The sequence below is a fragment of the Dipteris shenzhenensis genome, chromosome 31 (assembly GCF_047967505.1).
Source record: "Dipteris shenzhenensis isolate YYH24624 ecotype China chromosome 31, Dip_SZ_1.0, whole genome shotgun sequence".
NCBI classification, from domain to species: Eukaryota; Viridiplantae; Streptophyta; class Polypodiopsida; order Gleicheniales; family Dipteridaceae; genus Dipteris; species Dipteris shenzhenensis.
In genome coordinates this window covers 23,835,613-23,979,791 of record NC_141626.1, presented here as the reverse complement: position 1 = coordinate 23,979,791, position 144,179 = coordinate 23,835,613, and the positions used below count along the sequence as shown (strand labels likewise).

Here is a 144,179-nt window from a genome sequence, read left to right as displayed (position 1 = left end):
CTTTTAAAGAGAGCCAAATGATCTCTAGGCTGTCGGTGAGCCCTCTTTTCTGCGAACTCTTAAGTCTAGCAACTCCTCCTATCGGATCAAAAGGGACATACCACTAGGCCTTCCCGTGAGAGAAGAGGAAGTACCTACCATGAAAGAAAATAAGAAGGGGGCTAGGAGGTAGCCTTGTATGGGAGGTAGCCATCTCCAAGATATCCTGTAGGTCTAAGTGCATTGGCCTCCCTTATCTCTCAATTGTTGGATCCTAGAGTTGTAACTAGCAACTATGGTACAGTAGAAAATCCCCCTTTCCATAGATTGTAGTGTGACATAAAACTGGGGGTTTCCTGGCATATCTGGAGAGCCAGATGCACAGAGGCTTTGGAGGGTACTCAGGTTCATCCCTCGCACACATTGGCTAGTATCTGGACAGACACCGTACATACTTTGATGGCCGTATGGACAAGTATGCAGGTGCAGCCTCAGCTAGGAGGGCTTCTTTCTTCAGGGAATGGAAGGATTCTCCTTTCTTCTCTAAGACTACTACAGGGTTGAGGTGGCACTTTCAGCCTCAGCCTTGGTTGCTTTCCATCTCAATCTGAGGGGGTTTTTATTTATTCTCATGATTTCATGATGTATTCTGCTTTGAGCTTGCTCTCGCGGGTTTTTTCTCTTACTTAATAGAAGTCTCTTTTTTGGAAAAAAAAAAAAAAAAGGAGATTGGAACAAAAAGTTATGATGGGTTTATGAAAGGTTCTCAAAACTACTCCAAACAACAAACCCGACCACTCATACCACAATAACTTTTATTCTACTAAATGGAACAAATATCTGAATACATCAATATATAGATCTTGAAAAGATGAAGATTCTGATATAAGTTTCATTCAAAACGGAGCTCGGAGTAGAAAGTTATGACCATTTTACGGAAGACTATCAAAACCGTCCATACCCGATTGTAATTTTGGAAAGGGCAATGATCTCCTTCAGCAGAGAGAAGTAGCTTCCCAGATACATGGCAAATTGATGTCACCTAGGGGAGTAGAGAATACCCTTAAAACAGATCTAGAAATGACTCACTCATGTGGGTACACTAAGCTTTAGAGCAAGGAGAGAGGAGATGAAAGAAGGATGAGGAAAAGGAACATGAACTTTATTCAAAACAACAAAAGCAAGAAGAGGGGTACAAAGTGAGAGCCTAATGCTCTATGGAGAAGGAAAAAGATAGGCATAGCTAGATACAAGTGATAGCATAACTACGAAGGGAAGAACCACATGCTGGAGAGGGAGGAGAGAGGTCTCTTTTATAGAGCAATTCTCATGCTCCTTCACCTTGTTACATTTTCAGCTAGTAGATTCCTTCACCCCTTGGTGACATAAGGACATGGGTCACCATCAATTGTCCTTCTAGGAGGATTTTGACAAGAGTCCCATCACAAGATGCTTCTTTATCCTTTTGAGTAGAAAAATCAATAGTCCTCCCACATGGAGCCCAAGAGAACCCTCCTCTTTTCCACATGTCAACATCCTTCACATTCCACATAAGAATTTTAGAAGGATTCCTTTTGATTCCACACTCCTCCACACTTTTCCACATGCCCTTCACATGCTCTCCATGTGATCTCCATATTATTTTAGTACATTATGGAGGCCATGCAGTCATCTGACCCACTCAAAATACATGACTCATTTTAATTTTCCCAATACAATCCAATAATATTTCACTCTCAATCCCCACACCAAGGTATTTATAATTCATACCCATGGTATTTACAATGATGCACTCCGCTCATACTCACATCCCACTAATTAGTATCAACCCACATTAATTATTACATGAAATGATGTAGTCGACATCAAAAGATTGACAAGCCACCAACGAGAGTAGCCGTCAAAAGTCATCTCCTGCTGCCAACTTCTCCATCATGCTTCTTGGTTCTTATGTTTCTGTGGCTGGCTTTTGTCACCTTGTAGGTCCCACAAATCCTCCCACAAGTTCCAAAAGAAAATATCATTTTTTGTTGTCACATCTTTCCCCCCCCAGCAGATCCCCAAGCTTGTCTTGGGGGTCTGTTGGCCAACAAGGTGGTTGATCATAAAAGAACATATGCCTATACTCACAGGTGCATCCTGGTGTATCCTTGCCTCGATCAAATACATAGTGTACCATTGGATAAAGAGAAGGATTTCCTTAATTAGAGGTACAAGATATTGCTGGAGAAATATAACAAGGTCCTCGATCAAATACATTATGTGAAGATGTATCATGTGCAAAACTATAAATGCTCTTTATATATTGAAGATAAGCATCTATCTCCACATTCCAGTGAGTATAGCAACCATTGTCTATATGCACACAACAATGGATTAGTATACTTGGATACCATCCAAACTTCACTTGAACGGTGTGTGAGATTTACCTCCTTATTGACAACTTCACAATGTAGCTGGTAATTACCAAAAGGAGAAGACATAATGCAAGCATCTTCAAATTCCAAGTACTCAAGGACCGCTGCATCAGCATCACATATTTCTATGTTCTCCTCTTCTAATAAGGCATCATCGAGAATTTCATAGCATTCTTTGTCATTTTCTATCATTATCTTAGATTCCAAGTCAACATCATTTGCAAGTGTCAACATTGCAGGAGCCTCAATATCCTTAGGATCACTAGCATAAACGTCATCCTTCGGGACTATGTGGCTCTCTTGATCAATAGCAAATATGGATTGCTTGCTCTCAAGATGGTCAGTATCTAAAAGGTCAACACTTTCATAGTCACATGTTTCAAATGCAACAATGTTAAGATCTTCACATGGATCTTCAACGAACAAGCATGAAACTCCATCAAGAATAGGATCAAAGATATCACTCTCATTATCCATATGAGTTGATGCACTAGTTGTGAATGATAAAGGAACATTTTAAAGATTTTCATATTCATCTTTTGCTTCACATTCATATGTGTCAACAATCAAGATTTCTTGATCACCACATGGGTCTTCAACAAACAATCCAAAAACTCCTTCAAAAGACTCATCATGTTTTGTAGGAGGAGAAACATCACCCAATAGAACAGAGGTAGAGGTATCCTTATCCAAGGATGGAAATGATCTTTGACTCCCCCCAATTTGGCATTTCTTTGAGAAGTTCAAGAGTGGAGGATCCAAACCTCCTTGAGGATTCATCTTTTGTTGGGATGACCTTCACAACTATTGGTTGCTCTATGCTCTCTTCCATTTTCAAAGATCTTGCTTTCCTTATAGGAGTAGAAGTCACAATTTCACTATGTTTCACTGCAAGATTTCAAACCTGAAGTTCTGAATCCTTTGCCTTCGCTTTGTTTTGTTTCTTCCATCATGAGACTTTCCTCTTTCCCTCGTAAGGGAATTTCTTCCATCATTGCTAATGTCTTTTCTTCTTTTTGCTTCAACCCAGGACACTCATTGCGATAGTGTCCCCTTTCATGGCATTCATAGCAAGTAATCCCAATTATATCTCGAGGACTCTCTTCACTCTTATGACCTCTAGGCAGTCATGCATTTACCAAATGTAATTTCAAATCGGTAAACTCAGCCATCAATTGAGAAATATTATGATCTAACTTTAAGGACTTTTATACTAGAGGAGTTTCCATTACCTTCACCTGGGAAGCCAAAGTCGATGATGTTGGAGTAGACATAAATAAGGATTCAATTTGTAAAGAAGCTTCCTTCTTGGTTGCAATACGAAGTGCATCCATGTATGTCGTTGTATCTTTACACATTACTTTTGAACAAAGATGAGGCTCCAAAGCCATCACAAACTTGCTCATCTTAAGGTGCTCCATTACCAAAGAATTTTTAGAGTCCCCCATGGTAGAAGAAGAAGAAGCAACAACATGTAAAGCAGCCTGTTGATACTTCATGAACAATGCCTCATACCTCACTGATAAGGTGGAAATTGACTCTCCTTCCTTTTGGGAAATCTGGTCCAACTGCAATAGTAAGGCATTTGGTGACTCCATCGTCCCAAATCTCTCCTTCATTGCTTTGGTCAACCTTTCCCAATCACTCTTGGTCTCTTCTGGCAAAGCCTCACGCCAAGTTAGGGCCACGCCCTCCAAGAAATCTCGAAGTATTTCAGTTTGCTCCATCATAAATCAACCTGTCAAGCGACATGCTCGATTGAACTCGTGGAGATAACTCCCTAGATCTTCTTCCTCTAATCAGGGAACACTGGGATGTTGAACATTTTTGCACCAACATATGAGTAGAAACAAAAACCTTTTCCAAAGTTGACTTTCTTTCCTTCAATCTAACAGAACCGTGCGGTAATGATAGAAGGATTCTAGACAAAACCTACCCAGCGTCTCCACCAAAAGATGTGACACAAAACTGGGGGTTTGGTTTTGGTCATGTCTCAACCCACAAATTGAAGGAGAGAAGAGATTTGGGCATTAGATGAAGCTTAAAGAGAGACTCACTCTCTATCTTCTCAGATAAAAAAAAAGATATAGACGTCAAAGATGAGGTTATACTCTAGCATTGGAAATAAGAAAGGCCGAGGGGAAGCATTGATTTGAGCTAATCAGTCAGCCCCAAAAGTAAGGGTGGGCCGTTGTTGAAAGAACATCTTTTGACTCAACACAATGTGAACTGATATGAAAGACGTGAATTGATAGGACTGATTTAGCTAAATGGGATGGTTGAGACAAAACATAGATCTCGAAAAGACAAAGATTCTGATATCAGTTTCATTCAAAACGGAGCTTGGAACAGAAAGTTATGACGGTTTTACGAAAGGTTCTCAAAACTGCTCCAAACAACAGACCCGACCACTCAGACCACAATAACTTTTTTTCTACCATATGGAACAAATATCTGAATACATCAATATATAGATCTTGAAAAGACAAAGATTCTGATATAAGTTTCATTCAAAACAGAGCTCGGAGTAGAAAGTTATGACCATTTTACGGAAGACTATCAAAACTGTCCATACCCGACTGCAGTTATGGAAAGGGCAACGATCTCCTTCAGTAGAGAGAAGTAGCATCCTAGATACATGGCAAATTAAGGTCGTCCAAGGGAGTAGAGAATACCCTTAAAACAGATCTAGAAATGACTCACTCATGTGGGTACACTAAGCTTTAGAGCGAGGAGAGAGGAGATGGAAGAAGGATGAGGAAAAGGAAGCATGAACTTTATTCAAAACATCAAAAGCAAGAAGAGGGGTACAAAGTGAGAGACTAATGCTCTAGGGAGAAGGAAAAAGATAGGCATAGCTAGATACATGTGATGGCATAACTACGAAGGAAAGAACCAGATGCTGGAGACGGAGGAGAGAGGTCTCTTTTATAGAGCAATTCTCACCCTCCTTCACCTTGTTACATTTTCAGCTAGTAGATTCCTTCACCCCCTGGTGACATAAGGACATGGGTCACCATCAATTGTCTTTTTAGGAGGATTTTGAGAAGTGTCCCATCACAAGATGCTTCTTTATCCTTTTCAGTAGAAAAATCAATAGTCCTCCCACATGGAGCCCAAGAGGACTCTCCTCTTTTCCACATGTCAACATCCTCCACATTCCACATAAGAAATTTAGAAGGATTCCTTTTGACTCCACACTCCTCCACACTTTTTGCCCTCCACATACTCTCCATGTGATCTCCATGTTATTTTAGTACATTATGGAGGCCATGCATTCATTTGGCCCACTCAAAATACATGACTCATTTCTATTTTCCCAATACAATCCAGTAATATTTCACTCTCAATCCCCATACCAAGGTATTTATAATTCATACCCATGGTATTTACAATGATGCACTCCACTCATACTCACATCCCACTAATCAGTATCAATTATTACATGAAATGACGTAGTCGACATCAAAAGATTGACAAGCCGCCAACGAGAGTGGCCGTCAAAAGTCATCTCCTGCTCCCAACTTCTCCATCATGCTTCTTAGTTCTTATGTTTCTACGGCTGGCTTTTGTCACCTTGCGGGTCCCACAAATCCTCCTACAAGTTTCAAAAGAAAATATCATTTTTTGTTGTCACAACTTTCCCCCCCCAGCAGATCCCCAAGCTTGTCTTGGGGGTCTGCTAGCCAACAAGGTGGTTGATCATAAAAGAACATATGCCAATACTCACGGGTGCATCCTAGTGTATCTTTGCCTCGATCAAATGCATAGTGTACCATTGGATAAAGAGAAGGATTTACTTGATCAGAGGTACAAGATATTGCTGGAGAAATATAACAAGGTCCTCGATCAAATACATTATGTGAAGATGTATCATGTACAAAACTATAAATGCTCTTTATATATTGAAGATAAGCATCTATCTCCACATCCAAGTGAGGAGAATCTAGCAACCATTGTCTATATGCACACAACAATGGATTATTATACTTGGATACCATCCAAACTTCACTTGAACGGTGTGTGAGATTTACCTCCTTATTGACAACTTCACATTGCAACTGGTGATTAGCAAAAGGAGAAGACATAATGCAAGCATCTTCAAATTCCAAGTACTCAAGGATTTCTGGGCTGCCCTTTCTGGTATTAGCGACTTCTACCGCTCACTTGCTTGTACCAGGAGACGAGATATTCTCAGACGTGAGATTGGTGTTCGCCAGCAGTTGGCAGCTTTGCAGAGGGAAGAGCAGAAACGGCCTTCAGATGCTTGGATTCAGGAGCGCCTTGCTGCAGCAAGGGCTCATCCAGCAGTTATTGCTTGATCAGAGAGCAGAGTATGCCTTTCATGCACGGGAGTCCTTCTGGATTCAGATGGCTTGCATTATGGGTGATGCTTGCATTATGGGCAGCCATATCATATCACACTTCTAGGGACTTGTTACAAGATTCTGGCCAAGGCTATCAGCCTCCAATTGCAGCCCCTTCTCCCTGATCTTATTCATGACACTCATACGGGATTTGTGCATGGCAGAAGCATTTTTTATAACATTTTCTCTTTCTGGGAAGCTTCAGAGTGGGCCATGCAGAGTGGCCAGAATCTTGCCATTCTACTTTTGGATTTTGAGAAAGCTTATGACAGAGTAGATTGGGGTTTTTTGGAGGGCACCCTTCTACGCTTTGGCTTTACTGATGCTTGGATCAGAGGTGTTTCCTCTTTGTACAGATCAGCCCACAGCCAGGTACTTATTGGTGGGGTAAGGGGTGAGAGATTTCAGATTTCGAGATCAGTCCGTCAGGGATGCCCCCTTGCTCCTTTCCTTTTTTTGTTCGTGGCCGAAGCTATGAAAATCTATGTTAGATCTCAAGCTGACATCTTTGGGCTGAGACTTCCCATCAGAAGGGAAGAGGAGCTACTTGACAGTGAGTTGGCAGATGACACAGCACTTTACTTGGATGCCACTCCACAGACGCTCACTTCTTTCAAGACAGCATTGGATTTATTTTGCTTGGCGGCAGGGGCACAGATAAATTGGCATAAATCCAATGGCTTTTGGATCAGTGATGAGGACACTCCAGTTTGGGGGCTTGACATAGGATTCACTTGGGTTTAGAGGGGTGAGACTATCAGGTATTTGGGCTGCCAGGTCGGCTTGGATATTTCTACCACGCAGAAGTTTGCTCCCGTTTTGGAGAGCATCAGAAGGAAGCTTCTTTTTTGGAGCTCAGCCAAGCTGGATCTTGCCTCTAGAGTTGTGGTGGTCAACCAGGTCCTCTTGGCCATGGCCTGGTTTGTTTGTTCATGCTGGTGCCGTTCTAGGGACTGCATTATTCAGCTCAGAAGACCGATCAGAAACTTTCTCTGGAGTGGGCTTGATGGCACAGCAGATGCCTTAGCCAGGGTGGCTTGGGAGACCCTCATCCTCCCTACACAGGAAGGGGGTCTCAATATTATTGATCCAGATTTACAGTGCAGAGCTTTACTTTGCAAGATGGTGGTGCGGGGACTTATGACAGGGCAGGAATCGTGGAAGGACTTTCTTATCAGCAGCATACAGAGGTGCACACCTTCTTCAGGAGGAGACTGGATGAGCAGTGTTAGGTGGATCTTCACCACAGCACACCTCAAATCACCTTTGTCCCCTCTCATGGTTGCCATTTTGAAAGCTTGGGCCAGTTTCAGAAGCACTCTTCGGAGGATTCCTCCTTCCTCTCGGGCAAAGATTGATAGGCAACCCATCATGTGGAATGACAGTATTTTAGATGATCATGGCAGACCACTGGGTGCCTCACTCTACATGCAGTGGTCCAGGTGGGAGAGGGGAACTGCATCATCTATGGGGTCTTGGAAAGCTTTCCGCAGGCTTCCAGAGGAGACCAAATCAAGGTTGACAGGACATCTCAGAGGGAGTGCAGGGAGGATCTTGCAGATTGAGGCAGCCCTTCCAGAGGTTTGGGTAGACACAAATGATATGCCACTCACTTCCTCCACTTGGGCAAGTACTTTTACGAGAGGCGGTGTTCCGCTTCAGGTTTTGGCCTTTCGAGATGCACAAGAGGATGCTTTGGTTTTTAGTGTCCAGGATGGTGGCAGATTGCTCAGTTCCACAGAGGACATCTTGCTTGAGTCTGCTTTTCAGCCTATCAGGGTTGTAGGTCTTTTGGTGCAGGGATCAGATTTAGAGTGGTTCCTAGACCCAGACCCCCGGCTACTCTCCACCGGGTCTTGGAGGCTCTGGCTCTATGGGGGAGTTCCCATCAAGATTTGCAGTGGGACCCCGGAGAGTGGGAGTGGATTGACGCAGGGCATCGAGAGAAGAGCATCCCCTTCTTTCGTTACACGGTCAGTAATGCCAGAAGATTTCAGCTCAGTAGTAGAGGTTGGAGACCTTCAAGAGTTCCTCATTGGGAGACATTTGATATCACTGCGGATCTGCAGAGGTGCTTCTGGAGGAGACTCTGGAAATCCCACAGGAATAGAAAGATCACTATCTTCTTTTGGCTTTCTATCCATGGTGGGATTGCAGTGAACCTTTGGAGGCCCAGGTTCAGAGCCGATCCTACTTGCCCTCGATGCCTCTTTGCTCGGAGACTATTCAGCATTGCTTATGGGATTGCTGACAGGCGAGGATGATTTTTTTTTTTTTTCCGAGAAAAAGACTTCTATTAAGTAAAAAAAAAACCTGCGAGAGCAAGCTCAAATCGGAATTCATCATGAAATCATGAGGATAAATAAAAATCCCTCAGAGTGAGGTGGAAAACAACCAAGGCTGAGGCTGAAAGTGCCATCTCAACCCTGTAGTAGTTTCAGAGAAGAAAGGAGAATCCTTCCATTCCCTGAAGAAAGAAGCCCTCCTATCTGAGGCTGCACGGGAGTCCCCCTGCATACAGGCGAGGATGATTTGGATGGGGGTAGCCAGGATTTTCAGTCACTTTGCCCACTCCCCATTTTTTATGACATGGGGCTCAGTGGCTTGGCTTTCTCTTACAGGACCTCAGGTTTTCTATGAGAGATTTGACTCCTCTCGCGCCATTTCGGTTCGACGTCATTGCATTGAGTCCTGTTCGTTGGATGTGGTACCACACCTTCCTTTTACAGATGTACATGCCTCTGTGGATACTTCTTGGGAGATTCTAGCGAGCATAGCATCCTGGCATATCCGGAGAGCCAGATGCACAGAGGCTTTGGAGGGTACTCAGGTTTATCCCTCGCACACATTGGCTTGTATCTGGACAGACACCGTACATACTTTGGTGGCCGTATGGACGGGTATGCAGGGAGACTCTCGTCTGCAGATGGCACCGTGAGATAGGCATTCTGATCACATGGAGCTACTTCGAGACAGGGCACGGTAAGGAAGAACACGATGGTGCAAGTGCTTGCAAGAAGCGTGCTTTGTGTTGATACCAGTTGCGTCACAGTGCCGATTGCTTCAAGGATGCACATGATGTGGTGCGATGGTGCAGCCAGCACTTATCCACTAGTGCTATCTCCTCGTTTCAATCGCATGACGATAGGGTGGTGAGCTGGTATTTTTGGTGCGTGGACATTGGGAGTCTTGATCGGTCTAGGCCTTTTGATTGTCGTTCAGTGTCTGGCACTCTTACATGGGCCGATCCATGGGCACCGCAAGTGCTTTCTCCCTTCTAGCCTTGGGAGGAGGTACATGATGATCAGGATGTGGGATTCAGTTCCTCTAGAGATTATGACCAGCTTACAGATATGTTGCGTATTGGTGATATCTTCGCGCTTCTTTTGGCTTTTTATCCATGGTGGGATTGCAGTGAACCTTTGGAGATCCAGGTTTGGAGCCAACCCTACTTGCTCTCGTTGCCTCTCTACTTCGGAGACTATTCAGCATTGTTTATGGGATTGCAGACAAGCGAGGATGATTTGGATGGGGTTAGCTAGGATTTTTGCCCACTCCCCATTCTTTATGACATGGGGCTCAGTGGCTTGGTTTTCTCTCATAGGGCCTCAGGTATTATATGAGAGACTTGACTCCTCTCGGGCCATTTTGGTTCGACGTCATCAGATTGAGTCCTGTTCGTTGGATGTGGTACCACACCTTCCTTTTACAAATGTACATGCCTCTGTGGATACTTCTCGGGAGATTTTAGCGAGCATAGCATCTTCGCATATCTGGAGAGCCAGATGCACAGAGGCTATGGAGGGTAATCAGGTTCATCCCTCGCACACTTTGGCTAGTATCTGGATAGACATCGTACATACTTTGATGGCCGTATGGATGAGTATACAGGGAGATTTCCATGCAGCCTCAGCTAGGAGGGCTTCTTTCTTTAGGGAATGGAAGGATTCTCCTTTCTTCTCTGAGACTCCTACAGGGTTGAGGTGGCACTTTCAGCCTCAGCCTTGGTTGTTTTCCACCTCACTTTGAGGGGGTTTTATCTATCCTCATGATTTCATGATGTTGTATTTCCGCTCAGAGCTTGCTCTACGAGTTTCTTTCTTACTTAATAGAAGTCTCTTTTTTGCCCCCCCCCCAAAAAAAAAAAGGCATCATCGAGAATTTCATAGCATTCTTTGTCATTTTCTATCATCATCTTAGATTCCAAGTCAGCATCCTTTGCAAGTGTCAACATTACAGGAGCCTCAACATCCTTAGGATCACTAGCATAAACGTCATCATTCGGGACTATGTGGCTCTCTTGATCAATAGCAAATATGGATTGCTTGCTCTCAAGACGGTCAGTATCTAAAAGGTCAACACTTTCATAGTCACATGTTTCAAATGCAACAATGTCAAGATCTTCACATGGATCTTCAACGAACAAGCATGAAACTCCATCAAGAATAGGATCAAAGATATCACTCTCATTATCCATATGAGTTGATGCACTAGTTGTGAATGATAAAGGAACATTTTAAAGATTTTCATATTCACCTTTTGCTTCACATTCATATGTGTCAACAATCAAGATTTCTTGATCACCACGTGAGTCTTCAACAAACAATCCAAAAACTCCTTCAAAAGACTCATCATGTTTTATAGGAGGAGAAACATCACCCAATAGAACAGAGGTAGAGGTATCCTTATCCAAGGATGGAAATGAATGGATCTTTGACTCCCCCCAGTTTGGCATTTCTTTGAGAAGTTCAAGAGTGGAGGATCCAAACCTGCTTGAGGATTCATCTTTTGTTGGGATGACCTTCACAACTATTGGTTGCTCTATGCTCTCTTCCATTTTCAAAGATCTTGCTTTCCTTAGAGGGGTAGAAGTCATAATTTCACTATGTTTCACTGCAAGATTTTAGACCTGAAGTTCTGAATCCTTTGCCTTTGCTTGTTTTGTTTCTTCCATCATGAGACTTTCCTCTTTCCCTCGTAAGGGAATTTCTTCCATCATTGCTAATGTCTTTTCTTCTTTTTGCTTCAACCCAGGACACTCATTGTAATAGTGTCCCCTTTCATGGCATTCATAGCAAGTAATCCCAATTATATCTCGAGGACTCTCTTCACTCTTATGACCTCTAGGCAGTCATGCATTTACCAAATGTAATTTCAAATTGCAAACTCAGCCATCAATTGAGAAATATTATGATCTAACTTTGAGGACTTTTGTACCTGAGGAGTTTCCATCACCTTCGCCTGGGAAGCCAAAGTCGATGATGTTGGAGTAGACATAAATAAGGATTCAATTTGTAAAGAAGCTTCCTTCTTGGTTGCAATACAAAGTGCCTCCATTTATGTCATTGTATCTTTACACATTACTTTTGAACAAAGATGAGGCTCCAAAGCCATCACAAACTTGCTCATCTTAAGGTGCTCCATTACCAAAGAATTTTTAGAGTCCCCCATGGTAGAAGAAGAAGAAGCAACAACATGTAAAGCAGCCTGTTGATACTTCATGAACAACGCTTCATACCTCACTGATAAGGTGGAAACTGAGTCTCCTACCTTTTGGGAAATGTGGTCCAACTGCAATAGTAAGGCATTTGGTGACTCCATCGTCCCCAATCTCTCCTTCATTGCTTTGGTCAACCTTTCCCGATCACTCTTGGTCTCTTCTGGCAAAGCCTCATGCCAAGTTAAGGCCACGCCCTCGAGGAAATCTGGAAGTATTTCAGTTCGCTCCATCATAGACCAACCTGTCAAGCGACATGCTCGATTGAACTCACGGAGATAACTCCCCGGATCTTCTTTTTCTGATCCAGGGAACACTGGGATGTTGAACATTTTTGCACCAACGTATGAGTAGAAAAAAAAAACTTTTCCAAAGTTGACTTTCTTTCCTTCAATCTAACGGAACCGTGCGGTTATGATAGAAGGATTCTAGGCAAAACCTACCCGGCATCTCCACCAAAAGATGTGACATAAAACTGGGGCTTTGGTTTTGGTCACGTCTCAACCCACAAATTGAAGAAGAGAGAAGAGATTTGGGCATTAGATGAAGCTTAAAGAGACACTCACTCTCTATCTTCTCAGATCAAAACAAAGATATAGACATCAAAGGTGAGATTATACTCTAGCATTGGAAATAAGAAAGGCCAAAGGGAAGCATTGATTTGAGCTAATCGGTCAGCCCCAAAAGTAAGGGCGAGCCGTTGTTGGAAGAACATCTTTTGACTCAACACAATATGAACTGATGTGGAAGGCGTGAATTGATAGGGCTGATTTGGCTGAATGGGACGGTTGGGAAGAAACATAGATCTGGAAAAGATGAAGATTCTGATATCAGTTTCATTCAAAACAGAGATTGGAACAGAAAGTTATGACGGTTTTACGAAAGGTTCTCAAAACTGATCCAAACAAGAGACCCGACCACTCAGACAACAATAACTTTTATTCTACTAAATGGAACAAATATCTGAATACATCAGTAAATAGATCTTGAAAAGAAGAAGATTCTGATATAAGTTTCATTCAAAGCGGATCTCGGAGTAGAAAGTTATGACCATTTTACGGAAGACTGTCAAAACAATCCATACCCGACTACAGTTATGGAAAGGGCAATGATCTCCCAGATACATGGTAAATTAAGGTCGCCTACGGGATTAGAGAATACCCTTAAAACAGATCTAGAAATGACTCACTCATGTGGGTACACTAAGCTTTAGAGGAAGGAGAGAGGAGATGGAAGAAGGATGAGGAAAAGGAAGCATGAACTTTATTCAAAACAGTAAAAGCAAGAAGAGGGGTACAAAAAGAGAGCCTAATGCTCTAGGGAGAAAGGAAAAGATAGGCAAAGTTAGATACAAGTGATGGCATAAGTACGAAGGGAAGAACCAGATGCCAGAGAGGGAGGAGAGAGGTCTCTTTTATAGAGCAATTCTCACCCTCCTTCACCTTGTTACATTTTCAGCCAGTAGATTCCTTCACCCCTTGGTGACATAAGGACATGGGTCACCATCAGGAGGATTTTGACGAGTGTCCCATCACAAGATGCTTCTTTATCCTTATGAGTAGAAAAATCAATAGTCCTCCCATATGGAGCCCAAGAGGACCCTTCTCTTTTTCACATGTCAACATCCTCCACATTCCACATAAGAATTCTAGAAGGATTCCTTTTTTTTTTTCCCCCCAAAAAGAGACTTCTATTAAGATAGAAAGAAACTCGCTAGAGCAAGCTCTGTGCGAAAATACAACATGCTAAGCATGTAATAAAAACACCTAACAAGAATGAGGTAGAAAGAAACCAAGGCTGAGGCTGAAAATGCCAACTCAACCCTATAGAAGTCTCAGCAAAGAAGGGAGAGTCTCTCCAATCTATGAGAAAAGTAACTCTTCTGGAGGAGGCTGCTCGAGAGGATCCCTACATGGTCACCCAAATGGCGATCAGAGTGTGTACCGTATCTGTCCAAGTACTGGCCAAGATCTCTGAGAGGGGAGAACCTGAGAACCCTCCAAAGCCTCAGTGCATCTGGCTCTCCAAATGTGCCATGCTGCAATGCTAGCTAAGACCTCCCATGAAGAGTCAACCGAGGAATGAACAGCCCTGAAGAGAGTGGCCACAACATCCTCTAGAGAGCACGACTCCACAAGGTGTCGTCGGATATGAAGAGCCCAAGAGAAGTCATGTCTCTCAAAGAAAACCTGGGGCCTTGAAAGATTGAGCCAAGACACTGGTCCCCAGGTCATATAGAAGGGGAGGCAAACAAAAGTAGTGAAAAGTCTTGCAATCCCCTTCCATATGATTCTCACCTGTCTGCAATCCCAAAGGCAGTGTTGTATTGTCTCCGAAGCAAAAAGGCAACGAGGGCAAGTAGGGTCAACCCCGAACCTGGATCTCCAATGGTTCACTGCTATCCCACCATGAATGGAAAGCCAAAAAAAGAGAGTGATTTTTCTAATCCGGTGGAATTTCCAGAGCCTCTGCCAAAAGATTTTCTGCAAAAGTCAGCAGAAATCTGAAAGTTCTCCCAATGAGGAGCTTTGTGTAAAGAAAGAGGGAGAGAGATAGGAGACTCAAGTTCAGCTTTCTTCACCACACACAAAAAGAGAGAGGACACAAGGTTGGAGGGTGAAGCCTTTCTTCACTTTTGCACACAACAACAATACAATAGAAGAGGGAAATACCCTATATGTCGAAACCTAGAATACGTGGTCCATATGTGAACCCAAACCAAAAACATACGTGGTAGTTTAACTACACCACGAGTACAACTAACATAGGCGGTGACATAAATGATAGTCATCCAGGAGATGTATCGGGGGTAGAGCTTGATATCTCAACACTCCCCCTCAAGCTCAAATCCATCTCACGTACACCAAGCAAGCTCCGAAATCTGCGAAGCTTCTCGGTACCCAATGCCTTCGTAAAAATATCAGCCACCTGCTCCTCAGTGCTGACATAGACAAGATCAATCTCACCAGCTAGAACCTTCTCTCTCACAAAGTGATAATGCACCTCAATGTGCTTCGTTCTAGCATGATAAACTGGGTTATTAGCAAGCATGATGCTGCTAATGTTGTCACAATGAATGACAACTGCTGCATGAACTGACTGTCCCATATCTCCAAGTAGCTTCCGTAACCAAGCTACCTCACATGCAGCCATTGCTGCACCCCTGTGCTCAGCCTCTGTGCTCGACAAGGCAACTGTTGGCTGCTTCTTGCTGCTCCAACTGATGGCACCACTCCCAAGGGAAAACATAAAACCACTAGTAGATCTCCTGTCTGAGACACTACCAGCCCAGTCAGCATCTGTGTATCCATGTACCTGTAATGCACACCCAGCTTCATAAAACAGTCCATAATGCAATGTGGACTTCACATACCGCAGTATGCGCCTAGCCGCATCCAAATGTGGCTTCCTCGGTGCCTGCATAAACTGACTCACCAGCCCCACAGCATAGCTCAAATCTGGTCTGGTTATAGTCATGTAAATCAAGCTACCTACTATGCGCCTATACATAGTAATATCTTCAAGAAGCTCACCTGACTCTGCATTGAGCTTCACATTCTGCTCCAATGGAACAGAGATAGGCTTACAGCCTGTCATCCCATATTTGGACAGCATGTCCAAACCGTATTGCCTTTGCAACAGCCATATCCCACTTGGGGATCTAATAACCTCAATGCCCAAGAAGTAACGCAGCTCTCCCAAATCCTTCATCTCAAATTTCTGCTTCAACAACAGCTTCACTTCATTAATGTCTGCATCACTATCACCTGTAATAATCAAGTCATCAACATAGATGACTACAAGCACAATCCCTCTGTTTGTCCTTTTCACATAAAGTGAAAAATCTGAATTGGAAATCTGAAATCCAATAGTGACAAGATATTGCCCTATCTTGTCTGACCATGCCCTTGGCGCCTGTTTTAAGCCATACAAGGCTTTGCGCAACCTGCATACAAAATCGGGGTGTGAATTATCCTCATAACCTTCTGGCTGCATCATATAAACCTCTTCCTGCAAATCACCATGCAAGAAGGCATTTTTCACATCCATCTGATGCAAAGACCATCCCTTTGCAGCAGCCATAGCAATTACTGCTCTCACGGTTGCCATCCTTGCAACTGGGCTGAAAGTTTCCTCATAGTCAATTCCATATGTCTGCGCAAAACCTTTGGCAACCAATCTTGCCTTGTACCTGCTAACAGACCCATCAGCATTGTGCTTTACTTTGTAAACCCACTTGCAGCCAATAGCCTTCTTATCATGAGGCAAAGGCATCAAATCCCAAGTGTGGTTTGCATCCAAGGCAGCCATCTCTTCATCCATAGCTGCTTCCCAATTTTTATGCCCTGCTGCATCCTCAAAACATGTGGGCTCTGGCTCCTCTAGAACCTTGACCATATAAGCATAGTGATGTGCTGTATACCCATCATATCTCAGCCTATCAACTGGATACTTAATACGAGTGGACCTCCGTACAACTGGATCAGTTGCAGGAGTCTTTAAATCATGCCTGCTTTTCCTTGCACCAGGTGTAACAACAGAAGGAATCCCAAGTTCCTCATCAAGGCTCATTTCAGAGCCACTTGACTCTCCATCAACATGAGAGCTACCAGCAGACACATCAAACACTGGAGCATGGTCCACTTTTTCTTTTCCCTTATGTGATACCTGCACAACACTATCAGGACTGCCATGTGATGATTCACTAGATCTCAATCTCCCTGTCCATGCATTAGATCCACTAGTAGAGGACTCTCTGGGTCCACTCAAGGCTTGAGATTGCTGCTCTGCATTTATTGCAGCATTCCCATTTCCTGCATCTGCATCTCCTACCATAACAGTTGGTGCATACCAGCTGCTCATTTCATCAAAAACATCTCTGCTCACTTGCATTTTGCGAGTGGAAGGGTTATAACAGCGATACCCTTTCTGGTGCAGAGCATATCCAATAAAGATGCATTTTTCTGCCTTTGGATCCAGCTTTGTTCTCTTCTCATCAGGAACATGAACATAAGCTATGCAACCAAATACCTTCAAGTGAGAAATATCTGGTTTTTGACCTGTATACATTTCTTCAGGCGTCATGCCATGGACAGCTGAAGTGGGGGTTCTGTTCATAATATAAACAGCAGTTGCTACTGCTTCAGCCCAAAAATAATCAGGCATGTTTTTCTCATTTAGGATCGCCCGTCCTACTTCTGCAATATGCCTGTTCTTCCTTTCTGCAACCCCATTCTGCTGAGGGGTAGACCTGCATGAGTACTTCCTTTGAATTCCCTGTTCTTTGAGATATTCACTAAATTCTTCTGAAAAGTACTCTCCCCCTCCATCAGATCTTAGCACTTTAATATGCACACCTTTCTCTTTTTCAACCATGGCCTTAAAAGCCTTGAAATGGCTGAACACTTCACTTTTGTGCTTCATAAAATAAATCCACACCTTCCTAGTGTAGTCATCAATAAACGTCACATAATAATGGCATCCACCAATAGAAGCAGCTTTGGTTGTCCAAACATCTGAATGGATCACTTCCAAAGGTCTTCTGCTCACCTTAGCATTTTTGGGAAATGCATGTCTGGCCTGCTTACCCATTTGGCATGCTTCACATACCTTTTGCATTCCCTCAACTCTAAATTTAGGCAAACCTGCAACAATGTTTTTCGTTTGCATAGATTTCAGCCTTTGTATATTCACGTGCCCAATGCGCTTGTGCCATATCTCAATATCTGCAATGACACCTCTCCCATGCGCAAACATAGCGGCTTTCACCTCAGGCATATCAACATCCAAGGTGAACATTTTGCCATTTTTATTGCCTTTTGCAACCAAGCGGCACTTATTTTTCAAGTCCTCAACAAAACATCCATCAGGATTAAATCTAACCTGCAGACCTTGCTCAACCATCTGGCCAACTGAAACCAGGTTCTTAGTGATTTTTGGAACATGAAGTACATCTGCCAAGTACTTCGTTTTGCCAACTTGCATAGCCAATGGCACTTTACCAACCTGCGTAATTGGATGCGCAGTATCATCACCTGTTTCAACATAACCTGGCTTATCCAAATTTCTCACATCATAAAACCACTCACCATGACTGGTCATGTGGTTAGAGGCACCTGAATCAACATACCAAACATCATTGCAAGCTGCAGCATCTCCTGACATGGAGTTAACCATATGCTGCATCACAAAGAGGTGCTCATTTCTGTCGTCACCATGCCCACTTGATGATGCATAGTTGCTTTGCTGCAACTTCCCACTTTTGATGTCATTCTGCTGTTTATAGCATGTATTCTCCTTGTGTCCAGGCTTTCCACAATAATAGCATTCTGTGCTGCTATTTACTTGCTGGTTCCTTTGCCATGAACCACGGCCTCTTTGGCTCCCCCTGCCTCTAGAACTACCACGTCCTCCTCCATAGGACTGGTTTTCCTGTTGTTGCTGCTGGTTCTGATTTCCTGCACGGCCACCAAAACGGCCTCTTCCTCTACCCCTGCCTCTACCTGTATTCAAGTAGAAAGCAGTCTCTTGAGAAGTTGAGGTGGCTGAACCACCATTCCTTTGCTCTTCACTCAGCAAGAGAGCAATAACTTCCTGAAAATCAGGAAATGTTTCACGGACTCCAATGGATGTCCGAAACTGTGCATAATCTTTCCCAAGACCATTCAAGGTCACAGACACTAAGTCCTCATCATCAACAGGTGCTCCAATGGAGGCAAGAGAATCTGCAAGGCCTTTCACCTTCAAGGAATACTCATTTATATTCATATTTTTCCTTTGCACACATTGTGCAGCTCCTGCTTTAGCTGCATCTTTCGTGCTTTGGTATTTGTGCTATACAGCTTCACCAATGTATCCCATGCCTCCTTAGGCGTCTCTACATCCTGTATATGCACAATCATAGAATCTGAAATGCTAACAGATAGCCAATACAAGCATTTTCTGGCTTTTTCATGCCATTCTTTAAAGGCCTTCAATTCAGCAGGAGTGGGAGCAGTACCCAAAACTGGTTCTGCAGTTTCACCACTGATGTAATCCCAAACTCCCTTTCCCATAAGGAAGTTTGTCATCCTGAACTTCCATGCTTGGAAGTTGTTCTTGTCAAGCTTCTCACTGACAATGGTAGACAGATTCTCAGACATTTTACAAATCACGAATTGCAACAGCAACCTGTAAACACAGCAAATGCCTCACAAGGGCAAATAGCAAAACTTCTGCAAAAAATCTCACAGGGGCAGATCTGCAACACTGACGAAAGTGGTATTTCACCACACAGTCACTTCCCAGTGACGATTTTGCATCAACAGGCAACAGGCATGAATCTGCAACTCCCAATATCTCTGCACACAGGCATACGATGCAATTTCGGTGGCACCTTTCCACCGACTAGCCGGGCAGTGGTCGCACAGCAAAAAACAGGGCCTTTTTCTGAGTGCCTGCAAAGAACTTCGGCCTTCAAAACGGGCCCCGAAACGGCCTCAAATCAAAAAAATAAAGTCACTAAGGGCTTCGCCCACTCCCGCAGCATATACTGCGCTCTCGCCACACCGCGAAGGGCCTCTCAATCTGAAACAGTGCACTCCTGCACTTCTGGCTGTGCTACCTGCAGAGATTTGCTCCCAAACTCGAAATAGGAAAGCAACACTGGTCCTCTTACCAAGACACCACAAACTTGGCTTGCTTTCTTGAGCTCCTTACCACGAACAAGGCTCTGATACCATGTAAAGAAAGAGGGAGAGGGATAGGAGACTCAAGTTCAGCTTTCTTCACCACATACAAAAAGAGAGAGGACACAAGGTTGGAGGGTGAAGCCTTTCTTCACTTTTGCACACAACAACAATACAATAGAAGAGGGAAATACCCTATATGTCGAAACCTAGAATACGTGGTCCATATGTGAACCCAAACCAAAAACATACGTGGTAGTCTAACTACACCACGAGTACAACTAACATAGGCGGTGACATAAATGATAGTCATCCAGGAGATGTATCGGGGGTAGAGCTTGATATCTCAACACTCTGGTAGGCCTCCAACCCCTAGAGCTCAGCTGGAATTTTCCAGCATTACTGACCGTGTAACGAAAGAAGGGGATGCCCTTCTCTCGGTGCCCTTCATCTATCCATTCCCATTCCCCAGGGTCCCACTACAAAAACTTAATTAGGAAACCTCCATAGAGCCACAGCCTCCATGAGCCCAGGGCAATGAGAAGCGGGTCAGGATCCAAGTACCACTGTGAAAGAGAGCCATGCTCCATGAAGCCCACTATCCGGTACCTCCAACAAGATATCTTTTGTGGATCTGGACAGCCTGCCCCCCGAACAAACATCAAAGACTAAGGCATCCTCATGTGTATCATGTAAAGCAATCACCTGTAAAGGAACTTCCAATCTAGAAAATGCCCCCATCCAGGTGGAGCAAGTAATAGGCATGTCATCTGTGTCCACCCAATCCAAGGGCAAGGCTGCATCAACCTGTTGGACTCTCCCTGCACTTCCTCTTAGATTAAGAACCATCTATGCTTTTCGGTCTGCAGAAAGCTTCCTGAATGCTTTTCATGCTCCCACGGTAGATACAGGGCCCCTCTCCCATCTTGGCCAGTGCATGTAAGGAGAAGCTCCAAGTGGTCTGCCATGCTCATCCAAAATACTATCATTCCACATGATAGGCTGCCTTTCAATCTCTTCACAGGTGGATGGGGGAATCCTGCAAAGTGTACTCCTGAAGCTGGCCCATGCTTTCAAGATAGCAACCATAAGAGGGGAAGAGGGAACTCTGAGGTGGGCTGTGGTGAAAACCCATTTGGTGTTGTGTGTCCAATCCTCTCCTGAAGTGGGCATGCAAGACTGTATGCATGTGATAAAGAAATCCTCCCAAGGCTCTTGCCCTGGCATAGGTGCTCTCACAACCACCTTGCAGAGTAAGGCTCTGCACTGTAGATCTGGGTCGATGATATTCAAACCCCCTTCTCTTGTAGGATGAATCAAGGTCTCCCAAGCCACCCTGGTTGTAACATCAGTTGTGCCATCTAGACCACTCCATAAAAAGTTTCGTATGGGCCTCTTAAGCTGAGTGATACAATCCCTAGAGTGGCACCAACAAGAGCAAACAAACCATGCTATGGCTAGAAGAACCTGATTAACCACCACCACCTTGGAAGCCAAGTCAAGTTTGGCTGAGCTCTAGAAAAGGAGCTTTCTTCTTATGCTCTCCAACACCGGAGCAAACTGTTGTGAGGGAGAGATGCCCACCCCAACCTGGCAGCCCAAATATTTGATAGAGATGCCCCTCTGTACCTAAGTGAAGGCAATATCATTACCCCAATCCAGGGTCTCACCATCACAAATCCAAAAACCATTGGATTCATGCCAATTAATGTGTGCACTTGCAGCTGTGCAAAATAAATTCAAGGCTGTCCGGAACGAAGTGAGTGTCCTGGGGGTGGCATCCAAAAAAACAGCTGTGTCATTTGCCAGCTAGGGCTCTTTTTCCCGGCGGATAGGAAGCCTCAGCCCATAAATATCAGCTTGAGATCTAAGGTAGATACTCATAGCTTCCGCCACAAACAGAAAAATAAAAGGGGCAAGAGGACATCCCTGGCGGACTGATCTGGAAATCTAAAACTTGTCCCCTCTTACCCCCCCAATGAGCACCTGGCTATGGGTGATTTGTAGAGAGAGGATACTCCTCTAATCCATGCATCTGAAAAACCAAATCGAGATAGAGCATACATATTTTTCAAAGAGAGCTGCTGCTCCTCCCCGCTCCCTTGCTGCACCCTCTCCCTCAGCCCGTCCCTCCCTCTCTCCCTTGCCCTCAGCCCCTCCCCCTCCCTCAGCCCCTCCCTCCCTTCTCCTCCTCCCCTTCAGCCCGCCCCCTTCCAGCCCGCTCCCTTTCCTCCCCCTCTCAGCCTGCTCCTCTGCCCCCTCCTTGCCTGCTCCTCCGCCCCCTCCCTGCTCCTCCACCCCCTCCTTGCCTCTCCGCCCCATCCCTGCCTCTCATCCCGCCACTTCCTCTCCCTCTCCTCCCCCTTCCCTTCAGCCCACTCCCTCTCCTCCCCCTCTCAGCCTGCTCCTCTGCCCCCTCCCTGCCTGCTGCTCCGCCCTCTCCCTGCCTCTCAGCCCGCCCCTTCCTCTCCCTCTCCTCTCCCTCTCAGCCTGCACCGCCCCCTCCCTGCCCCTCCCTCTCCTTCCTCTCCCTCTCCTCTCCCTCTAAGCCTGCCGCAGCCCCCTTCCTCCCTCTCCTCTCCCTCCTCTCCCTCTCCTCTCAGCCCGCCCCCTCCCTGCCCCTCAGCGCGCCCCCTTCTTGCCTCTCCTTCCTCTCCCTCTCCTCCTGCCGCCTCCCTCCCTCTCAGCCTGCCCCCTCCCCTTCAGCCTCTCAGCCTCTCCCCTTTACCCCTCCCCTCCCCGCCCCTTCCCCCGCTCCCTCCTCACCTCCTTTCCCTGTTTTCTACCCCCCTATCTCCCGCAGCATTTTTTGGAGCGGAAGAGCCTCCAAATTGTCAAAGTCGGCCTCCGCACCTCGATTGGCGATGGATACTCCGTCAGCCAATCCTACTCCACCTCCACCGGCCGCGAAAACTATTACCTTTTCTAAAGACGAGTTGTAGCAGCGATGTAGAGATTGAATGCTCTACCACGTTGCTAGCACGCATCTTCGGGTCTCACCCCTCCAGATCCCAAGCCAGAGACTGGATGCTTGCGGCTCTCCCCCCAGACCTCACTCCATGATTGTTAGATGTTCATCTTCTGGGACGAGGTCTTTTCCAGGTTGTTTTTGACACTCCAGAGGCTGCGAGTACTATGCTCAAAGCTGAGTTTTTACACCTGGGACACAGGAAGATCTTCTTTGAAGCCTTTCATATTGGTTTCGACCCAGTGGAGGCAGATAAGGAAATCTTTTCGCTCTTCATCAAATTTCCCGGGCTTCCCCATGTTTACCATCGACTTCTTTCTGTTATTGGGGAGCATTTTGGCGTAGTTGCTGAGATCCCACCCCTCCCTGGGTTGCCATTGACTGCAGCAGAGGCAACCAAGGCTGATGGGATACCTAGAGTTAGGGTCCTCTGTAAGGATCCTAACCTCAAGATGGATCATGTTATGATCCAGCGCCCGGATGGTTCCTTTTTTTGCCAAAGAGTAGAGATTTCAGGCAGACAGGACCAGTGCAGGATATGCAGGACCATTGGACACTTTGCCAGGGATTGCCCTAGGAAGAAGAAAAGGCCCAAGAAGCCCTCTGGTATAGCTACCGCCCCATGGCCTCGACAGGGGGGACAGGGGGGTGGTACAGGTCCAGCACTTGCTCCTCAGCCTCGATAGAGGGGTGGTACAGGTCCAGCACCTGCTCCTCGACCTTCGCATGGCGGTCCTCCTTAAGATGGTGGTGGTACAGGTCTAGCACCTACTCCTCGGCCTCGACAGGGGGGTGGTATAGGTCCATCACCTGCTCCTCGACCCCCACCTACCTCAGGGGCACACGACGCTCTCCAGTGGGTTCCGGCACATGTGCACATCCCTCCTTCAGTTCACGAGGGTACATTAGTGGACTCTGCTTCACCTCGAGCTGTCCCTCCAGTCTCACCTCGCACAGTCCGAGACACTGAAGCTTCGACCTCCTCCCCGGTTGCAGCTTCTTCCCTAGATCCAGCGGTGCCAAACGCTCTTCTTGAGGCAGTAGAGGTCTCCGCAGCTAGGCAGACACAGGATAGAGAGCAGTCCTCACTTCCTCCCTTGGATAGGGGGAAGGGGATGGTTTACACTATTGATCCTCTTCCCTCAGAAGGGATCCTTCGCACTCCGGTGTCTGGCTTGCTTCACAGGAACTCGTTTTCAGCCCTGGCAGATGGTTCAGATTTCCCAGAGGAGTTCGTGCCCGCTACTTTTGGGGGGCCAGTGATTGGGTTTCCTGTTGACACGGCTTCTTCTTCAGGTGGCAGGGTTCTTTCCCCTGTTGATTTTCCGCCACTTGGTTTCATTCCTCCCTCCTCGAGCAGGAGGTCTTCCCCTATTGAGGGGTTTGTTTCCGCCACTAGGTCGGGTAAGGTGTTCCACTCTATATCCTCCCGTCAATGAGGATTATTAGTTGGAACATGCAAGGCCTAGGTGGCATCCCACATCGCCGCCGTAGACAGCTGATTCGGAATCAGCTTCATCCAGGTGTTACTAGGGGTTCCATTGATATCTTATTTATTCAAGAGCACAAACTGGATTCTAGAGATTGTGCCAAGTCAGGCAAGTTGCTTTCCGGCCATACTTTTTGGTTGCCTGCCTTGGGCACCAAGGGGGGCACTTCTATTTCAGTTTCGCAGTCGGCGGTTCTCCCCTTAGTTGTTGGACACGGAGTCATTATTCCCTCTAGAGCTCACTGGATTATTCTTTTGATTGGAGGGCGTAAGGTTGGTTTCCTTAACCTGTATGCCTCCAACATTAGAGGGGAACGTGTCCTTATGTGGAAGAATTTGCTCTCCTAGGCCCCCATTGCGGATTCATGGGTGATTGGAGGTGACTTTAACATGGTCGAGTTACCATCAGACAAAAAAGGGAGTAGAGAAGGCGGACTTCACTCTTTGGAGAGAGCAGCTTGGGATGCCTTCCTTTTTCACTTCTGTGGCAGAGATACTTGGTGGGATGATGCCTTTCTTATTCAGCCACAGTCCCTCCTGTTCTCTTGGTCGAACAGGAGGCAGCAGATGCCTATTCATGCACGCATTGACAGATTCTATGTAGATGATTGGGCACTAGACAGAGGTGGATCGGTATGCATTGCTGCTGGGGTTTCCACTTCAGACCACTTTCCTGTTGTGCTGGCTATCTCAGAGCCTCACTTGAGAGGCCGGTCTGCTAGCATCAGGATTCCAGATGCCTTTTACACAGAGGAGGACCTTACAGAGGCAGCCTTGCAGATATGGGTTTCTCATGTCCAGGGTGGGCAGCCATATCCATCACATGTAGCTGCTACCCTTTCTGGTATTAGCCACTTCTACCGCTCAGTTGCTTGTACCAGGAGACGAGATATTCTCAAACGTGAGATTGGTGTTCGCCAGCAATTGGCAGCTTTGCAGAGGGAAGAGCAGAAACGGCCTTCAGATGCTTGGATTCAGGAGCGCCTTGCTGCAGCAAGGGCTCATCAGCAGATATTGCTTGATCAGAGAGCAGAGTATGCCTTCCATGCACAGGAGTCCTTCTGGATTCAGATGGGTGGTAGAGTCAATAAACACTTTTTCTCTACTCTTGGCCCTAGACATAGTAGAGAGAGTGTATCCCAACTTATTAACTCACATGGGGTTTTATAGACAGAGCCTGATGATGTCTTACGCATAGCTTCAGATTTCTATGCCACCCTTCTTACTGCTGATCCTGAGACACATGATAGAGAGGATGCTAGACAGGCTATTTGGCAGAGCATCCCTGTGTTTGTGAATCCGTGTATGCATGTTCTACTCGATGCACCTTTCACCAACACAGAGTTCAGGACTGCACTTTCAGCCCTTCACAAGGGTAAGTGCCCAGGTTCGAATGGCCTCACCCCGTCTTTTTTCATTGCATTTTGGGATATGATAGGAGACTATATTACTTCAGCCCTGCAGGCCATTTGGGACTCTGGTGAGATGCCTGGGTCGCTTACAGAGGGTCTCACCCACCTTATCCCAAAAGGAGGTTGCAGAAATTTAGTGTCCCAGTGGAGGCCTATCACACTTCTGGGGACTTGTTACAAGATTTTGGCCAAGGCTATCAGCCTCTGATTGCAGCCCCTTCTCCCTGATCTTATTCATGACACTCATACGGGATTTGTGCATGGCAGAAGCATTTTTTATAACATTTTCTCTTTCTGGGAAGCTTCAGAGTGGGCCATGCACAGTGGCCAAAATCTAGCCATTCTACTTTTGGATTTTGAGAAAGCTTATGACAGAGTAGATTGGGGTTTTTTGGAGGGCACCCTTCTACGCTTTGGCTTTACTGATGCTTGGATCAGAGGTGTTTCCTCTTTGTACAGATCATCCCACAGCCAGGTACTTATTGGTGGGGTAAGGGGTGAGAGATTTCAGATTTCGAGATCAGTCCGTCAGGGATGCCCCCTTGCTCCTTTCCTTTTTTTGTTCGTGGCCGAAGCTATGAGTATCTATGTTAGATCTCAAGCTGACATCTTTGGGCTGAGACTTCCCATCATAAGGGAAGAGGAGCTACTTGACAGTGAGTTGGCAGATGACACAGCAGTTTACTTGCATGCCACTCCACAAATGCTCACTTCTTTCAGGACAGCATTGGATTTATTTTGCTTGGCGGCAAGGGCGCAGATGAATTGGCATAAATCCAATGGCTTTTGGATCAGTGATGAGGACACTCCAGTTTGGGGGCTTGACATAGGATTCACTTGGGTTCAGAGGGGTGAGCCTATCAGGTATTTGGGCTGCTAGGTTGGCTTGGATATTTCTTCCACGCAGCAGTTTGCTCCCGTTTTGGAGAGCATTAGAAGGAAGCTTCGTTTTTGGAGCTCAGCCAAGCTGGATCTTGCCTCTAGAGTTGTGGTGGTCAACCAGGTCCTCTTGGCCACGGCCTGGTTTGTTTGTTCATGCTGGTGCCGTTCTAGGGACTGCATCCTTCAGCTCAGAAGACCGATCAGAAACTTTCTTTGGAGTGGGCTTGATGGCACAGCAGATGCCTTAGCCAGGGTGGCTTGGGAGACCCTCATCCTCCCTACACAGGAAGGGGGTCTCAATATTATTGATCCAGATTTACAGTGCAGAGCTTTACTTTGCAAGATGGTGGTGCGGGGACTTATGCCAGGGCAGGAACCGTGGAAGGACTTTCTTATTAGCAGCATACAGAGGTGCACACCTTCTTCAGGAGGAGACTGGATGAGCAGTGTTAGGTGGATCTTCACCACAGCACACCTCAGATCACCTTTGTCCCCTCTCATGGTTGCCATTCTGAAAGCTTGGGCCAGTTTCAGAAGCACTCTTCGGAGGATTCCTCCTTCGTCTCGGGAAGAGATTGATAGGCAACCCATCATGTGGAATGACAGTATTTTAGATGATCATGGCAGACCATTGGGTGCCTCACTCTACATGCAGTGGTCCAGGTGGGAGAGGGGACCTGCATCATCTATGGGGTCTTGGAAAGCTTTCCGCAGGCTTCCAGAGGAGACCAAATCAAGGTTGACATGACATCTCAGAGGGAGTGAGGGAGGATCTTACAGATTGAGGCAGCCCTTCCAGAGGTTTGGGTAGACACAAATGATATGCCACTCACTTCCTCCACTTGGGCAGGTACTTTTACGAGAGGCGGTGTTTCGCTTCAGGTTTTGGCGTTTCGAGATGCACACGAGGATGCTTTGGTTTTTAGTGTCCAGGATGGTGGCAGATTGCTCAGGTCCACAGAGAACATCTTGCTTGAGTCTGCTTTTCAGCCTATCAAGGTTGTAGGTCTTTTGGTGTAGGGATCAGATTCAGAGTAGTTTCTAGACCCAGACCCCCGGCTACTCTCCACCGGGTCTTGGAGGCTCTGGCTCTATGGGGGAGTTCCCATTAGGTATTTACAGTGGGACCCCGGAGAGTGGGAGTGGATTGACGTAGGGCATCGAGAGAAGAGCATCCGCTTCTTTCGTTACACGGTTAGTAATGCTAGGAGATATCAGCTCAGTAGTAGAGGTTGGAGACCTTCAAGAGTTCCTCATTGGGAGACATTTGATATCACTGCGGATCTACAAAGGTGTTTCTAGAGGAGACTCTGGAAATCCCATAGGAATAGAAAGATCAATATCTTCTTTTGGCTTTCTATCCATGGTGGGATTGCAGTGAACCTTTGGAGGTCCAGGTTCGGAGCCGACCCTACTTGCCCTCGATGCCTCTCTGCTTCAGAGACTATTCAGCATTGCTTATGGGATTGCAGACAGGCGAGGATGATTTGGATGGGGGTAGCCAGGATTTTCAGTCACTTTGCCCACTCCCCATTTTTTATGACATGGGGCTCAGTGGCTTGGCTTTCTCTTACAGGGCCTCAGGTATTCTATGAGAGATTTGACTCCTCTCGGGCCATTTCGGTTCGACGTCACCGGACTGAGTCCTGTTCGTTGGATGTGGTACCACACCTTCCTTTTACAGCTGTACATGCCTCTGTGGATACTTTTTGGGAGATTCTAGCGAGCATAGCATCTTGGCACATCTGGAGAGCCAGATGCACAGAGGCTTTGGAGGGTACTCAGGTTCATCTCTCGCACACATTGGCTAGTATCTGGACAGACACTATACATACTTTGATTGCCGTATGGACGGGTATGCAGGGAGACTCCCGTGCAGCCTCAGCTAGGAGGGCTTCTTTTTTCAGGGAATGGAAGGATTCTCATTTCTTCTCTGAGACTACTACAGGGTTGAGGTGGCACTTTCAGCCTCAGCCTTGGTTGTTTTCCACCTCACTCTGAGGGGGTTTTTATTTATCCTCATGATTTCATGATGTATTCCGCTTTGAGCTTGCTCTCGCGGGGTTTTTTCTCTTACTTATTAGAAGTCTCTTTCTTGAAAAAAAAAATCGAGATAGAGTACCCTCTAAAAATCCCCAGTCTACTATGTCATAAGCTTTCTCAAAGTCCAAGAGTAGAATGGCCAATCTCTGGCGGCTCTGCATGGCCCATTCTGAGGCCTCCCAAAATGAGAAAACGTTATAAAAAATACTTCTGCCATGCACAAACCCTGTCTGCGTGTCATGAATCAAATCTGGAAGAAAAACCTGTAGCCGCAGACTGATGGCTTTCGCCAAAATCTTGTAAAAAGTGCCCAATAGAGTGATGGGTCTCCATTGAGACACTAGATTCCTATTACCCCCCTTTAGGATGAGATGAATGAGACCATCTGTAAGTGAGTCCGGCATCTCACCAGAGTCCCACACGCCCTGTAGGGCTGATGTGATGTGATCACCAATCTGCTACCAAAAAGTAATAAAAAAGGAAGGGGTAAGTCCATCCGAACCAGGGCACTTGCCCTTGTGAAGGGCAAGTAATGCAGTCTTGAATTCTGCATTGGTGAAAGGTGCATCCTTCACCGGTACAGGGATACACTTAAATTAACCTCTCTGGCATCATCTATACCCTGTGTGCCCAGATCTGTGGTAAGAAGGGATGCAAAATAATTTGAAGCTACACGCATGACAGCATCACGATCTGACTGTAACACCCCGTCTGAGTCAACAAGCTGCGAGACACTATCTCTACTATGTCCGGGCCCATGAGTAGAGAAAAAGTGTTTGTTGACCCTACCACCCATCTGAATCCGATTCACGTGCATGAAAGGCATATTCTGCTCTCTAATCCAACAATGTCTGCAAATGAGCCCTTGCTGCAGCAAGGCGCTCCTGAATCCAAGCATCTGTGGGCCTCTTCTGCTCTTCCCTCTGAAGGGACGCTAACTGCTGGCATATACTAATCTCACGTCTCCTAGAATCAGCGACCGTATGATAATAGTCACTAATTCCAGATAAGGCTACAGCTACCTAAGAAGGGCGGATAGCTCCACCCTGTATGTGAGAAACCCAAATCTGTAAAATATCCTCCGTGAGGCTCTCCTCTGCATATAAAGCATCCGGAATCCTGACACTGGCAGAACGTCCTCCCCAATGAGGCTCAAGGATCTACAACACCACTTGAAAATGATCTGAGGTGGAAACCCCAATAGAAATGCATATAGATCCTCCTCTGTCAAGTGCCCAATCGTCTACATAAAATTTGTCAATACGTGCATGAATGGGCATGTGTATTCTCTTGTTCGACCAAGAATACAGGAGTGACTGTGGCATAACATGAAAGGCATCATCCAACCAAGTGCCCCTACCACTGTACTGAAAAAGAAAGGCATCCCAGGCTGCCCTCTCCAAAGAATGAATTCCACCCTGTCTGTCTCCCTTTTTGTCTGATGGCAACTCAACCATGTTGAAATCACCACCAATGATCCAAGAATTTGCAATGGGGGCCCAAGAGAGTAACTCCTTCCAAAAGGAGATCCGCTCCCCTCTGTTGTTGGGAGCATAAAGATTGAGAAGACCAATCTTACGCCCTCCAATCAAAATAATGATGTCGGGGTAGTACGTGAACGAGCCGCACCAGAAGACCTCTTGGGTCTTTTTCTCTTCATTGGGCAGCCTCTAGCAAAGTGCCCAAGGGTCCTGCAAATCCTGCACTGGTCTTGTCTACCTCTGTCGACACTCTGTCGAAAGAGAGAGCCGTCTAGACACTGAAGCATGATGTGCTCATCTGAGATGTTAGGGTCAGAGACAATGACCCTAACACTAGGCACCCCATCTGCACTGACTGCCTCTGCTGAGGAAGAAGGCATGCCAGGAAGGGTGGGGATCTCAGTGACCACTCCGAATGTGGCTCCGATAGTGGCAAGCAATCGATACTAGACATGAGGAAGACCAAGAAATCTAATGAACAATGATGTGACCTGCCTGTCCTCCTCGATCGGCGGATCGAAGCCCAAGGTGTAGGGTAAAAGAAAGATCCTCCTCGAACCCAAATCCAGGGGATTAGCTTTAAGAACAAGGGTTGTGGACTCGTGGGAGTCGAAAACCACTTGGAAGAATCCACGTCCCAGAAGTCGAATATCCCTGAGGTGTGGGGCGAGATCTCCTGGTAACGCCGCCAGCATCTAGTATCTAGCCTATGATCTGGAAGGATGTGACCCAAAGATGCGGGCAAAAAGTGATGTAGAGCCCTCTAACTCCACATCTTTCTTGATCTGCTGCAACTTGTCTTCTGAAAAAATGACAGTTCTCGCGGCCGGTGGAAGTGGACGGAGATTGGCTGAATGGGGATCCATTCGCCAATCGAAGTGAAAAGGATGATTCCAACACTGAAGAAGCTCCGTCCGTGAAACTATTGCCCAGGACGCCCTCGAACATGGGCGCAGGAAGAAGGAGAAAGGAGAGGGTAGGAGAGAGGGGAAGGGAAGATTGCAGGCAGAGAGGGAGAGGGTGGGCAAGGGAAAGGAAAAGAGGGTGGGGGATAGGAGGGAGGGAGGGGGCGGGTTATGAGGGAGGGAAGGGTCTGGCGGGGGAGAGGAAAGGAGGGGCGAAGAGGAAGGGAAAGAGGGGGGGGGGAGAGCAGGGGAGGGGGGGGAGAGTGGGGGAGAGCAGAGGAGGGGGTGGGGTAGAGCGGGGGGGGGGGAGAGCGGGAGAGGGGGCGGGGTAGGGGCAGCGGGGGGGAAGAGGGAGGGCAGGGGAGGGGACAGAGGAGAAGGGGGGTGGGGGAGGGGGCGGTGTAGGGGCAGCGGGGCGGGGAGAGGGAGGGCGGGGGAGGGGGCGGGAGAGGAGAAGGGGGCAAGGGAAGGGGTAGGAGCAGCGGGGGGGGGGAGAGGGAGAGCAGGGGAGGAGGCGGGTTAGGGGCAGCGGGGGGGGAGAGGGAGGGCGGTAGAGAGGGCAGGGAAGGGAGCGGGGGAGGAGAAGGGGGAGAGAGGGAGGAGGGAGGGGGGAAAGGGGAGGGAGAGAAGCAGTGAGGGGAGGGAGAGAGGGGGCAGCGAGGGTGAGGGAGAGGGAGGGGGCTGGCTGAGAGAGGGGGACAGGGGGGAGGGCAGGTCCTCACGGGGAGAGGATTCCTTTTGACTCCACACTCCTCCACACTTTTCCACATGCCCTCTACACGCTCTCCATGTGATCTCCATGTTATTTTGGTACATTATGGAGGCCATGCAGTCATTTGGCCCACTCAAAATACATGACTCATTTCTATTTTCCCAATACAATCCAATAATATTTCACTCTCAATCCCCATACCAAGGTATTTATAATTCATACCCATGGTATGTACAATGATGCACTCCACTCATACTCACATCCCACTAATTAGTATCAACCCACATTAATTATTACATGAAATGACGTAGTCGATATCAAAAGATTGACAAGCCGCCAACGAGAGTGGCCATCAAAAGTCATCTCCTGCTGCCAACTTCTCCATCATGCTTCTTGGTTCTTATGTTTCTATGGCTGGCTTTTATCACCTTGCGGGTCCCACAAATTTTCCCACAAGTTTCAAAAGAAAATATCATTTTTTGTTGTCACAGTAGCATCCTAGATATGGTCAACTTGTAGGTATAAATTCATCCATACCAATATCTAGCCTATTGTCCTAGGAGGGTAAGGCCAACAATGCATCATACCATTGCTCGGTCTTGAAGAGAGAGAATATCTTTCTATATGTATTGTTTGTCCTCTAGGGAGAGGGAGATCTGGATGGCTGAGGGTGTCAAGGGTGCTACTAAAAGGTCACCTTATGATCCCTACCCCTTTGTCAAACAAGTCTGCCGCTTGCTATCAAGAGAAAGGGGAAAAGGTCACCTTTTGAATCCCTACCCCTTTGTCAAATAAGATTGCCGCTTGCTCAAGAGAAAGGAGAGGGGAAAAGAAAAAGGAAATGGGAGGAGGGGGGCTGGATGGGAGTGGGCCGAAAATTAAAAAGTACAAATGTGATAAAAATTTAATTGGTAGCTTGCAAAAGTGGTTTGTGTGAGCAAGTGTAGTAGTCTGACGAAATTCGGAGGCAAACACCACAAACGGAGGGGAAAAATAGGGGGCTAGTGACATCCCTAAAAGGGCATTGAATGCCCTTATTTGGTTGCTAGAAATCTCTCAAAGGGAGTGGGGGCAGCAATGCGAGGGATAGATAGAGCGAAAGGGGGCAAGGGACTCTTGTGAGAAGGTGGGGATCAAATAGGATGACGACTAGTTGAAAAACGGGCTGGTACAGGCCCAAAAAGAGGCTGAGATCGGGTTTGGGAAGGAAGGGGGATAGAAGACAAAAGGGGGCGACCAGGCAGAGAGGGGAGCATGAGGGGAATATGTTGGTGTGTCACAAAGCGGAAAGCAAGACACTAGAGTGTATTTTACAAGAGAGCTTGACTCAACTTGGAAGCTCCATTGAATAGTTACAAAATGAAAGCAAAACTTGGGGTTATATATGAAACCCATATATGAGGAAAGTGTCATAGAGCAGAAAGCAAGACATTAGAGTGTATTTCACAAGAGAGCTTGACTCAACTTGGAAGCTCCATTGAATAGTTACAAAATGAAAGCAAAACTTGGGGTTCATATATGAAACCCATATATGAGAAATAAAATAGACTAGACTAATTCAACTTGGATTAGCCTACATAACCATACCATTGTATATGTTTCTACAATTCCTCTCCTAAATGGCATGTGTAAAGTACTTTCAAAATGTCTCAGTCGTACCTAGTGTACCTAAAGAACCATGATTACACAAATTCATTAATAAGGATATAGCAATCTATGGGAGTACAAACAAATAAAAACGATGTCATTTTACAACCCCCCTTGACATTGTTTGTAGATCTGTCATTTCCAAGCCTTCTCAAAGGTGTGTAAATGTATTGGTGGAAAGGCTTTTGGTGAAGATGTATGCAACATTATCCTTAGATGGACAATAGATATTGTCAATGAAGCTATCCTCAATACAAGCCTGAATTTAATGATGATGATTTTTCAATGTGCTTCATACAAGCATGAAAGATGGTATTGTTTGCAATAGTGACGCAACTCTAACTGTCACAGTAAGTGAGAGTGGCCACACTATCCTATGAATGATGCAAATCATGCATTATCTTCCTTAACCACATACAATCCATAGTGGATGCATTAGCTTCCTTAACCACATGCATTCCATAGTGGCATTTGCTATAGTATATTTTGCTTCACTACGTGAAAGAGAGACTTTAGAGCCATGAAATGCAAGCTAAACCCAATAAGAAGCAATAACCAGAAGTGGAGCTTCTGTCATCAATGCCCCTTGACCAATCAGAGTCTATGTACCCATGAAGGTCAATGTCATAATGTTGAGCATAATGCAAACGAAACGTTGGAGTACCATGAACATCTTCGAGAAACCTTTTGGCTGCATTCCAATGTCTGACTATGGGACAATGCATAAGCTGACTCAGCAGCCTTGTAGCATAGGCAGAGGGATGCCTCGTAGAGTAGAAATAAATGAGGATGCCTAAGCTGTCGATGAAGAGTACCATCAAACTTTTCAGGCATGTCATGCTTACTGAGCTTGAGGCCTTTCTCGATTGGAGTAGCTATGGTTTGCTGTTTTACATCTTGAATTTTTGCAAGAGACCCTTGGCGTATTTTGTCTATGATATACTTCTTGGTTTGCCAAAACTCACCAAACAATAGTGCAATAGACCCAAATATATCTATTTGAGCTTTCATTTGTAACTTTTCAATGGAGCTTTCTAGTTGAATCAAACTCACTTATGGAATAGACTGTGATTTCTTGCTTTCCATGTCATGACTCTCCAACCATTGGTAGCAGAGTATATGACCTCCCCCCATTCCTGAGTGAGCCTCCTGAAGGATGGCTTGTGTTTCATGAGGGAGCACGCACCTCCTTAAAATGTGGTCCTTCCCCAACTTGTACAGCTGACCGCGATTAGTTTGAAAGGAGCAGCCTGAACAATCTGCCTCCGCTTTTGTACTGGAGTTAACCCTTTGGGGAACTCCCCTGTAGACAAGTGTACAATGTTTGCATACCATGGGGGAAAGCAGTCTACAGCAAACAGGCAGTCATCTTTTGGTACTGTGGCACCGACACGGAAGAGGCCCGCATCTGGAAGGTCATCATCAACTCCTATGGCTGCTTCACCTGAAGAGATCCTTGACAAGTGGTCTGCTGGTTGATGCAATCGGCCTGCTCTCACTAGGATGTCAAAGTCAAACTCTTGAAATAGAAGAATCCACCTGCTCACTCTCCCCCCAAGCGTTGGTTTGTTCAGTAAGTATTTGAGAGCTTGATGATCAGTAATGATGATAAACCTACTGCCCAAGAGATAGTGCCGATACTTTGTCATGGCATAGACCATGCCCAAGCCCTCGTGTTCAGTGGTGCTATATTTTATTTCTGCTCCGTTGATTTTTCTGCTTGCAAAGTACACAAGTAGGTCGAGTTTGTGCTCTTCATCTGGTTGGGCCAATATCGCCCCAATCGCCAGCCCACTTGCATCTACATGCACATGAAAAATGACATCCCATTGAGGTTGCCGCAAGATGGGTGCCTTTACTAGACGAACCTTGAGGTTGTCAAACGCCAGTTGTTGAGGTGCCAACCAGTTGAAGGACTGCTCCTACCGAAGGAGTTCCGTCAACACCACCGCTATGTCGGCATAGGACCTGATGAATCTTCTATAATAACCCACATGTCCCAAAAAAGACTTGACTTCTCTGGGTGTGCGAGGAATAGGCAAGGTCAATATCACTTCCACCTTTGCTGGGTCCGTGGTCATTCCCTCAGCCAAGACGATGTGGCCAAGGAGAACCCCTCGCAAGGCGAGGAAGAAACATTTGTCCGGATTCAAGCACAACCTAGCTTCTCTGCACTTATCAAAAATCCACCTCAACTTACTCATGTGATCAATATGAATAGCAGGTTTGAGGTGAGAAGCATTCTTACCATTGAACACAGAGAAGTCATCCAAGAATACCTCAAGAAACTTTCCGATGTTCTCTTGGAAGAGTTTGGTGACAAGACGTTGAAACGTGGCCGGTGCATTGCATAGACCAAAAGGCATCATTCGGTAAGCATAAGTTCCCCATTGGGTGACGAAGGTAGTCTTTAACTGATCTTGCTCTTGCACCTGAACTTGGTTATACCCACTGTATCCATCCATGAAGGAGTAGAGAGCATGACCAGCTACGGTTTCTAGCACCTTGTCAGTGAAAGGGAGAGGAAACCTATCCCAACGTGTGGCGGTATTCAAACTCCTATCCCTTCATCCACGCAATGGATTGAGAAACCCTCTCAGCTAGACCTTCCTTATGCCTAGGCGGCCTATCTGACTGGAGGGATTGAAGGAATTCATCGCCATCTTCACGCACCGCTTCTCTGTCTCCTCTGTGCCACTATTGCAATGCTGGTCACTGTAGTCTCTTACTTTGCAATTCCTCTTAGCCTTGTATTCTCTACTACTAGAGCTACCCACAGTAGAAACATGGAGTAATTTTGGTCCAGTAACAAGGAAGAAATCGATGAAAAACCAGTCGATTCAAGAGAAGACAAAGCTTCCTCAGTTGAAGAAGATGCTGCTGCCCCGGGAGATGTAATGCGTCATTTCGCCTCAGACTTGTTCTGAGTCTTCCCTACCTATGTATCTCTGATTGCGCTGCAAAATCCTCAAGCTTGTTGCTACTTGAAGTGAGGTATCAAGCCTCCAAAGTTCCTATGTTCTCTGTAAGCATTTCTATACTACTCTTGAAGTTTTTGATGCTACATTAAATGCTTGAGGAGTGAAAGTACAGTTCAGAGATTCAGAGTGTGCTTTTTCAGTTCAGAGAATGTTCTTTGAAGATCAATTGATGTTGATTTCTTGACAATATGCGAAGCTCTTGAACTTCGTCAAATGTCAAGAAGACTGCAAGGACAAAGTACAAGGTAAAGAAGACCCCAGTTAAGAGGTTGTGGGAGAAGCCAACTGGTTATGAATATGCCAAACAACTAGGATTTTCTGAATTCTTATCTTGCAATTTGCATCTATATGCTGAAGGTGATTTCTTTGTTCAGAAAGATTGATCTTTTGTAACACTGCCATTAAATTGGTAAGACCTTCCCAAATGGCCTCCAAATAGATAAGTTTGAAGGAGAGGGGTTTCACACTTGGCAAACCAAACTAAAATTATCCTCATGAAAAAGGAAATATGGAAGGTGGCTAATGGAAAAGAAACTAAACCTACAACTAGGGAAGAGAAGCTTCATGGCTTTCTAAAGATAAAAAAGCACTAGCCATAATTGCTCTTGGTTTGAGTGATTCTTTTATTCACCACATTGATGGATGTGAGACTACTTTGATTTAAAATTGGATAATTGGATAGAGGAGAATCCATCTCTTCACATCTAAATTCAATGAAGAGCATTTTGACACAGTTATCTGACATCAAGTTTAATCTTGATGAAAATATTGTAATCGCCATCTTACTTAGAAGTCTAACCAAAGAATATGGCACTATTGTAACCACTGTTGGAATATGAAGCCAAAGTGAGTCTAAAATGAGTGTTCTAGGTGGTCTAGGATTTTATAGTCTAGTGAGTCCTAGACATGCCACGTGTCATATTGGGAGATATCCCATAGACATTGTGACTTTCTAGAGTCTAGTGGTACACTATATAGTGTTGTACTTGTCTATTGTCTAATATATTAGTCAACATCAAGCTCTTTGCTATCATGTGAGTACTTGTCCATTGCTCTCATTTTCTTTCCATTTCATTTCCATTATGCTTGTTATCTTTCCTTTCCATTCCTAGTGTTAGCTTGCTTCTCTTCCTGCTACTATGATCTTTCATGTGGTATCAGAGCCATGTTCCTAGCCCTTCTCTCTCTTTCCCTTTCCCTTCCAAGAGATTGAGGTGAGGGAGGCCAATGAAGCTACTCTACCTCCTCCTCCTTGGAAGGCCTCCCTCTTCTCTCCTTCCTTGAGCTCTCTTCTCCACGCCATGATCTGCCACCTCTCTTCTCATTCCTTTTGCTACATCTTTCTGTGACCTGTGGACAATGTGACGCTTCTATTCGGATCTAGAAGCAGAATCATGGCTTTGTTTCTTCAGCAAAGTTGTAGAAAACCTTGAGTACTACAACTTTTGTTTTTACATCATTGCAGTCCGAGTTTTTTGTGAAAAGTTATAGCCCTTGCAAGAAGTGACGAAATTTGTTTCTGCGCGCAAATTTTATTCTGGAGTTCAATGATTTGACAGCCCAAGCATGATGCAGCCAGCTCAACATGGAGCTGTCCATCCTCTTTATTGTTTACCTCTACTCCAGCCCACCATTTGCTCCTTCTACCCGACATTCTCTTGGAGCTGCTGCTGCCCGCAAGTTGGTGGCCGTATTCTGCCCGTAATTCTCTTGGAGTTGTTGTCCTTCTACTTCTGTCTGCCATGAAGAAGTTCCAGACTTGCTCCAGCTCATGAAGAACTTATCAAGGTGATCTTTCCATAGTTACACTTGCTGTCCACGCTGCCTCTATCTTCTCTGCCCGTCACTTGATGTGAGCTCTTGACATTACATTGCGGTGACTCCTTCACGTGACTACTCCAAACTTTGGTGAAGACTTTCTGAGCTAGATGTGAGTTCTCCGATACTACTCCGATACACTCCACTACAGTGATCTCTCTGATTAGTGCATTACATCAAGCTTGATGTAGACCACTCTACATCAACAAGTGACTTCTTCAACATTGCTTATTCGATCGGTGCATGAGGTACTTCGCATTGATTGACTTTCCGATTGGTCGTGGTATTTGAGGCTTCTACTTTGACATTGGTGGCTCTACTTCCAGCATTTTGAGAGTCATCATGTGAGTGCTCCATGTAGCTACTCCATGGACTTCACCAACACATATTTTGGGGCATTCCTACCTAGCGCTTCGTCGACATCGTCATCGACTCGCAAGGATGTGCACACATGTGCAGTGGCTACTTGGAGGACATCTCTTATCATAAGAGATCTATTTTTTATTACTATACGTAGTCCCCTAAAATGATATGTATTGAGTGGTTGATTTTCATTGAGTCTAAAGGTCCTCTGCCTTAGATAGTCCTCCTAAAAAGATGTATTGGTTTTCCTATTTTGGTGTGTGGCTCCCAGTTGTAAACCAAGAATCCTAAGAGTGAGTCACAGGTTGGGGCCATGTGTGTTGCCACATGAAGGTGGGCAAGCCATGGAGCATCCCATGTACTAATGCTGAGGGATAAGGTCATCAATTTGTGGGGGGGAATGAAGGGGCAAATTGATGTGTGTTTGTGTATGCCTATGGGCTTGGAGTCCTATGCAAGGAGTGTGTGAGTGTAGGTGTGCTAGAAGGTTCTAGTGACTTGGCAGTTAGGTATGTCAGGTTGGTGTGATGTGTGAGTGATCATAGGAGGTGACTGATTGAGATAGTCATGGAGATGATTGTGGATCTAGGATCTACCAACATGGAGGCAGTTGCCTATATATGTAAGCACTCATGAATAAAGATTTGTTCATTGTGCCTCATTGCTTTCTCTATGAACCAACATTCCCCTCATCCTTAGCCATCCCACTGCTCCATCTCTTCATGTTTTCTGCAACAGCCTGCTTCTGACAAGTTGATGCACCGTAACTACTTCATGTGGATCACCTGTGCACCACCTGTGTCTTTGAGAAGGAGCTTGGCAGCCGCATATGTTCTCTCATAACTCCTGCATGTGGAGGATAGTACCCATGTGCATACTCTCTGCAAATTCTCCATCTTGGCCATGGGACCCATGGTGGGTCGGGACTGTCATGTAGCACAGCAAGTCCTGGTCACGTACCACACCAAGTCCTGGTCACATACCACACCAAGTACCACACCAAGTCCCAGTCATGTACCACACCAAGACCTGGTCAACAAATATGGACCTCAAGGAGGAGGTCTATGTGCAGCAATCCCAAGCATTTGAGGTTAGTGGACAAGAGCACAAGGTGTGCAGGCTTAAGAAAGCACTTTATGGGATCAAACAAGCATCATGTGCATGGTATCACCACATACATCAATGTTTGCTGTCCAAGGTTTTTGTTGACACTCACATTGAGCCAAATCTTTATGTTCTTCAAGAAAAAGCTGATTTGATCATCCAGCTATCTATGTGGATGATAACATACTGGTGATAGTGATAAAAAAATGGATGAATTGCAATCTATGCTATCAAACATGTTTGATATGATAGATTTGGGTTTATTGCACTATTGTTTGGGCATTGAGTTTTGGCAAACCAAGAAGGTATGTGCATATCATAGGAAAAATATGCCAGGAGTTTCCTGCAGAAATTCAAGATGGAAAACAGCATACCCATAGCTACTCCACTTGAGAAAGGCCTCAAGCTCAATAACCATGACACAGCCCAAAAGTTCCAATGGTACTCTTTATAGACAGCTGTAGGCAGCTCATTTATTTGTTCCTTCTTTTGTAACTATTGAGTGGATCTTTCTAGTTGAATCAAACTCACTTGTGGAACATACTCTCGTGTCTTGCTTTCCATTTTATGACTCTCCAACAAAAGAGAGGTAGGAAGCGGGGGGACAAGCTAGCCGGGAGGAGGCAGAGTAGGCTGCTACAAATGATATGTGTAACATGTGCTGCTTCATGCTTATACATATTGAAAATTTGCATGTGGCAAAATGTACACAGGTTACATATGAGATAGACTCTCCATATTGCAATATTGACAAGGAAAAAACGACAGCTTTAGATATTTTCAGTATTTTTCAGAACAAAATCTCTACTTATTGACAGATTCATCACAAATTGATGTTATAAATGATGATGCCAAGTATTGAAAGGGCATTTACTTTTATTTTCTTATCATTACACCTTAAGTGATGAATCACCATCTTCTGATCTGGAAGGCTGTTTTTTTCAAGCCAACATAGTGTTTAAGTATATGGTAAATAAGACAAAGTCTTCTTTAGTGTCACTGGATCTGAAGCTTTGTATCTAACTTTTTTCCTGGAGTGTAGGTGAGCTAGAATACTGTGTAGGAGATGTATGTCGCGACGACCATGATCCTCGACCTCCTAACAAAGAAGAAACTGATATTGCCCTCACATTTGGGGTGTAGACAATACTGTTGTTGACATTTCGAGACATCCATTTCCCCTTATCAAAGGTGTTGAGTGTCTTTACTCTTATTTCCCCATCAGGAAAGATACTTACCTGTGAACCATAAGCTTGAGACATGTCACTGATCGACACAGCTAAATGAAGAAATTAAGAGTACTTGTTTGAGAGATCATACGATTATAAATTGCATTCACTGTGTGGATATTCATTCCCTCCCATTGCAAATGATCCTACTTAAACTATTCCTTCTACCAATGTACAAAAGATCTGCAGGAGTCAATTTCATCCCTTTTAAGAAATGGAGTTACCTTGTCCATAGCCAACCGGTCCATGGCACATAAAACTACAGGATCAACTCCTTTTTTAAGAGCCTGCATAGAGATGAAAAAGATGAAGGCTATATATTGATCAATAGCAATGCAAACAGGACGTCATGTAGTCAGTCTGAAGTTTGGTAATTTCAGAGCTACCTTGAATTGATCCTTCAGTAAAATACTTAGAAAAACTTTTATGGACATCATGATCACAAAAGTAGATGTTGAAGGAAGGTATTCTGAGAAAGTTATCTCTACTGTAAGCCTTTCATTGCATACAATCTAAAACATGTTGTCATTCTTACCTCACTTGTAAGTGCTCGAACCACAGTGTTGAAGCTTGATGCTCCTTTTATCAGCATCTTATTATGGTACTTAAAATTCTAGTGAAATATCATAAAAATAAATAAAAGGTTAACCATTTTATGGATAAAACTTCCAAGTTGTAACATTCTCATGATAAATTATGTGGGAAAAAAATGAGGAAAACTGGAATCATTCAAGTGTGAGTACATATTTACATTGCCAAGCATCTGGTCTTTTAGCTGCCTTATATCCTCATCAGTTTTTTGTTTTTGTTCTAACGCGATACTTTGTTGCTGCTGTAGGCGCCCAATTAATGTTGTCAAAGCCTCACGCTCTCCTGCCAGGACCTCTTTCGCTTGCAATATCTCAGACAGCTGTTGCTTACCCCACTCTCCAATTTCAACTATGCGAGACAGACGATCACATTCTGATCTTGATCTCTGATTCTCTTTCTCGATTACCGCCACATAATCTTGAAGTTTCAACATCTTCTTTTGATCTTGGACCTATCATGGTATGTCAGTTGTTGTCTTCTATCTTGGACAGGAAATAAAGCAAGCAATTCTACGGTCTTAACTACATCAACAAAAATCTATCCCCTAAACCTCAGACATAAGGAAAAACAGAAAGGAGACTTACTGAAGGTATCAAACACTGGAATTAAGCATGATACTCTAACCTATGACAAAGAAGCAAGAAGGGAAGAGGTGTGGCATAATTTCAGGTGGGAATTGAAGCAGGAACTTAGATGAAAAGTGCATCTGAATGAGCACACTATGAGCTAATGCCAATAAGAAATTGAGATGGAAGGAGAATAAATACAAACCCTTTATGAGCTTAGAGATTTAATAAATCCATTACACATTTTTTGAAATCAGAAATATCATAAAAGATTGTAGTGCCTTATTATGCAGATTAATAATCTTACTTTGCAGATAAAAGGGAGCTGTTGCAGTAAACAGGGGTAGTAAGAGTCACAATGTCATCTGTGCCCCTGCACCTACAGGAATAAAAAATAGGGGGCTGGTTATAGCTCTACTACTGGACTTCAAGATGATTTGTGGATTTTGTCCAATGATTCATTGTTGCTGTGTAGGCTATTAGAATCTTTTGGAGGCAGGTGCCAAATAGCAGATGAGCAATTACCGCACATGTGAGGAATCTTGGAGGCTAAGGACTGGTTATGCATTCTATGTAGGGAATCTAAGAGACATGACTACTTGAAAGAACAATGCCAAAGTCGTGGCTAAGGTCATGCAGATTTATGCAGAGGTCATGTAGCGGCACTCCCCTACACCTGATAGAGGTAAGGGGGTTATTGGTTCCACTCCTTCTGCAGGGCTCCTTTGCGCCAAAGGTACTTTGCAGGAATTCATTTTCAGTTCTGGCAAACTTGGCTGAGTTTGAGCCAGAGGAGGAGTTTGTACCCTCTATGCTTGGGGAACACATATTTCAGACATCCATGGATAGAGTTTCCCCCTCAGCAGGTGTGGGTGTGCTTTCCCCAGTTGACTTCCCTCCTCTTGATAGGAGGAACTTTTCGCAGAAGAGGGCTTTCTCCCTAACCAGGTTGGGTAGGATCATCCATCCGCCCTCCCCCTCTTGCAGATGAGGATTGTCAATTGGAACATTCAGGGCCTCGGGAGTGTACCTCACCACCGCCGTAGGCAGCTGATTCGTAACCAACTTCATCTAGGTGTTACTGGGGGTCCCATGGACATTCTGATGATTCAGGAACACAAATTGGATGTCAGGGATTGTGCCAAGTCGGATAAGCTTCTTTCAGGCCATACTTTTTGGTTACCTGCCTTGGACACCAGGGGAGGTACTTGCATTTCTATTTCTTCTTCTGTACTCCCCTTGGTGATTGGACATGGGATCATAGTCCCTACCAGAGCTCAGTGGATTATATTTTTGATTGGTGGGCATAAGGTTGGTATTTTAAACCTTTATGCACCCAATTCTAGAGGGGATTGTGTTCTTCTATGGAAGGAACTGCTCTCTTGGTCACATATTGCAGATGCTAGGATTATAGGAGGCGATTTCAACATGGTTGAAATGCCGTCATACAAAAGGGGTGGTAGGGAAGGTGGCATTCACTCCCTAGAGAGAGCAGCGTGGGATGCCTTCCTTTTTCAGTACAGTGGCAGGGATGCTTGGCACGATGATGCTTTTCACACTCAGCCACATTCTCTCATGTTTTCTTGGTCAAACAGGAGATTGTAGATGCCTATACATGCACGGATTGACAGATTTTATGTGGATGATTGGGCTCTTGACAGAGGTGGTATTGTTTGCATTGCAACTGGGGTGTCAATTTCGGATCATTTTCTAGTGGCATTGATGGTCTCAGATCCCCATGTGAGATGCCTCTCTGCCAGTGTTAGGATTCCAGATTCCTTTTATGCAGAGGAGGTCCTTACAACGACAGTGTTGAGGACCTAGGTATCTCATTTGCAGGATGGGCAGCTTTCTCCTTCACACTTAGCCACAACCCTCTCTGATATTAGAGACTTTTATCTTTCAGTTGCTTGTATTAGGAGGGGTGAGATCCTAAGGTGCGTGAGATAGGTATCCATCAGCAGTTGGCTGCCCTTCAGAGGGAGGAGTAGAAGAGGCTTACAGACGCTTGGATTCAGGAGCGCCTTGCTGCAGAGCAAGGGCTCAATAGTAGTCACTCTTAGATCAGAGAGTAGATTATGTCTCTCATGCCAGAGAGTCATTTTGAACTCAGACGGGAGGTAGGGTCAACAAGCAGTTCTTCTCTACTCTTGGCCTCGGACAAAGTAGGCAGCTTCTTGGCTCAGACAGAGTTCTTCAGACACATCCAGATGCCGTCTTGCAAGTTGCCACCGATTTCTATGCCTCCCTTCTTACAGCAGATATTGACACTCAGGCCACAAATGATGCTAGAGGGGACAAGGGCAAGTGTCTTGGTTCAGATGGACTTACCTCCTTATTTTTTATTACTTTTTGAGATCAGATTGGGGATCACATTACCTCAGCCCTGCAGGGTGTATGGGACTCGGGTGAGATGCCAGACTCACTTACAGAGGTCCTCATCCATTTGATTCTGAAAGGGGGTTGCAGAAATTTAGTGTCTTAGTGGAGACCGATTACCTTGCTGGATACCTTGTATAAAATCCTAGCTAAAGCTATCAGCCTTCGTCTGCAGCCCTTTCTAGCAAATCTTATCCATGATACGCAAACAGGTTTTGTACATGGCAGGAGCATCTTTGATAACATCTTCTCATTTTGGGAGGCTTCGGATTGGGCCATGCATAATGGCCACAGGCTGGCCATTCTACTCTTGGACTTTGAGAAAGCTTATGACAGGGTAGACAAGGGCTTTCTGGAGGGCACACTTACTTGTTCTGGCTTCTCAGATACATGAATCAGAGGGGTGTTAGCCCTCTACAGATCAGCCCACAGCCAGGTTCTTATTGGTGGAGTCAGGGGGGACATGTTTGAGATTATCAGAGCGGTCCGTCAGGGATGCCCCTTAGCCCTCTTTTTATTCCTTTTTGTGGCTTACGCTACGAGTTATTACATTAGAGATCAAGCTGGGATTGTAGGGCTTAGGTTTCCTCTGAGGTAGGAGGATGAGCTCTCAGACAGTAAGTTGGCAGATGATACGGCTGTTTTTTTGGATACCACTCCACAGACACTGAAATCATTTAGGACGGCATTGGATTTGTTTTGCATTGTTGCGGCAGGTGCACACATTAATTGAAACAAATCCAATGGTTTTTGGATCAGTGATGAGGACACTCCAGTCTTGGGGGATTTACATAGGGTTCACTTCATTCAGAGTCTCCGTCAAGTATCGGGAATGCCAGGTTGGGGTGGGCATGTCTCCGACACAGCAGTTCGCTCCTGTGTTGGAGAGTATCAGGAGGAAGCTCATCTCTTGGAGTTTAGCCAGACTAGACCTTGCATCCAGAGTTGTGGTTGTGAAGCAGGTTTTATAGGCCACTGCCTGGTTTGTAGATGGCACCTTAGATGTTGTAGCCAAGGTGGCTTGGGAGACCCTTATTCTCCCCACAGGAGAAGGAGGTCTCAATATTATTGACCCGAACCTGCAATGTATGGCCTTGCTTTGCAAGTTTGTAGTACGTGGATTGATGCTTGGACAGGAGCCCTGGAAGGATTTTTTCTCACGCAGCATTCAGTCTTGTACCCTTCTCATGGGGGAGATTGGTTGGACAGAAGCAGATGGATCTTTACCAGCCCATCTCAAATCTCCCCCTTCCCCTCTCATGGCTGCTATTCTGAAAGGTTGGGGCTGCTTCAGAAACATACTTTGCATAGTTCCACCCACCTCTCGTGAAGAAATTCACAGGCAGCCAGTCATGTGGAATGACCCAATTTTGGATGACCATGGCATGTCACTTGGAGTGTCACATTATATGTAGTGGTCTAGATGGGATTGGGGACATGCTTCTACTGTAGGGGTTGGCCACATCAAAGGGAGTGCACTCAGGATACAACAGATACAGGTAGCCATTCCACCAGAGTGGATTGACACAGATGACATGCCGCTCACAGAGTCCACTTAGTGGGGAGTGTTTTCAAGGACGGGCATTCCGTTACAGATTATTGCACTGCAGGATGCACATGAGGATACCCTTGTCTTTGATGTTCAGTTGGGGGAGGCAGACTTATCATATCTTCTGATGATATTCTTTTGGAGGTTGCATTTCAGCCTGTCACGATTATAGGTTTCATGGAGTGGGGCAGGGACTCACAGTGGTATCTTGACCCTGATCATATTCTCCTTGCGCTGGGGTCTTGGAGACTCTAGCTGTATGGTGGCTCCCCTATTAGGTTCTTGCAATGGGACCCAGGGGAGTGGTAATGGATTGATGAGTGGCACCGAGAGAAGAGCTTTCCCTTCTTTCGCTACACAGTTAGAAATGCCCGGAGGTTTCAGCTCAGCAGTAGAGGTTGGAGGCCCTCCAGAGCGCCACATTGGGATAGTTTTCATATTTCCGCAGTTGTGCGAAAGATTTTTTGGCGTAGGCTCTAGAAATCCCTTAGGAATAGAAAGATCACTCTTTTCTTTTGGCTTTCTATTCATGGAGGGATTGCAATGAACCTATGGAGATCCAGGTTCGGGACTCATCCTACTTGTCCTCGTTGTGAGGCTGACCCTACTTGTCCTCGTTGTCACATGGCAGTTAAGTCAGTATAGCATTGCCTTTGGGAGTGCAGACAGGCGAGGACGATTTGGAAAGGTGTTGCTAGGATTTTCAGTATTTTTCATACTGCACCATTCTATATGACCTGGTGTTCAGTGGCCTGGTTATCTCTTACTTGCCCTCAGTTGTTTTTGAGGGACATGATCTAGATCCAGCTTTCATTGTACGATGACACTCAGTGGAGTCTTGTTCCCTCCAGGATGTTCCCTTCACTCCTTTCAGAGATGCTCATGCCTCAATAGACACGTCTTGGGAGTTTGGCTAGCATTGCAGCTTGGCATATTTGGAGAGTCAGGTGTACAGAGGCGATAGGGGGTATCCAAGTTCACCCTTCCCAAGCTATGGCCAGTATTTGGACCGACACAGTACACACTGTGATGGCCATTTGGGCGAGCATGCAGAGATCCTCTAGAGCAGCCACTGCTAGGAGAGTTACTTTTTTCAGAGTTTGGAGAGGATGTCCTTTCTTCTCTAAGTCTCCCTCAGGGTTGAGATGGCACTTTCAGCCTCCACCTTGGTTCTTTATTAGCTCATTTTGAGCTGTTTTTTTCCTTATGCATTGCATGATGTAATCCCGTATTTGAGCTTGCTCTCACGGGTTTTCATTCATACTTAATGAAGTAATTTTCTTGAAAAAAAAATCATCATTTTGATTTAGTTGTTTAAACTTTTTCTGTTTCATCTTTAATGGTAGTCTTTGCCTTGGTGGGTGTAGGATATTTGGCAATCTTCTAACAAGGGGTTGTCCCCCCTCCCTAGGTCTTACCCATTCTGATAATAGGCGAACTCTAGGTGAGATAATGTGGTACGTCTCTATACTAATCTAGATTCCCATTGGAGTTGTATATTTAGATGTGTTGATCGTCAATGCTAGTCATGTTGCTCAACCATTTCATGCTTCTTTGCATGTGCCCTTCTCCATGACTTCACCACAATCAACCCTCATCTTCTTTGTGTACCTCTTTCTTATGTGGAAATGTTTAGAACTACTAATATTGTTTCAATTCCATCACCTAGATGACCCTCGCTTGATGAAAACCTGATTATTAGAAGCTATGGGAGGTGCATTTGCAAGTGGATGGATGCTGTGGTCATGGTGAGGGGGGGCTGGCGGATCATCTGATATGCTCACCGCCCTCTAAAAAATCAAGTGCTACTGACAGAATGAATCCTTGTCCTACCCAAGATGATGGCCATTGGCAAGCAGGCATCCAAAAGTTTGTTTATGTTGGCTTTGCAATATTTTGTGAGAATGAGCTTTGACCTTATCCATTGCTCCTGAGTGCATGCACAGATTTTTTGTGTGTTTTTAAAATCAGAGTAAATTCAATCGCGCTTTAACTTTTAAGGGTGTGCCTTTTTGTTGAAGAGGTTGGGCTTCGCAAGTTTGTAAGTTTATACTTGACTGCATGAATCTTGTGATTGTAGGTGAATGGATTTGTTCAGGTTATGATTTAGCCAATGGAGCTCCTACATTATAACACTGATTTGAAGGAGGCTAAAAGTTCAAGTTGGTGATGCAAGAGGATTTTTGTTATGGCTTGCAGTGAATCATGATGTCACATATAATGTGTATCAGTTAGACTATACTAGTATTGGCGAAATGAGAGACTATTATTTGGATTGGCAGGTGTGTTAGAGATGAAGTTGTGTGTGTAGCAGTTAGATTAGACTAGTATTGGTGAAACGAGAGACTATTATTTGGATTGGTAGGTGGGTCAGAGATGAAGATGTGCTCATGATTTGTGTATTTGGTGCATGGATGTGCTAGATATGTGTATCATTCTTTATTGATGCTTATCCAAAATCTTTCATGCATACATATGCTATTGTTTACTCTTGCATAGCATTCATCAACATGGTAGATGGGATCGGTGAGAGAAAATGTGTGTGCACTCTTGCTCACTTGTGTTCAAACTGTCTCCACTTTGTTCCTACATTTGGTATTAGAGCACTTCCGTCTCCAGAGCCCATTCCTGCGCTTGCTTCTAGACTCCTACAAGCTTGGTGCTCCAGTGCGCGTTCCCGGTTCTCACATTCAGCTCTCCAGCTTTTGCTTGAGGTAGCTCCAACAGTCCAGCGGCTGTTTTTTGACCTTTTGAGGTCCGATTTTGACGTTTTTTGAAATTTCAGAGCTGCCCGCATACAATCAAGCTTGTCCCCCCGTGAAGCCCCTCTGCCCCTTCCGTCAGCCCCTCCCTCACCCTACTCCTCCTCTCCCTCCCCCCCTCGCTGCCCTCGCTGCCCCCTCCCCTCGCTGCCCTCGCTGCCCCCTCCCCTCGCTGCCCTCTGCTCCCCCCCCTCGCTGCCCTCTCCCCTTGCTGCCCTCTCCCTCCCCCCCCTCTCTGCCCTCTCCCTCCCTCCCCTCGCTGCCCTCCCCCCCCTGCCTACTGACCTTGCCTTCCCCACCCCCTCCTCCCCCCCCGCCCCCCTCCCTCCCTCTTCCCTGCCCCCTCCTTTACCCCCGCCTGCTCCCCTCTCCCCCCCCGCCTGCTGTCCCTGACCTCCCCGCCCCTCTCCTCCCCCCCCACCCCCGCCTCCTCCCCCTCCCTCCCCCACCCCCTCCTTTCCCCTCACCCGCTCCCCTCTCCCCCCCCACCTATTGCCCTTGCCCTCCCCGCCCCCCTCCTCCCCCGCCGCCCCCTCCTTCACCCCTCCCTTCCTAACCAGCCCCCTCCCTTCCTCTCCCCCTCCCTGCCAGCCCCCTCCTTCCCTTCCTAACCCGCCCCCTCCTTTCCTTTCCTCTCCCCCACCCTCCCTCTCCCTCCCTACCCCCTCCCTTCCTAACCCGCCAGCTCCCCTCCGCCTCCCCCCGCAGCCCCCCGTGACTCCTTTCCTCCTCTTCCTCTCTCTCCTTCCCTCTCCTGCTCTCCTTCTTCCTGTGCCCGTGTTCCAAGGCGTCCTGGGCAGCAGTTTCATGGACGGAGCTTTTTCAGTGTTTGAATCAGCCCTTTCACTTCGATTGGCGAATGGATCCCCACTCAGCCAACTTCGTCCACCTCCACCGGCCGCAAGAACTGTCATTTTCTCAAAAGACGAGTTGCAACAGCTCAAGAAAGATGTGGAACTAGAAGGCTCCACATCACTTTTCGCCCACATCTTTGGGTCACACCCTTCCAAATCACAGGCCAGAGACTGGATGCTAGCGGCATTACCACGAGATCTTGCCCACACTTCAGGGATATTCGACTTTTGGGACGTGGATTCTTCCAAGTGGTTTTCGACTCCCACGAGTCCACAGCCCTTTTTCTCAAAGCTAATCCTCTAGATTTGGGTTCGAGGAGGATTTTTCTTTTGCCCTACACCTTGGGCTTCGATCCGGTCGAGGAGGACAGTCAGGTCACATCACTGTTCATTAGATTTCCTGGTCTTCCTCAGGTCTACCATCGACTTATTGCTACTATTGGAGCCACATTCGGAGTGGTCACTGAGATCCCCCCCCTTCCTAGCATGCCTTCTCCTCAGCAGAGGTAGTCAGAGCGGACGGGGTGCCTCGAGTTAGGGTCATTGTCTCTGACCCTAACATCTCAGATGACCACATCATGCTTCAGCGCCCAGATGGCTCTCTCTTTCGACAGGAGTCAAGATTGCAGGTAGACAGGACCAGTGCAGGATTTGCAGGACCCTTGGGCACTTTGCTAGAGATTGCCCAAGGAAGAGAAAAAGACCCAAGAGGTCTTCTGGTGCGGCTCCTTCACGTACTACCCCAACTGCACCTCCCCAGTGCCCTGTACCACGCACTCCAGGACCACCAAGAGCAACAGGGCACCCTGCTTCGTGCACCCCAGGAACGCCAGGGACAGCAGGGCACCCAAAGCCCGCAACACACCCAGTACCACGATGGAGAGCGATCAAAGCAGCTCCCTTACCTCAAGAGGAGACCTTTGGTCCGGTTCAAATAGACGCCATCCAGACTCCAGAGGTAGATGTTGCTACAGCCCCAGACACTACAATTCCACATCAGGAGGGGCCTTTAGATGCACAAGTACCAGCCCCAGTTACTTTGGTTTCTGATCTTGAGATGGCTTCCGATACTTCTTCCCCACAGACTGCCTGCCATAGTCAGGACAACCGAGGGAATGCATGCACAGAGATGAGGACTCCAGATTCCTCTTCAGCCTTGCCACAAGCCTCCTCAGTCCCCAGCTCCAGTTCTGTGAATAGAGGCCTAGCAGGTCCTTCTCCTCCTCCTTCCACGAGTGTAGGTCTTCTTCGCACTCCTCGGTCAGACCTGCTTCTCAGGAACTCTTTTTTGGCACTAGCAGACTCGACGACTTTCATGGATGATGAGGAGTTTGTGCCCTCCACCTTAGGGGTCCCAGTCATTGGGATTCCTTTTGATAGGGCCTCCCCCTCAAAAGGTGTGGGAATCCTTTCACCTGTTGAGTTTCCTGCCCTCAGCAGGAGCGTTTCGGCCCAGGGGAAGCTGGTCTCCTCTACTAGGTCCGGTAAGCCTTTCCACCTAGCATCCTCCTGTCGATGAGGATAGTCAGCTGGAACATACAGGGCATAGGCGGAGTTCCACATTGTCGCCGTAGGCAGCTGATCCGGAATCAGCTTCGTCCAGGTGTCACTGGAGGTGCTATTGATATCCTTCTTATCCAAGAACACAAGTTGGATGCCAATGATTGCTCTAAATCTGGCAAACTTCTTTCAAGACATACCTTCTGGTCGCCTCCTATAGGCACAAGGGGAGTTACTTGCATTTTGGTCTCTCCTTCTATTTTACCCTTGGTTGCTGGTCATGGTATTATCTCCCCCTCTAGAGCTCAATGGATCATTATTTTGATTGGAGGGCGTAAGATTGGTCTTCTCAATCTGTATGCCCCCAACAACAGAGGGGAGTGAGTCTCCTTTTGGAACGAGTTACTATCTTGGGCCCCCATTGCAGATTCTTGGATCATTGGTGGCGATTTCAACATGGTTGAGTTGCCATCAGACAAAAAGGGAGGCTGACAGGGTGGAATTCATTCTTTGGAGAGGGCAGCCTGGGATGCCTTTCTATTTCAGTACAGTGGCAAGGACACTTGGCTTGATGATGCCTTTCATGTTACGCCACAGTCACTCATGTACTCTTGGTCGAACAGGAGAGTACACATGCCCATCCATGCACGTATTGATAGATTTTATGTAGATGATTGGACACTTGACAGAGGCGGATCTGTATGCATTTCTACTGGGGTTACCACTTCAGATCATTTTCTAGTGGTGTTGCAGATTCTTGAGCCTCATTGGAGAGGACGCTCTGCCAGTGTCAGGATTCCGGATGCCTTTTATGCAGAGGAGAGCCTCACAGAGGATATTTTACAGATTTGGGTTTCTCGCATGTAGGGTGGAGTTGTCCGCCCCATCTCAGGTAGCTGTAGCCTTATCCGAAATTAGTGACTATTATCATACAGTCGCTAATTCCAGGAGACGAGAGATTGGTATACGCCAGCAGTTAGCATCCCTTCAGAGGGAAGAGCAGAAGAGGCCCACAGATGCTTGGATTCAGGAGCGCCTCGCTGCAGCAAGTGCTCATATAAAGATATTGTTGGATCAGAGAGCAGAGTATGCCTTTCATGCATAGGAATCCTTTTGGATTCAGATGGGTGGCAGGGTCAACAAACACTTTTTCTCTACTCATGGACCCAAATATAGTAGAGATAGTGTCTCGCAGCTTGTTGACTCAGACGGGGTGTTACTATCAGATCATTATGCCGTCATGCATGTAGCTTCAGATTTTTTTTCATCCCTTTTTATTGCAGATCCGGGCACACAGGCCATAGATGATGCCACAGAGGTTATTTGGCAGTGTATCCCTGTATTGGTGAAGGATGAGATGTATGTTTCTCTTGATGCACCTTTCACCAATGTAGAATTCAAGACTGCATTACTTGCCCTTCACAAGGGCAAGTGCCCAGGTTCGGATGGACTTACCCCTTCTTCTTCTATTACTTTTTGGGAGTAGATTGGTGATCACATTACATCAGCCCTGCAAGGCGTGTGGGACTCAGGTGAGATGCCGGACTCACTTACAGATGGTCTCATTCATCTCATCCCAAAGGGGGGTAATAGGAATCTAGTGTCTCAATGGAGACCCATCACTCTATTGGGCCTTTTTACAAGAGGATGGCCATTCTACTCTTGGGCTTTGAGAAAGCTTACTACAGAGTAGACCGGGATTTTTTAGAGGGTACGCTTTCTTGCTTTGGTTTTTCAAATGCATGGATTATAGGAGTATCCTCTCTCTACAGATCAGCCCATAGCCGAGTGCTTATTGGGGGGGTAAGGGGGGACAGATTCAGATCGGTAGATCAGTCCGCCAAGGATATCCTCTTGCCCCTTTTCTTTTTTGTTTGTGAAGGAAGCTATGAGTATCTACCTTAGATCTCAAGCTGATATTTATGGGCTAAGGCTTCCTCTTCGCCGGGGAGAAGAGCTCCTATATAGTGAGTTGGCAGATGACACGGCTGTTTTTTTGGATGCCTCCCCCAGGACACTCACTTCCTTCCAGACAGCCTTGGATTTATTTTGCGCGGCTGCAGGTGCACACATTAATTGGCATAAATCCAATGGTTTTTGGATTTGTGATGATGACACCCTGGAATGGGGTAATGATATTGGTTTCACTTGGGTACAGAGGGGTGTCTCCGTCAGATATTTGGGTTGCCAGGTTGGGGTGGGCATCTCTCCTTCACAACAATTTGCTCCGGTGTTGGAGAGCATCAGAAGAAAGCTCCTTTTTTGGAGCTTAGTCAAACTTGACTTGGCATCCAGAGTGGTGGTGGTTCTTCTAGCCACAGCATGGTTTGTATGCTCTTGTTGGTGCCACTCAGGGATTGTATCACTCAGCTCAAGAGGCCCGTACGGAATTTTTTATGGAGTGGTCTAGATGGCACATGCTGATATTACAGCAGCCAGGGTGGCTTGGGAGACCTTGATTCTTCCTACAAGAGAACGGGGTTTGAATATCATTGACCCGGATCTACAGTGCAGAGCTTTACTCTACAAGGTCGTCGTGAGAGGACTTAAGCTAGGACAAGAGCCTTGGAAGGACTTTTTTAGTGGGCTGCATGGAGCATGGCTCTCTTTTACAATGGTACTTGGATCCTGACCCCCTACTCATTGCCTTGGGCTTATGGAGGCTGTGGCTCTATGGAGGTGTCCCAATTAAGTTTTTGTAGTGGGACCATGGGGAATGGGAGTGGATAGATGAAGGGCACCGAGAGAAAGGCATCCCCTTCTTTCATTACACGTTCAGTAATGCCAGGAAATTTCAGCTCAGCTAGAAGGGTTGGAGGCCCAACAGAGCTCCTCATTCGGAGAATTATCAGATTTTTGCAAACTTGCAGAAAATTTGTTGGCAGAGGCTCTAGAAATCCCACCGGAATAGAAAAATCACTCTCTTCTTTTGGCTTTGTATTCTTTTTTTTTTTTTTTTCACAAAAGAGACTTCTATTAAGTAAGAAAGAAACTCGCTAGAGCAAGCTCTGAGCGAAAATACAACATCATGAAATCATGAGGATAAATAAAACCCCCTCAAAGTGAAGTGGAAAACAACCAAGGCTGAGGCTGAAAGTGCCACCTCAACCCTGTAGGAGTCTCAGAGAAGAAAGGAGAGTCCTTCCATTCCCTAAAGAAAGAAGCCCTCCTAGCTGAGGCTGCACGGGAGTCTCCTTGTATCCTCATCCATATGGCCATCAAAGTATGTACGGTGTCTGTCCAGATACTAGCCAAAGTGTGCGAGGGATGAACCTGAGTACCCTCCATAGCCTCTGTACATCTGGCCCTCTAGATATGCGAGGATGCTATGCTCACTAAAATCTCCCAAGAAGTATCCATTGAGACATGTACATCTGTGAAAGGAAGGTGTGGTACCACATCCTTGAGGTCCTCTAAGAGAAAGCCAAGCCACTGAGCCCCATGTCATAAAGAATGGGGAGTGGGCAAAGTGACTGAAAATCCTAGATACCCCGATCCAAATCATCCTCACCTGTCTGCAGTCCCATAAACAATGCTGAATAGTCTCCGAAGCAGAGAGGCAACGAGGGCAAGTAGGGTTGGCTCTGAACTTGGATCTCCAAAGGTTCACTGCAATCCCACCATGGATAGAAAGCCAAAAGAAAAGAGTGATCTTTCTATTCCTGTGGGATTTCCAGAGTCTCCTCCAGAAGCACCTCTGCAGATCCGCAGTGATATCAAATGTCTCCCAATGAGGAACTCTAGAAGGTCTCCAACCTCTACCACTGAGCTGAAATCTCCTGGCATTACTGACCGTGTAACGAAAGAAGGGGATGCTCTTCTCTCGATGCCCTGCGTCAATCCACTCCCACTCTCCAGGGTCCCACTGCAAATACCTAATGGGAACTCCCCCGTAAAGCCAAAGCCTCCAAGACCCAGTGGAGAGAAGCCGGGGGTCTGGGTCGAGGAACCACTCTGAATCTGATCCCTGCACCAAAAGACCTACAACCCTGATAGGCTGAAAAGCAGACTCAAGCAAGATGTCCTCTGTGGATCTGAGCAATCTGCCACCATCATGCACAGTAAAAACCAAAGCATCCTCCTGTGCATCTCGAAAGGCCAAAACCTGAAACGGAACACCGCCTCTCGTAAAAGTACCTGCCCAAGTGCAGCAAGTGAGAGTGGCATATCATCTGTGTCTACCCACTCCTCTGGAAGGGCTGCCTCAATCTGCAAGATCCTCCCTGCACTCCCTCTGAGATGTCCTGTCAACTGAGACTTGGTCTCCTCTGGAAGCCTCCGGAAAGCTTTCCAAGACCCCAAAGATGATGCAGGTCCCCTCTCCCACCTGAACCATTGCATGTAGAGTGAGGCACCAAGAGGTCTGCCATGATCATATAAAATACTGTCATTCCACATGATGGGTTGCCTATCAATCTCTTCACGAGAGGAAGGAGGAATTTTCCGAAGAGTTCTCCTAAAATTGGCCCATGCTTTCAGAATGGCAACCATGAGAGGGGACGAAGGTGATCTGAGGTGTGTTGTGGTGAAGATCCACCTAATACTGCTCATCCAGTCTCCTTGTGAAGAAGGTGTGCACCTCTGAATGTTGCTAATAAGAAAGGCCTTCCACGGTTCTTGCCCTAGCATAAGTCCCCGCACCACCATCTTGCAAAGTAAAGCTCTGCACTGCAAATCTGGATTAATAATATTGAGACCCCCTTCCTATGTAGGCAGGTTGAGGGTCTCCCAAGCCACCCTGGCTAAGGTATCTGCTGTGCCATCAAGCCCACTCCAAAGAAAGTTTCTGATCGGTCTCCTGAGCTGAGTGATGCAGTCCCTAGAATAGCACCAGCAAGAACAAACAAACCAAGCCATGGCCAAGAGGACCTGGTTGACCACCACAACTCTAGAGGCAAGATCCAGCTTGGCTGAGCTCCAAAAAAGAAGCTTCCTCCTGATGCTCTCCAACACGGGAGCAAACTGCTGCGTGGAAGAAATATCCAAGCCGACCTGGCAGCCCAAATATCTGACAGGCACACCCCTCTGAACCCAAGTAAATCCTATGTCAAGCCCCCAAACTGGAGTGTCCTCATCACTGATCCAAAAGCCATTGGATTTATGCCAATTTACCTGCGCCCCCGCCACCAAGCAAAATAAATCCAATGCTGTCCTCAAGGAAGAGAGCGTCTGTGGAGTGGCATCTAGGTAAACTGTAGTGTCATCTGCCAACTCATTGTCAAGTAACTCCTCTTCCCTTCTAATGGGAAGTCTCAGCCCAAAGATGTCAGCTTGAGATTGAATATAGATAGCCATAGCTTCGGCCACGAACAAAAAAAGGAAAGGAGCAAGGGGGCATCCTTGACGGACTGCTGATCTGGAAATGTGAAATCTCTCACCCCTTACCCCACCGATAAGTACCTGGCTGTGGGCTGATCTGTACAAGGAGGAAACACCTCTGATCCAAGCATCAGTAAAGCCAAAACGTAGAAGGGTGCCCTCCAAAAAACCCCAATCTACTCAATCATAAGCTTTCTCAAAAGAGTTGGGATACACTCTCTCTACTATGTCTAGGGCCAAGAGTAGAGAAAAAGTGTTTATTGACTCTGCCACCCATCTGAATCCAGAAGGACTCTCGTGCATGAAAGGCATACTCTGCTCTCTGATCAAGCAATACCTGCTGATGAGCCCTTGCTGCAGCAAGGCCCTCCTGAATCCAAGCTTCTGAAGGCCCTTTCTGCTCTTCCCTCTGCAAAGCTGCCAACTGATAGCGAACACCAATCTCACGTTTGAGAATATCTCGTCTCCTGGTACGAGCAACTGAGAGGTAGAAGTCGCTAATACCAGAAAGGGTAGCATCTACCTGTGATGGCAATGGCTGCCCACCTTGGACATGAGAAACCCATATCTACAGGGCTGCCTCTTTAAGGTCCTCCTCTGTGTACAAGGCATCTGGAATCCTGACGCTGGCAGATCGGCCTCTTAAGTGAGGCTCTGAGATAGCCAGCACAACAGGAAAGTGGTCTGAAGTGGAAACCCCAGCAGCAATGCATACCGATCCACCTCTGTCTAGTGCCCAATCATCTACATAGAATCTGTCAATACGTGCATGAATAGGCATTTTCTGCCTCCTGTTCGACCAAGAGAACAGGAGGGACTGTGGCTGAATAAGAAAGGCATCGTCCAACCAAGTATCTTTGCCACAATAGTGAAAAAGGAAGGCATCCCAAGTTGCTCTCTCCAAAGAGTGAAGTCCTCCTTCTCTACCCCCTTTTTTGTCTGAAGGTAACTCAACCATATTAAAGTCACCTCCAATCACCCATGATTCCGCAATGGGGGCCCAAGAGAGCAAATCCTTCCACATAAAGACACGTTCTCCTCTAATGTTGGAGGCATACAGGTTAAGGAAACCAACCTTACACCCTTCAATCAAGAGAATAATCCAGTGAGCTCTAGAGGGGATAATGACTTTGTGTCCAACAACCAAGGGGAGAACCGACTGCGAAACTGAAATAGAAGTGCCCACCCTGGTGCCCAACGCCGGCGACCAAAAAGTATGACCAAAAAGAAGTTTGCCAGACTTAGAGCAATCACTGGCATCCAGTTTGTGTTCCTAGATAAAAAGGATATCAATAGTACCTCCAGCGACACTTGGATGAAGCTGATTCCGGATCAGCTGCCTACGGCGACGGTGTGGAACTCCACCTAGGCCCTGTATGTTCCAGCTAACTATCCTCATCGACAGGAGGATGTTGGATGGAAAGGCTTACCCGACCTAGTAGAGGAGACCAGCTTCCCCTGGGTCAAAACACTCCTGCTGAGGGCACGAAACTCAACAGGTGAAAGGATCCCTACACCTGCTGAGGGGGAGGCCCTGTCAAAAGGAATCCCAATGACCGGGACGCCTAAGGTGGAGGGCACAAAGTCCTCCTCATCCATGAAAGTCGCTGAATCAACTAGTGTTGAAAAAGAGTTCCTCAGAAGAAAGTCTAGCCGAGGAGTGCGAAGAAGACCTGCACTCGTGGAGGAAGGAGGAGAGGGACCTGCCAAGCCTCTATCAGCAGATCTGGAGCTAGGAGCTGAGGAGGCCTGTGGCTGGGCTGAAGAAGGATCCGTAGTCCTCATTTGTGCACACACTCCCTCAGCTGTGGCATGAACAGTCAAGGGGAGAAGTATCGGTAGCCCCCTCGTGATCAGAAGCAAAAATGACTGGGACTGGTGCATCTAAAGGTGCCTCCTGATGAGAAACTGTAGTATCTAGGGCTACAGCATCATCCACCTCTGGAGTCTGGATGGCATCTGTCTGAACCGGACCAAGGGTCTCCTCCTGATGTAAAGGAGCCACTCTGACCGCTCTCCAATGTGGTACTGGGAGTGCTACAGGCTTTGGGCGCCCTGTTGTCCCTAGTGGTCCTGGGGTGCGCGAAGCAAGGCGCCCTGCTGCTCTTGGTAGTCCTGGAGTGCATGGTACAGGCTGCAGGGGAGGTGCAGACGGGGTAGTACGTGGAGGAGGCGCACCAGAAGACCTCTCGGGTCTTTTTCTCTTCCTTGGGCAATCTCTAGCAAATCCTGCACTGATCCTGTCTTCCTGCAATCTCGATTCTCTGTCAAAAGAGAGAGCCATCTGGATGCTGAATCATGATGTGGTCATCTGAGATGTTAGGGTCAAAGACAATGACCCTAACTCGAGCCACCCCATCCGCTCTCACTACCTCTGCTGAGGAAGAAGGCATGACAGGAAGGGGGGGAATCTCAGTGACCACTCCAAAAGTGGCTCCGATAGTAGCAAGAAGTCGATGGTAAACCTGAGGAAGACCAAGAAACCTAATGAACAGTGATGTGACCTGACTATCCTCCTCAACCGGATCGAAGCCCAAGGTGTAGGGCAAAAGAAAAATCCTCCTGGAACCCAAACTCAGGGGATTATCTTTGAGAACAAGGGTTGTGGACTCGTGGGAGTCAAAAATCACTTGGAAGAATCCACGTCCCAGAAGTCGAATATCCCTGAGGTGTGGGGCGAGATCTCCTGGTAATGCCACCATCATCCAGTCTCTAGCTTGTGATCTGGAAGGATGTGACCCATAGATGCGGGCGAAAAGTGATGTGGAGCCCTCTAATTCCACATCTTTCTTGAGCTGCTGCAACTCGTCTTCTTAAAAAATGACGGTTCTCGCGGCCGGCGGAAGTGGATGGAGATTGGCTGAATGGGGATCCATCCGCCAATCGAAGTGAAAAGGCCGATTCCAACACTGTTAAAGCTCCGTCCGGAAAATACTGCCCAGGACACCCTGAAACGAGCATCGGAAGGGGGAGAGAGGAGAGGGTAGGAGAGAGAGGATAGAAGGGAGAGGGCTGACGGGGAAGGAGAGGGTAGGCAATGGAAAGAGGGGGGTTAGGAGGGAGGGAGGGGGCGGGCTAGGAGGGAGGAAGGGGGCTAAAGGCGGGGAGGGAGAAGGTGGGCGGGGGAGAGGAAGGGAGAGGGCAAGTTAGGAAGGGAGGGGGCAGGGGGGTTACAGGAAGGGGAAGGGTGGGGAAAGGGGCGGGGGAGGGCGGGGGAGGGAGGGGGCGAGGGAGGGGAAAGAGGAGGCGGGGGGGAAGGGGGGGCGGGGGGGAGAGGGAGGGCGGGGGAGGGGAAGGGGAGGGAAGGGGCGGGGGAGGAGTAGGGGGCGGGGGGGTAGCGGGAGAGGGAGGGAGGGAGAGAAAGGGGGCGGGAGAGGGAGGGGGCGGGGGGGCAGCGGGAGGCGGAGAGGGTGCGAGGGAGGGAGAGGGTGAGGGGGAGGGAGGACAATGGGTGGGTAGAGGAAGGGCGAGGAGGGAGAGGGAGGGGGTGGGTGGGCTGGCAGGGGGGGAGAGGGAGAGCGGAGAGGAGGAAGGGAGGGGAGGGAGAGGAGGAGTAGCGAGGGGAGGGAGAGGGCAGGCAGCGAGGGTAAGCGGGGGGGAGAGAGAGGGAGAGGGGGCTGGCTGAAAGGGAGAAGGGGGGGGGGGGCAGCAGCTCACGAGGAGGAGCAGCAGCTGTCAGGTTCCTTTAGATGCATCATTCTCTGGCTTTCTATTCATGGTGGGATAGCCCAGTGAATCATTGGAGATCCAGGTTTGGGGCTGACCCTACTTGCCCTCGTTGCCTTTCTGCTTCGGAGACAGTACAACACTGTCTTTGGGATTGCAGACAGGCGAGAATCATATGGAAGGGGATTGCAAGACTATTCAGCACTTTGGTCGCCTCCCCTTCTATATGACCTGGGGATCAGTGGCTTGGCTCACTCTTTCAGGGCCCTAGGTTTTCTTTGAGAGACATGACTCATCTTGGGCTCTACACATCCGACGACACCTTGTGGAGTCGTGCTCTTTAGAGGATGTTCCGGCCACTCTCTCCAGAGCTGCTCATTCCTCGGTTGACTCTCCATGGGAGGTTTTAGCTAGCATTGCAACATGGCACATTTGGAGAGCCAGATGCACTGAGGCTATGGAAGGTTCTCAGGTTCACCCTTCTCAGATTTTTGCCAGTACTTGGATAGATACGGTACACACTGTGATGGCCATATGGGCGACCATGCAGGGATCCTCTCGAGCAGCCTCCTCTAGGAGAGTTACTTTTCTCAGGGATTGGAGAGACTCTCCCTTCCTTGTTGCTAAGACTTCTATAGGGTTGAGTTGGCATTTTCAGCCTCAGCCTTGATTTCTTTCTACCTCATTCTTCTGAGGTGTTTTATTACATGCTTAGCATAATGTATTTCGGCTCAGAGCTTGCTCTAGCAAGTTTCTTTCTTACTTAATAGAAGTCTATTTTTTGCAACAAAAAAAAAAAAAATTGTCCCGCACCATTTCAGGCAAGATTTTTTTTTGTTCGTAGAGTCCGTACGGATCCATCCGTACAGTTGCGCGACAGTGCTGCGAGTGTGTACGACTTGTCAGAACCTGATTTCAAGCCCGTACGACTTGTTGAAAGGCAATTCGAGCAGTTTTTGGCTGTTTTTGGGCGTTTCTGCTCAGATCTTGACCTTTTTCAGCTCCAATCTCTCCCGAGTGTGTTTCAGCAGCTCCATGCATCTCCATACTTCTCCAGGCTCTTCTCTACACGTGTATTGTGTTCAGAAGTACTTCGAATAGCTTCATTCAGCTCCAACAGCTCACTTCAGTTCCTTTGTCATCTCCAGCTTGCCCACACAATCAGTGGACTGTTTTGCACGTGTTTCGGGCCAAGGTGGACTTTCAGTAAGTGTTTTGAGCTGTGTATTTCGCTTTGGGATTGTTTTTGCAGCTCATACTCTTGCACTCTCAGGTGCATTTGCAAATACTCTGCATTGTTGGATGCATTTGCAGTTACTTTATAGTTGTGGATGCTTTTGAGCTCCATCGGATGCATTTGAGAACTGGTGGGTGCGCTCTTTCAGATTTGGGTTGTGCATTTTTAGTTTGGGATTGCGCTTCAGATTGCAGCAGAGTGTAGTGATTGGTTGATGCCATTTTTGCAATGATTGCATTGTGCAGTCAGTGGCATTTCAGAGCAGCTAGTCGTACTTTGCATTTGCAGCCAGTATTAGTTTGGGATTTGCAGGCACATTTGCAACCAGTTGCACTTTTGGGACTTGTAGGTCTTTTTGCAGGTACATTTGCAGCTTGTGGGTATCCCATTTTGCATCATGTCGACTCTTTCAGACAGTTTTGGCAATTTTTCCAAGGGTGATAAGCTGGATGGACCAAACTATGCCTTGTGGTCATTCATGCTTAAGAACATCTTGGTGGGTAAGGGCTTGTGGGATATTGTTAGTGGGGATGAGGTGAGGCCAACAGGCTCATCTACATCCAGCACAGCTTCTTCGGGTCAGCAGACAGTAGACTGCTACAGTCCCTCCTGCTAGTCCCATAGCATCGACGGAGGAGCAAAAGAAGTTTGATCGCCGCAGTGCCCAAGCGATGTTTTTCATTGCCACAAATGTGAAGAGGCACATTATGACGACTATCAAGTCGTGCAAGGATGCAAAGGCAGCATGGGAAAGATTAGCAAACATGTATCATGTTAAGAATGAGGCAAGGGCCCTTGCCTTGACAAATCAGCTCAAGGATCTCGAGATGCAGGAAGGCTAGGACATCACTGATCATATTGCCAAGATCACTGATCTACGTGATCAGCTCGCAAGTATTGATGAGGAAATAGAAGACAAGAAGCTCGTCTCTATTACTCTCAATAGCTTAGCGCCCTCATATGGCACATTCGTCACTTATTTGACCATTGTTCTCAGGGCAGCCCCACTCTCGTTCGATGAGCTAGTTGGGCTTTTGTTGCAGGAAGAGGAGAGATGCTCAAATTTTGCCAAAGCCTCTCGTCAAGGTGAGAAAGCGCTTGCCATGGGTGGAAAAGGCAAATTTCAGAAAAAGTTTGAGCCAAAAGACAGCCATACAACTCAGCCCAAGGAGGGGAATGCAAACAATTCAAGAAAAAATCAGAAAAAGGGCAAATGCAATTATTGCGAGAAGCCAGGGCATTACATCGTAGAGTGTCAGAAAAGGATTGCCAATGAAAAGAAGAGGCAAAGGGACAGCTCTAGCATTAATTTTGTTGCCCCCACTAAAACTCGTGCTTCAGATGAACATGGTGAAGCTCATCTTGCCCAAGGTGATAGAGATTTTGTGTTTGCTGCATTTAATGAGAAGATGGATGCAAGGGGGGATTTGAAAGCGGAAAATCAATCAGGGGATGCTTCCTTTGTTGCAAGTGATACATGGTATATCGACAGTGGTGCTACTAAGCACATGACTCCTCGCCAGGAGTGGTTTAAGAGCATCACACCTATTCATGGTAGACAAGTTACATGTGCCAATGATGCTTCTCAAGACATCATCGGAGTTGGGCACATTCCCATTCAGCTTGATAATGGGAAAGTTAAGTATATCCGAGATGTTTGGTATGTTCCAGATTTGAGGCAAAATCTTATTTCAGTTTCAAACATTGCCCAAGATCAACATATGTTGGTCGAATTTCAGGATAACCAATGCAAGATGAAGGATCCAAAGAAAGGGTATGAGGTTGTAGCAATAGGCAGATATGATAGAGGCTTATACAAGCTTGATGCTTAGCCTTATGATCAGAAGGTATTGGCTGTAGCAAACACTTCCCAGGCTGATTTATGGCATGCCAAGTTTGGACATGTCCATCACAGGGCATTGTCCTACTTGTACAACAATAATATGACTCAGGGAATGCCAAAATTACAGCAACCAGCAAATGAAGTGTGTGAGGGGTGTGCACTTGGCAAATTGCATTGCTTGCCATTCAGTAAACAAGGCAAGAATTGGGTCAAGGCAACCGAAGTGTTGCAATAGTGCATAGTGATGTATGTGGCCCCATGACTATTCCCACGCATAGAGGAACAAGGTACTTTGTGACCTTTATAGATTGCTTCTCCTAGTTCACATGGCTTTTTCTCATGAAGGAAAAATCTGAGGTGTTCTATTCGTTTCAGGAGTTCAAAGCTATGGCTGAGAACCAAACCAATTCTAGAATTGGAACACTCAACTCAAATAGAGGGGGAGAGTACATGTCACATGCATTCCAGGGATTTTTGAAGCAACAAGGGATTAAACATCACTTGACATGCCCTTACACACCACAATAGAATCCACTCCCTAAGAGGAAGAATCGTACTCTCATGGAAATGACGAGATGCATGCTGAAATTCAAGAGAGTCTCAAAGGCTTTTTGGGGAGAAGCAGTTGTGACAGCCACTTATATTCAGAACAGATGCCCTACCAAAGCTTTGGTTAATGTGACTCCATTTGAGGCTTTGTATGGCTTTAAGCCAAAGGTTAGTCATTTCAGAATTTTTGGCTCAGTGGCATATGCTTTGGTTCCAGATGCACATCGGACAAAGCTTGATGACAAGAGTGTCAAATGCATTTTCGTGGGGTATAGCACTGAAAGCAGGGGATTTAGGCCTTATAATCCTATTACCAGGAAGGTAATAATCAGCAGAGATGTTCTCTTTGCTGAGAATGAGTGCATGCAGCCCGCTAGTGCAGACTTGCCACCATCCAATGACACCTCTTTGGACATCACCCAGTTTGAGGATGATGAGACGGACTCTCCTGATGCTTCCCCTTCTACTTCTCATAGTTCAGATGGCTTGCCACATGTTGAGGATGGCTCTCCCTCAAATGTTTCAGATTTGCAGCCAATTAATGAGAATAGACAGCATCATGTTTTGAGGCATTATCAATATCGTGAGGCCACTAAAGATGTTGATGCAGCTCCAAGTGGTACAGCAAGGTTGACCATTCAAGATGCTAAGGATCAGCCTACTTTGGGGAAAACCAGGGCCAGTACTCAGAAAAATCAGAAAAAGGTCAATTTTGCTTTGATGACCTCAGTGATGAAAATGAGCCTCAGAGCTTCAAGGATGCTTAGCATAATCCGGCATGGCAAAAAGCTATGGAAGCTGAGATTAAATCCATTGAGAAGAATGCCACATGGGACTTGGTTGATGTGCCCATTGGGAAAAATGTGGTTGGCATGAAATGGATTTATAAGGTGAAATACCATTCAGATGGCACAGTTGAGAAATACAAAGCCCATTTGGTTGCCAAGGGGTATGCACAAGAGGAGGGGATAGATTATGAGGAGACATTTGCTCTAGTGACCAAGATGACCACCATTCGTTCTGTCATCTCTCTTGCTGCGTTTTATGGTTGGTCAGTGTACCAGATGGATGTCAAAACCACTTTCCTCAATGGAGATCTTAAAGAGGAGGTCTATGTACATCAGCCCCAAGGTTTTGAGGTGAAGGGAGAAGAGCACAAGGTATGCAAGCTCAGGAAGGCTGTATATGGGCTGAAGCAAGCACCTCGTGCACGGTATCAGAAGATACATCAGTTTTTGCTGTCCCAGGGACACTCATACAGAGCCAAATCTGTATGTTCTGCAGCAAAAATCAGAATTGGTCATGTTGGTACTATATGTGGATGACATCATACTCATTGGTAGTGATTTGCAGCAAATTACAGTAGTGCAGTCCGCTTTATGTCACACTTTGACATGACAGATTTGGGCCTATTGCACTATTGTCTTGGCATTGAATTTTGGCAGACCCATGATGGGATTTCTATGTCACAGACAAAGTATTCAAAGGGGTTGTTGCAGAAATTTAAAATGGAGAACTGTAAGCCTATGGCTAATCCATTGGAAAAGGGACTCAAGCTGAGTAAGCATGATGCTGCTGAAAAGTTTGATGGCACTTTGTAGAGGCAGTTGGTTGGCAGTTTGATATATCTATGCTCCACATGACCTGATATTGCCTACACCACAGGGTTTTTGAGCCAATTCATGCATTGCCCCACGATCACACATTGGAATGCGGCAAAGAGGGTTCTCAGATATGTCCATGGCATTCTCTCTCTTGGCTTGCATTATGCTTCAGATTGTGATCTAAAGCTGAGTGGTTTCACCGACTCAGATTGGTCAGGGGACATTGATGACAGACAGTCCACTACTGGCTATTGCTTCTCATTGGGTTCAGCCTGTATCTCATGGCTCAATAAGAAGCAAAAGCGAGTCTCTCTTTCCTCCAGTGAAACAGAGTACAAAGCTGCAAATTCAGCCACTACGGAGTTAATGTAGTTAAGGAAGCTTTTGCATGACTTGCATCATGCACAAGATGGCGAAGCAAACTCTATCTTCTGTGATAGCCAGAGTTGCATTGCCATAGCCAACAATCATGTCTTTCATGCTCGCATGAAACACATTGAAAATCATTATCATTATGTATGGGATTGTATTTCTGATGGCTTCATTGATCTCATCTATTATCCATCTGAGGACAAGGTGGCGGATATCTTCACCAAAGCCCTGTCAACAGATCTTTTCTTACGACATCAACATGGCTTGGGGATCAGAGACATTCTCACAATGTCAAGGGGGGTTGTGAAGTGATTCACAATGACATTGTTTTCATGTACTCCCATAGGTTGCATATCCATCTGGATGAATTTGTGCAACCATGGTACTTTAGGTACTGCAGGGTACACTTGAGATGTTTCCAAGGTACTTTCAGCCATATCTTTGAGGGGGATTTGTAAGAGATTACAAAGATATGGTGTTGTAGGCATAAAGTCAATCCTATGGTTGACTAGTAGTACTTGGGTACTATATATACCAAGTACTTGTATTGTTTCATTTGAACATTTCTATTGGAGCTTTCTTGTATGTGCACAATTTCTCACTTGTATTCACAACCTGTCTCCACTTTGTTCCTACACGATCTACGTCTAGAAAGACTCTCTGGCATGAAAGGCATACTCTGATCTCTGATCTAAAAGTGTCTGTTGATGAGCCCTTGCTGTAGCAAGGTACTCCTGAATCCAAGCATCTGTAGGCCGTTTCTGCTCTTCTCTCTGCTGCCAGCTGTTGGCAAATGGCAATCTCTCGCCTATGAATCTCATCTCTCCTGATACCAGCACAACAGAATGATAAAAGCTGCTAATGGTAGTGAGGACTACAGCCACATCTGACGGGGACGACTGCCCACCCTGCAAGTGAGAAACCCAAATCCATAGCACTGCCTCTGTGAGGCCCTCCTCTACATAGAAGGCATATGGAATCCTGATATTGGCAGAGCGGCCTCTCACTCGAGGCTTTGAAACCACCAAAACAACCGAAAAATGATCTGAAGTGCACATCCCACCACTGATGCATATTGTCCCACCTCTGTCCAGTGCCCAATCATCCACATAAAATCTGTCAATTTGTGCGTGATTAGGCATCCTTACTCTCTTGTTCGACCAAGAAAACAGAAGAGACTGTGGCTGAGTGTAAAAAGCATCATCATACCAAACATCTCTGCCACTGAATTGAAAAAGAAAGGCATCCCATGCTGCTCTCTCAAGGGAGTGAATGCCACCTTCCCTATCCCCTCTTTTGTTTGAAGGCATCTCAACCATGTTGAAATCACCCCCAATAATCCAAGAATCTGCAACATGGGACCAAGAGAGCAACTCCTTTCAAAGGAAGACAAGATCCCCTCTCAAGTTGGGTGCATAAAGGTTAAGAAAGCCAACCTTACACCCACCAATCAGCCAAATAACCCATTGTGCTCTGGAGGGGACTATGACTCTGTGTCCAATGACCAAGGGGAGCATCGAAGAAGAGATAGAAATGCAAATGCCTCCCCTGGTGCCCAAGGCAGATGACCAAAAAGTATGGCCAGAAAGAATCTTACCTGACTTGGCACAATTTCTACCATCCAGCTTATGCTCTTGGAGCATAAGGATATAAATGGGGCCACCTGAAACACCTGGATGGAGTTGGTTACGAATTAGCTGCCTACGGTGGCGATTAAGTATACCACCGAGGCCTTGAAACGTTCCAACTAATGATCCTCATCGACGGGAGGAGGAGGCCGGGTGAAAGGCCCTACCCAACCTGGTGGTGGAGAAAATCCTCTCCTGTGAAGGAGTCCTCCTATCAAGCGGAGGGAAATCAACTGGTGAAAGAAACCCCACTCCAGCAGAGGGGGAAGCCTTGTCCAACAGAATCCCAATAACTCCTGTTAAGCGGAGGGAAATCAACTGGTGAAAGAAACCCCACTCCAGCAGAGGGGGAAGCCTTGTCCAACGGAATCCCAATAACCGGCTCCCCCAGGGTAGAGGGTACAAACTCCTCCTCTGTCTCAAAAACTCTGCCAAATCTACCAGTATTGCAAAGGAGTTCCTATAAGAGGGAACTAGCATAGGAGTGCGAAGAATCCATGCACTCCAGGGAGTAGGAGAAATAACCCCCTTACCTCTATCAAGAGGTGAAGTGTGACTAACAGAGGGAGGGGGCTGATCAGGAACATCAGTGATAGGACCTGAAGAGATGGGTTGCCCCTCCTGATGAGCAAGTGGGGGGACTAGGGAAACCACATCTACGCTTGAAACAATTAGAGGAATATCACCTGCCTGTAACTGAGAATGGTCTGAGGTGCTTCGTAGAGGTGGCGGAGTGTCAGCAACCCTCACAGGCATCCAACGGGGGACGACAGGAGCAGGACGTGCTGATTGTTCTGTGCACGCTGAAGAAGAGGGTCCAGGTCTAGGGGCCGGTCCTGAATGTCCTAGGCGAGAAGGGGGGGCGTGTGTAGAAGAAGTAGGACGAGAAGCTGGAATATTAAACAGTTTGGGCCTTTTCTTCTTCCTTGGGCAATCTCTAGCGAACTGCCCAAGGGTCATGCAAATCCTACACTAGGGAGGGAGGGGCAGGGGGAGCAGAGAGTAGGGAGGGAGGGGAGCGGGGAGGGCAGCAAGAGAGGGAGGGAGGGGATCGGGAGCAGCAGGAGAGGGAGGGAGGGGAGCGGGAGAGGGCAGCGAGAGGGAGCAGCAGCCCAGGAGGAGGGGCTGGAAGGGAGAGGAGGAGGGAGGGGAAGGGAAGGAGGGGAGGGAGGGGAGAGGGGTGCAGGATGGAGGGGCAGCAGGGAGCAGCTCAGACGGGGAGATCAGCATCTCATCACACATGGCACCTTACTTTGCCATCTAAATGTGGCATCACACAAGATGAGTTAGCTCCCTAAAATTTTGGGGCTTTTAGAGATAGTCAATCTGATTAGGACTTATGAAGAATTGCTAAACCGAGCTGTCACTCTAGAGAAGAGTTAAGATTTAAAGAGCAGGGCAAAGAAGAAAGGTGCTGACAGGCTACAGCGACACTGAGGAGACACCAACAAAGAAAGATAAGCTCAAACCAACTTGAAGGCGGCCTTGAAAGAATTGGGCATTTGAGGGTAACGAGGCAACGATGAGAAATCATGTAATAATTGTTCTAGGGGTGGATGCTAACAAGAGGAATGCAAAACTAAGTATTGCAATACTTGTACCAAGTTTGGCCATGATGACTCGGACTGCTTGTTCAATGGTAAGAATCACCAAGTGTCAACAAACCAGGTGACGACTGATGCAAATGGTAAGCCACCACATCCAAAAGAGTAGAAGGACAAAGGTAAGAATGGTAAGGAGAAAACAGATCCTAAACATTTAAAATTTCTCTAAACTAAATGGAAAGAAAGGAAGTGGATCCGGAATGCCGAGTAGTTGTAGCTGAGTTGCTAGATGCAGGTGATGCCAAAGTGGTTACTCGATCAAAAGGATAAGTTGCAACCACTACAGACATGGATTTTTCAGATAAAGACATTAATTTGAAGGCTCAAAAGGAGCTGGCTACTAAGATTGCAAGGGAATTAAAGGGGAAAGCTCCAGGAGTAGAAATGCCTAAACAGATCTAGTAGTCTAGCACCGAGCAAGGGGAATCCTCAAAATCTAATGCAAATGCATCAAAACCGAGTATTTCAACAGAACCTAGCACAGAGCCAGCCCGAGCATCGAAAGTATTCAAGAACATGCAAGTCAGCGTAACATTTGCTGAGTTAATGTGGATGGCTCCATATTGTCAGGATTTCTTTGCCCAACAGATTAAAGAGTCATCCGAGCAACCAAAAGAGTTAGATTCTTTAGACACTATACATGTTATTGACACTCCATTAGTTAATGAGGAAGTGCTAGTAATCACCATCAAAGTTAAGAAACAAACGATACCAGGAGTGATAGTAGATGGCGGTTCTGGGGTCAACATCATTTCTGAAGAAATTGCTAAGAGGCTGGAGTTTAAGTCCTACAAACCATCACACTTTACGAGTATGTATGGTAGATTAACAACCAGTTGATCCAAAATGCATGTTACAGGATGTTGTCATCTCTATAGGTGGAATCTATTACATAGTTAGTTTTATCTTGATTGTTGAGAAGCAACATGCCTATCAAATACTATTGGGACGACCTTGGCTTAAAAGTGCAAAAGTACTCTATGATTGGGTTGATTGGGTTCAAAAGAGATGATCATTAAAACAGATGGTCAAGATATATGCATTTCTCCAAATCTGAAGGTTCCGAGTAGTTGTCGACCAAAGGATTTGGAGGTCACAAATCCATGTCCTCATGATATTGAGTCACGACTGATGGAATTACAAATCCTACCCGTGGGTGAGATTGATATTTTTCACGTGGTTGTAAATATCAAATAGAAGCTAGAAGCCGATCAGATTGCTAAGTAAAAATATCTCTTTTCGAGTAACTTCACTGAAGATATTGAAGGGGAACGAGAGCTAGCCGAAATGTCGGTGACTATTACGAGATTCGGTACTCAGCAGTCACTACCAGAGCCAATAGAAGAACAAAATATAACCCTGCAATGGTAGTGGTATGTGTCAATCTTTGTTTCAAGCAATTAAAGGTTGTAAAATATTTATTTGTCAGGTATAGGGATGTTTTTACTTGGAATTACACTAATCTACGAGGAGTTCCTCTTTAGTTCTGTCAACATATGATACCTTTGGTGCCAGATGCCAAACCAATTCGACAACAGAGGTATAGAATTAATCCGAACTATTCTAAACAAGTAAAAGTGGAGTTGGATCAGCTTTTGTATGCTAGTTTTATCTATGCTATCGATCGCAGTGATTGGCTATTCCTATTGTGGTTGTGCCTAAGAAAAATGGTAAGCTTCGAGTCTGCGTGGACTATAAGAAGTTGAATGCACAGACAATCCCTAATTCGTTTCCAATACCCTTTAGTGATGGAATCTTATACCAAGTTGCAGGACATGAGATGTACTCATTTATGGACGGCTATATTGGTTGCAATCAAATCATTGTGGCTTCAGAATATGAGTCTAAAACTACCTTTATCACGGAATGGGGTGCCCCATCGACCTTCCAGAAGTTTATGTTAGAAACTTTTCGATATTATCTCACTGACTTCATTGCCATTTACTTAGATGATTTTTGTGTTTATCCTTAAGACACAGATCATCTCGGTTTATCTGGAAAAGGTATTTCTGAGATGCAGAGATGCGGGTATTTCATCAACCCAGCTAAAAGTGTATTTTGTGTCCGAGTGGGGATATTGCTTGTTCATGTCATTTCTCAAGATGGTATACGGACCGAGTCAGGTAAGATTCAATACATACAACAAATGCTTGAGTCTCAATCTAACTCAATTGCATTCTTTTGTGGGGTTTATCAGCTTCTATAGACACTTTATCAAATATTTTGCCAAGATTGCAGTTCCATTGTATGAGTTAACAAAGAAAGATGGAAAGTTCGAGTGGACTACCGAGTTGACTGCAGTTTTCCATGATCTTAAGAGACAAGCAATGGCTACATCTATTTTAAGGAAACCGAGGTGGGATGTTATTTTCCATGTGCATGTAGATGCGTCTAGGTATGCCTTAGGCATTATTTTGGCTCAGCCGGATGGTCAGCTAGATTATTCAATATATTATGCCAGTCATCTACAGTACCACCGAGCGAGAAGCTTTGGGAATGCTATTCAGTGTACAGAAACTTAGGCATTATTTACTCGGTAACCCTTTTATGTTTTGGGAATGCTATTCAGTGTACAAAAACTTAGGCATTATTTACTCGGTAACCCTTTTATGTTTTATGTGGACCACCAAGCATTACTCTATGTAATCAATAAGACTATTATTCAAGGGCGCCTTCTGTGTTGGATGCTTCTTGTCCAAAACTTTAAAATTATTCATAAAGCCGGAAAAACCCATATAGAGCTGACTGTTTATCTAGACTTTCTACGCCCGCGGATATGAACAAATATGGAGAGAGGAGAGGAGAAGAGTGGAGATGAGGAGAGAGGGCACAACTAAAGAGCACACCACAAATGACTAACTGTACACTAGATCTAGTTGAACATAATGATGAGCAACATAGAAGTTTTAGGACCTCTTGAGTCCACCGGAACTGACATATCTGCAAATGGTTGCTCCAAACTTGAGTTCCAACACCCAGGCAGAAAAACGTAGAAACTGACACGGTGAGTCAGAAATCCAATGAAATGATCCTAGATTCAAGAATGAAGGTGTTTCCAAGCTCCTGAAGTGAAGTGGACACCAAAAGCAAGCAATAGTTGCCTCTACAAGTCAATATGGAGTCTCTGTCGTCGAACGGAACATGTAAAAGCTTAAAAAACGACTTTTTCTTTGAAAACACTTAACATGCTCTCAAAACCACTTCGCAAAACCAAAGTGACTTTTCCAAAGATTCCTCCAAGGTCTCTGCACACTCGAATGCAAGTAAAGTCACCCACAAAGCTTCCCACAGAGCTTCTCCTTCCTCCCACAGAGCTGCTGAGCTTCCAAGCATTCACGCATGCTTAGCTAGATCACTCGGGCTCTGATACCAGTTGAGAGTGCTCTCAACGGAAGTAAGAACGGAAGAGGGAGAGAGAGAAACAGAGAGCCACACAAGTTTTGGTGGGTGCACAACCACCCTAATCTTCTTTTTCATTCATTTATATATGTATTTGAGTATTGTACATAACCGGGGTAAAGGCACAGTGACCTTTAACCCCCACACTACACTGCGTGATGCGTGAACCTATGACACAACACTAGTCGAAGGTGCTATGGAGTGTTGAGTACTGCGGAGTACTAGAACAGAAAGAACAAAGCCATAAAGGAGATAAGAAGAAACAACTCTAATAATAGATAACGGAGAAAGCAGTAGACAAGAACACAACGCAAACAAGTGCATATCATAGAAGGAAGAGATCCTCATACACTAGCCTCTCTAAACAGAGATAAGAGATCACTCATCCACAATAATGCAACAGTAGCAATACACCATAACAATGCAATAGGCAAGCTCATAGCTCTAGCCTCTCTCCTTCTCACTCTCAATCCCCATCTCCCCTCTTCACCCTCGCCTTCTGGATGGGAAATCCCCTCCCTCTCTCCTATTGGTTGTCCCCTCATCCTTAGCCATCCCGCCACCACTAAGTCTCTTCATGTCTCCTGCAAACGGCCAGCTTGCACCGAGTCGGTGCGTTGTAACTACTCCATGTGCATCGCCTGCAGCACCCTGTATCTGACAAGGCACCACCACATGAACATCTATGCCACCCATCTGTCAGGTCTGCAGAGGTTGGCAGAGCATGACTGCGCGACATGAAGACCCTTGACGCATGACCATGTGCTTGGGTGCTATGTCCTCCTGATGACTATGTCCCCATGTGACTATGCCATCCTCGTGACCATGTACTTGTGTCATCTTACAACAATGTCATCGCCATGACTTGTGTCATCCTTGTGACCATGTCATTGCCATGACTTGTGTCATCATCTGACTTGTGTCATCCTTGTGACCATGTCATCCCTTGACTTGTGTCATCCTTGTGACCATGTCATCCCCTGACTTGTGTCATCCCCTCACTAAGTGCTGGACATAGTTGGTCTTGCATGATAGCATGGCTCAGAGGATAGTGAGCATAACATAGAAATCTCATCTAGCATGGCTTAGAGGCTCATCATGCATGGATGCATGATCAACTCAGAGGTCTAGGAGACCAATACACCAACAAATAGACCTATCAAAGCCAAACCGTATGGCTCTCACAGTACATCCCCTCCTAGCTCCAAAGACTAATAAGGAACATGGAGCCACACCCCAAAAATAGAAAAGAAATACATCATTTTAGGAGGACTATCCAAGGTAGAGTACCTTTATTGACTCAACACACATGATTTATTGCATTCATTTTTTGGAAACACCCCCAGGGCAGAGAGCCCAAACACATCATGCTCAGAAAGCAAATGAATCATCATCTCCATCATCCTCTAGATGTTGGAGACAGACATGTCAGATTTGAGTAGTGAGAGCATGATCTTGTGTCGGATGATCATCTTCGTCTGCATCATCACTAGCGGTGGCGGATGCCACCCAACTAGCATGATCCTTTCATTGTTGTTGGGCAAGCTTCTGGTAGCACTTGTCCTCCATATGACCAAGTTTGTTGCAATATGTGCACTTGAACGGTTTGATGTCTTTCCTCGTATTGGTGGAGGCGATGGCCTAGGTCTCCATTTGCTGGTGGAGGCAAGAGCCTATGTAGTATCCAATGAGTAGGATGGAGATTCTTTGTTGCGGCAATCCTTTTCAAGAAGAAGAGACACCATATCTTCGAAGGTAGTCGATGCAATTCGAAGTACTTCAAGGGCATTCTCAAAGCGGAGAGATCCCTTCCATACTCGTCATGAGGATAGCCATTTTGTCCTCGTCATCCGAGGGACACTTCAAGTTGGAGAGTTGTTGAACTAAAGATTGAATTTTTGCTATATGTGCACTCAAGGTATCGCACTCTTCCATTTTCAGCTTATAAAATTGCATTTTCAAAAAAACCTTGGAGTTGGTGATTTTGTTACCAAATATATTCTTGAGGCGTGCCCAAATCTCCTTAGCCGTGGACTTGTTGATATGATGAATTTATGAATCATCTAGGCAAAGCCCAATGATTGTGATGGCCCTCGAGTTGTGTTGCTTCCAAATCTTGCGTATTTGAGGCTCCGTTGATTCCTCAAGTCCTTCATCATCTTCGATGGCATCCCAAACATTCTCCTTCATGAGAAGGAGTTGCACTTTTGTTTGCCATGTGGGGAATCCTTCCCATTTGAATTTGTCCACAAGTAGAGAGTTTGTGGAAATCGAACCCATAGTGAATGAACTTGATAAAGCTGGCAGCTAGGAGAGATAGCGGGATAAGAAGAGTGATGGAAGGATTGGAGTAGTTGTAGATGGCGGGCACAATGCATGGCAGTAGTAGAGGAAGAGCTACTGTCTGAGATGGCGGGCAGAGAACAGTGGTGGGCAGAATTGTAGGCGACTGATGGTGGGCAGAGATGTGACTGAGTAGAGGTGGAACTGAGGTGACGTGTAGATATGTACAGAACTGAGCTGAATGCCGACGTGCAAGAACTGAGTAGAGACTGGAATGGTGAGCTGAATGCCGAGGAGATCTCGAGGAGCTGAATCCCACGAGCTGAAGCACGGGCTGTTGAGGATGATCTCTTGTTGGTGAAGCTCTCCAATGGTGAGGCTCAAGGTGGAAGAGAGGTTGAGCTCAAGGTGGGATTGGAGAAGGCATTCCTCCAAGGGGAATGAGAAAGAGAGGCTTTAGTGTCCTCAATCTCTTACCTCAACCTCTTGGAAGGTAGCCTAGCTCTGATACCACATGTAGATGCAAGACATGGAATGGAAAGTGAAAGCAAGACTAACCAAACATAATGGAAATGAAAGAAAGCTAGAAAGAAGTGTACAACCAAAGGAAAGTACTTACATCACCAAGAAAGGCTTGAGGTTTGAGTGATTTGACATGAGAAAATACAATGCCTTTATAGGATAGGCACACACACTTTTTTTTAGTAAATCCAGTGCTATATATTTATAATATCAAAACTTTACAAGAGGGAAAGTCTCCAAAATGGAGAGTATTCCACAGATCAGAAGCATAAAAAGAAAAGCTCAATGCAAGATGCATGTATATCACCCTCATGGCAGGCATCATATAAAGATTGCCGCAATGAGGCTCTAAAGGATTCATATGACTTTTGAAACTGACGGCCCAAATATGCCAAATTATGTTCTTCCCAAATTGTCCAAAGAGCCCAATATCTCACCCATGAGAAAAAGAGCGAGTATTGAGATAAAGATGTCTTAAATCTGCCAAATAACCAAAAAAGTTTCCCAAATATGTGACTCGGGAAACGGAGGCGAAGATGATCTGAAATTTTCCCCAGGAGGTTCCGAGTAGACTGACATTGCCAAAGTAGATGAAGGACAGTCTCTGAAGGAGCATGACACCGTAGGCAAGTGGGTGAAGCAATGTGACGTTTAGCAAGTGTGATTCCCACTGACAATGTGCTAGTCAAACATCTCCAAAGAAAGAGTCTTTGTTTCAAAGGCATTTTACACCTCCATATTAGTCGGAGATTCTTCCGCCACCATGAAAGAGGCCGCCTGATATGCCACAGAGTATTAGCATAGTGATGAATCCAAGGGGCAGGCTGAAGAAGCTTGTATATTACAGATTTCTCTTTCCTAGCCGCTACTGCTGATCACGGGAGTAGCACCTCTCTTGTCCACCCAGCCAAACTGCCAAAACTTCAAGCATAAGCGAGAGAACCATTTCGAAATCACGTAAATCCCAATTCTTCATTCTCTCTCAAGCCTTGACAGACCCCAATTCCCTAGATAGATCTAGATGCCACATGTCATCCATATAGGGCCTTTCTAATGCAACATTTCACCCCTCTCTTGGGATGCATTTAATTCCTTGCCCCTAGGCAACTTCTTTGCACTAGGCCCCTGGTCTCAGATCTATCTAGTCCGGTGCTATCAGCCCTCACCTAGGACCTTGACATTAATCCCTCCCGATCATTTACATAAAGCGAAAGCACATATATTACAAAGATAGATCCTATAAGGGAAATGTCGACTGATTCTTCCGAGGTCATGCTACCTCGGCTAGAGCGTAACATTCCTTCCCTCTTCAGACATCAGCGTCCTCGATGATAAAGTCTGGGAACACTCTCCGCAACTGATATACGGACTCCCAGGTAGCTTCGGATAGAGGCTGACCATGCCATGCAACCAACACCGTGGGTATCTTCCGATTTCGTATTTGCATTGTTCCTCGGTCCAGGATTCTTGTTGGTTTGCGCCTTGCAATATCCTCTATCTCCTGAAACAAAACCACACCTTCGATTAGTGAGTCACCAGTATGTAAAAATTTTTTTAAACGTGAAACATGAAAAACCGGGTGCACCTTACACCCCTGTGGCAATTCTAATTTATAGGCTACACTGCCTATTCTCTTCAGAATTAACCACGGCCCACAGTATCGAGGTGATAACTTAGCACACTCTCCTGAAGTCAACGACTTCGAGTGCGAAGGAATTCTGAGAAAAACTTTTTCTCCTTCTTCAAATACTCTTATAGACCGATTTTCATCCGCATACACCTTGGCTCTATCCATAGCCTGGCGGATGTTAGCTCTCGCAAGTGCTAGCATCTCCCGCATCTGAACTACAAAGTTCGCGGCACTAGGCACTTTCTGAGGTACTCCAACTATAGTCGGATTGGCTGGTCTATAACCATAGTTCAACTCAAACGGACTGAACCCAGTAGATGAATGTTTCCTATCATTGTAGGCAAACTCCAACAATGGCAACCACTTGTCCCATGTATGTTGCCTCAATGACACATATGCCCTCAGCATATCCTCTAAAGTCTGGTTGACTCTCTCCGTCTGACCATCCGTCTCAGGATGATCCCCACTACTCATTCCCAACTCAGTCCTTAGTGTCTCAAATACCGCAGTCCAAAAGTGACCGGTAAACCTGACATCTCTGTCTGACACTATGGATCTAGGCAATCCATGCAGACGAAAAATATGTCTAATAAACAAATCCGCTACTTGCGGGGCACTAACAGACTCTCTAGTCGGAATGAAGTGAGCCATCTTGGTTAGACGATCAACCACCACAAGGATAGAATTATATCCTCCTTGTGTCGCAGGTAACCCTACAATAAAGTCCATGGAAATGCTCTCCCACTTACTTAGTGGTATTTCCAAGGGCTGTAAAAGTCCGGGTGGCTTCACCCGCTCGGCCTTACTTACTTGACACGAGAAACACCGTGTCACATATTCATGAATATGCTTTTTCATCTTTGGCCAAAAGAAATCTCGCTTCACGAGATCATATGTCTTCTCGACTCCTGGATGTCCCGCACACGGGCTATCATGGCATTGTCGAATGACTCTCTGCCTGAGATCATTCTGACCAGGTACTACAACCTTGCCATTTCTAACTAGCATACCATCCCTTATGGTATATCTTGCATAAGTTTGGCCTTTTCTGAATGCCAGGTCATCCTTTTCATTTTCCCCGGGTTTTAACACATGAGCCTTAGGCCATAAGCTCTGGACAAACTCGTCCACCTTCTGAGTTTCTCTGATCTCGGTCATTAGAGCACTCTCTAATACCGTGAAACTCAGGTTGTGCATAATGCGAGATAACGCATCAGCTACCTTATTGTCTTTTCCCCTTCGGTACCGAATCGTTAGATTAAACTCCTGCATGAGCTCTGCCCACCTAGCTTGGCGGCCCCTCAAGTCAGGCTGTTTACAGAAATGTTTCAGAGTATCATGATCCACATCCACATAAAACTCTGAACCATACAGATAATGCCTCCATGTTTTCAAAGCATGGATAACAGCATACAACTCCAATTCATGAGTTGGCCAATTCCTTTGAGAGGGAGAAAGCTTCTTGCTTTCAAAGGCTACTGGCCTTCCCTCTTGAAGGAGGACTGCTCCTACCGCAATGCCACTTGCATCGGTTTCTAGGAACAACGGTTTCTGGGGATCAACTATTTTTAACACCGGTCCTGAGACCACAGCTTGTTTTATGGTGTTAAAACTTTCCTGTTGATTCTGTCCCCAAATAAAAGGTACTTTATCGGAGGTCAGATCAGTCAATGGCGATACTATTTCGGAATATCCTTTGATATGCCTTCTATAAAACTGGACAAATCCCAAGAATGATCGCAACACGCAGTCAGACTCTGAGGGATTGGCCAAGTTAGTATCGCAGCCACTTTCTTCGGATCCATTTCTACCCCCTGTGGAGTAATTATGAACCCTAAGTACTCAAGCCTAACCATACACAGTATAGTTTTCTTTTTATTCACGTAAAGACTGGCTTTCCTCAAAGTACTGAACACTATCCTTAAGTGTTCACAATGCTCAGTAACACTTTTACTGAATATCAAGATATCGTCAATGAAATGTACTACGAACTTTCCGATATACGGACGTAGTAAATCGTTCATAAGCATGATGAAGGTCGCTGGAGCATTGGTAAGTCCGAAGGGCATTACCAAAAACTCATAATGACCAAACCTGCTTCTAAAAGCGGTTTTATGCACATCCTCGGCTCTAATCCGGATCTGATGGTAGCCGCACTTAAGATCTATCTTGCTGAAAATCACGGCTCCATGTAGTGCATCTAGCAAATCATCAATCCGAGCCATCGGATACCTGTGCTTAACAGTGATATTATTCAATGCTCTATAATCTATACAGAGGCGAAACGTATCATCCTTTTTCCTCTTTAATATCACTGGTGAAGCAAAAGGTGAGAAACTTGGTTGAATCTGCCCCAACTTGAGGTATTCTTCCAGTTGCCTACGCACCTCCGCTTCTTCAGTAAAACTCATTCTATAGGGAGGTCTATTTACAGGTTCTGCCCCCGGGATCAGTTCAATCTTATGCTGAACATTCCGCTCTGGAGGTAACCCATAAGGTAGTTCATCCCTAAAGCATTCAGAGAACTCCTCAGTTATAAGATTAGCCAGCTTGGCCATCTCACCACTTTGCGTAACATCAGTGCTAGCCGAAGACTCATCCACCGGCTCTACCGATGCGGTGCAAAGGTATAAAAACTCTACTTGAGCCTTTTTTATTTCCATCACGGAAACCAACGGTCCCTGAGGTATATCTCTTTCACCTCGCAAGACATAAAGCACATCATTCATCTTGAATTGATATACGTGCTTTTTCCAATCAATGGCTGGATTCTTCCTAGAATGCCACGCCATTCCCAGGGCTATATCCGCATGAGCAAGCTTGGTCATTTCAAAATCAAGCTTCTCAGTATAGTCCTGAATCCGAAGCTCCAACTGGGTAACCCTTTGGTCCCATACTTCAGTTGAACTTCCGTCTGCCATCCTGACTGTGTACGCGTAGTCAGATGGACTTGTCTTCAATTTCAGCCTCTTCACGAGCTTGGAGTTAATCACATTGTGAGTTGACGCTGAGTCAAACAACACAATGACATTATGATTGGCCACTTGCCCTTTCATTTTGATTAGCTCCGTATCATTGAAGGCTGTATACCCCGTTGCTGCGGGCTTAGATAGGTTGTATCAGTGCAAGCAGATCATTCGTGGAGGCTACAGTCTTCGGGGACTCGGATTGCGTGGAGTTTCCAGGGAGCATCGAACTTTCCTTCACTATAAAATTTCAGTTTGATTATACAGTTTGTTGTTTTAGTATAGAGGAGTTTACGGTTACTATACTTGTGTGTATGCATGCGTGCTCCGATCAGAATCAGTTTGCAGAAAATTCCCTAGTATAGGGAAAAGCGCTATTTGGGTTATGCATCTATCAAATGCCTGGTCAGTGTGCATAAGGGATTGCAGGAATTCCCTAGTATAGGGAATGGTGTTCAGAGTGTCAGTACCCTGAATTGTGTCAGCTTGTGATTACAGTGTTCTAGGGGTGTGTTAAAAAAAAAAAAAAAAAAAAAAAAAAAAACCCCAAAACAAAACACCTATTGAACTAAATGGAAGCAGAAGAAGGGGCTTCCAGGAGGGACCCTGGTGAATCAGGAGTCCGGCCGACCCAGCAGGGATCGCGCCCAGTAGCTCACACTTTATCTGGCAGAATTGCATTGCTGGAAGATGCCTTGCAACAGTTGTTAGCGCAGCAATTACAAGCTAATGCAGGGCAGTCCGAGCTTAGGAGAGCGATACATAGTATGTCTGCCAGACCTTCTCGAGAGGAGAAGGGAAAGGCTCCAATGGAACCGGAGTCTAGTGTCTATACGGTCGAGCCTAGGAAGGCTAAAGTGCCCATTATTGCCAATTACAGACCGGAAAAGTATTCTGGTCGGATGAACGACCGTAGCTCCGATGTCATTGAGACCTGGCTACACAAATGGGACGAGGCGTTCGCCATTTGTGAGATCAGAAATGACATCAAAAAGATCCGCGAGGCCACCCACATGTTTAGTGAGGCAGCGGATCGGTGGTGGATTAAACAACAAAAGGATGGCATAGCATCCACTACCTGGGAGGGGTTTAAAAGAGAGTTCAGGAAACACTTCTTACCTCCTGACGAGGCATCCCGAGCTTGGGATCAATATAGGAACCTGCGTCAGAGAAATTTATCAGTGGCAGAATACACTGATAAGTTTCGAGAGAGTGTAATGAAGGTTGACGAACCCCTGCCTCAATCAATCCAAGTGAAAGATTTCATATTTGGATTGAATGACCGAATAAAAATGGAAGTTCGGGCTAAGTACGCGAACACACTAGATGATGCAATAGCTATAGCCTTGAACTACGAGGATGCCAAGGGCAGCAAGCCAAGTGGGTTTGCACAGGTCGGAACCCAGTATGGGTATCCGAAGAAATCTGGGTTTAAGAAGAAGTGGACTAGTAAAGGGAGTGGTTCGCAGCCGAGTGGTCAAGCCAAGCAGGCGAGACCGGCTGAAACTCCTAAACCAAGTACCACCATTGGAGTGAAGAGAAAAGTAACTCCAATGGCAGCCCGGGCTTGGTCTAAGTCTCCCTTGAACCCGGAACAAAGGGAAAAAGCGAGGAGAGAAGGTTTATGCTTTGGGAGTAGCACCTCTCTTGTCCACCCAGCCAAACTGCCAAAACTTCAAGCATAAGCGAGAGAACCATTTCGAAATCACGTAAATCCCAATTCTTCATTCTCTCTCAAGCCTTGACAGACCCCAATTCCCTAGATAGATCTAGATGCCACATGTCATCCATATAGGGCCTTTCTAATGCAACATTTCACCCCTCTCTTGGGATGCATTTAATTCCTTGCCCCTAGGCAACTTCTTTGCACTAGGCCCCTGGTCTCAGATCTATCTAGTCCGGTGCTATCAGCCCTCACCTAGGACCTTGACATTAATCCCTCCCGATCATTTACATAAAGCGAAAGCACATATATTACAAAGATAGATCCTATAAGGGAAATGTCGACTGATTCTTCCGAGGTCATGCTACCTCGGCTAGAGCGTAACATTGTAGACTTTGATGGAGGTCAAAACAGACAGAGGAATGGGACGAGAGCATGTAGCAGTGGGGTACAATTTCCAATCCATAAGCCTGTCTGTGTCAGCCACAGGGGGAATAGGAAGGAAAGGATGCAAGAGATCAGCAATTCTCTTCCATATCAACTTGTGGTGCATTCCCAATGCATAAATGGCAGAGGCCTGAGGAAAAGATAAAATATGGCCATTATCATCTACCACGTCATTGATGTATCTGATTCCCAATTTCATGAGATTATATGCCCTAACCGGTTCCCGTAAAGCAAGTGGAGTGTCAAAGATGGCACTCCAATGAATACTTTCTTTCCGCATTGAGTCAAATGGACTCCGGATAGGCACACACACACTCTAAGTGTCAAATGTATATGGGATAAGTCCCATAGTGACACGTGGCACTCTAGGATATAAAGTAGTATAGTACTACTCTAAAACTCAATAGAAGCACACTAAAAGTCACTTAAATTGACTCCATTTCCTAACAATTCACTCCTTGTTCACCCATGTTCACCCCTCTGTCACCCCTTGTTCACCCCTTGTTCACACCTAGGTTACTCATTGTTCACCCATGTTCACCCCTTTGTCACTCCTTATTCTCCCTTGTTTGTTCATGCCTTTGTCACCCCTTTGTCAACACTTGTTCACACCCTTGTCACCCCTTATTCACCTCTTTGTCACCCCTAGGTGCCCCCTCTGTCACCCCTTTGTCACCCCTTGTTTACTCCTTGTCACTTCGTTGTCACTCCTCTTTCACTCCTCTATCACCACTTTGTCACTCCTTTGTCACCCCTTTGTCACTCCTTTGTCACTCCTCTGTCACCCCTTTGTCACCCCTCTGTCACCCCCTTGTCAACCCTTTGTCTCCCTTGGTCACCTCCCTTCCCTCTTTTTTCCAGCCTTCCCTCGCAATCTAAATTCAAAATTTCAAATTTTGCCGGCAAATAAATTAACTGGCTTTTTTTTGGCCATCTTGCTTTTTTTGGCCACCCTCCTCTTGGCGCTCATCTTCTACCTGCCCATGCTGCACAGCGTCTCTTTCAATTGCTATTTTTGGCCAACCACTGCTACTTTTCACCACCCTCCCCCACTGATTGCAGCCCCTCTCTTTTTTTTTTTTTTTGCAAAAAGAGACTTCTATTAAGTATTAAAGAAAAACCGTTAGAGCAAGCTCCATACGGGATACATCATGCAATGCACGAAAAGCTCAAGAGCCAAAAAGAAAGGATTGAGGCTGATAGTGCCATCTCAATCCGGTAGAAACCTCCGAGAAAAAGGGAGAACCTCTCCAAACTCGAAGAAATATAGTCCTTCTAAAAGATGCTGCCCGTGACGGGCCCTGCATGCTAGCCCATATGGCTATCAAAGTGTGAACCGTGTTAGACCAAATACCCGTGAACACCTGTAATGGGTGTATCTAGGTGCCATCCAAGGCCTCAGTACATCTGGCTCTCCAAATGTGCCAAGAGGAAATGCTAGCCAAAATCTCGCAAGAGGTGTCCACTGAAACATGAGAAGCTCTGAAGGGAGTAAGTGGTACATCCTGTAGAGAGCAGGGCTCTATCACCTGCCGGCGGACCGAGAGTGCCCAAGAAGAAGACTCACCCTCATAAAACACCTGGGGACCGGTAAGAGATAACCATGCGACCGAGCCCCAAGTCATGAAGAAAGGGGAAGTGTGAAAGATGCTGAGTATCCGAGCAACCCCTTTCCAAACATTCCTCGCCTGACTGCAGTCCCAAAGGCAATGTCGCACTGACTCCTCTGCAGAATGGCATCGAGGACAAGTGGGATCAGCCCCAAATCGTGATCTCCACAGGTTCACTGCAATCCCTCCATGAATAGAAAGCCAAAAGAAAAGAGTAATCTTTCTATTTCTGAGGGATTTCTAGAGCCTCCTCCAGAAATTTCTACGCAAGTCTGTGGTGATGAAGAAGCTTTCCCAATGGGGGGCTCTGGAGGGAATCCAAACCCCTACTGTTCAGCTGATATCTCTTGGCATTACCAACCGTGAAACGAAAGAAGGGAATCCCCCTCTCTCGGTGCCCATGATCTATCCATTCCCACTCTCCTGGGTCCCACTGCAAGCACCTGATAGGTGCACCTCCATATAACCACAACCTCCAGGATCCCAAGGCCAAGAGCAGAGGGTCGGGGTCTAAGTACCACTGCAAGCCCGCTCCAAGGTCCGCAAAACCAGCAATCCTAACAGGCTGAAAGGCAACCTCAAGAAGAATGCCATCCCTGGATGTAGAAAGTAAACCTCCATCCTCAACATCAAAGACTAGTGTGTCTTCCCCGAGACCTCGGAGAGCGATCACCTGTAAAGGAACTGATGTCCTCGAAAAAGCCCCCATCCAAGTGGTGGAAGTAATAGGCAGCTCAACTATCCATTCCACCAGGATGGCTGCATCTATCTGCTAAATCCTGCATGCTACCCCTCTGAGGTGACTCACGGACTGCAGTCTCTGATCCACAGGTAGCCTGATAAAAGATTTCCAAATGCCTACTGTGTAGGCGGGGCCTCTCTCCCATTTAGACCACTGCATGTAATGGGAAGTGCCCAGTGGTTTGGCATGCTCATCAAGAATACTATCATTCCAAATGATCGGCTGCCTATTAATCTCTTCGACGGTAGAAGGTGGAATCCTTCGAAGAGTGTTCCTGAAGCTCCCCCAAGCTTTCAGGATGGCAGTCATGAGAGGAGAGGAAGGAGATCTGAGAGGGGCTGATGTGAAAATCCATCGAGGGCTGTCCACCCAATCATCTCCCAAGGTTGGTGTGCAGCCCCTCTCTTTCCCTTGCTGCCTATGGTAAATCCTCCTCCTGCTTGCAAATCGTGCCCCCCTTGGCTGCAACTTTGCCCCCTATTCTGGTGCAAATCTACCCCCCCTCTCACTTACGAAATCTGCCCCTTCACTTGTGCCATCTTCTTCCCCCACCTGCGCCATCTAGCCCTTTTACCTGCTGCAATTCACCCCCTCCTTGCCATTGCAATTTGCTTCACGATCACCCCTACTTGCAAATCACTCCTCCCCCCTTGCTCTGCAAATCTTCCCCTCTTCCTGCAAATCGCCACCCCCTACTCTACAATCCTCCATGCTTGCAAATCGTCCCCCCCTGGCTACTACCCTAGCTTCCCCTCCTCACCCCCTGCACCTACTCCTCTTGCTTATAAATCACCCCCCCCCCCCTACCTACGCAATCTGTTTTTCAACACGGATTCACCCCTTTTGTTGTCGCAATCAAGGGACTCCCCTTCCCCTTTGGCCATCCCTCCTTGCTCTCTGCTCCAAATCACCACCCTTGATCGCCTCCGTCATCCATATCTCCTTCTCAACACTCACCTTGCTTTGCCATCGAGGCCTCTTCTTCACCTACACCGGTTCTCCTTGCTTCACCATCAGCTCCCCTCCTCACTTGCTCAATAATTTGCCATCAGCTTCTCTCCTCTTCTCCTTGCTTCGTCATCAGCTCCCCTCCTCACTTGCTCAGTAATTCACCATCAGCCTCCCTCCTCTCTTGCTTAAATTTCCTTGGTTCGCCATCAGCTCCCCTCCTCACTTGCTCAGTTCGCCCTGGCCCTTTTTTGACCTCATCACCTTGGTTCTCCTTGTTTGCTGCGATACTTCACGCTCGTGAAAAGGCGCAAATATAAGCCACGTTTGCCTAGAGATAAGCTTTTTGCCCCTTTCTATACCACCATGATGTCCCAGGCAGCCTCTACAGTGCAAACGATGGTTACTGAGTCTACAACAGTGGCCACTTCATCAGTGGTGCCTCCAGAAACTCAGGGACTCAGTACAGAAGGTGGAGCATACTCATCTTGGCCCAGAAGTTACTATCATCTCAGATGGTGAGCCACCACGATCTGGACAGCGGGAGGTCTTTCCGCACTCTCAGAGCTCCAGTGACTCTTCTTTAGACCATGGGGGCTTGGATTACACTCCCTCTGTTCACAAACCTCACTCTAAGGGGTCGAGTGGACCAACAGAAGCTCAGAGCTCTTCTAAAACCACCTCTTCTCCCTCGAACGTCCGAGTAATGTTCAAACCTCTTCTGGATCCCAATCTCAGAATCCCTTTGGTGTTAACATCTCAGGAGATCCAAACCCTCTGCTTGACTGAGTTCAACAAGGTCATCTTCCCTCCCATAGACATCGATCTGTGCACAGACTTCATCAAATCATATGACCCCACTACGGACCCTTTTGAGTTCCTGGGCTCGAGGCATCTTCTAACACCAACTCTGGTCTCTCAGTACATGGGACTCCTTGCTCTCCCTATTTAACCTCCTTCCGACGATTCGCCACAACTTCATTCATTCCTTTTCCAATGCAAACCCAATCGGAGGGGTTATGATTGTTAAAAGGTTCTCGAAGGGTATAGCAAAGAGGCAATTATCACTCGCTACTTCTTTACTCAGTTCTACTGGGCACTAGGGCATTACTACATCACCAAGGGTATCCGTCTTGCTTTGAATGCCCTCTTTGCTATCACTCAATACGATTTCACATCACTCTTCTATTCCACATTTAGGGCGACTGTAAGCAATCGCACACTATACGTATTGCTCTTCTATTCCACATTCTGGGCGATTGTATGCAATCGCACATGTAGAGGTACACACACCTGTACTTGTGGACCTCATCTCACCTACCTATTGCATCAGTGGGCAGGCTGCAACACCTCGTCTTCTACCACCTCCTTCCCATACTTCCTCTTCTCATCTTGGTCCACTCTGGTCTACTGTTGTTCCCCTCTTCACATCAGCCTCTTCCCCACAAGCATCACTGGCAGCCACTTCGGCCCCAAAATCTTTAGTCTTTGTTGCATCTCCCTCTCCCGCCTTTGTTGCTTCTCTCACTACTCCGCCATATCCATGACACTTCTTTGGGACAACCCCTCTCGGGCCAGCCTCTGGTGCCTTTCCATCCATTTCTCTTGAGGCGGAGTCAGGTTTCCACGATGACGTTCTCAAGGTCACTCCTCAGCCCTCCTCAGCTCTCACCCAGGGCATGACATCAGTCCTCACCTCCCCTATAGTCATGACCTTCACTGACCCGATCATCTCGTGGGTTGTACAGGCACGCATATGTCCTTCTCGGCACAAGATGGACAACCTTTAGTAGTTATGGGTGCAGTGACCTCTGCCTTGGATTCTCATGCTGGAGAGGTATCAGAGCAACGCAGACTCCTGGATTTGAATCTCACTTTGGGAACCACTGCTGACGCGAGGACACCTCCCTGGGTATCTTGACGAGTGACACCTGATGAGACGATGGAGAATGCTGAGCAGGACCCACTTGATACGCGACCTGGTGAAGTCATTTTTGCGGGGGGTAAGTTACCATTTGCGGCTGATTGTCCTTCACTACTAGAAAATGATATGCTGGATATTTACTTTGCCTCCTCTTTAGGAGAAATTTTCACCCGTGACGTACAGATCAAGGAGCAGAGAGAGGATCACAAACGGCTTCTATATGCCATAAAGCACAAGAGGTCTCCTGTTTGTATGGAAGAGAAGGACTTAGATCAAATCTTCACAATCCCCTTGCAAGAAACCCTCTCTTTCCTAGCTGTGAAGTCGAAGGTCCAGCAGCACAGGAAGAGGTAGGATAAGGAGCTGGTCGTGAGGGAGGTCCAGTTAGGGTGGATCTATGAGGCACACTCGTGAACCTATTAGGTCTTTTCTTCTTTCTTTTCTTTGGGCAATCTTTGGCAAAGTGCCCAAGGGTCCTGCAAATCCTACACTGTCCCTGCAATCTCGACTCTCTATGAAGGAGCCATTTGGACATTGAAGCATAAAGTGGTCATTTGAGATATGAGGATCAGAGACAATGACCCTAACACGCGGTACCCCATCCGACTTGACTGCCTCTGCTTCTGTGGAAGGGAGAGGGGGGATCTCGGTAATCATCCCAAAGGCGGCTCCAATGGAATGCAAAAGTCGATGGTACACCTGAGGAAGGCTGGGAAATCTGATAAAGAGTGACGTCGTCCAGCTATCCTCCTCGACAAGATCAAACCAAAGGGGTCAAAAAAATCCTCCTGGAGCTCAGTGCTAACGGACTAGCTTGAAGCACTATACCTGCTACCTCCAAGGAGTCAAAAACAACTTGGAAGAATCCTCGCCCAAGCAGATGAACATCTGTGAGGTGCCCTAAGAGGTCTCCAGGTAGAGCGGAGCATCCGGTCCCTTCGTGTAATCTAGAAGGGTAGCACCCATGGATGCGAGCAAAGAGTGATGTCGAACTCTCTTGCTCAGCGTCTTTCTTAAGCTGCTACAACTCGTCTTTTGAAAAAAATCAATGTTTTCGTCGGCCGGAGGGAGTGGACGGAGATTGGCTGAAGGCAGAGCCATTGCCCATCAAGATGAGTGAGGCCGACTCAAACAGGAAGAAGTTCCTTCCACACTAAGCTGCCCGGGAAGGAAGGAGGAGGGTGGGCTGAGGAGGAGGGGGGCTGAGGATGGGAGGGAGGAGGGACTGAGGAGAGGAGGAGGAGGAGAAGGAAGAGAGGGAGGATGAGGAGGAGGATGAGAGGGAAGGATGCCAGGAAGAAGAAGGCAGCTGGGAGGAGGAGGCGGGGAGGGAGGAGGCGAGGGAGGGCTTCCGGGAGGGAGGAGGCAGCGGGGAGGAGGAGGCGGGGAGGGAGGAGGTGGGGAGGGGCTGCCGGGAGGAGAAGGCAGCCGGGAGGAGGATGCGGAGAGGAGGGAGGTGGAAGGGGGAGAGGAGGCGGGGAGGGAGGAGGCGGAGAGGGGGGAGGTGGAGAGGAGGGAGGAGGCAGAGAGGGGGGAGGGCTGAGAGGACGAGACGGGAGGGGGGTAGGAGGCAGGGAGAGGGGGAGGAGGGAGGCGGGTAGAGGGGGAGAGGAGGCGGGGAGGGAGAGGCCGGGAGAGGGAGGCGGGGAAGGGAGGGCTGAGAGGGGGAAGGGAGGCAGGGGAAGGGAGGTCTGAGAGAGGGAGGGGCTGAGGGGGAGGGGCTGAGGGAAGAGGGCAGCTAGAGGGGGAGGAGCAGCAGTCCGGTCACAGGAATTGTACTCATCCATGGCAAGGAAATTCAGATCATAATATTGTGATCATAGAAATTGGATCCCAAGTAAAGTGAGCTCCCATTGACATTTCCAAATGCTGGTTCCATGGAGTCCATCTAGATCTCTCTCACTCCACCAAACAATCAATTTGATGATGACAGTATCATGTCGCACCTAAAGATAGGTAAGAGAACCATAGTTACCGTGGAACAGGAACGTTGGATGCTAGAACAGGAGCGGGAACGGGAACGGGAGCAGATCGAGAACGTCGGGGAACGCCACGTCATATGACATGTCAGCCAAGGGGGCAGCCAAGGTAGGGAGAGTGTGGGGCAGCCAGGGGGGCAGCCAAGAGGACTCAGGCAACAGGGACAACAAAGGAGGAAGGCAGCAGGCTCAGCAAACGAGCCAAAAAACAGTCACAGCAGCTTATCTAACCGCCGCCGCCGCCGTCGCGTAGGAGCACACAGGCTAGAACGCCCGGAACGGGCGTTTCGCCCTACGTTCCGGCACGTTCCGAAACGTTCCGCCTGATAGACACGTTCCGCTTGTGTTTCGCCCGTTCCGGGCACGCCTGCAGCTTCGGACCGGCGTTCCGGCATTCCAAGAAGGCAGAACGCCATTCCGTGGTAACTATGACTTAGAGAACCACCCTTTTAGGTTCACCTTGAAATAGGATGGAGACATTGAGTGCCATGTAAAAGAAATTAGAGAGTTGGGACTTTTGACATCTTCTTTCTATCCACAAAGTATAGCATGATGTCCCGTTGATTCTTTCTTAATATTTCTAAAATTGGGACGTGGCTCTATTCATTCTTACCCTTGATATAGCTTTTCAGGGATTTTTTGGGTTGTCCTTTGTGAATCTTATACGTGATTGGAGTTTTCTTTATTTGGCCACCCCACCCTATTAATGTAAATTTATAATGAGTAATATGTGTTAGTTTTTTTGAAATTGTTTCGAAGGATGAATCCTTGGAGGAAATTCACTAGAGCGAGAGTACCCATGCCAATGGGCCTCTAATATCTTGTTAACTATACTAAAACTATGGGGAATATCTGTATAAGATTTTGAGTCTATGTATAATGTCAGGGTCAAAGGTCCAGCAACAAGCTACAGACAGCATTGTAGCCAGCAAGACTTGGTTCAAGACAAATTCATACGCTTGAAAGTATGATTCTCCATGTTAATAGCTAGCAAGACTTGGTTCAAGATAAATTCATACGGCCTACAGTGATGAGGAGCATGATTCGCCATGTTAATAGCTTCTTCCCAATTGTTTCTACATCCTTTTAATTACATGTACCCATGATCTATCCCAACTAAGAAGTACAAGGGTATAATTGCAAGAGTGCAATTAAGGGAACTCCTTGGGAATATAGGACATTAGTTCAGTCCTTTCTTTCTCTGCCTTGGATATTTGCATGGACCTTTAGCATACATATGTAGCACAAAGAACCTTAGAGAAGACCTCCCTACAAAGGTCCATGAAAATATCCAAGGCAGAGAAAGAAAAAACTGAAGTAATGTCCTATATTCCCAAGGAATTCCCTTAATTGCACTTTTGCAATTGTACCCTTGTACTTGTTTGTTGGGATAGATCATGGGTACATGTTTTTTAATGCCTTATTTACAATTTAGAGCAGACCAGTGCATCTGAATTATCATGCCTATATGCCATACTATTTTACCTGCATATAGCAGAGCCAAGCCTGAAAGGCCATTTTCAATCTCCGACCAAGCTCTTTCTTGACGATTTTTTTCCCAAAGCATTGTCTCCATTGTCTATCCTTACATCCATGCATAAATCCATTGAAGTACCATAGCAACCGTTTTCTGTCCATTTTTGATATTATTTCTTTCTTCTTTTCTGCGTCCTTAAGTCTTTTAGCCCATGCTGCAAACACCAAAGCTAGTTTGCGTCTCAATATTTTTCTTGTACAATTCTCTATGTGAAAAGCTTTGTCTCTCCAAGCTTTAAAGCATGTACTCAAGCGCTTTTTTGCCAATTTAGTCACTGCTCTCCTACAGCACAGGTTATTTTCCATAAGTACTAAGATCTTTCAAATAATTTTCACGCTGTAATTGTGATGCTCAGGTGGTGGATGTATAGAAAGAATCAAGACAATTCCAGAATGAGTGAAATGCCCAAAACTTACTTATAAAATAAGGACAGTCCTGTGTACTGCTTCCATAGATCAAAGACATGGCCAATCTTTTTCTTTGACATGCTCTGAAATATATTGTTTTTATAGCTTTTACTTGTCTTCCTGAGTTGACATCCTTCCTGGTTTACATTGATGTGGCAATACAAAGTTAGGGAAAAAAAATGTGTGCCTTCTTTGTTCATTGAAGAATATATGTGGAGTTGTAACTGAGAATAAAACATTCTCAAGATAAATTTTTAGCACAAAGTTATATGCTTGACTGTTTTAAAAGTATAAATATTGACAGTTTGTATTTGTATATTTGACTTATGCATATAGAGCATGAGCTACTCTAATAGCCACAAAGTTGACAATAGATGAAAATGATAGGAATCAGGCTTCATTTAAATTCTTGACGGTACATGTAGCTTAGGACAGAGGCTACTAGAAAAGAAACAATGATTTTCGTGTATAACATATATCTTTGAATCAGGGGAGACTAATATCTCGATTGAATGGTGTCAAAAGTGTATCAGTATGATGGGAGGTTATCCTACCTGTGCTGCTCCAGTGAGGAACTCCTTCCCTTTACCCTGACACCTGTCCCTCTGTCCCATATTGTTGCTTGCTCCTCCTCTTGCCCCGCTGCTCCTCCACCTGCACTCCTTCCCCTTGCACTCCTCCCCTGTGGTACTGTTACTCTTCCTCCCCACAAGTCCTGCCCCCCCCGGCCTGTGTCACCCGTGCTTACCCACAGGGCTGCTCGCGTGCCTTACATGCTCCTTGGTGTTCGTCCCCTCCTCACGTAGTGCTCCTTGTGCTGGCTCTGCACTATGAGCACATTGTCTTCAAGAGATTGCTGCCAGTCAGGAAGGCTATACTCCAGGAGTTCCACCAATATTTCTACAAGATTATTGAAGGATTTATGCTGGCTGCACATGTGTGCCCATTGACACAGGCTGGTGAGTTCCAGTGAAGCAAGCTAGACACCAGAGTGCGAAGGATCCCTTCTGAGGGAAGAGGATCAATAGTGTAAACCATCCCCTTCCCCCTATCCAAGGGAGGAAGTGAGGACTGCTCTCTATCCTGTGTTTGCCCAGCCGCGGAGACCTCTACTGCCTCAAGAAGTGCGTCTGGCACCGCTGGATCTAAGGAAGAAGCTGCAACCGGGGAGGAGGTCGAAGCTTCAGTGTCTCGGACTGTGCGAGGTGAGACTGGAGGGACAGCTCGAGGTGAAGCAGAGTCCACTAATGTACCCTCGTGAACTAAAGGAGGGATCTGCACACGTGCCGGAACCCACTGGAGAGCGTCGCATGCCCCTGAGGTAGATGGGGGTCGAGAAGCAGGTGATGGACCTGTACCACCCCCTTGTCGAGGCCGAGGAGCACGTGCTGGATCTGTACCACCACCATCTTGAGGAGGACCGCCATGCGAAGGTCAAGGAGTAGGTGCTGGACCTGTACCACCCCTCTGTCGAGGCCGAGGAGCAAGTGCTGGACCTGTACCACCCCCCTGTCCCCCCTGTTGAGGCCATGCGGCGGTAGCTGTACCAGAAGGCTTCTTGGGCCTTTTCTTCTTCCTGGGGCAATCCCTGGCAAAGTGTCCAATGGTCTTGCATATCTTGCACTGGTCCTGTCTGCCTGAAATCTCTACTCTCTGGCGAAAAAAGGAACCATCCGGGCGCTGGATCATAACATGATCCATCTTGAGGTTAGGATCCTTACAGAGGACCCTAACTCTAGGTACCCCGTCAGCCTTGGTTGCCTCTACTGCAGTCAATGGCAACCTAGGGAGGGGTGGGATCTCAGCAACTGCGCCAAAATGCTCCCCAATAACAGAAAGAAGTCGATGGTAAACCTAGGGAAGCCCGGGAAATCTGATGAAGAGCGAAAAGATTTCCTTATATCTGCCTATCTGCCTCCACTGGGTCGAAACCAAGATATCGTGATCCCATCATATTTTGACTACATCAGAATTGTGAGACGATCCTGGCTGATAACATCTTTTATGGGTTGATTAGTTTGAAACCAAGGACATTTTTTGATTAACTTAAAGCCAATCATGCCATGCTCAATCTCAAATTGAATGCTCAATTGAGCGTTGGACAATAAATTTTCAAGTTTGGGCTGGATCCCAAGGTATAAACTTCGTGGATCCTTGTGCTTATTACTTGCTTACTTTTAGGGATTCACTAGTGCACCTTAGCCTCTTTGACGATAATTTCATTCTTGGCCTTCCGATTAAGCTTGACATCAAAGGGGACATTGCAAAGGGAATCTTTGGATGGACCATTCAAAAACTACTATGTTCACATACTAAACTTATCACCCCAATCTGATTGGTAAAGAGAAGCCCTTAATGCTTCCTTGAGCACTCTTTCATCAGTGTAAGGGTTATCACATAGTTCGTCCCCTTTCGTCTTCTTTCCAGTCTTCTTGCTACACTGCCCCCACCTTCTCACAAGGTGAGTGCCCTTGAACCCCTTCCACTTGATTTTTTCATTCCGCCACACCCTTCAGCATGCAAATAGCTTTTGCTAGCCGACAATTTTTTTCTTGGGGGGTCTACCACTCCCCCCCCCCTTTTCCTTTTTCTTTTTCACTCTTCTCTCTCTTGCTAGTATGCAGCAGTTCAATTTGACAAAGGGGTAACGATTCAGATGGTGACCTTTTGGTCTGGCCAAGGGGGATTCACATGTCAGCACCCTCAACCATTGAGATCTGCCTCTCCCTAGATAGGTACAGAAAGCTATTCTCTTCCTTCAAGATTAAGTGGTGGTGGGGTGCATTGTTGACCTTATTCCCACGTGACAACAAGTTTGGGATTGGCTCCATGAAATTTTAGTACTGGAAGGTGACCACATCCAAGAAGTCACCATCCATCAAAGGGGGGTTTTTCTACTCCTTAGATCCTAGGATACCACTCAAGTCTTAAGTGGAGCAAGCCCAGTTTTTACCTTGGATCTCATTTGGTTTCTTCATCCCTTGGTACCACGGTTCCACAATGGATGACATGGGCACGATGCATCACGCATCGTGATATCCCATTACGTTGCACTTCCTAGCCCTCCCCAAGAAATGCGGATCTAGTTTGTCCTCTATCGAGGGTATTTTCGCACTATACTTGAGACATCATCCATAGCAGCCTTGGTACTCTTAGGTGACGAAATCTTGAAGGTGTGGTTGATTGTAGATGACCCAGATACCCTATGAGAGAGTACTTTTGGGTGTCTTCAGATAGCGGGTTGATGTTTTATGTCGATCGGGGTAGTGATTACGCTATAGACAGATGAGCCACCTCACCAGGGCCTACCTACGCCCTTGAGCCATCCCTCCTGTCACCTCTAGGGCCCATGACCCATCAGCAAGAGGGCAAGGGAGGAAAGACCTGCCTCCCACCCAATCGAGAGCCACAAATGCCTCAGTTGCAAATCCCTTGGGTCGTTCCTTTGGAGAGCTTTGGACTAGAATGGAGGGCAAGAAAGTTGGCAAGCGTGCATCAAAGAATAAGGGGAGACAGGCTCGCAAATGACAGTAGGTGAGGATGGGACCTCAACTAGAGACCTCTTCGCAAACCGGAGGTCCTCATCCTGGCTGGCCGATGTATTCAAAGAGGGAGGTGGTGTCTCAGGACACAATGCAGGTTCTGCCAACATAAGATTAGGCGATAGCTTTAGCACTAGTGCCAAAATCCCTCCTTTCTTGGTCCTATTGTCCTAGCTATTACCCTCGCTACCACTGCATCCTTTCTTTCTACACTACTCAGCCCCGTTCTTTTAGCTTGTAGGATGCAAGCCTCGCCCAAACTAGTCACTTCCACCTAAGTTCTAGTGCCTAGGGTGGCCCTAGGACGACATGGAGATACCAGAGGTTACCCTCTTATCCTAGAGATCTCATTACTGATCTTGTAGCTCCCAAAAGGGGAGAAGTGGATAGCTTCATCCACCTATTTTCTGGGGCTTAAACTTTGCGGTGATAAGAGACGAGTGGCGGACTCTAGTTCTCTTCGACCTCATGTTGACTGTAAAAATATAGAGATAATGGAGGAGTGGCTAGGATTGACAGGCCGGGAACTGAAGGTAGCCAATGGTCACAGAGCCACCTTTCAGATTCCTTTTCCCAATGATAGATGTGGGTGTGATTGTGGGGTGGTAGTGATCTGTTTAGAGAAGAGCGAGAAGTTCAATCAGATGTCGTACTTGCCCCTAAACCAGTGTGCAGATAGATTGGGGTTCGTGACCGGATGACCAGGATGATGAACAAGCGGATTGGGCAAAATACTTCCCCAGGCCACAAAAGATGATGCCGGTCTTTAGCATGCAAAGGAAGAAGCTTATATTCATCGGCAAACAAGTAGCCAATCCGTACAAGGATAAAGCACGCATGAATTGTGAAAGACCCTTCTTAATATTCTTAGGAGTGAAGAAGGAATCATCGGCATAAACTTGTGTAGCCATGGACTTTCTTCCATGAATCTCCAAACCATGCAAGGCATCAACAGCCACACGATGATCTATATATCCAAGCATAGGCTATTGCATAGAGCAAGATGACACTAAGAGGGCATCCCTGGTGTATTGAACGATGGAGAGTCCACTGATAAAAAGTATCCCCAAACAAGATGCACACAACTTTACTATCAGAGTACAACCAATATATAACCTTCTGCATTTTTTCTCGAAATCCCAAACATTGCATGGTCTGCGAGATAAAATCCCATTGTACAGTATCAAATGCTTTAGCCTGTCTACTTGTAGCAAAAATACATCTTGTCGAGTGTACTTTGCGTATTTTATCCTAACATGGGCATTGAAAACTTCTCTCTCTCTCTCACACATACACACATATACACTTTTTTTTAGTGAAATCCATGTATTTCTATATTATAAGAAGCGGTCCCCAAAGAGGAAACATGTAATTATGACACTCCAAGTGGCCTGCCATGGTCATCCAAAGTCGAGTCATTCCACATGAGTGGCTGCCTTTGAATTTCTTCACGAGAGGTGGGTGGAACTCTATGAAGTGTGTTTCTGAAGCAGTCCCAAGCTTTCAGAATAGTAGCCATAAGAGGGGAAGGGGGAGATTTGAGATGGGCTGAAGTAAAGATCCATCTGTTGCTGTCCAACTCTGCAATGTAATGACCAGGCTTCTTGCAATAATTGCATTTGCTTTTCTTCACCTTTGCACCTTTTTTGTTTGCATTCCCCTGCTTCTTGGGCTGATAAGCATGGCTGGTATTTTTTTGAAATTTACCCTTTCCATGAGTGGCTAGTGCTTTCTCACTCTTCATTCTTCACAAAATCTGCCCCAAAAATTTTGCTCAAACCTCAATTCCTTCCGAGATACAAAATGCAACCAAGCACTATATTTTTGCCCCAAAAAAGTTATCCTCAACCACAACCAAACAATGGCTCAAATGCAATGTGTTTCTGCCCCAAAAAATCATTATGTATCTCAGCCAAACAATGGCTCACAATGCAACAGCAAACTCTTGCTTAATAGGCATCCAAAAGTGCATCAACTCACTCAGCTTCAAATATGCACAACACTTGAGCAATGATTTGCACTCAATGTGTAGCCAAAAAAACTGTCCCAAATGCACTGATACCTGTGCAATGCAATTTGCAAGACACATGCGCAATGCTATCTGCAAGAACCAACTGGGGGAGGCTGAAAATGAGCTGAAGCAAGAATCTCGAGCTGGACCAGGAGCAAAAGTCGCTGGAGATGCAAGTGGCGATCTAGAGAGGCAACGGGCAAGCAGGCAAGTCAAATGGAGAGGCGAGGCGGAGAGGCGAGCTGTAAGAAAATCAGTAAAAATCAGCAAAATGTAAATGATATTGCTGGTATCTTCTGATTTGTTGCTTAGAATGAAATTCTGATAGCACGAACAGTTCCGAAAGTCAGTACGCTTGGTCAAAACTATTTTGTGTTGCCCGACGCAGCTACACAACTTTCGGTATCGGAAATTGCCTAAAAAAACTGCACGCACGATGCAAAACAAAGTCTCGCACCTAAGGAATGCTTCCTGGTGCAAAATATCGCAGCAAACTGAAGCTCAAGATTTCGCTCATGGGAGCTCAGGACAGCCAAAAGAGAAGTCGACCAACAAGAACTAACTTCTTCTCCACGGCAGAAGTGCAACATGAGCATGGGGGAGAGTGGGGAAGCAAGTGACAGGGCTAGAAGGACTAGTTCTGATACCACATGTAGGAACAAGAATGGAGAAGAGTTGTGAACACAAGATAACAATAAGTGAACACAAGTGAACTCCAACTCGAATGTTCAAATGAAACAAACAAGTACTTGGTATATATACTACCCAAGTATTGGTCAACCATATAGTTGACTTATGACCTACAATAGCATATCATTGTAGATATCTCTACAAGTCCATATTTGACATGTATATGCATTATATTAATGCACATTTAGCATATTCTAACAATTTAATCGAGCGCGATAATCTGATTGTGCATTATGCTGAAGAGTATAACAAAGAAGTGGAGCCTAGGTCTCTTTCCAACGGTCAACTATTCCGATTTGGAGAAGAAGCTGAGAACATTGCATTCACTCTAAGGCCAGCATGTACGTGTGACCAGCTCTATTAGCTCATTGTTGTAGAGTATTTTTAAAGTTCCCACAAAGAAAGTTGGCTGATTTGACCTGTGTGTGTCAAGGTATGGGGAAATTGTAATGGCTCGCTTGAATATAGCCATGGAGCTCTTGGAGACAGCAATCAAAAGCTTGCTACAGATCTAGTCTTTCTATGTTCACAACCTTGCCATTGTGACGACCTGTTTTTTAAATCTCTTGCAAAGATTCAGAGAGTTGTAAGCCTCACAATCCCCTCCAGCATTGGAAAAGACTCATAAAAAACTTTCTTAAATTTTTTAGTAATGGAACAAAGGTCATATCTTTAATATCACACGAGAAGGAATTTCTAAATAAGGATAGAAGTGAATACCGTACCAAAAAAGCGAAGAATGCTCTCTCCAAGCGCTTTCGATGCATGACATTGACAGCTCTTCGTCCTAAGCGCTCCTTTAATCTATCATTCACGTCCTTAAGAAGTCTTTTTTCTCTTCTGAAACAATATGAATATCAATAAATAAGTCCACACATGTTATGAGCTCTTTTTTACAATGTTGACAGAAGGGACAAACTACCATAAAATTCTGTTTCCACAAAAGGTCCCCTTTCCTCTATAATTATATCTTAATGAAAATTTGAATAATTAAAATACCTGTGATCATCCTCTTTTTGCACTCTTTGCTTTACAAGGTTGGTCCATACTTTCCTGAATTGCAGGATTATTGTGCAAAGAGTGTTAAAAGAAAACATGAAACCCTATTCAACAATTTATTATTTATTTGTTGATCGCGAGGTACTTTCAAAGAATGTAATATCTGCAAGTCTGTGCTGGCGGTATTTAAAAGAAAGTGACTTAAGTTCAAAACTAATCTAGTTATAGACATTTCTACATCAAGCAATTGCCTATTGAAATATTAAATTATTTTGCAGCTAAAGATCATTCAATTAGCTTACAAACGGTCTTTCAGGTAACAGAGCTCAGCACCTCCCCGTCATATCCTCTCCCTCTGTGCTGTCCCTCTGCTCCCTCCCCTCCTTGCTGCCTCTCCCACCTGCTGTACTCCCTCGACCACCTGCCCCTCACCCTGCTCTCTCTCCTTCCCGCTTCTTGCCTTTCCGCCTCCTACCCTGCCTCCCTAACCTATCCGCCACTGATAACTTCTCTCTCCAAGCCTCACCTGCAGCCTGCTCTCCCTAATCAACAGCCTGCTAACACCTCTTCCGCCTCCCTCTCCCTCTCCCCAATGCTTTCCGCTGCCCTGCTCTCCCTATTTCTCTGCTAACCTGCTGTTCTTCTATCCCCCTTGCTGCTATCTAACACCGCTGCCTCTCTTTCTCTATCCCTGCTGCTACCTAACCTGCTGCACGACCCACACTTGTTGCCGCACGTTGGGTAACGGTTGGAGTTATCGGTCCTTCATCACTTGCAGATCAGGAGGCCCATTCTCTTGTCCCGGACTTTGCTTTTATTAGGGCCATTGATATCCCCGTTTTGGTTTTGCGGACCTAGTTTGTGTCACAGAGTGAGTGGTACCCTTGACCCAGCCTTGGCCAAGGTCAGTGTTGATGCTGCTTCAGATCCTCTTTCAAGTACTGGCCCCTTTTCCCGTCAGCTCTTTGGACACCCTTCATCGATCGAGGGAAGAATGTGCCTCTTGCCTCCTCAGCTCTTTTGTATTTCATGACTCTGGCACTGTGCTTGATTTAGAGAAACTCTCTCTCCTCTGGCGGATTTTGGAGAGGTAGAATTTGTGCTTCCTTGACCTATTATGCTCAAGTCTGCTCCACTCACTTTTGAGGAGTTAGCTGGCTTGCTTTTACAAGAAGAAACAAGGACTTCCAATTCAGCCTGTTCCTCTAGTCAGAGTGAGAAAGCACTTGCCACTCATAGAAAGGGTTAATTTCAGAAAAAGACCAGCCATGCTTATCAGCCCAAGAAGGAGGGAATGAAACATAAATGCAGGGAATGCAGATAAAGGCACAAAGGTGAAGAAAGGCAAATGCAATTATTGCAAGAAACTTGGTCATTACATTGTAGAGTGCCGAAAACGGATTGCCAATGAGAAAAAGAGGCAAGGCACAAGCAATAATTATGTCGCACCAGATGAGAATGCCAATGCTTTAGCACACTTTGCTCAAGAGGGAAAGGATTTTGTATTTACTGCATTTCAAGATAGCTTCGGTGTCAGGGGGGATTTAGTTGCATATAGATTCTTCATCTAGTGATTCTTCATTGTTTGCCATAGATACTTGGTATCTAGATAGTGGTGCATCGAAGCACACGATTCACAGGAAAGAGTGGTTTGAAGAAATCAAACCTATTCATGGTAGACAGGTTACTTGTGCTAATGATGCAACTCAAGACATCACAGGAGTGGTAGATGTTCCCATCCTTTTGGATTTAGGAAAGAAAAAGTATATCCGTGATGTCTGGTATGTTCCTGACTTGAGGAAAAATCTTGTTTCAGTTCCATCCATGGCCCATGATCAGAACATGCTGGTAAAATTTTAGATGATCAATGCAAAGATCAAGGATCCAAAGAAAGGGTATGAGATTGTGGCTACAGGCTCTTATGAGGCTAGTATGAGTCTTTACAAGCTTGATACTCAGCCCTATAATCAACATGCTTTGGTTGTCTTGTATGCTACTCCTAGTGATTTCTTCTATATCCTCATCAGTAGCTGTGAGCTCATCTCGAATGTCAGTATCTTTGCAATATGCACTGAAATAGTCTGACCTTCCTGCACGGATAAGACCTTCCTGCACGGATAAGTCATTAAGCTTATTATGCAAGGCAATGCTTCTTGCTTCATTCTTGACATTCCACATACTTTTCAATCTATCCCAAGCTACCTTTGAATTCTTGCAAGACTTGATAGTGGACTTAATGTGTGTCTTCACAGACAATGCAATCAAAGGAAAAGCTCGGGCATTCCTGCGATCAAACCTCTTCTAATCTTCTGTGGGAGCAGTAGTAGAAGCCTGAGTGGTAGTGCCAAAAGGAGCAGGTCTAGTCTCATCACCATTCACGATGTCCCATAAACCTTTTCCCACCAAAATATTATTGAGCGTAACTGACCACAAAGCGTACTTGGGTCCGTCCGACTTATCTGTCTCAGTCATGGTATCAAAATTATCATTGAGTGACATGCTTGCAAGCTCAAGAATAAAGGCAAATGTACCTACAAAGGAAAAGACAACAAGTGGACAACTGAAAGACAGTGACTGCTATGCAATCACTGCAATGACATTCACTGACAATGGCTGCTCTGAAATAGCAGTAAGTCTGCCCCGAAACTTCTGCTCAAAGCTCAATCCCTTCCGGGATACAAAATGCAATCAAGCACTATATTTCTGCACCAAAAGATGTCATAAATCACAGCCAAACACTGGCTCAAATGCAATGTACGTCTGTCCCAAAAAATCAGCTTGAATTCAAGCCAAACAATGGCTCACATTGTTTAGCAAGAGCTGCTGCTCCACCCTGCACGAATGCCCCTCCCTCCTCTCAGCCTAGCCTCAGCCTAGCCTCTCCTCTCTCTCAGCCTCTCCTCTATCTCAGCCCCCTCCTCCTCCCTTGCTGTCCCTCCCTCTCCACCCTTTCAGCCCACCTCCCTCCCTACCTCCCCTCCCTCTCCCCCGGCTGCCTCTCCCAGCCACTCCCTACCCCGCCTCAGCCCTTCCCTCCCTTCCCCGCCTCCTCCCTCTCAGCCGCCGATGGCTCTACCTTTAGCCAATCTCCGTCCACTCCCACCGGCCGCGAAAACAGTTGTTTTCTCAAAAGACGAGTTGCAGCAGCTCAAAAAAGATACTGAGCAAGAGAGCTCGACAACGGTCTTTGCTCGCATCCATGGGTCCCACCCTTCCAGGTTACACGCCAGGGACTAGATGCTTGCCACTCTACCTGGAGACCTCGCAGGGCACTTCATAGATGTTCGTCTGATTGGGCGAGGTTTCTTCCAGATTGTTTTTGATTCCTCGGAGGTAGTTTGTATAGTGCTGCAGGCTAGCCCATTAGCACTGGGCTCCAGGAGGATTTTTTTAACCCCTTTTCCTTTGGGGTTTGATCCTATCGAGAAAGACAGCTGGACGACGTCACTCTTCATTAGATTTCCAGGCCTTCCTCAAGTGTACCATCAACTGCTACATTCCATTGGATTTGCCTTTGGAGTGGTTAGTGAGATCCCCCCTCTCCCTAAGATGCCTACTTTAGCAGTAGAGGCAGTTAGGTCCGATGGGGTACCGCGTGTTAGGGTCATTGTCTCTGACCCTAACATCTTGGATGACCACATTATGCTTCAACGTCTAGATGGCTCCTTCTTCAGACAGAGAGTCAAGATTGCAGGGAGACAGGATTAATGTAGGATTTGCAGGATCCTTAGGCACATTGCTAGTGATTGCCCAAGGAAAAAAAAAAGACTAAAAATATCTACGGGTATGCCTCATAGCTTCACCCGACCCGGACCTTCTTCACGAGTAGTTCCTACCGCCTCACGCACTGCTAGACCTTCGACTTCACAGCCAGAACCATCAGCCTCTCATCCTGGTACTTCTATAGCACGGATAGGACAATCAGCACGTCCTGCTTCGGTCGTCCCTCGATGGGTGCCGGTTAGAGTTGGTGAGCTAGTACCTCATGCTACCACTGACGGGGCCGTGGACCCGTCTCTTCAGGCAGGAGGCACATGGTTCCATGTGCAGATGAGACTACTCCTGACCCTGTTCAGACGTAGGAGCGCTCATCTAGGGAGAACCTTTCTGTAGAGGCTCGTGCTTTACTTGAGGAGGGTGACAGAATTGTGGCTGAGGTCAGGTAGATGTTGCCACGTCTGCTTACACCTAATAGAAGTAAGGGGGTTATTGGTTCCACTCCTTCTTCCACAGGGCTCCTTCGCACTTTTGCGCCAGAGGTACTTCGCAGGAGTTCATTTTCAGTTCTGGCAGACTTGGCTGAGTTTGAGGCAGAGGAGTTTGTACCCTCCACACTTGGAGAGCATACCTTCCAGGACAGAGTTTCCCCCTCAGCAGGGGGGGTGTGCTTTCCCCAGTTGACTTCCCTCTTCTTGATAGGCGGAATTTTTCACAGGAGAGGGCTTTCTTCGCTACCAGATCGGGTAGGATCTTCCATCTGGCCTCCTCCTCTTGCAGATGAGGATTGTCAGTTGGAACGTTCAAGGCCTCGGGGGTGTACCTCACCGCCGCCGCAAGCAACTGATTCGTAACCAACTTCATCCAAGTGTTACGGGGGGTCCCATGGATATTTTGATGATTCAAGAACACAAATTGGATGCCAGGGATTGTTCCAAGTCGGGTAAGCTTCTTTCAGGCCACAATTTTTGGTCACCCGCCTTGGGCACTAGGGGAGGTACTTGCATTTTTGTTTCTTCTTCTATACTCCCCTTGGTGATAGAACACGGGATCATAGTCCTTTCCAGAGCTCAGTGGATTATACTTTTGATTGATGGGCATAAGGTTTGTCTCTTAAACGGTTATGCACCCAATTCTAGAGGGGATCGTGTTCTTTTTTGGAAGGAACTACTTTCTTGGTCACATATTGCAGATGCTTGGATTATAGGGGGCGATTTCAACATGGTTGAAATGCCCTCAGACAAAAGGGGTGGTAGGGAAGGTGGCCTTCACTCCCTAGAGAGAGCAGCGTGGGATGCCTTCCTTTTTCAGTTTTGCAGCAGGGATGCTTGGCATGATGATGCTTTTCACACTCAGCCACATTCTCTCCTGTTTTCTTAGTCGAACAGGAGATTGCAGATGCCTATACATGCACAGATTGACAGATTTGATGTGGATGATTGGGCTCTTGATAGAGGTAATACTGTTTGCATTGTAGCTGGGGTGTCCACTTCGGATCATTTTCCAGTGGTTTTGATGGTCTCAGATCCCCATGTGAGGCGCCGCTCTGCCAGTGTCTTTCCAGATTCTTTCTATGCAGAGGAGAGCCTTAGAGAGACAATGTTGAGGACGTGGGTATCTCATTTGCAGGATGGGTAGCTTTCTCCTTCAAACTTAGTCGCAACCCTCTTTGATATCAGTGACTTTTATCTTTTAGGTGCTCGTATCAGAAGGGGTGAGATCCTCAGGCGTGAGATAGGTATCTGCTAGCAATTGGCTGCCCTCCAGAGGGAGGAGCAGAAGAGGCCTACAGATGCTTGGATTCAGGAGCGCCTTGCTGCACAGCAAGGGCTCGGCAGCAGTCACTTTTAGATTAGAGAGCAGAGTATGCCTTTCACGCCAGAGAGTCATTTTGGACATAGAAGGGAGGTAGGGCCAACAAGCAGTTCTTCTCTACTCTTGGCCCCAGACATAGTAGGGAGAGCGTCTCACAGCTTGTTGACTCAGGTGGAGTTCTTCAGACACATCCAAAGGCCCTCTTGCAGGTTGCCACCGATTTCTATGCCTCCCTTCTTATAGCAGATCCAGACACTCAGGCCACAGATAATGCTATAGTGGTATTTGGCGACACTTACCTTGGTTGGTGACAGGGGATATGATTGTTTTAGAGTTCAGGACTGCTCTCTCAGCCCTTCACAAGGGCAAGTGTTCTGGTTCAGATGAAGTTACCCCCTTATTTTTTATTACTTTTTGGGATCAGATTGGGGATCATATTACCTCAGTCCTGCAGGGTGTATGGGACTTGAATGAGATGCTAGACTCACTTTTGGAGGGCCTCATTCATTTGATTCCGAAAGGGGGTTGCAGGAATTTAGTGTCTCAGTGGAGACCGATTACCTTGCTAGGTACCTTGTACAAAATCCTAGCTAAAGCTATCAGCCTTCGTCTGCAACCCTTTCTACCATATCTTATCCATGATACGTAGACAGGTTTTGTGCATGGAAGGAGCATCTTTGATAACATCGTCGACTTCGGAGTGGGCCATGCATAATGGCCACAGGCTGGCCATTCTATTCTTGGACGTTGAGAAAGCTTATGACAGGGTAGACTGGGGCTTTTTGGAGGGCACACTTACTCTCTTTGGCTTCTTAGATGCATGGATCAGAGGGGTGTCAGCCCTCTATAGATCAGCCCACAGCCATGTTCTTATTGGTGGAGTCAGGGGACACAGGTTTGAGATTACTAGATCAGTCCGTCAGGGTTGCCCCCTAGCCTCCTTTTTATTCCTTTTTGTGGCTGAGGCTATGAGCTATTACATTAGAGCTCAAGATGGAATCGTAGGGCTCAGGCATCCTTTGATGTAGGAGGATGAGCTCTTAGACAGTGAATTGGCAGATGACATGGCTGTATTTTTGGATGCCACTCCACAGACACTGAATTCATTCAGGACAGCATTGGATTTGTTTTACATTGCCGCAGGTGCACACATTAATTGGAACAAATCCAATGGCTTTTGGATCAGTGATGAGGACACTCCAGTCTGGGAGATTGACATAGGGTTCACTTGGATTCAGAGGGGAGTCTCCATCAGATATCTAGGATGCCAGGTTGGGTTGGGCATCTCTCCGGCACAACAGTTCGCTCTTGTGTTGGAGAGTATCAGGAGGAAACTCATCTTTTGGAGTTCAACCAGACTTGACCTTGCATCCGGAGTTGTGGTTGTGAACTAGGTATTGTTGGCCACTGCTTGGTTTGTTTGCTCATGTTGGTGCAAATCTAGAGATTGTATCGCTCAGCTCATGAGACCTATCAGGAACTTCCTATGGAGCAGTTTAGATGGCACCTCAGATGTTGTAGCCAGGGTGGCTTGGGAGACCCTCATTCTCCCCACACGAGAAGGGGGTCTCAATATTATTGACCCGAGCTTGCAGTGTATGGCCTTGCTCTGCAAGTTTGTAGTATGTGAATTGATGCCTGGACAGGAGCCCTGGAAGGATTTTTCTCACGCAGCATTCTGTCTTGCACCCCTTCTCATGGGGGAGATTGGTTGGACAGCAGCAGATGGATCTTTACTTCAGCCCATCTCAAATCCCCCCCTTTCCCTCTCATGGCTGCTATTATGAAAGCTTGGGTCTGCGTCAGAAACACACTTCGTAGAGTTTCACCCACTTCTCGTGAAGAGATTCAAAGGCAGCCACTCATGTGGAATGACTCGATTTTGGATCATCATTGCAGGCCACTCGAAGTGTCACATTATATGCAGTGGTCTAGATGGGAGAGGGGACCTGCCTCTATTGTAGACGCTTGGCAGGCCTTTATGAGACTTCCAGAGGATCAGATACTTTTAGCAGTTGGCCACCTCAGAGGGAGTGCACTTAGGATACAGCAGATACAGGCAGCCATTCCGCTAGAGTGGACTGACACAGATGACATGCCGCTTACAGAGTCCACTTGCGTTCTCAGGGACGGGTATTCCGTTACAGGTCATTGCATTGCAGGATGCACATGAGGATACCCTTGTCTTTTATGTTCAATTGGGAGGCAGGCTTATCAGATCTTTTGATGATATTCTTTTGGAGGTTGCATTTCAGTCTGTCAGGATCGCAGGATTCATGGAGTGGGGCAGGGAGTCACAGTGGTATCTTGACCCTGATCCTATTCTCCTTGAGCTGGGGTCTTGGAGACTGTGGCTGTATGGTGGCTCCCGTATTAGGTTCTTGCAGTGGGACCCAAGGGAGTGGGAATGGATTGATGAGGGGCACCAAGAGAAGAGCTTTTCCTTCTTTCGCTATACAGTTAGAAATGCCCGGAGATTTCAGCTCAGCAGTAGAGGCTGGAGGCTCTCCAGAGCGCCACATTGGGATAGTTTTCAGATTTCCGCAGCTGTGCAGAAGAACTTTTGGCATAGGCTCTGGAAATCCCTTAGGAATAGAAAGATCACTCTTCTGACCCTACTTGTCCTTGTTGTCACATGCCAGTTGAGTAAGTACAACATTGCCTTTGGGAGTGCAGACAGGTGAGGACGATTTGGAAAGGTGTTGCTAGGATTTTTAGCATCTTTCATACATCACCTTTCTATATGACAGGGAGTTCAGTGGCTTGGTTATCTCGTACTGGCCCACAGGTGTTTTTTAAGGGACATGATCCAGATCTAGCTTTCATTGTACGGCGACATTCAGTGGAGTCTTGTTCCCTCTAGGATGTTCCCCTCACTCCTTTCAGAGCTGCTCATGCCTCAGTAGACACGTCTTGGGAGAATTTGGCTAGCATTGCAGCTTGGCATATTTGGAGAGCCAGGTGTTCAGAGGCGATGGAGGGTATCTAGGTTCACCCTTCCCAGAGACTATGGCTAGTATTTGGACTGACACAGTGCACACTTTGATGGCCATTTGGGCGAGCATGCAGGGATCCTCAAGAGCAGCCACTGCTAGGAGAGTTACTTTTTTCAGAGTTTGGAGGGGATCTCCTTTCTTCTCTGAGTTTCCTTCAGGGTTGAGATGGCATTTTCAGGCTCCGCCTTGGTTCTTTATTAGCTCACTTTTGCCAAAGCTTGGGGCTGAATTTTGTTTTTGATGAGCAGCCTAACTGGAGAGGGTGGAGGAGGGAGTAGAGGGGAGAGAGGGGGAGGGAGAGAGATACTGATGGAAGGGAGGAACAGGGAGAGAGAGGCTGAGAGAGAAGGGAGAGGCTGAGGGGAGCAAGGAGCGATGGGGAGCTGCCCAGGAAGAAAGCAAAGGAAGAGGTCCACACACTGTAGAAATCAGGAAGATACTGTGTTACTACTGTCAAGTGCCTGACAAGAAAAAAGCACAGGAAAGAGTTCATACACTTTAGAGCTCAGGAAGGTAGAATGGAAAACCTCATGCAATCCAACACTGCAATATAAGATGCAGCAGATATCACTATAAAAAGCTAGCAACCATGGTCCATGATTGAGAATGCCAATACATCACTGAGGATCTACAAATTCATGAACTTGCCATGTCAAAAATTGCAAAAGACACACCCACAACTTGCCGGGATATTTTACTTTGTATATCTCAATAGCACCTTGATCGCATCACCCCTAGACACTAAGCAAAGAGGGGGAAATAGTGTAGAGGTTGTAGGGTAGCAACAACTAGCTATAGAGCAGATCAAATGTCCCCTCTGCACACCTTCTGCTCCCTCAGGACTGTGGTGGAGTCTCATCACTAGGTCAATAGTCAATCAGGCAACCAAATGTGTCTAAAGATGATACATAGAAGCAGTGTGAATTGAGTAGGAAAAGCCACATTGGAGGTTGAATTGGCAAGGAGAGAAAACTACTGGTCTTTCTGCCATTGTCTTTGGCTTCGTTTGATGAGATTCTACCTTAAATGCACAGACTAGCATGTAAAAGTACGTTGAACATAGTCATCAAGACATTATCGTGAGCTAAATCCATGAAGAGGTCTGTAATGTACAGGGCCAACAGAGGTAAGACACAGTCATGAGCTAAATCCATGAATAATTGATGAAGAGTTTTCTTATTCCTCTTGCACTGCTGACTTTAGGTCCTGCTACATCCATGGAGCCAAACCATCCACAATGACAACTGATCCTATACTGGCTGTAGATTCGGGGCCATTGATCTATCATGGGATGAGCTTTCACAAATTCCTCAGTTTGCTCCAGACTGGAGCCTCTGGCTCATTAAAGGACCCTACTTTTCTTGGCTTTTTTGGGTCCTTGCATGGCCATCTGTGAATTCTTTGGACAAAACCGTACAAATTATTTAGTACACCACCAAGATTGGCTACGTGACACTTCAGCCTTCTACACAGCATCAACCTAGCAGTGGTCCCTACTGGATTAATCAGGGCATCACTGCTGGCAGCCCACCAGTGTCATCACTAGCTGACGGCGGGATAGGAAATATTCAGTTTGTCAGTGTTGTCATTTTCGCTGAAGAGTGCACAATATTGCTTCTAAACTTGCACCTAACAATCAACCACTTGGGGAGGTGCTTTATGAAATTCCACAGCCGGGTAGTCATTTGCCCTATGAGGCCAATTTTTTGGACCCCAGGTCACCTGCCTCTGCAAATTGTTCTGTATGGGAGACCATCACACATAACTTTTTGTGGAGCATCTGGGGTGCAACTGTAGGCAAGTCATTTAAGGGAAGCTTTGTCATAGAATAATATGGATATTACACACACTGTAAGGATTCAGTGACATAGATCATGACGTCAATATGGGGAATAGTGGCATCTGTTTCCGTCAATCAGTATGGACCTCATGTCATGCTTTAAAATGTAAAATGAATTCTGCCATTCAAACCTTAAGAAACCTTTTAAAATCACAAGAATTTGCTGACCTGCTTGATTCTCAAAGAGATTTCATGTCAAGAAAACTAGCCCAAGATGAAAAAACAAAGATGCAAAATAAACTTTGTAAGGATGTAAAGAATGCTATTTAAACAGAATTACATGTCAGTAGGCAATCATAACGATAAAAGATACCATTAAAAGAGCATGCCATACATACCATAGCCGTTGCAGAAAATTGCGTCGGAGGACCTTTTCCACTGATGTTTGGAGCCTTTTGAATTTTCTATGCCTTAGAATATGTAAACACCATGCTTTGAATGCACGAGATAATAATCCCTGAGTCAGTAAAGTCTTTGCATGGTGCAACTGTTTCTTCCATCCAATTCTTTTCTCTGTGTAAAGCCTCCACCCTGTGAAAGCAACTCTTGAGTATCTGGAATTGGTCTTTTTCACCTATTCAGATCATTTCGTGCAATCTTTTTAGAGTATTAAAATCATTGAGTACATGTAAGACAAACTTTCTTTGTGAATAATGACTGTTCAGGATTCAGAAATATGATGTAGTTATAGTTAAAAGATATGGGTCACCTTGATCCCACAAAACAAGGCATGCAATCAGATGTTGAATGAGTTCACTTTTCACTGAACCAATATGAATCTTTCAAACAGCAGACTTTATACCATGAGATGTAAAATGTGCTATACAAGGATTTCACTTCGTGGTACACCTGATACCATTTATACAAAAGGTGGATGGCATGGATAGGAGGTACTGGGTATGAGGCTTTTCTTTTTGTATGTGTCATAGGGGTTTTCTTCTTGCTGTTTCAAAATACATGTGTTAGGTTGAGAGACATACCTGTAGAAGTAGCAAAGAACGATTTCTTTCAATTGAAGCTTTCACCCTCTCTGCATTTGCAGCTAACTCATCAAGCTGCTTATATGCTATTCTCATTGGCAATTCATGCTCCTTAATTGCCAGCTTTAAGACCTGAACAAGGTAATATGTTGGCTTTTTATTTACTAGTCACGACTCTCTCTCTCTCTCTCTCTCTCTCTCTCTCTCTCTCTCTCTCCCCCCCCCCCCTCTCACACACTTTTTTTGGGGTGAAAACTTTGAATGCTTTATATTACAAGGTAGCTATCCCAAAACTGGGAAGCTGAAAAAGTACATCAAGAGAAAATCTCCGTGTAGATCATAGTCTATGTAGTGAGAAAATCTCCGTATACATCTCTCTCTCTCTCTCTCTCACACACACACACACACACACATTGACCTATTGGGTGTCCTATGGAGGTTAGTAATACCCTATTATCTCTATCTCACATGCTACCCACTTCCACTGCTGCCCCAACATGACTTTGACGTATCTACTGTACCATATTGATGTGCATGGCGGGGTATTTTCATGATATGGCAGTCAGGGACTTCACTGTAGATCATCAAGGAACTGGTGCCTTTCCTTTTACATTTGCTACATCTTGGCTTTCAAGCTTGTCCTGCAACATACTCCAAGCTCATTTGGAGTACGGGGACACTAAGTCTGCATTAAGGATCCCTTGATTGCCACATAATCTTGCTCTCTGTGGTATTTTCTATGGTTTATTTTTAACTATATTGTTGTCTGATTTGAAAGGAAGCTTTACTTCCAAGTCCCTTGGGATTCTCTCTCTCTCTCTGTTTCTCTCCTTTTCTCTGTCTCTCCCCCTCCGCCTCTCCTTTTACGCAGGCCTGGCGATGATTAAGCGAATCTGACCTTTAACCCAGAATATTCTTCTCCTGAAATGCTCTGATTTACGAATGCTATTTGGCGACTCAATCTTCTGTTTCTCAAAACTTCTCGAACTTCGTACAGCTCATCGTTGTCCGTGCTAGCACAACTGGACGTATGGGATGCTAGTCGATCTGAGGCGTGCCACAGTGGGTTATCGGGCCCCTTTCCATCCATAGGGCCAGTATGCAAACCATTGTATTGTTGATGATCCAAAAACCTGGAGGTTGAGACTTTTGATAAACGCGTCAATCTCTCCCTGTCCTCAAGTCCTGAATTAGATGTGCTTGGTTTACTATCAAAATCGGGGGGATTTATTCCAGAGCTTCTCGCCCTCAATTTCTTATACTCCCCGCGGTCTTTGTCACTTTCACTCAGCCTTCTTCTGCGTGCACTTAGGCGTCGTAGTTCCGTAGAAACTTCTATTTGGGTATCCGGATCTCTACGTAGATGCAAAGCGCCATTCTTCTGCCGATCGTCCTCCTCCTCATTCGTCCCATTGCTAAGGCTGTGGCAACATTCACTATCATCGGACTCGCGATGCATGGTACTGAGCGGCAGCTGGGAATCAGAGTCGTCACTGTTTGTGGAAGGCATGGTAAGGAAAGCAAGATGTGCATCGATTTCTGGAGCTGGTTGGTCACCGCGGGCAGTAAGAGTATCTGTGAACTGAGTGGATCGCGGGGGCTGTCCGTGTCATGGGATATATAACGGCCAACTGTCCAATTCCTTCGGCCTTGCTAGTTTTGTAGTACTAATGTGTCATTTATTGGGGTTCATTCTTCAGGTTTGAGACATTTAGCACTTAGGAGGCTTAGTTAGGACTTCTTATTAGAAGCTTAAGGCTTGAGGATGGCTCAATCTTGGTGGCCGCATCTCTATGGCGACTAGCCATAGCCGTCGCCATCATTGACGGTGGTGGTTTCCTATTCACATGGTTGACCTCTCTAGCTTTTGTGCTCGGATGCTTAAGGTGTGAAGCTTTTCTGGGCCTTCTGTGATTCTTTGGCGGGCTTGCTAGACGTTCTGCAATTCTTCAGTGCTTTGGTTTTCCAAGAAAACCTGAGTCAATGTGGGATAACAGACTTTCTGAAGCATTGAAGGGCTGAAAATGACATAAAATTCACATTTTCACTAAACATTATGATATTTTACATGGGGAATAAGGCTTTTCCATAAAGACGTTTTTTCTTGCCATGTCATTAGGGGTTTGAGCTTTAGCTTATCACCACCTCTTGGTAGAGATATTACACAACTATCTTTCACCCTATCACAATCAATGCCTCCCCACTACCCTTCTAGTGCATGCCATTTTCTAGGGGGGAGAGGATCCTCTGCCCCTTCCCCTATCCATTGTTTCCCTTAGCTGCTTCTACATATGTTACTTTATGGGAGATGATCCCCAACATTGCTTGTTGTAGGTAGAGATAACGACGGACACATGGAATTTTTGTCACAAGAGATTATGCATACTTTGCAAACTAAAGACTCTGTGGCAGCATTGGAAACTAAAATGAGAAGTGCAAAAAGAAACTTAGCAACAATGTTAAACCTAACAAAATATTTATGAAAGCATAAAATTAATTGAAAATTTACGCCTGGAATTCATATGATATCTTGCAAATAGATTCCCCCAATTGGAAATAAATAAAAGATTATGAATTAGTGGAAAATGTGGGAGGCGAGGAGTGAAAAGGCAAGGGGAGGGTAATGAGGACATCCCTCTTACTATGAGGGTGAGAATTTAAAACCCTTACACTCTCCTCTTTGTGAGTGAGTGCTGGAGGTCTTGAGTTCAAGTTGTCCCCTTTATTAGGGTACACCACCTTTTCACCTTTGAAATTTTCAATTGAAAAATAACGGCCTTGTAATTACCTTTCTTCTTAGGTCACATTATATGCATGGAACAATTTGTTGAAATTAAGGGCCTTTAGGATAGGTAGATGGAAGAATTTATGAACAACTGATGGAGGAATTAGGTATATGTAGATAACTAAGTTATATGCATGCAATAATTTTTTGACATTAAGGGCCTTTAGAATAGGTAGATAGAAGTATATTTGAAAAAAATAAAGGAGGAATTAGGTGGGAGTCAATGGGGGGGGGGTGGATTATGGCAATGGACGGAGGAGAAGTGGGAGTGGTGTTGCGATCAAGTTTGAGAGTGGGAAACTAGGGGTGGGGGAGTCAAGGAAAAAAGTAAGAAGTGGAGTGGGAGAGTCGCAAAAGAGCAAGAAGTGAAGTGGAGTGAGGGGTCCCCAAAAAAGAGAGTTGGGATGGGGATAGGGAACTGAGGGCAAGAGTAGGCATAGATAGAAGTGGGAGTGGGTGAGAGGGGGGAAGAGTGGGAGTCAAAGAGGTGAGCAAGGAGTGAGAAAAATTTAATGCCATCTAAAAGGCAGTGGTGAGAGTGGCTATGGGGTTGGGAGGGCATGGAAGTGGGAGTGGGGGAGTCAAGGAGTGAAGTGGGAAGATCACAGAAAAGAAAATATCTCGGTGGAAATGGGAAAGTGAGGGATGTAAGTGGAAGTGCGGGTGGAAGTAAGGAGTGGAGTGGGAGAATCACAAAAAAGAAAAGTTGGGGTGGGAGTGGGGAAGTAAGGATGAGGATCAACAAAGATGGAAGTGAAAAGTGGGGGTGGGAGAGAGAGAGTGGGGAAGCACGGGAGGGGGGCAAGATAACAGTAAGGAGAGTGGAAGGGTCACATAGCAATTTATTTTATTTATTAAAATTTTATGTTTCACATTTTTTGCACAACTACTACTACATGATCCACCCCCTAAGGGTGTAATATATAAAAGTAGGAAAGGAAGAGAGAGGAAGAGGAGCACAAGCGACATCATGAGAAATTGGAAGGCCGGCCAAAGCACAGGGTTGATGAAAGTAGGAAGGGAGCAAAGAGAGGATGTAGAACTAAGGGAGGAGGAGGTAGGTGATGGGAGTAGGAAGCAGGTAGAAAAGATATTGAGTTCAAATAAGAGAGAGAAACGATGTTGAGACTAAATAAGAGAGAGAAAGGAGGTAGTTGTAGGGAAAAGTTAGCTAGGAGTGTGATGGGGGATCAAGAGGAGGGATGAATTTTAAAGGATAGAAAGTGCAATGAAAAGAGAGTAGGGAGGAATTGAAAATTCAAGGATGTAGAGCTAATGGAGGGGGAGGGAGGCAACTGTAATGGGAAGGCAGAAAGGAAAGATTTGGACAGGAAAAAAGAGGGCCTTGTCAGAGTGAAGAGAACATAAAAGTAGGAGAAGGATATAAGGGAGGAGATAAGGAAGGGTAAAAGGGAGTGAAGAGGCATAGACTTGGCAGTATTACTATTAAACAACTTACTGACATCTTTATGGGATTTGCATGTTATCTCCTTTGGTGTAATGTATACCTTTTTTGAGTTAAATAGAAGCCTATAAGAGAGTTTGGAAGTTTGGAGTCTTTTGAGTTGAATACAGATTTATATAGAGACATTGGAAGTTTGAAGCCTTTGATGTTCTTTTTCCATTTCAAGCATGCCTATAGGTATATGGGCAACATCATGATCATTAATCTCAAAACATTTAAAGAAATTCTTTGATCCCTCCATCCAATGTGATAAGGACAATCCATACTAGATGTATCTAGTCCATTTCTTAGAGACCAAGAAACCATTCAAACCTCTCGGATTGACAATTCTGGTGACCCTACTAGGCAAACAAGCCAAATTTCTCTACATGAGTATTAGAATTCCACATTGCAATAATGCAACTGGTAGCTAGAAACCACCACAAGTTTGAGAACCATAAATGTAAGGTATGCCAATTCATTTGGGATGATGGAAATAGGGCCAAGTCTTAAAGTTAGCAAGAGACAAGGAGCTCTTAACAAATTTAGGCCCCACTCCCAAGAAGCTATAGTAGTCTTAAAGTTGTGGGAAGGTAACAGTTGAGTAGAGGCCTTGGGGTACAAAGACCCTTTGCTAGCCCTTCCTTGGGTTGTCAAACAACCATGAACATGTTTAGTAAAAGCATCCCATGACTCTATTATTTCCCTAGACTTGCAAGAGATTCAAGAGCACTCGGATTCAAATAGGTTGTTGGTGGTAATGCAATTATCTTTTAATGATTCGTGCATAATCTTCGTGTTGGAAAGGGAAATTTTGAGTTAACTTTAAATATCATCCAATTATTGTAGTCTTGGGACCAGCTAATGGAAGAAGATAACCTAACCCCCTAATGGTACCATGGACTAATTAAAAGAATGAGGGTTTTACACGCATACGAGATGTGTACAAAATTGTAGTGGGACTTATCCCATAAACAATAAGGTGCATTGGAGACCCTTGGATATAAAAGATTGATAAAGACCCTCCTCACATCCCTCCTGAGACTTTTTGGGGAGTCCAACATGTGGTATCAGAGCCATATGACCTATGAGAAAAATTTGAGAGCCCTTTGTGAGAGATTTCCTTAGTCGTTTGAGCATCCTTTGTCTTGTGAGGAGTGTGTCCTGGTTTACTAGACAACATGAATTTTATGAAAAAAGATAAAGTTGGGATAAGAGCCATCATGCAATTCAATGGCCACAACTTCCCTTCTTGGCAATTGGCAACTCGATTATATCTCATGGAGAAAGGGCTCTGGGGTGTGATAGTTGGCATGAAAAAGAACAGAAGTCTGGAGGACATGACATTGACAAGGTACCAGTCTAGGAAGGAAAGAATGAGAGAGCACTGGGCATCATTAGACAAGCACTTACACCTGATTATTTTTGATGTAACAAAGTCTGCAGCCGACAATTGGGTGACATTAGAGACTTTGTTTGGTGCTAAAATGAAACATTCTAAAGCAAATTTAAAGTATGAGTTGTTTAGTCTCAAAATAAAGGAGGATGAGAGCTTGGGAGCCTTCTTAAATAAAATGCAATATTTTCTTAAGCACCTTAGTGCTCTTGGTTCTAAAGTGTGATTGTAAAGCCATTTTACTACAAAGCTTACCTTGTTGGTATTCTAGAATAGTGACTATCCTCAGGATGAACATTGACCTTCATTTTGATGATGCTATTGCCTTGTTGATGATGAAGTGAAACGAGAAGAGTCATTGCAGTCAATTGGCGCACATGCATATGTCATGAAAGACAAGAGAAAGGCGAGATTTGAATACACACATACATGCAATTGCTATGGTAAACCTTGCCACTTATGAAAGGAAAGAAAGAGAGAAAATATGTGTTGACGAGGAGTCTCCATCTACAAGTGAAGTTGCTGGACTTGTGGTAGATGACATGTCAGATGAAGATTGGGCTTTTTGAAATCGAGAACATGTTTTAGGAGAGCCTAGCAGTGGCAACAATTGTTTGAGATGGTCAGGCTCTATCGTTGAGCTGATCATGTTTTAGGTGCTCGAGATGTTTATGCTCTGGTCTTCATTAATGGTTAGTAGTATTTGTTGTTTACTATATGTGTGTTTGGTCGTTGCTTTTATCAACTCTCCATTTGGCTATAGGGGGGATTGTTGGGATTATGAGCTTCATCACATCCTCATGGGGAGCTTTGTGATGCAATGGGTTGAAGAGTCTAACGTGGATGGTGAGCACTCATTGGTCCATGCTAGTTCGAGGATATTGGTTGGTTGGAACACATGATGAGCAAAAGAAACCAATGCATGATGTCCACTTGGAGAGGGATCTCATGTGGCGCATGGCAGCGATGTAGTCATGGAGCTTGGCCAATCAATTTGCATGCATGGGCGTGGCTTTGTCAAATCATTTCCTGGTTACTATATATGTATGAGCCACAACATTCTTTAAGCTCTTTCTTTGTCCATTACTAGCTCGATGAGAGTTCATCTTCATCTTCTATAAGTAGTGCCAGGAGAGAGCTACTTGTAGCTGTCAATTCGAGATCTAAACTTGGTCAAGTTGAGGCATTTAGTCCGAAGTCCGTCAGTCGAGTGGTCCCTCCTTTCTAATAGAAGTCTATTCAGGAGTTGATAATTGGCACGATCTCTCTTTTGGCAATGTTGAGCAATCTGTGTATTTTGGGGTGCTGAAGTTGGTATCATGTGTGAAGACATTTGTTATTTTATACAGTTCATGTGTTGTGATCCTTACACTTGTGGAGTAGTTCGTTTTACATGCTATGCCCATAGAGCATTGAGGTTACCAAAATGTAGCTTGTGGTATTAGAGCAGGCTGGTAGAACTGTGATTTTGGTCTCTCACGGACTGTCTGTTTGAAAGCCATTGTGCATGACATGTTGACAACTACTGTAACTTGCACACATTGGAAGTGATTGCCCTTGTGTGTTGTGTCGTTGATGGTAGTACGATGTGGTTTGATAGCAATGGTTAGCATGAGAATTGATGGAATGCGTCAGTGAACTGTATAGTTGTTTGATTGGCAGCTTGGGGCTCCAATGTGGGCTATTACATGATTAGCTGTTTGGGCCTTGAGAGGGTGTGTAACATTTGTTGACTGATAGTTCTATATTCGAGTGTTAGGCCCATGGGCATGGTCTTGGAAAGGGGCCTTGATATGGTCCTAACCCAATTATAATACCATGGACTAATTAAAAGAATAAGGGGCCTAAGGGGGGACTATAACCTGAATTAATGCACATACGACACATGTACAAAATGGTAGTGGGACTTATCCCATAAGCAATAAGGTGCATTGGAGACCCTTGGGTATAAAAGGCTGATGAAGACCCTCCTCACATCCCTCTCAAGACTTTTTGGGGACTGAGGGCCCAAGATAAGGAATATCACTTTGCACATGCCTCTTCCGCACATTGTCGCATAGGCTTCTATTGCATATGAGACAGAGTGGTCTGCCAGTTGCCGTGCTCTTGATCAAATGAACTTGGTCAAGAGCACAACAATTGGCATTACCACCTTCTTACAATATGATGCAATCATCACTCCTCTACCTCTAGGCAATAAGGATTCTGTTTTTCTTTGTATTTTCACATTTCTTAATACTATAGTTGTATTTTCTTAAAAACAAAAGAAGCAAAAAGAAGACTTTGATCGCCTATAATTCATGAGTAATTCGTATGGACCCTTGACCATTTGCTTCAATAGGTGCATGCACCTATACGCTAGGTAAGTGGTTCCATAGACCAAAAAGTATAGAGATCATAAAGCATTTCTAGCATATGTCTAATGGTGGATGTACTAGAGATGTTACAAGTACTCTACAAGTATCAGGCTCTGATGTGCTCAATACCTATCTTACAAATGAGGTGGTTAACTCCATGATCATCGTTCATGAGGAGAATGACGGTGAACAAATGTTGTGAAAACATGCCATAAATGCACAATTGCCATACCATAGATGCAAGCAAGTCAAAATTGTGGATTGAAGTATGTTGAAGCTATGGAATGATGGCATCCAATTGATTTGATGCTTCTCTTTGAGAACTAGATGATGCAAGGATGATGCAACGAGTAAGCTTGTTGCTATGGCCCACTTTGTGATGGAGAAAATGGCATTCAAGAATTTGATAAGGCCTTAGTCATCAATAAAGAGCCCTAGATTCTTTTATTGGCTTGCTTTTAGATTGCTTTTGCCAATATGGCAAGGGCTGTATGTCATAAGGCCAAAGCTTACCTATGGAATCTAGTAAGGCATATTGCTTCTATACATGATGAAATTGTGGAATTGAACTGATTCATCATATGGAATGTATCATTGTCAGCATCTATAAATGCCCAATGTCAATGTTAAAGTATGCTAGGGAGCTTCGCCATGGTGTGGTGACCCAACCATGTGGCATCCATGTACTATGCTAGATTGACATTGTGAGCATATTGCATTAGTGAGTCCACATGGGTCCATCTTGACATAAAATAATTTTGATCCACGTTTGTGTTCTCATAAGCTCTACCAGAATGAAGGTTGGTTGGCTATGCCTTAAAAATGACAGTATAAGATCTTTTACAAAGCTCTGAATACTTTGAGAAATATAAATTTATAGGTCCCACGAACTAATAATGGCTTTAAGAGACCTAGAACAATTGTTGATGAGGTTATGGAAGATTATCCATATACTATATATAACAAGAATAACATCAAAGAGCTTACAAAAGATCTAATGTGATCACAAAAATACCGTGTGATGGTTATGTGTGGTGACTTGCGAGATGAACTAAAGGTGGTTGTATCGTTGTTCCATTAGGTGAAGTTTTCAGAAGCAAATAGCTTTGAAAAAAAATTTGAACAAGTATTGCAATAAAGTATAAGAGCCAATATTTTAAACCATGGAACTATGAAGCTGACGCTCAAGCTATTAAATTGCTTTTAAAATGTGAGCCATGAAGATTGTTGAGACCTGCAATATGGAGTACAAAGACAGACTTAGCAGGTGGCACCATATATCTCAAGTTTGTTCATTTTGCAGGAAAGAAATGGAGATACATTACCATCTCTTTCGGAGTTGTGTAAAAGTGCGGAGGATTTGGTGGACTCTGCAACGCTAGTTGCAAAAAACACAAATATGTATCGCTCCTAGATGAAAGATGGTGTTACTAGGTAATAGAGGCACCTTTGCCGGGTATGGGACTTGGTTCGAGTTGTGTCCTTGTCGTATATTTGGAGGGCTCGAAATGCATTGATTTTCTAACGAGTGCCTCTACGAGGAGATCTCATTCATAACCTCAAGGTAGAGATTTTAAAAGTCGAGTTACTATAGTGCTAAATGGATTGAAGTGCATGTAGCTTGTAGAGCGAGGCTCTAACTTTTTTCATTGTATTTCTTTAATTTATTATTTTTCCACGCAAAAAATATGGAGTGCAAATCACACAACAACAAAAACTACTCCCAAGGCATTGTTTTCATATTGCATGACTAAGATCTAATTGTATATGCACTTACTAGGGGTGCTAAGTACCATTGGTTCTTTGTCTTAGTACTTAAAAGACTTAGGATAGGTCAATAGAAAACTACCCGAAGAATTTTTAACCTAAACTTGACAAATCCTTACCCTTTGGGCTCACTGAAAACAATGCGATGTCTCGTTAGTCCAAGAGCATTTGGCCTTCGTTTACTCGGTAATACAAGTCCTCTCCTGTATTTGAGGCGATTTTGAGGCGATGTAGAATCTTTGCTACACTGTGTAAGCAGATTTTTCGATATTATCAAACCCGACTAACTCAAAATAGTGCAACCGAGCACTTTTGAATTTTAAAGATTGCTGAGCACGGAGCATAAGATTTTGAGAAAGGAAACGAAAAAAATAGCAAACGACTGAGCCGGTGTTTGAGTGAAAGAAAGCGTGAGCGAAACTTGTTCGTACTTCAACTCAAATGATCGTCACAGAGAGAACTCCTAGGAATGAAGGTGGAAGGAACGCATTATCCAGCACGTGAACAAAAGTAGGGCACTTCGAAATCGGGGCAGAGGCGCTGATTATTGAGTCTCGACGGGAATTGTGTATGCAATCGCCAAAACCGTAAAACGAAAAGATTGTGCTTGCGTCTGAGGCTCTGAGCGGGCAGTTCATAAGTCGCAGGCGCAGATGGAATGATTTGCGAACAGCAAGATGCGATAGGATGCAACTCGACACACAGGGCCGGTCGATTGGTAACCCGTGAGAGGGATCAGTCCAAACAAAATCAAATTGGAAGATCGTGCTTGCTTGAAACGAACTAATTCCACGTGGGAATCAATCGAACGATGGAATATTGCTTCGTGCCGGAACCCGATTCAAGTCAGAGCCCTAGAAAGCGACGTTAACTCTAAAAGAAAACGAAGACGCGGGGAACGTGGCCGAAAGAGGAAAACAACAGGAGGAATGTGGCGATAGAAAAGGGTAGACAAGGCAGCGGGTGTCTGGGAGAAGAATCACCGGAGACAAGGAAAAGAGAAGGAGGAGAGGGGACGCATGGGGGCTTGCGTGCAAAACAAGCGGGGGCGGTAAGATCGAGGGGATGATGGAGGGAACTGAGGGAGTGGGAAAGAGATGGCGAAGGAGGAGGGGAGGTTTGTGGAAGGTGGGGAGAAGGTGGAGGGTTGGGCAATGAGGGGCCAAGGACGGAATGGTGGATATGAGCTACTATATGAGGAATATGAGATAGTTTATTAGGAAGACTCTTCGCTCAAAACCTCCAAGGTGCAAAATATCTCCTCTTCATCTCTCCACGATTTTCACTTCCACCTTCAATACATATTTTCTCAAATTTGCAAACGTTTAGAAATTTTGGGTGATTTTGTTCTAGCTAAAAGCATGTTCCCATATAGTCGAACTTGCAAGTGTGGTGCATTTTGGAAAATTTGACTCCCCACAATGAACTTGCCAACTTCCTTGAAACTATTTCTAGATGACACGCGAGTTTGATTCTCCTCAAGAAGACACGGGGGTTTGATTCTCTTCAAGAAGAGGTTTTTTATGATCCTTGGTAGAATAACGAAGGAAACATGTCCTCTTGGTTCACGTCAGGTTCACTTGATCATCTTTTTCAATTTCGTACTCTCAATTTTGATAAGTAATACAATTCTGTTCTCAAAACAAAAATTAAAACTTGCTTAGCCATGGCTCATTTCATTGACAATAAAGTGCACTCCTTTTTTGATGCATCCTTGGGCATGGAGACATAAAATGAACTAGAAAGGGGAGGCTCGACTTGAGCCAGCTACTACTGGGCATTTGGACTCATGACTCATGAAGCTGAGAATTTCGGCTCCGTCAAGGTCATTGGTTACACCGTCCATCAAGGTACCCTAAAGTGTAGAACCTACCTCCCCAAAACTGGCAGACCAGACAATGGGCCGGTAGCCACATGGCGATGACTCATTCCTCCTCGCTTCCCTTGACGACCGAAATATTAAGGGCCACGTGTCATCCTTTCCGGTCAGATTTTGACTCCTGACTCAACGGCTTCGTCCGTGGAAAGAACTCCCCATGGCCCCTCCCTACTCCAAAGGGACCTACTCGAATGCTGAGAATGTAGGGACCTACTCGGATAAGCTGGTAGCTAAAAAATCTGCAAACCGTGAAGAGAAACGATGTATGAAGAGTGAAGAGAGGGGGGAAGGTAAGGTTAAGGGTTGAGGAGGCAAGGCCTATGGCGATGGGGAGGGGAAGAAGAAGAAGAAGAAGAAGAAGAAGAATGTTATAACTAGTGAGGCTGGAGGTAGTAATGGAGGTGGGGAGGGAGACGTCGTGGTTGCACGTAATAGGCTTGCTGAGCGACATAGCCGGCGTCTTCCTCGGAGTTTCAGCCCCCCCTTCATCATCTTTATCTTCAGGAGGCCTGCATCTTCAGCTCTCTCCACCTCTCCATCAATGCTTCCAAACGACTCGTCTTGATTGGCGTGACAGTCGATCTAACCAAGGAGCCAAAGATCTATCATCATCTGTGTGCAGCACCATTGCACCACACTTTGGTTATTAATAAAGCTCCTCGGACGGCAGCAGCAGTGACATCTCCTGCAGCTACGAGCCAAGCTTTCAGTGATTCAGTCAAGGTCGGCCTTGCTTGCTTGCTTGCTTGCTAGCCATCGCCATTGCACCTCTGATGATGCTTGCTCATGCATGATACGTGCATAGCACGATAATCGATACTCGGAGAGCTTCCACTCCATGGCTCCTGAGCGACGAGACCCCCTTACCCCCCGCCGTCGTTGCTACTCCCTCAGATCTACCCATCATCCCGTCCCCTCCGATCCTTCTTCTTACCCCGGCGATGGCGCTCCTGCTTCTCCTTCGTCTCCAGCTATGGCCGACTCAGCACCTTCCCCTCACTTTGCTTCAAGCAAAGCTCCCCATCGCCACCCTTCCTCACCCTCAGCCTTTGCTTCGAATTACTCCCATCGCCACCTCCCCTCAACCTCAACGGCTATGGCTATGATCACCACCACCAGTAAGCGTACTACATCCGGCATCCCGTCTTCTCTCCATGACGACGACGACGACGACGACCGCCTCTCAGCTCCGTTTCATCGGCCTGCTGTCGAGCATCCTTCCCGAAAACGTAGACGCAAGTTCGTCGGCGTCCGGCAACGCCCCTCCGGTCGCTGGGTCGCAGAAATCAAAGACACCACTCAGAAAATCCGGCTCTGGCTCGGTACCTTCGACACTGCCGAAGACGCCGCCCGTGCTTACGATGAAGCCGCTTGCCTCCTGCGAGGCTCCAACACTCGTACCAACTTCGTCCCCTCCGCCCCTGCTTCCTCCACCCTCACCTCCAAGGTCGCACACATGCTCAATATCCGTCGTCGCCATCTCGCTCCTCCCTCTCCTTCCCCTTTCGATCATCATCAGCTTCGCAACAACCAGCGATCTCCCGACCATCGTGGCGTTTCTCCCACTTGCTTGCGACAGAAGCCCCTCGTCGAGAGCCCCATCAGCTCTAATTCGGAGCTCGAAGACGACGACCCTTCTTCCTACCGCTCTTTCTTCGGTCACCCAAACGCAGCTCCCGATCGTCACAAACCAGTTGCCAGTAGCTGGGAGGATCAGCACTCTATCCGGAGCCTCGAGAAACACGAAGAGCCATTGCAACCGCTGCACCGCGGCAGTTTCATGGATGCAGTTCTCGGCATTAACGACGATATACTGGCCTGCGCGCAGTTGGAGATGGCCTTGCAACTCCAATCGCCTTACTACTCGCCTTTCGATTTTGGCGATGATCAGTCAACACTCAGCATGTGCCCAACCGTCTTGCAGGTTGATGATCTTCCTCTCATCAACGAGCTATCCGACAAATTAAAGGAAGCCGATCAGAGGATGCACACTGATAGCTGCTCAGAACAGAATTGTTCACAACAGATTTACGAGGAGACGATCAAGCCCATGAGGGTTGAAAGAAAATCAGCAGCAATATCTTTGCATGCTGTCGATGGAGTTCACGAGCAGTCTCATACAGCCGCTCCACCTCCAGCCTCGTCCCTCAGTTTTTTGTACTCGTCTTCTCCATCTTGTTTGCTTTCATCACCGGGGAAATCTTCAACGAGCGACTTATCGAATTCGCTCCACAATTCCCCCACAGGTCCATCGCCAGGTTCAGGCGATTTCTCAGCGGCCTCCGCCACGATCAACTTCCCTAATTTGGTCCCCGAGCAGAACTCAGACCCACAGAGCCCAGAGGCAGCTATGTGGAATTCTTGGGATCTCTCACCGCTCTGCCCACTTTCCGTCGCTTGATGAAGAATTAATTTACGATCTCGACCCTGCCTGAATTGGATTTGTTTCATATATTTCATGTTTCAATTGCTGCAGGAATGCAGCCAAAGAATGCAAAAGACTGATCAGTTGGTGCATGTCCAACGATTCATATTTATACATATATTTGAATACTCAATTTGCAGTTCCTCAAATCCTTGAAAACTACCGTATACTCCTGCAGACTGTCGTTCTCTTCGTTATGCTTAAGAGATTCAAGAGACTACTAGTGAAGTATGCGCATTCATCTTGTTTAGGTACTGTCGGATAAACTCAATCCATTACTAAATCTTTCTCACTGTCCTCTTCATCCATATCCCATTGAACATAGTCCAGAATTGAGCAGGAGAATGAAGTTTGATGAATGTGCCTCTGTTACAGCCTGTTTTGTTGCTCGAATAGGAGGGCTACAGTTGGGTTCAGAAATTGTTTATTAGATGAAACATGTTAAGCTGTACAGAGTTGGTTTTTTTGGGAAAGTAGCTTACGCATCGTAGAGAAGTGTTCATGTTATTTAGATATTGAAGAAGAGAGAAGCGTGCATGATCGTGGGTAGGTCATTATAGAGCTCAGATTTTGAAATTTAGACTATAATCGTGCAGCAAGGGGCACAGAAGGCGGACGCGCTGACCTGACATATCAAAAGAAGGCAACAAGGAGCAGCTCATTGGGCATCACGTTGACGATCATTATTTATGGAAAGCAGCTAGCATGAACCGCCCTTGACCAATAGTAATAGGCGGAATTTAGAAAGCCACGAGTGAGAGACTTTGAAGATATCGCCATTTGCTCCCTATAGGTCCAAGAACTTCCAACTACCTAAATGCGCAATCTACGGAGAATGTCACCTACGTTATTTTCTTCTACCCATTGTACGAGGAGCTCACATGGGAAAGATTCCGAGTGAACGCAACTTCAAGGTCGATGAAGGTTGGTATGGAGGTGTGAGTTCCCAAGAAATTCACTTTGCTTACAAGAAATAAGAGCCCTCACAATTGGCCTGAGGTGCTCCTCTAGGATAGAAAGATAGTGATCTTCCCTCTAAGGATGACAACTTGGCTATTTTACATATTGGTGTCTACACACATGAGGCATTGAGAGGGTGCATTGGTGTCCACACACGAGGCATTGAGAGGATGCAGAATCACACCTATGCTTGTCACTCTCTCTCTCTCTCTCTCTCTCTCTCTCTCTCTCTCTCTCTCTCTCTCCCCCCTTACCATTAACTTGCCTTCAAGCTAAACATCTCGAATAGGAGTGATTGGCCTTCTTGCTTTAGCTTGTCACTTAGGTAAGTCAACATTTGGGTCATCAACGTGTTAGTACATAGCAAGATCTCACAATGACTTTCATCCTCAAGCAGCAAGATACCTCTCTCTCTCTCTCTCTCTCTCTCTCTCTCTCTCTCTCAATCAATGTGTGTGCACAAGGTATTATGACAACCCATGTTAGTAGTGCGAAAGCTCCACAAGGATAGCCGCAATCCTTGAAATGGTTGTTGAATTTTGGGAAAGAGGAGCTTTGCAATGCTGTTAGAATGTGAAAGGTAGTGTCTCAAACTCTAAGAAATTTATGGTTTGTTTAGTACACAATGACAGAGAGATGATAAGAAATATGAAGCATCTAGGAAGTGAGAGCAACATAAATGAGGAAGGAGAGTGAACTAGCAGTTATTAGTCTCAAGAGAAGGATGGCACCAAGACAAGGAAGATTGCCAATGATGTGGTTCAACACCTTGACAAGCCATATGAATGATAGTTCTAGGACTTCTTTGTCATAATTCTATCAAGGATCTTCACCCTATGTCAAAAGAGGACATGTAGATCCAAGCCCAAGAAATAATTATTTCTAGTCTATGCAACTCGTTGCAAATTGTAAAGTTTCCAAGATGTTTAAAGGAGTTGTTTCTCAAAAGGTCAAGCGTAATAATGATGCTAATGTATTGTGAGCCAAATGGCGACATAGGTATATTTGCAGCAAACTCTAGATTATTAGATATCAATGAGGCAAACTTGTATGTAGCCAAGGATCATTTACAAAACTAGGAGAATAACATTTTTCATGTTTAGTCTTGTGGAAGGTAGCAACTAAGTGGCATTCATGGGAAGGAGTTTAGAAATCTCAATGTTAGTTTTAGATGGAGCACACTTGGGCACCAAATAATCCAAGAAAGCATACATTGTACATCTTATACATCTATTGGATGAGCCTAATTTTCTTTTGCACTCCTAGATCTCATAGTATCTATAGTAGCATTATGCAGCATACAATGAGCAACATTTAACTATCACATCTATTAGCAATTTGTAGTAGTAGATATTAGTACCAATAACAACATCTAGGACTATACTAGTTTGTAGTTGTTAGTAGTACTTTACTAGCACGGAGTATCAGCTAGCAATACCATACTAGCACTTCTCCAGCATTTGGTACTAGCTAGATACTAGCAGTTGGAAACTACTAGTACTTGGAAGTAGCTAGGAGTAATTTACTTGCACATGATATTAGGTTAGCATGTGGAAATAGCTTTATATTCTTAACTAGCACTAGATAGCAACTAGTAATACACATATTTAATTGATTTTGGATTATTTTTCCATATTTGGACTTTGCTAAAAATTCCTTTCCAAATGAAAAGTTTACATTCTAAAATGATCAAAAGTTTACTTTTTGGCATGGTCCATTCCGCATAGAAAGTTGTTTTACTCACACAGTAATTTTGCAATAATAATTGAAAAAAAGGAGATTTAAATCATATCTTTGTTTCACCTCAATGCAATAAAAAATCCAATAAGTTAAAATAATCAACATCCATGAAAAAATAATCACTCCTTCATTTAAATAAAAAATAACTTAGTAACGATCCTCAATTAAAATAAATAATAAAGTAGTAATGATTGCATGCATAATCTACCATTCTTTTTTTTTCCCGTCCTTCTATTTTTTTCTTTGCCGTCCTTTTATGTCTCCTCTATTTTCTTTTCACAAAGACTATCTTATTTGAACTTAAACTTTGTTGCAAAGAACAATGATACTAAAGATATGCATTAATAAGATACTTTAAATATAGAAGCAACATGAAAAACTTGCTCTTGTTTCAAAGAATAGCAATATCTATGTTTATATTGCCCTCTTCACCTAATCGCTTCTCTGATTTTAAAATTTTGTATCTGCTAATCTGCGCATCATTTTGATCTCACATCACTTGCATCGCAATCGTGATTTTTCAAAGAAAATTCGTGTTTGCTCAAATGGGTGGGAGGTTGAGAGGCAAGAGAGAGGAGTGCAGATGGGTGGGAGGCTGACAGCAGCTAAGAGAGAGGAAGCCGACTGAAGGGAGAATACAAGAGCCACAGGGGAGGCGAGAAGAGGAGAGGAATAACAGTGAATTTATAAGCGAGGAGAGGCGGTGGAGAAAATTCGAGAAGGGCGGACACGTGCCTCCCCATTTATCCCTCCTTTTCCCCCTCCCTTTAACGGTGTCCCCAAACTAATTAATTGAATTTCTTTTTGAGAACGTTAGGGGCCCCTATTGCCATTGTATGAGCATTTTCACTATGAGTTATTGTACATGATACTTCGATGCTCGAGGTAATAAGTATTTACACCCAGTGAGTTTTTATACAAGAGACTTTGATGATCGAGGTCGCAAGCACTATCCTTGACCTTTCCAATGATTGCATTAGGTCTTTGCAATAATTGAATTTCGATAACACAATGTTTGATCACTTCATTGGCATATGCAATTATGAATCTCATTTAAAAATAACGGTCTGCCATCTTTATAAGAGCAATTCTTAATTGGCTCCATCTCCTTCTACTTCCTCCTTGGCGAGCATCCTTAAAAATTGTTGTACCTGCTTTTCTTTGTCTTTGACCACCAACATACTATGACTGATTCTGCAGGTAGCTCTTGTTGAGGATTCATCTCAACATCATGTTCAATATGGGTCAACGTGTGCTTGGGTGTAGCTAATCGTGAAACTATTTTTGGGGCCATGACGCGATGCACTCCTGGTGGGTGAATATTCAAATTTTGCACGAACTTGCGCTCTCGCTAAAATTTTTTTCGATATCATGATGCCACACTAACATAATAATGAGACTCAATCTATTTATTATGAACACTGCAGAGCTTGACACACGGTAGCTATGCACTGCATTGTGCATCTTTGCACTACCTCATGCAGTGTAGTCTTTGGCCTCTGACCACTTATCATCGCGCAGCCTTTTGTCGCAACTTTGCCACCTATCACAGGGCACCGTGGCCAAGCACATCATTAAAATTCAAGGTTGGCTTAGATACGATGAGCATGCACTAGCAAACAGAAGGAGATCTATGACAACAACCACCACGCTAGTTGTTTGAGTTATATATTTGTGTACCAAGGAAAATGTATTCCTTATGCAACCAAGCAAAATGCAATTGACGATATGGCCCTTGAGGGGTCGCCTCTAGGGGCAAGGGCCGTATCAACATGCCATATCTGTCCAGTGGCATCCTGGATATTGTATAATGCATGTCGATGTGGCCCTTGCCCGTAGAGGGTACCCCTCAAGGGCCATATCGTCAATTGCATTTTCTTAAAGTTAATCGTATTTTTCTAGATGTATCTCCATGAAACCACAACAGTGGGTCGTTGGAGCTATTTTAGCATTGTATTGGTCCTAAACCAAGGAAATTGTAGTCCTACTTTACTGGTGTTAAATTAGTTCTTATTGTAGTAAATATAAATGAGGGCAAAAGTATTCCAAGCCACCGCGGTGATTGAAGGCGCGATGGTGCCATCCAGATAATCAACTACAATTCATCGAGTGAAAATTGAGAAAAAGAGAGCACAATGTACATCTACATCCAATAATAGGTTATATAAAAATTAACAACTTATACTGAGCAAAAATTAAACAGAGGATCTTACATTTATAAAAACTTGGCAAGTAAAGGCCAAAAGATTGACCATAACCATTCAAAATATAAAAGTTAACAACAGTGCATACTGAGAGTCTCAAATTCCAACTCGGCAATTGCTGAGAGCCTTAGAGACCCTAACAGTACAAGCCAAAAGATTGTTGAGAGCCTTAGGGGCCAAAAGATTACATCCAGCCATTGCTGAGTGGTTATGAGACTCGTCTGAGTAAGAGGAAATTTTTACAACTCATTATTTCCGCCAGCCTAGCACGTTGCATTAAATTTTTTTAGGGAGCTAATGGAGGAGACGATGGAGAGGCCGACGACCATGAACATTGCCAGGACTCAGATTACGTCCCCCCCAACGAGTCAAGCAACGAGTCAAGAGTACTCTGCTATGAAAATACTGACGCCTTTGTCGACATCTAGGGAAACCCATACATCACAACCATAAATAGGCTAGAGGTGAGCATGTCATCTAAGGTGGTGACATGCATATATGGTGGGAATCGACTGTGGGAACAAAGGGTCTCCACTAGTGCTAGCATTTCTACTCCAGGTGAGTGCAACACAATCACCTTATATGAGAAGGCAGATAACATTGGGATCACAGTGCATCAAGGGGGGGTGGTAGTTGGCATGGTGAAGATGAGTGGGTGAGTAGCAGATGAGCAGGGGAGAAAATGAGTGATGAGAGTGGAGGAGGGAGTGTGGAGCAAAGTAGAGCAGGGGTGGAAAAGAACTGGAGGAGGGGTGTGGAGCAAAGTAGCAGAGCAGGGGCGAATGAGAGCAATGTAGTAAAATGCCAAATGCCACGGATCTTATATGAGCCTTATATATTATAAAGTTTGAGCCACCGTGGTGGCTAGAGCCTGGGGTTCCATCCATATTAAGTGTAGGCCACCGCGGTGGAATCTTAGGCGCCACACTAGATGGGCTAGTAATCATGAGCAGACGCCTGGTGGTGGGTGAGTAGGCCACTGCGGTGGCTGGTAATTAATTGCGAGTCCAGTGGAATCTTAGACAGACGTGGTTGATGAGACCCACCACCACCAGGCGACGAGCAGTAATTACCAGGCACTCGTGGTGATCACGCATGCTTAAGCGCGATGGTGGGTGAGCAAGCCACTATAGTGGCTGGTAGTTAACTGCAATCTCGGTGGAATCTAGCCACGATAGACGTGGATGATGAGAGCCACCACCACTGGGCAGTAATTTCCACAAAAGTAGATCATGAAGCCTAATCACCTCTAATCACTCATTATTAGCCTCTCTAGTACTCTACTAAGTATGAAATCCTGGTGATGACTGGTAATTTTTACTGCACTCATAGTGATCATGCATGCTGCTGCGATGGTTGCTAATTAATTGCCAGCCCAGTGGAATCGTAGCCATGACAGACATGGCTGATGACCACCGGACAATAATTCCCACAAAAGCAAATCATGAAGCCTAATCACCTCTAATCACTCATTACCAGGCACTCTAGTACTCTTCTAAGCATGCAAGCCCGGTGACTAGTAATTTTGTAGTGATCATGCATGCTTAAGCCTGGTGGTGGGTGAGCAGGCGACTGCAGCAGTGGCTGGTAATTTACTGGCAGCCCGATGGAATCTTAGCCATGACAGATGTGGTTGATGAGAGCCACCACCATCAGGCAGTAATTACCACAAAAGTAAATCCTGAATTCTAATCACCTCTAATCACTCATTACCATGCACTGTAGTACTCTACTGAGCATACAAGCCCAGTGACTGGTAATTTACTACACTAGTAGTGATCATGCATGCAAGCCGTGACTAACTGTGGGGGCTGGTAATTAACCGCCAGCCTGGTGGCCACAGACATGGCTGATGAGAGCCACCACCACCGGGCAGTAATTACCACAAAAGTGAATTATGAGGCCTAATCACCTCTAATCGCTCATCACCGTGCACTCTACTACTCTCTTCAGCCTGCAAGCCCAGTGACTAGTAATTTACAGCACTTATAGTAATCATGCATGCAAGCCCGGTGGTGGTAACTAGAAGGTGAGTAATTGCGGGCCATTGCGATGGTTGGCAATTAACTGGCAGCCCTATGGATCTTAGTCGCTACCATAGATGTGGCTGGGAATCTTAGATGCCACCACCTCTAATCACTCATTACCATACAAGGTAGTACTACCTTCTTGAATTAATCAAAATTCGGGCCAACCACTGCGGTCAGGGATTTGCAGCGATATTAAAATGTTAGTTTTAAAACGTTGTATTAAAACATGTGGACGTTTTTAAATTAACCCAGGGTGATCTAAAATAGTCTAGTAGCTAGTTTTAATCGGGACCGGATTATCGCACGGTAAATCCATAACTGCTCAGTATATCAATACAACACCGAGCCATGTTACACTACACCGAGTGATGTTTAGCTACATCACTCAGTGTTGTTAATGATATATAAACCAGTGCCGCATTGATACTATTCACATAATCGAGATTCCTAGAATTCTGTGGAATCTTGGGAAAGACAAGAAGCATAAGAAAGAGGATAAACAAAGCTACAAAGAAATTTGTAAGTTTTGTTAGTCCTTGTAAGTTCAAAATAGTATCTGATGCCAATGGTGGGCTCACCCGGTTGGAATCCACTTGCAGTTAGAGACTAATTGGATAACTAGCATGTTTCCATACTATTAGGTAAAGAGTAAGTTACTTGCATGCAACATTGTATGTGGCTTTGGAAAAATAGATGATTTTAATTTTTTGCATGAAGTATTTAAGTTGTAACTTGTCTAGACTCTTTGGAAAGACTTAGTTAAATGACGTAAGATTTCAATCTAGTTGCATGAAATATCGTAGGTACTAGCAAGCTTTGGAAAAATAAAAAAGTAGACATTACAAGTTGCATGAAATGATTCACTTTTGGAAAAGCTTATGTTTGTGTGTATATTTTTCTTAATTTTAGCATATGTATTTATTTATAAGCATGTAGCTATAGCTTGTAACTATATTTGTTAAAAAAGTCAATGAGCCGGTTGGAGGTTCGCTTAAGCTAACTTGGAACAACTCATTCGTTGATCCATAATATTATACCACATGCCAGTTGGTGGTTCGCTAAGGCCGACTTGGAACATCTTGCATGTGGTTAAAATTTATACTATATATTAGTAAAACTCTATAAAGTAGGATTTAAGAGTGATGAGGAAATATTTGACTTTGAGCTAGTTGCGGCCTCACTTATGCCGACCATTTGCATCTCGCTCAAAGTCTAGCTAGTTGTGGGGCTTGCAATTGCCAGCTCATAGCAACTCGCAAAATTATGGTGTGTATGTGTGGACACATTGTGGTATACATAGTTTTACTATCCTTATGTTTTATACATTATTAGGTGAAACATACTAGATATGATTATGTTGCATACGTTGCAATTTGTAGCTCTTATTAGAACTCAAACTCCATAGTACATACATATGTAGAAAAAAAAAATATTGAGGATTGAGGGCATTAGGTTAACAAAGTCTCATAGCTTAGAAAGTAGTAGTAAAATTGTTTATAAGTACGTGTGTAACTCAAGCTCCGACACAAGAATGCAAAAGCACTTCTTGGGTGATAGCAACAAACAAATTGGAAAATGCAAGGGGCCAGGAGTTGAGAGAGTTATAGCCACTCTAGGCAGACAAATGCCTAAAAGTAAGGACAACCAGGTCAATGATATAGTTGCACGTCACCAATCCCAGCCTCGTGAATCCATGCCTAATGATATACTCACACCTCAAGCTAGTCTTTGTAGATGTGCCAGCTCAAAGTAGTGGTCTGGCCTCATTTAACACATACGGCAAGCTGCTCTATGAAGTATATGGAGAGTGGACAAGGCAGCGACGTGGCTCGTTAGCAAACGTGTGCACATCCACAACAAAGATCTTTGGAAGATTCATTTAAACAACAACATATAGAGAAAGCGCAACAAGATGTTTTCAAGGCTATTTGTCACACCGGTTACCCACTAAGCATGGTTCAAAATCCACATTGGAAAAAAGCCATGGCATTTGTAGCAAGGGTGGCTCCAGGCTTTACGTTGCCAAGTTACAATGATGTTCGCAACAACTACTTGGATGCATACTATGCGAGGATGAAACAAGAGATGGAGCAAGTAGTATACGATGGTATTGAGAGAATAGGATGCACCATTGTTAGTGATGGATCCAAAAATGTCACCAAGATGCCTTTGATCATCAATATCATGGTCGTGACATTTAAGTGAGAGACTTTTCATCAATCCATTGACACAAGTGGCAATGCCAAGACAGGTGAATACATTGTTGAAGGCTGTACTTTTGGATGTTGGTGAGCATAATGTTGTTTAGATAATCATCGTCAATGCAAAGAATTGTAGGAAAGCTAGAAGAATTATAAATCAAAAATATCCAACCATTTGGGCAACACCGTGCTCTTGCCATTGCCTTGACCTTGTGCTTGAGGATTGGTATAAATCAAAAAAGACCTTGTGGTTCAAAGCCACTATAGATGAAGGATGAAGATTGGTGTTGTACTTCCTCAACCATGAGATATTGTTGGGCCTATTCAAAAACCACCAACCTGCTAAAAATCCAGTAGAGTTTTTGAAACCTGATGAAACACATTTCGGAACAAACTATATAATGTTGGATCGTTTGCTCAAGCTACAAGGAGTTGTAAAAGAGGCATTATTCAGTGTAGAAGCTAACGAGTGGATAGCTGAGTCAACTTCACAAAACACCCGTAACAAATTCACAGAGATGAAGCAAATTGCTCACAGTGCTGGCTTCTAGAAGAGAATAGCTTATGCGGCCGATGCAATGAGGTCGATATGGTTTGCCATTCGAAAACTAGACGTGAAAGGTCCAAGTTTGGGCAGTGCTTACATGGCTTGGTGTACTATTGACAGAGGCCTATTGAAGAAAAATAGAAGATCCACAAGTGACGGTGTTGGCTATAGTGTCGGTCGTCGTGCCACTTTGCAAAAGATGTTTCGAAAGTGATGGAATCATGCTCACAATGACCTTCACTATGCTAGTCATATTTTAGATTCTCAATGATGGGAGTATCATCCAAAAACATTGGAACACATAATGTGGCCTTGGCATAATCTCTTGGGATGATTTTTGGAAGATACATTTGAATATGATGCTGCTATGTCATGGAATTATCCACTTTTCAAAATAGGGAAGGGTTGTTTGCATATACAAGAATACAAGACCTTGCAAAGGAGATGCCTGCATGGAGATGGTGGGAAGAGTGTGGAGCATCGACAACTCATTTGCAAACGTTTTCTTTGAAAGTACCATCCTAGCCTTGCAACAATTTGTCGAGTGAACAAAATTGGAGTAATTACAAGTTTGTACATTCAGTCACAAGAAATTGTTTGAAGAAAGAAAGAGCAGAGAAATTGGTATATGTTTATGCAAATGGTAGAGTTTTGGATGATGTTAAGGGAGAGAGTAATGATGGAGGTCTAGCCAAGGTGTATTGTGATCTCCCACTTCCGTTGCATGATTCTCCCATCGTTGGACAAGTGCTAGCCAAAGCAAGCTCTAGAGATGATGATGAGGAGGAGGACGAGGCTTTGTGATGTATAGAAATGCATAGGCTTGAAGTACTATTAACACTGTTGATCATGGTTACATTATGGTTCATTAAAAATTGTGCCATTTAAATTTTATTCATTGACGTCAAGCCAGTTATGTTAAAGCATTTAGATGGTATTACAAATGTTTTATTTCCATGTTCAAACATGGAAAGTATTATCCAATTTCTTGCAACCTGTATGTACTTGTGAAAATGATGCCAGCTACTGCACTAGTATGTGTGAAATACCGACATCCATCAATAGAGCATGATGTTGCAGATGATATGGTGTAGATAGATGCTTACTCAGGAGAGAGAAGAATGTGGGCAAAGGCGATTTGCCATCCCACACCTATTTTAACAGGTAGATTACCACATTCACAATCATCCAACTATGTCAGGAGGGGGCAAGATAGTTGGATGATTTCTCTCTCTTGAGGTCTAACAAGCTTGCATGGAGTACTCACATGTTGGACTAAAATGATACAACAAGTTCAAAAGTTTTTTATGTTTATGAAAGCAATTGAATTAACTGCAATCCTTAATTTGACAACACTCGATGGCTCCAGAGAGGATGCAGGACCAACAGCAACACATAACTATGTTACGATGATAGTAGGTAATCATTGGAGATGTGATATCTTCCATCAAGAATTTTGAGGCTCAATGGCAAGAATGTTATGGCACTTATGGGAGATATCAATAGAATAATGCCACGGTGCAAAGAGAGTGGCAAACGTGTTGAAGTTGTCACAAACGTGGAGAATAATGCTAGATGGTAGACGGTGGAGATGTAATGTGTGCCATCAAGAATACATTGGCTCTCTCTTAAGAATGAGGTTGCATTTCTTGGGTGATGTGCATAGAGGAATTGCAAAATGCAAGGGGCCAAGAGCTAATGGCCCCTGAGGCCATTGTTGCTACGATTTTGGGATTTGTTGACAACCATTAGTATTTTGGGGCATTGTAAATCTTATTTTTAATTGACGATAGTCTTCGAAGTGTATGTTGCATATGGTGAAACTAATTTTGCAACACAGTAAACATGTTCAATGTGGGGTGTCTTATTACAATTTACCATGCAGTATTTTGGGGCATTGTAAAGCTTTAGTTTAATTGACGAAAGTCTATGATTTATATGTTGCGTATGGTGAAACTAATTTTGCAACATGTTTCGTGAATCGTGTGATAATAGCATTGCATTATATTTACAATTCCACTTCATAGTATGAGTCATGACAATCGTGCAACCCATATCCCAATGCATCCACGTTAATTACTTCAACAATTGCACAATAATAATTTGACATAATACCTCGCATGATATAGCCTTACATTAATTAAACATCTATGTTAGTTACTTCAATTTCACATGTTGTGTTAAGTGTGTGATAATGTCATTGCATTATTTACAATTTCACTTCAAAGTATGACAATTTGACATGAAGCACTTCAGCCTCTTCACAATAATAATTTGACAAAATGTGTTGTTATAAGCATCAACACATTGTTATACATTTCAAGTTACAAGCTGTTCATATTCGTGTCTTGGAGTTTGCATCTCTGCCATCTAGAAACATTACTATTACAAAAAATGGGCCCAGAAAAAAAGGAGCAAATAGATGGCAATATCCATAGAAGATGTAGACAGACAAAAACTGAATCCAATGGGTGTGGCATGCCAAAAAAGATTTGCATGAAGGTTTTTACATAACAGCACGTCCTGAATGGGAGGAGGTTGGCAGCCTAATGTTGCTGCCTCAAATGCTCCCACCAATCGTGACACCACAGCTCATGTTCTTTGCTTCGATGGCAATGATCAAATGCATGCATTGGCAACTACTTCCAGCTGCTGCTCTGCAAGGAGTGTTCTTTCTTCTCATTGTTTCTGCAAAAGTGTCTTCCGTTGCCATTTGAATATCGTGCCAGCACTTTCCTCGACCCCCAATCTATTCCTTGTGCCTTGATCTAGCTTTTCAACTAACCTATCTCGCAACCTCTATCTGCTTCTCTTGCAAGCCATGGAGAGCTGCATGTTGCCATTGATGCCATGGCCACACTCAGTCTAGAATAGACCTAGAGAAGCTAGCTGGTGAGGCAAGCAAAGAATAGAAAACAACTTACCCAAAAGAAGATAATGGCAAACCAAAGTCTGCGCAAGGTCACGTCAAGATGCATGTAGGTTGCAAGGCATTTGTAGGTGGAGACAGGTTGCAGGTACTTAATCTTCCAAGATTTGATAGGTAAGAGGTGTGAAAATTCAAAATTCGTAGGAGCAGAAAAATTTTCAGCCACTGGTTTCTCCCCTCCGACTATACACGTTAGCAGAATTGGATATCCCAAACAAGTGCAATATGGCCTAAAATGCTTCAAAACACAAATAGCCAAAGGGTATGCTATCGGGTTTGATGCTGTATATTATGAAATGCAATGACCTTTGGCATGCTTATGAGCCATATAGCAAGCAAGTGCATGGAAAAGAAACAATTCAAAACTGTAAATAGTGTTGGATTTATTAAAAGATATTTGCACCTCCTTTGCACATGCACAAATTGCACTTTTTTTAACTTCTTTCATTTTAGGATGAATTTAGATACCAATAATAACCAACTATCAATGTTTCAAGACCACCATGCAGTAGTCCCACTAGTTTAGATTCCAAATTTTCAATCCATTTTGGTTTTCAACAAATTAAAAAAAAGTTATGGAGTGTGCCCTCAAATGATTATGCATCACTTTAGCACAACATTGGAGGCCTGTTAACCCATGCCTAATGTTCTCATTTAGGTGTGTCCTGGGGTTGAGGAGAAGCTCACGTAGTGTACTTTTGAATGAATACTTGGTTGCATGTATTTATAGAACAAAATTTTGATGTTTTTGAATAAATTGCTATATACTATAGTCTTTAGAATGCATCCTTTACATGCAACATAGAACTTGTAATGATTTAATGCTCTCATTCCATGTCCTTATTCCATAATTTTTTGCTCTCATGTTCAAGTTTGGAATATGTACTACAACTTGAAGACAAAGTTTGTCGAATTCCGCTGAGCAATGCATAAGTTATGGGTCATGCAAGATACCTACATACAAAAAAATCCATGAACCTCATAAAAAATGGCTACACCCAAGCAAACAATGACCCATGTGTGCATAGAACTATACTCAAATAAAAAAATCACAAAAAACAATTGAAAGCAACAAGTGAAAGATTTTTTATGTGGGTGGCTTATAACTCACTCACACCTCAACCAAATCTGATTCAACTTCATTTTTTAGAGTTTTTGAGTGAGATTTGACACCACACAGTTAAGAAATCACCCAAGATAGCTATTTGAATAGCCATTGAGCATGCTACCACGCCCAAGCCCAATGAGTTTTGAGCTACAAATAGCTCAAGATTGACTCAAGATTGAGGTAGTCACCGGGATCGCCTAAATTGTCAAGGATAACATAAGAGCCATTTGGATCTCATATATGGATAACATAAGAGCCATTTGAAGACAGAGGGAAGGTTGTGAGGATCAGCATTATGCCTTGGCGCCATATGTGCCCAAGTGGTTTTAACAAAAGAGAGAGAGTGTGTGTGGGGTACAAGGTCCATAAGGTTGGCCCTCTCTTCAAAAGGTGGCTTGTATAATAGGCCAAGTGGTTGAATTTGGTCTTCATTGTTGTATGCAACCTTTGAGATATACAAGCTTTCTTCTTGCTCATGGGTTGAGATTGAGGTTTGCTTGCTCTCCTTCTTTGCCTTTGGTGTTGGCCACGATCCCCCTTCACCTTCTTCTCCTTCTTCTCCTTCTCTGTTCCCTTCCCTTCTTTCCTACCCCTCCTCTCTCTTTTTCTCTCCCCCTCTTCTCGGTGGAAACCCTGTTGCAACGATCTGGTAGGCACTTGAATGACATGAGTGAAGGATTTACTACACAATGCTGCCACAAGGAGTAGAACAGGAGTGAGCAGCTCCATCGGCACACTTCTAGCATCCCCATAACACGCGTGTCTCTGCTAGACAACACATATTTCGTGCCATTGCTATGGAGATACGAGGTATGCTTATGCATTTGTTTAGCTTCCTCCCATAAACAACCCATTGCACATGCCCTTAGGAAGATCAAACAACATACATGGAGGCACTTTGCATTGCAACCAAGAAAGAAGCTTCTCTAAAGATCAAATCATCTTTTGTGTCTTCAACAGCTTCAACTTCTAAGGTGGAGGCAATGGGCACTCCTCAGGTACCGAAGTCCTCTGAGTTAGATCATAATATCTCCCAATTGATGGCAGATTTTGCTGATTTGAAATTGCATTTGGTTAATGCACGACAACCTAGAGCACCAAAGAGTGAAGATAGGCCTCAAGATAAGAGTGGAGTCACTTTCTATGAATGTAATGAAAAAGGTCACTATTGCCCCAAGTGTCTTAGATTGAGAAAGAAAGAAGAAAAACAAGTATCCTTGATAGAAGCTTCTTCAGGGGATGAGGAAAGAGAGGTAATGATGGCTAAATGGGGGCATGGTAAAGCAAAAGAAGAAGAAGAAAGCAAGGAAGAAGTAGATGAGGAACATCAAGAAGAGGAACACCGTATTAAGAAAAAGAGGGCATCTAGAAGGAGAATTAGCCAGTCAGACTTTCCTTTAGGACAAGGCATTGGAAGCTATGATTTGTTGTCCGACCTTAAAGAAAAGGAAGCTCATATCACCTTTGGTCAATTACTTGCTTTGTCTCCAAAACTACGAAAAGAATGGGGAAAGCTAGCAAGCACAAGAGTGTCAAAGAAGAAAAAGAAGAAAAGTACCATTCCTATTGTTAAAAAGGTAGATATAGATGGTGGTGATGATGTACCTATGGTTGATGTGATCATTGATGGTCAAGTGATTTCTAATGTTTACATTGATGGAGGTGCATCGATTAATATCATGAGTGAGACGACCATGATAGATGCTGATTTAAAATACTCTAGTACTACCTCTCCTTATCGCATCAAATTGGCTGACAATACTAGGGGACCTTGGGAGTTGCGAAGAATCTAGAAGTGGATGTATGTGGAATCTCTGTGCCGACTACTTTTAAAGTGCTCCCTACCAAACCAAATGCACGTGCCTATCCATTGATTTTGGGAAGGCCTTGGCTATGCAAGGTGAAGGCTATTCAAAAGTGGGATACTAGAGAATTGATTTTGCAGAGAAATGATAAGAAGGGGTGCTACAACATCATAAGTCGCAAAAAGGAAGTTGTCAAGAAGGAGGCTTCAACATCAAAGAGTTCGAGCTCTGACTTAACTGATGAAGGAGAAGAGACAGGGTGTAGCTCCGAGGAGTCTAGCTCAGAGGGTGAGGTGGAAGGAGTGGCCTTTGGTCTTCGTCTTGGTGCTAATCGAGATGAGTCAAGAGGGAACAAGGTGGTGGTATAAGAAGATCCTGTAGAGACACTTCATGTGGAGGATGTGAAGCACACTAAACGATGCCAACGCAATGAAGAGCTTCTTGGTGATTCTCTATCAGGTAGTGAGAAGCTCCAGTACTGGGATATGTTAGATGATTTTCCATATCCCTTTGCAAAACAAGCTATTCACAGGTTTGACCAGTCTCTCTTGTGGAGCACAAGATTGAATTAAAGCCAGAAAGCAAGCCAGTTGTGTAACACTTAAGGCGATTGGGGGTGAAAGCTGAGGCACTACAGAAAGAGAAAACACAACTACTTGAGGCGGGATTCATCTTTCCTGTTAATGATTTAGAATGGATATCTCCTAAAGTTATCACACTAAAGAAAGGAAATAAGTGGCGGGTTTGTGTGGACTTTTGTCCTTTGAATGCATGCACTAAGAGGGATCATTTTCCTTTGCCATTCCAAGATGAAATACTAGACCAAGTGGTAGGGCATGATATGTATTCTATATGTGATGGGTATTCTGGGTACTTTCAAATCCATATTCGAGAGGAAGATCAAAAGAAAACATCATTTGTCACACCTTGGGGAGTCTTTGCTTACAGAGTGATGCCTTTTGAGTTAACCAATGCACCAGCTACATTTCAAAGGTTCATGAGTCAAGAAAAGTGCTCACCTTACTTGGGAAAGTTCATAAGGGTGTTTTTGGATGATTTTTGCATTTATTCTCGACGCATAGATCACATGGAGAAGTTAAAGATGGCCTTAGCTAGGATTGATGAAGCAAAAGGGTGTCTAAACCCTAGCAAGTGTCATTTGGCTCAAACAAAAGTAGTCTTGTTGGGCATATTGTGTCTGAAGAAGGCCTGCAAATGGATCCGAACAAGGTATGGCATTGCCAAGTCCTGAGAGTGTCACTGGTGTTCACAGAATTCTAGGAAAGATCAAGTATTATGAATGCTTTTGTGATGATTTCATAGAGATAGTGCATCCCATGAACTTGTTGACAAGAAAAGGAGTTTCTTTCCAATGGGATGTGGAGCAACAAGGGTCTTTTTAGCAATTTAAGGAGGCCATGAGTAAGGCCCCAATATTGAAGCCCCCTGATTGGTCTCAAGACTTTTATGTAAATCCAAGCGTATCTTTGCATTCAGTTGGTGCTGTATTGCTACAAAAAGGAGAGGCAAGTAGAATGCAACCCATCTATAATGCCAGCCGACAGCTTACAGAGGTGGAAACAAGGTATGAAGAAATGGAGCAGCAAGCCCTCTCTTTGGTGTTTTCAGTCAGAAAGTTTCGCTCCTATTTATTACCTCGGCCATTTTTCTTCCTTACCTCTCACTCTGTATTAGCATATCTAGTTCGTAAGCCTAATCCTGGGGGGAGATTCACAAAATGGTTGTCAGAGCTTCAGGAGTTCTCTTTCTCTTTTGTCACTAAAAATACCACTAGGTCCACCATGGCAGATTTGCTCATAGGACGGCAGGATCTAAGAGAAGAGAAGAAAAGAAATATAAGGAGGACATTAATGATGAAAGGGAGACACCACCAATAGCTTTTGTCTTGTATTTTGATGGGGCTTTTAGTCCTTCACACCAACAAGGAGCCAGGGGGATAGTCTTGATGAATTTTGAAGGTCAAGAGGTGTGGGCAAGAGGACAAGAGCTTCCAGGTATCACAACTAACAATGCAGCCAAGTATAATGCTTTGATTCTTGGTTTGGAGGGTTGTCTTCAAAGTCAAGTTAAAGAATTGGAAGTAAGATGAGATTCCCAACTTATTTATTATAAAGCAAATGCAAGGGCATTACAAGACAAGAAGTCCTCATTTGAAGGAGCTTAATCAAAAGACTATGGAACTATGTAGTCAATATAATTTTTGCAAGTTTGTTCATATAAACAGAAAAGAAAATCAAAGGGTAGATGAGTTAGCTACTCAAGCCATTGTAGTACAAGACCGGGGGGTGGTTTCTTTGGTAGACACTAGCTGGCTAGAACTACAAGATGTTCAGCAATATGTGGAAGAAGGCATGTTTCCTCAAGGGTTAACTCCACAACAGAAGCAGAGATTGGTCAGGAAGGCTTGTCCCTATACTATTGTTGATGACATTCTTTATAAATTGGGAAAAGACACGATGCTCCATCGGGTGGTCCATCCCATGGAGACTAGGAGAATCCTAGAAATGTGTCATGAATGCTCTGGTCATTTTGCTACAGCGAGCACAGCTAGGAGAATTCTTAATGCAGGTTACTTTTGGCCATGCCTCCATAAGGACATATATGAATGGTGTCAAAGTTGTAAAGTATGCCAAAAGTTTGGAAGGCGACAGTTGATTTTTGGGCCCCTGAAGCCTATTCCAGCATATGGACCATTTGAGAGGCGAGGGTTGGACTTTGTGGGACCACTCCCTCACTCATCTCAGGGCAAGCATTATTTATTGTTGGCGGCCACAGATTATGCGACTCGGTGGGCAGAGGCCAAGGCCACAATCAATAGCAAGGCAAGCACAGTTGAAATTTCTCTTTGATCAAATTTGTTCATGCTTTGGTTGTCCTTTGGAAATTCTCACTAATGGAGGAACCTCTTTTAGAAATGAACTTATTGAATATGTGGTGCATAAGCTAAAGATAAATCATAGCATGTCCACACCATACTATCCCCAATGTAATGGTTTGGCTGAGAAAACAAATGGATTGTTGTGCAATTCAATGGGAAAGCTTGTAGACACCAAGAAAAGGCAATGGGATAGGCACTTGGCAGAAGTTTTATGGGCTTATAGAACCACACACAAGCTAGCTATTGTGTTTACACCATTCCAACTAGTGTATGGAATAAAAGCCATTTTGCCCATTGAATTGGAGATACATAGTCTTCGCACTGCTGTTGCAAGAAAGAAGGACAAGAGGATGCCTATGCTCAATGCTTAATACAGCTAGAGGCCTTGGATGAATGCAAATTATAGGCCTTACAAAACTTGGAAGCTTCTCAAAAAAGGTGGAAGGCCCATTTTCACACAAATTATGCAAGAAGAAAGATATTGCAGAAGGAGATTTGGTCATGAGATTTGATAGCCGTTTAGACAAGTAGCTAGACAAAAAGTTTATTGGCCGATGGGAGGGACCATATCGAGTCAAAAAGAAGTTCACGAATGGAACCTATCAGCTTGAGAATGTTGATGGCATGGTGATACCCGGATGCACCAATGAGTATCACCGTAAATTCTTCTATGCTCAGCCACCTTGAGGCCCAATAGACCCTCTCTATCACTAGAGAGGATCTCCTGGGGGAGGAAATATGTGATGCCAAAAATTGATATTTTTTATTTGGCATTGGTGTTGTTTTCTTCTATGTTTGATAAGAGTTTGAGTATCAAGTGATAGCCTAGCAGTTCTCACTTATTTCTATTTTCTAAGATATTGTATGGGATTGAGAGGATGAGTGGAATGGATCATTGTAAATACCATGTGTATGAATGATAAATACCTTGGTATGGGGTGAGAGTTATCTGTGTATGGGATATTATGGGGCTTTTAGAAAATAGGAAGAGTGATTCATATAAAGAGGTGGGCTCATGTCCGTGTGTTCCAATAATATAAGAGAGGCCACATGCCAAGCATGTGGAGGGCATGTGGAGGAGTGTGGAGTCAAGAGGAATCCTTCTAGAATTCCTATGTGGAATAAGGAGGATGTGGACATATGGAAAAGAGAGGGTCCTTATGGGCTCGATGTGGGGAGACTCTTGACTTTCTAAATATTTTAAGAGTCTTGAGCATCTTTTGATGGGACACATGGCAAGAGTAGCCAAAAAGGACATGGATGGTGACATATGGGCTTATGTGATTGATGGGGAAAGGAATCTACAGGCAGCAATTGTAAATGGGTGAAGGAGGGTGACAAAATCTCTATAAAAGGAGCCCTCCTCTCCCTTGTTCATCATCTCTTCCACCATTAGGCCTCATGTTGCTGTAGATCTAGTCTCCTCAAGCCTCTTCCATGAGCCTTCTCTCCCTCTTGTAGATATTCTCTTATGTAGACTCTTGAGTCCATCTCTCTCTAGTTCAGTCTCTCTCTAAGAGTTTTCTCTTCCAAAGTGTTCAAAAGTCTTGTCTATTCGACCGCTCATTGCGCATACATGGTTTATCTATTTTCCAACTCACAAAAGGAGCTCTTCCTTCCTTCCTAGGTGACCTCTATGGGACTTGTATCGTTGATGAAGTCTAATCATGGAGGTAGTATTCTCCCAAGTCGGCACCAATGGGAGGAGTAGGTATTTTTCATGATAGTTTGACCCCCTGTCAGTATTTTGCTCATAACTTTTTGCTCAATGGTCCGATTTGGACAAAACTTATATCAGCATGAAGCTCTCTTCAAGAAGCATCATCGTATGTTTTTAGTTATTGTATTAAATTTTAAACCAAAAATCTATGACTCTTTGAGTGTGAATATTTCTTTTTTAGATAGGTTTTACCCCGACCAGTAAACTGCCATATCTTTTCGACTGCTTCTCTATTTCTTACAAAACTTATATCAAAGTGAAGCCCATTTCAAGATGCATCTTGATATGTGTTTAAATATTTGATATCATGTCTCTACTAAAAGTTATAGGCCTCTGTGTTTAATGACAGTTT

At 45.1% G+C, this 144,179-nt stretch overlaps 2 protein-coding genes across 2 annotated transcripts; one reads left to right on the top strand and one right to left on the bottom strand.

Moving 5' to 3' along the window:
* Positions 1–40,622: 40,622 nt before the first annotated feature.
* LOC147881227 (uncharacterized) lies at positions 40,623–111,141 on the bottom strand. The gene is made up of 12 exons (XM_087402357.1): positions 110,530–111,141; positions 109,632–109,763; positions 108,990–109,225; positions 98,284–98,337; positions 98,010–98,124; positions 91,051–91,178; positions 90,583–90,916; positions 41,713–42,003; positions 41,497–41,574; positions 41,186–41,248; positions 40,863–40,970; positions 40,623–40,664 (listed from the first exon to the last, which is right to left on the bottom strand). The coding sequence occupies exons 1-12, from the start codon at positions 111,139–111,141 to the stop codon at positions 40,623–40,625; spliced, it is 2,193 nt and encodes a 730-aa protein (XP_087258483.1).
* An 11,214-nt stretch (positions 111,142–122,355) lies between these two features.
* On the top strand, positions 122,356–123,675 carry LOC147881226 (uncharacterized). Its single transcript, XM_087402356.1, has one exon. It carries the CDS (start codon positions 122,356–122,358, stop codon positions 123,658–123,660), a length of 1,305 nt encoding a protein of 434 aa, XP_087258482.1. The 3' UTR covers positions 123,661–123,675.
* Positions 123,676–144,179: the final 20,504 nt, after the last annotated feature.

What these genes read in the sequence shown, in the direction of transcription:
- LOC147881227 (XM_087402357.1), bottom strand. Translation starts at nt 111,141, where the DNA reads ATGCCTTCCACAAACAGTGACGACTCTGATTCCCAGCTGCCGCTCAGT. An exon ending in GAGCATTCTTCGCTTTTTTG is followed by an intron (nt 91,179 to 98,009) that starts GTACGGTATTCA and finishes AATGTAAACCAG; the next exon opens with GAAGGATGTCAACTCAGGAA. An exon ending in ACCGGTTGGCTATGGACAAG is followed by an intron (nt 40,971 to 41,185) that starts GTAACTCCATTT and finishes TATGGTTCACAG; the next exon opens with GTAAGTATCTTTCCTGATGG.
- LOC147881226 (XM_087402356.1), top strand. Translation starts at nt 122,356, where the DNA reads ATGGCTATGATCACCACCACCAGTAAGCGTACTACATCCGGCATCCCG.